Source organism: Anomaloglossus baeobatrachus, chromosome 9, assembly GCF_048569485.1.
Source record: "Anomaloglossus baeobatrachus isolate aAnoBae1 chromosome 9, aAnoBae1.hap1, whole genome shotgun sequence".
Classification (NCBI taxonomy): domain Eukaryota; kingdom Metazoa; phylum Chordata; class Amphibia; order Anura; family Aromobatidae; genus Anomaloglossus; species Anomaloglossus baeobatrachus.
The window spans coordinates 56255036-56399214 of NC_134361.1; the positions used below are offsets into that span (position 1 = coordinate 56255036).

Consider the following 144179-nt stretch of genomic DNA (forward strand, 5'->3'; position numbering starts at 1 on the left):
TACGACAATTACTAAACGTAAAGGGTTATTCTCATCTCCAAGATTTTATCCCAGGAGTATTAATAATATTAGCAAATGCCTCCAATTAGAAATGTAGTATAGTTCTCCTGATATATCCATGTCTCTTACCTCACGTGCAGGGCATTGCAGCTTAGGTATCCATAGTTAACTGTCACTATATGAGTGGACGTAACCATGGATACCTAAGCTGCAATGCCCTGCACATGAGGTAAGAGACATGGATATATCAGGAGAACTATACTACATTTCTAATTGGAGGTATTTGCTAATATTATTATTATACCAACTAAATATTGGGATAGGATCTTGGAGATAGCAATAACTATTTAAGGTGATCTGTCATCATACTGTGTGACTCTTTTAAAAGGCAGGTACTGTATGATGTGCTTTTAGTTTATATGGTTCCAAGTATTTAATTCCACATTTGTGGACCTTCAAAACCCTTCAGAAATTCCAAATTTAATTTAACATTAAGGACCATTGTATTTTCTTAGATAAATTGTATTACATAGAGTCCATCAATTATACATTTTGTCATTAAATCATCTATAACTGACAATGTTGTGAACTGAGGAAATCATCCAGCCCTTTTTTAGCTGTTATAGTATCGGCCATTACTACCTCTTGTGGTCGGCATTCCACAGCCTGACTGTTCTAACTGTAAAGAACCCTTTCCTATTTAGCTGCCGGAATCGTCTTTCTTACACTTGCAGTGAGTGCCCCCTGGTCCCTAGTATTGCAGAATATCCTGTGTCAGACCCCTATACTGTCCCTTTCTCGATGTGCCGAGTTAAAACAGTGGTCTAAAAATGAGTTATCAGACAATCTGAAACACAGCTCATTGGATAACGGTGATTGTTTCTATACTTATTCTGAAGAAGCATGACTTCTCGATTGTCTTACGTTTCCTGCCTTTCATCATCACTCTGTCACAGTCACAAGCAACCCTGTGACTGAAACATAATGACAGGTCACTGAGCCCCCACAAGGTCAAGACACTTATCTGCTGCTACCGCTGTCTGCTTTGGCCACATCCTGCATTTGTGACAGATAAAGAATAATGTAAAGTGCAATCAGGGAAGTGGACAGGATGTGCAAATGTTGTGAAAACAGCTGAACTTTAGACTGAGCTTTATTATACCTTTTCGTAAATCAGAAAATGCAAAAAAACAAACAAAAAATACTGATGCCGTTTAATACTTTCTAGATTGTTACGAAATATTACTTTATTTGCATTAGGTAAAAACATTTATAAATAAGTTAAAACACAACACACATTTCCGTGGCATAGATTAAAAGGTTACTCCAAAATATTTACAGTTATCACTTATGCAAGTGATTGGTAATAACTTGCAGATCGGTGGGTGTCTGATTGCTGGTGCTCTCATTTCTCCAAAAGCCCCCATATTGGACAAACCTGCCTGATATCGGTGGCATCAGTTGATAGTTTGGGGACCTTTAGGAGCAGTGGAAGTGCCAGCAGTAGAGCACCCAAAATATACACATTATTACCTATCCTGTGGGTAACAGTGGGCCCAGGTAACTGTAAGGTGGAAGAGGACCTGTCCGCTTTGCAGTATCAGGCACCAGCGTAACATTCCAGAGCCCACCGATCTTCAAGTTTTGAACTCTACTTTGGATAGATGATAAGGTTAAAGGGGTTTTCCCCACGAACAAAGTTCATTTTAATGAATACATCTTGGAATAATAATAATTTCCACAAATGGATGTTATCGCGTACAAAGGGCTAGTAAGACGTAGTACAGCATATTCCCCACTAGGTGGCAGCAGAGTAGTGAAGGAGAGACAAAGTCATGCTGTAACAGAAAGGCAGCTGAAGTACAGCAGAGTAACTTCAGCAGGCAGTTAACAGGCAAACCACCAGGGGGCAATAGAGTAGTCAAACAGTCAGGGTCAAGCCAGAAAAGTCAATTCACTGCAAGGGGAGTATCAAAATCAGGTCAAAAAACAGAACCGAGTTGGAAGCCGGGAGATCAGGTATGCAGAGGCAAACACAAAACACAGACAGGAGCGGGAATTCAGGGACCAGGACAGACAGACGAACAGGGGGAGGGTGCAAGTCACGACACAGTAGCAGGGAGGCAGGACAGATTGGGAACTCTCACCAGAGCCAGTATACAAGCTGCAAGGCAGAAATATCACTGGCACTGAGCCATAGGTAGAGAGGCAAGATATAGTGTCCTGGGATCCAGAACGAGGCAAGGGAAGTTAACCCCTAACATGACCAGGCTGGAGTGGGGTGAAACCAGCAGCAAGGAAAAGCCGACCTGGATCATGATAGATGTGTTTAAAAAAAAAATGTTCCTGTGCTGAGATAATCTTATATATGTGTCCCTGCTATGTGCTGCATAATGGCCGTGTCTGACCGTACAGGGACATGGTCTTATCATACCACATCTCCTGGGCAGGGGAGGACACAAGAGTATCCAAACATTACAACACATGATCACAAATAATTCTTTCTTTAAGGTAAACAAAAACATATTTTAAAAACCGGCAGGGAAATGTTTTACATCACAGAAAGAATCAGCTGTGATTCTGTGCTGTCATGTTTGTATACTATTTTACTTCCTCCCCCCTCCAGGAGATGTGGTATGATCAGATCCTGTTCCTGTACGGTCAGACACGGCCATTACACAGTACATAGAAGAGACACATATATGAGATTATCTCAGCACAGGGACATTTTTTTTAAACACATCCAATTGTGGAAATGATTATTATTCCAAGATCTATTGATTAAAATCAACTTTAAAATTAATTTTGAGCCCCTTCAAATCATGGGAATAAACCTTTATAAATCATAAGATGAGGTAAAAAGAAGAGCACACACAGACACACACACACACACACACATATACACACACATATACATATATATATATATATATATATATATATATATATATATATATATATATACACACACATACTGTATATACATACAGTTTACAGATTATATCTACATTGATGTCAAAATTTGCTTTCTTAAGAAGATGTGTTATCACTCCTGAAATGTTATTTTAGCAGACACTAGTATTCCCCAAAATGTATTAATTCTGAAACATTATAATGCTAGTGCTGGTCCTCTGTTATTCCATCTAGATATTTATACACTAACCAAGTAACATCTTGGTGTCACCATGTCAAATGGGATGTGTCTTATACAGTCTGACATTGCACCATTAGCGGTGCCAGTGTCAGGTTGTTTTGGGACAACACCTTGATGATTGACCACTACCATGCTCGGCTGCTCAGTACTCATTAAGGATGAAAAAGGTGGAAAAAAGGGGTTAAATCATTGTGCTGCCATACAGAAGATAATGTGAGGCTCAATTGAAGACAAGGTAATTTTTCTTCTACGCGTTTTGGAGCTAAGTGCTCCTTCTTCAGGACAAAATCACAGAATGGCCCTATTTTGCGCCTCTTGTCTCTCCAGAGCCCACATATCACAGTACTTGTTAAGAGCAGTTGGACGCTCGGATGGACACAATTCGAGTACCCGAGTATAATGGAAGTGAATGGGGGACTTGAGTATTTTCCGGAAGATTTCCTGGAAAAATGCTTGAGTCCCTCATTCACTTCCATTATAGTCGGGTACTGGACTCGTGTCCATCCGAGCGTCCAACTGCTCTTAACGAGTACTGTGATATGTGGGAGCTGGAGAGACAAGAGGTGCAAAATAGGGCCCATCCTGTTATTTGTCCTGAAGAAGGAACACTTAGCTCCAAAACGCGTAGCAGAAAGATCACCTTGTCTTCAATTGAACCTCGCATTATCTTCTGTATGGCAGCACAATGATTTAACCCATTTTCTTTCAGCTTTTTCACCCTTGATGAGTATTGAGCAGCCGATCATGGTAGTGTTCAATCATCACTAGTTACTAATTAAGGAGTTTCCACAGACCAAAATATAAAAGATCCCAGGGAACTTTTACAGATATTGAAAATATAAGAACCTACAATGGGAGATACATTACAGGAACATCACTGGGGGAAAAAGAAACATGGGGTATGGTGTCAAATTGGGGGGGGGGGGAGGGAAGTGCGTGTATCATATTTACAGTATAGTTCACAGCAAAAGGGCCCAACAGCCTGGCCTTTATCATTCAGTTGGCCAAGTACGAATCACATAGGATCCCTACTTTCTTTATAGAATCCAGACAATTATTAATGGAGGTGGTAAGGTATTCCGTCCTTCTTGTATCCCGAATCTTGGTCTCTAGATCCTGAAGAGAGGGCGGGGCGTTTTTTTTTCCAATGCAGGACTATAAGACATTTTGCCAATGTAGCGATATGTGGGATCAACCCACATCCCATCTTTAGCTACCACTTTCAGAGGAACGTTAAGTATATAAGTAATCGGGTCCAAGCCAACCCTAAGGTTTAGGACCTTGTGAATCAAGTCTCCCACTCCCCTTCAAAAGGTTGTGAGGGCTCCATATTCCCAGAAGATGTGGGGTAGAGTCCCCACCCCTCTCATATACCTCCATCAGGAATCAGACATTGTAGGGAAGAATCTATGTAGGACATCCTGGGTGTGATACCAATGCATCAGGCTCTTATACTGATTTTCCTTATGAGCTGTATACAACGACGTTTTTGATGCTTTTTCACAGATAATCTGCCAAAGTGAATTTGGGAGTTCCCATCCCAGTAATATCTCCCAATTGACCATGTACGAGTGCCGGATTTCTGCATGGGAGGCGAGGATACCGTAAATCCTTGATATCAGTCCCCTGCAGAGGCTCTCAAACCAGGTGGGTTTGGAGAATGTTGGAGATCTTATGGAAGAAAGAGCTAGATGTCTTATCTGTGCGTATGCGAAGTAGGTCGTGGCCGGGATCCTATGTCTCTCCCTCAAGACAGAGAAGGGCATCCATCTACTCTTAACGAGTACCCGAGCATGGTAACACTCCACTCGCTCATCACTAACGCTTCCTTGTTGTAGCAACGTTTTAATATTCAGGTTCCAGGTTCCAGTGTGTGACTTGTCGCACCCCATATTGGGTAGCCCATACTTAGAAAACTTTACAAGTCTTTTTCAACAGCAGCTTATCTTATCTTCTGGGCAATATAACATGATGAGTATCACTTGGCTCAAAAGGTTCCGCTTTGTATGAAACAAGTGAAATGTCAAGATATTGTTTGCATATTTTCATTTCATTAAATAAGAAACAAAAAAAAAATCCACTTGGAAAACTGAATTTAAGCTTCAAGCAAAGACACTGGACTTATATCCTCCTTCTCTGGTTCATCACAGACATTTGTAGGTCGTTCACTCTTTAGCCAACGCTGAAGAGAGAAAAGAGAAGTTTTCAACGATGATGTATGTTATTAGGAATAGTCTCTGAATCATTATTGGTCGATAAACTATTTATTACAATTATTAAAAAAAATATATTAAAACGTCACTATTTGGAACCCACAGAGAGAAAAACTATTTAATGATTCCTATCAATTCTATATTTAGGTTTTGACTTACAAAAACATGTCCCCCCCTTACAACACTTTACTATAAACATTTTTTGCAGCACATGTACTTTTAAATTACAGGAAAAAAATGAAGAAAAAATCCAACTGATGAAAGTCCCAAAAAATTGTATTTAAATTGAAAATCCATTTATGAATAAGGAGCTGTTTTTGGTCCGAAACGCGTAAGGTTTCATGTTTCCTTTCCTTCAATTTGTAATGTCACATTCTTGGATTTTAATTTGTTCTTCAATAAATGGATTTTTAATTTAAATACAATTTTTTGGGACTTTCAGAAGGCGCTGGATTTTTTCTTCCTTTTTTCCTGCCCTTACCTGGGAGTTTTCTGTGTACCTACATGGGCCCATTTCCTGACAGTATTAAGGAAAGCTTAAAGTTTTTGATTTTTTTAAAGGTAACCCATCCGGTCCCCTATATCATCCAACCCCACAGCATTCAACCTTGTATGCCCAAATTCCCTCCCTAATCAGCCCTGTATAACACTAGTCACTCATATCAATGTTTAAGAAAACAACTTATAAACTGCTCTGTTCCTATGCTAATTAGGGCCTTGACTAGTCGAAGGGGCATTGTTTCACCAGATTAGTCGGCCCTCTTTGACGTCAGTTATTTATGTGGCCTGTATCTCCACAACGGAGGGAAAAAAAGGAAAAGAAAAAATTCTCTACATTCCTTCTATTATGTGCAGAAATACACCCAAGAGAAAAGCAAAAATGAGCAAATTCCTAAAAAAAAAAAAAAAGTAAATCAGAATAGTGCATCAAATAAAATAGGAAATTTTTTAACATTATTTTGATAAAAACAAAAAAAAGTAAAAGCCATCCCACCACGTCAAGGTGACCTACATCGGAATAGTCCTAGCATCTAATATTTAAAACCTTATAATATCTCCAGTGACGTAAGGATTGAGCAGTACCAGTGCCAAACATGGACAACAAGCAATGGGAAACTTCTCATTGCTGGGTGTCCATGTTTGGCCCTAGTCCTACTCAATCCCTATTTACATTTACGTCACTGGACATATTATAAGGTTTTTAATATTAGATGCTAAGACCGTCCTGTTATGGGTCACCTTTACATTGATGGATGACTTTTACGTTTTGTTTTTTAAATAATGTTAACTAAGTGCCCTATTTTATTTACATGCATTATTGCTATTTATCTACTTATTTTTATGGTATTTGCTCATTTTTTCCTTCTTCTAGGGTGTTGCTATTTAATGGTCAACGTGGAGAGGTTCATAGACATTGCTTGTATACAAAATTTTATTCCATTTTTTTTGCTCTCTATGTGCAGAAATACACAGGTTAGAAGTTCACAAATTGTGAAAGGTCCTAAAAAAGGCAAAAAACTATAACATCTGTACTCATTATCCTATTTAATGACAGATGTGACTGCTGAAAACAGTTTACTACACTCAAATCTTACCTGTAGATCATTTTGAAATCTCTTCCCAGGGTTAGGAATTGGAGGAAAAATCAAAATCTTCAACCTATGGAAATTCCAGATGATAAATACGCAAAAAAAAATTTATTATAAGTAGAAAACTCTACAAACATGTTTTGGAAAAAAAGAAAAACACTCAGCATCAAAGCTAGGGACAATAGGATAACATCTGCAAGGAGTTTGAATGTTCTCCCTGTGTTTGTGTGGGTTTCTGCCCACCCTCCAAAGACATAGTGATAGGAAATTTAGACTGTGAGCCCCAATGGGGACAGTAAGTGGTGACAATGTCTGTAAGGTGCTCCATAATACATTGCAGTATCCATATACCGCTGTACCATATTGTGGTGCACCTGGAGCAAAACAGTCAAACATTCTTAGATTGGATATTAAAATGAAAAAACAGAAATAGAGCTTTTTACCTTTTCAGGTAGACAAGTAGAATGACTGCCATGATGATAACAGCAACTGGAATTAGGATGAGTAGCAAAAAAGATGTTGTATTCTTGTTTTTGCCTGCAAAATGGTAGGAAAGAGCCAGATCAGTAATCTATTAACTACAGGTACTTTTGGAAGGTCCATATATTCTGCGCATAGAATACGAATTAATGTGTGTGATGTGTATTTTGGGTGAAATTTCAGGATGATCCTAAGATGCCCTCTAACCTTTTCAGGTGAACCTAATGTGACCTTCTCTAAACTTTTGGATGCTCATGTCCAACTGTTCAATGTTTCAGTACTTTTCCCACAACTTGCTGTTCTCTAACACGGAGCTTAATGGAAAAATTTACAGCAGGTGTTTGATCAAAGAATCAAAAATTTAAGAAGCTAACACTATTACACCTCGTGGCTCTCCTGTGGCAAGGAATGAGACAGTCTCCTTGCCTGCCACGAGCGCTCCTGCTCACCAGCGCCGAAGGTCTGCCAGACTGCGCAGAGTGCAGGAGAGACCTCCTCAGAGAGGCAGCACGAGGGTGACACCTAGTGGTACTCCTGTTGCAAGAGATGAGGCGGTCTCCCATTTCTTGCCTGCCGCAGCTCCTCCTGCTCAGCAGCCTCGAAGGTCTGTGAGGTTGCGCAATGTGCAGAGGTTTGCTGTTCAGGGAAGCAGTGAGACTCCCGTTATCTCTACACATTATGAGACCGAGGATCCCGCCTCTATTTCCCAGAGGCAGGAGGGTGAGCATGTGCTATGCTTGGTGGATCCTGATTCGCCCACTGACGTCACACGGCTTGATGACAAGGCTGATGACGTGGTGAATCCTGACTGGCCAGGCTGGGATGTCGTGGATCCTGATTGGGTCAAGTCCGTCATCTCCGCCTCGCGCCCGCCCTTGGCTGGAGCTACACCTCCTTAAAAGCTCCTCCTGCCATCATGGCGGCGCGCGACCGTCCTTCTATGTTTGGATGTCTGGCAGCGTGCTGCCACGCCACTGCTCAGGCATTATCGTCTTCTGTGGGCTTGGCCCTTGCTGCTTAGGCAGCACCTGGTTTGCAGGCCGTGTCCCTGCCTTGCTGCTCCGGCAGTAGCTCCTTTGACAGGCCGTGTTCCTGTTCCAGGTGAGCTCCTCGAGTCTCCACCGGACTCACCTGGTTATTGAAAGCACACGTGCGTGGGCACCTCTGTGCTACCCTCGTGCCATATTCTCGTGACTTCCACTGGCACACGTGCGTGGGCACCTCTGTGCTTCCCCGTGCAACAGGTACACCGAGCCGTGTGATCCCTGCCATACAACCCTCACGGGTTAGGGCAGACCGGTGTACATACCGTGTTTCCCCGAAAGTAAGGCCCTGTCTTACATTAATTTTACCCCCAAAAGTCCCACCCTGCCTTACTTTCGGGGGAGGCCTTACATTGGAAAAAAAATGACAATCCTCCCCCCTGCAGCCTCCCCATTGTTTGGGATCAGGCATCCACCCCTTCCTCCCCCCTGCAGCCTCCCCATTGTTTGGGATCAGGCATCCACCCCTTCCTCCCCCCTGCAGCCTCCCCATTGTTTGGGATCAGGCATCCACCCCTTCCTCCCCCCTGCAGCCTCCCCATTGTTTGGGATCAGGCATCCACCCCATCCTCCCCCCTGCAGCCTCCCCATACAGTGGTTCTGCCCCCCACTCTGCCACCACACACACTGACACATACGGTACCGGTACAGCCCCACACGGCACCCACACATATCGTACCGGTACCGTACACACACACACACACACACACTGACACATACAGCCCCATACAGCACCCATACACATACCGTACACACACACACACACACACACACACACACAGACACAGTTTCGGAACTTACCGTTACTTGTGCCGGGCTGACGATTCGGATGCCGGGGACGCTGGACCAATCGGAGCGAGCCTGCAGGCGGTGACGTCGCGGCTGATTTCGGCCAATCAGCTGCGAGCCGGCTGATTCGGCCAATCAGCTGCGAGCCGGCTGACTGGCCAATCGCAGCTCGAGCTGAGGGCCAATCAGCTGCGAGCCGGCTGACTGGCCAATCACAGCTCGAGCTGATGGCCAGCAGGGAGCCTTGCGGGGGCCATTCACCGGAGGCGGACCACGGGTGGCACGAGACTGGAGAAGGCCTGGATGGAGCGAGGGAACAGCGGTAAGTTCCTGTACTTTCCCCAGGGACCCCCACCCATAGGCGGCCTTACATTCCCCGGCCCCCCCCCGCTACCCTGCCTTACAATCGGGGGGTGCCCTACATTGGCGGACCCCCCCGAAACCCCCACCCTGCCTTACTTTCGGGGGGGTCCTACTTTCGGGGAAACACGGTAGATCATCTGTGACATTCCAGACGATCGCTAGCAGCAACCCGCTCACTCTTCACCCACCATAGCAGCGGTCCCTTACACCGCACAGTGGACCTTGACCGGCGGAAGCTGTCCATTCTCCATCTTGGCACGCTTCCCCGGGTTCCCCTCGTAACATTACGGTCGCGCCAAAGGTCTGGCTATGGCTGAAGAGCAGCAGCAGTTGCTGCGTTATGTGCAGCAGTTGGAATCACGATTGGCAGCAGTGGAGCAGTCTTCCTCCGACAAGACTACTCTGACGACAGTCGCCACCCAGGCGGCTACCCAGGCTGTGCTATTGGGCGGAAGGTCTTCTCGCCTTGCGCTTCCAGAGCGCTTTAGCGGGGACAGCTCCGAGTGCCGTGGCTTTTTAAACCAGGTCACCACCTACTTAGAGCTGTCCGCGACTCTTTACGCTACCGAGAAGGCGAAGGTAGCCTTCGTCCAGTCCCTGCTCACAGGCAGAGCGCTGAAGTGGTCCACGCCGTTGTGGGAGCGCGGAGATCGGGTGGTGAATAACTTAGCAGCCTATCTTGGGGCCATGAGAATGGTGTTCCTCGGGCCTCAAGTCACCCACGACTCCGCGCTGCGCCTCCTACGACTTCGGCAAGGGTCCGCTTCAGTCGGGGACTTTGCCGTACACTTTAGGACACTTGCCGCAGAGCTGGACTGGCCGGATAAGGTCCTTGTCCCTGTGTTCTGGGAGGGCCTGGCAGGGTTCGTCAAAGACGCACTGGCCACGCGTGAGGTGCCTGCTACTTTAGAGTCCTTGATTGTGGTTGCCTCTTGCATAGACATCCGCCAGGCAGAGCGGAGGCTCGAGGTCTCTTAGCACCCACGTCCTCAAGGCCTAAAAAGCGTCTGGCTCCCGTCTTCCACCAGACAGGTCTCCCAGCCAGCTCTGTAGGCGACTCCGTGGAGTCAATGGAGGTGTCCAAAGCGGTCTCCTCTACCCCAGGTTCTCGGTCTGGTGTCATCTGCTTTTCCTGTGGGCAGAGGGGACACATAGCTACCCGATGTCCCAAACCGTCGGGAAAAGACAGCGTCTAGTTTCTATCAGAGGGGGGACTCTAGACGCTACCTCTCCCTCTAGGTTGACTATCAGCGCCCAGTTGCAGTTCGGCACTACTCTCTTCTCTGCCCTGGCTTGCTTGGACTCAGGCGCTGAAGGCAATTTCATCTCGACCTCCCTGGCAACCCGATACTCAGTTCCCCTGGTTCTGTTGCCCAAGCCACTCAGGGTCCGGGTAGTCGACGGGTCCATACTACTCGATCCTATCACCCAGATCACTATCCCTCTCAGGATGGATGTACCACCGGGACACCATGAGCAGGTGTCCTTCCTGGTGCTTCCAGGGGGGACGGATGAGATCCTACTGGGCCTTCCCTGGTTGAGACAGCATGCTCCTATACTCAACTGGGCAACAGGGGAGATCTCATCCTGGGCAGGATCCTGTAGAGAGCACCTCGTGACTACCGAACCACCCACTACCATTAGGTCGGTTGGGTCCTCAGAGAATACAGGGGGGCCGGGTTTACCGACACCTTATGAGGCCTACAGGGATGTCTTTTCAAAAAGGGCCGCAGATACTCTTCCTCCCCACCGGCCATATGATTGCCGAATAGACCTGAAGCCAGGCTCCGAGCCCCCTAGGGGCAGAGTGTATCCACTCTCTGCTCCAGAGACGGAGGCTATGTCCAAATATATTCAGGACAGCCTGGCGAAGGGGTTCATTCGCAAGTCTATTTCACCGGCTGGTGCAGGTTTCTTTTTTGTGCAGAAGAAGGAAGGGGATCTGCGCCCCTGTATCGATTACAGGGGATTAAATGCAATCACGATCAAGAACAAATACCCTTTGCCCCTCATTACTGAGCTATTTGATCGATTCCGCGGGGCAAAGGTCTTCACAAAGCTGGATCTACGCGGGGCGTATAATCTAGTGCGAGTCCGAAAGGGCGATGAGTGGAAGACCGCCTTTAACACCAGGGACGGTCACTACGAGTATCTAGTAATGCCCTTCGGACTCTGCAATGCCCCCGCCGTATTTCAAGACTTTGTGAATGACATTTTCCGGGATTTGTATCTTTCCGTGGTTGCATACCTGGATGACATTCTTATCTTCTCACCCGATCTTACCACCCATCGGAGGGATGTCATCCGAGTACTTAAGAGGCTCCGCACCCATTCGCTATATGCTAAGCTGGAAAAGTGCGTTTTTGAACGGGAATCCTTGCCGTTCCTGGGGTACATCGTGTCCAGTCAGGGGTTAGCAATGGATCCGGGGAAGTTGGAGACAGTGATGAACTGGCCTGAGCCCCGCTCGCTGAAGGCGATCCAGCGATTCTTGGGGTTTATCAATTATTATCGCCAGTTCATTCCCAACTTCTCGACGGTGGCAGCACCCATCATTGCCCTTACCCGCAAGGGCGCTAATCCCAAAGCATGGACACGAGAAACGGTAGAGGCATTTCACACTCTCAAAACTCACTTCTCCAGAGCTCCCATCCTTCATCGTCCAGACATCTCCAAACCCTTCCTACTGGAGGTAGACGCCTCTTCGGTCGGTGCAGGTGCAGTCCTGTACCAGAAAAACGAACGAGGAAGGAAGCATCCTTGTTTCTTTTTCTCCAAGACCTTTTCTCCGGCCGAGAGGAACTACTCCATAGGGGATAGGGAGTTACTGGCGATGAAACTAGCATTCCAGGAATGGCGGCATCTCCTGGAGGGTGCGAAGCATCCATTTGAGGTATTTTCTGACCACAAAAACCTCACATACCTCCGGACAGCACAACGCCTGAACCCAAGGCAGGCCCGTTGGTCTTTATTCTTCTCCCGGTTCCGCTTTATTATCCGCCACCTGGCCGGTGAGAAGAATGTACGGGCCGATGCCTTGTCACGTTGTATGGTTGTGTTGGAGGAGGACGAGGAGGAGCCTCGTCTTATACTACCCCCGGACAGCTTGAGGATGGTCACTCCCACTTCTTTGGACCAGGTGCCACCTGGCAAAACCCTCGTTCCTCCTGAACTACGGAACGAGGTACTATCGTGGGCCCATGCCTCCAAGGTCGGGGCTCACTTTGGGGTCAAAAGGACCAGAGACCTGGTGACCAGGCATTATTGGTGGCCGAGACTACCCCAGGACATACAGGAATATGTGGGAGCCTGTATGTCGTGTGCTCGGAATAAGCCGTCCCGGCAGAGACCGGCAGGTCTTCTTCACCCACTGCCAGTGCCGGATCGTCCCTGGGAAGTGGTAGGGATGGACTTCCTGGGAGATCTGCCCAAGTCAGCAGGGCACAAGGTCGTATGGGTCATCACGGACCACTTCTCTAAAATGGTCCACTTGGTGCCTCTCCCACGACTCCCGACGTCACGTGCTCTCGCCACCTTGTTCATTCGGCATGTATTTAGGTTGCATGGCATGCCTGACAAGGTGGTGAGCGACCGAGGTCCCCAGTTCGCGTCTCGCTTCTGGAGAGAGCTCTGTAAGCTCCTGCAGATAGAGCTGAACATCTCCTCTGCATACCATCCCGAGACCAATGGACTAGTGGAGAGGACTAATCAAACCTTGGTAACTTACCTCCGCCATTTTATCTCCGCGCATCACGACAACTGGGCTAACCTCCTTCCTTGGGCCGAATTTGCCATTAACAATTCGGTCCATGAATCCTCTGGCCAGACTCCGTTCCTACTCAACTCAATAACGGACAACATCCCAGAATCCCGGTTCCGATGCCCATTACGTCACCCGATACTAGAGTGGAGGATTGGGCGACCAAGGCCCGGGAGATCTGGGATGACACCCAAGAGGCTCTTAAGAGGGCTAAAGACCGGATGGTGACAACGGCTGATGTCCGCCGTCGCTCTGCACCATCCTTCGCCCCTGGTGACCTAGTATGGCTGTCCTCTAAGAATGTTAACCTACGGGTACAGGCAGCCAAATTCGCCCCTAGGTATCTGGGTCCGTTTAAGGTACTACAGCAGGTAAACCCGGTGGCATACCGACTCCAGCTCCCTCCACGCTGGGCTATAGCCAACACCTTTCACGTGTCCCTCCTGAAACCCGTACGACTTAATAAATTCTCGGGGTCCCTGCTGGCTCAAACAGACTCCCCGTCCGACGACCCTGAGGTGGCAAAACTTGTGGAGACAAAAGTCATACAGGGCAAGAGGTACTACCTCGTGGAGTGGGCCGGTCATGGTCCGGAGCATAGATCCTGGGAGTTGGAGGATCATATCCGCGCTCCGGGGTTGATAGCGGCCTTCGAGCACGGGCAGGGGGGGGGCCTAATGTTACACCTCGTGGCTCTCCTGTGGCAAGGAATGAGACAGTCTCCTTGCCTGCCACGAGCGCTCCTGCTCACCAGCGCCGAAGGTCTGCCAGACTGCACAGAGTGCAGGAGAGACCTCCTCAGAGAGGCAGCACGAGGGTGACACCTAGTGGTACTCCTGTTGCAAGAGATGAGGCGGTCTCCCATTTCTTGCCTGCCGCAGCTCCTCCTGCTCAGCAGCCTCGAAGGTCTGTGAGGTTGCGCAATGTGCAGAGGTTTGCTGTTCAGGGAAGCAGTGAGACTCCCGTTATCTCTACACATTATGAGACCGAGGATCCCGCCTCTATTTCCCAGAGGCAGGAGGGTGAGCATGTGCTATGCTTGGTGGATCCTGATTCGCCCACTGACGTCACACGGCTTGATGACAAGGCTGGTGACGTGGTGAATCCTGACTGGCCAGGCTGGGATGTCGTGGATCCTGATTGGGTCAAATCCGTCATCTCCGCCTCGCGCCCGCCCTTGGCTGGAGCTACACCTCCTTAAAAGCTCCTCCTGCCATCATGGCGGCGCGCGACCGTCCTTCTATGTTTGGATGTCTGGCAGCGTGCTGCCACGCCACTGCTCAGGCATTATCGTCTTCTGTGGGCTTGGCCCTTGCTGCTTAGGCAGCACCTGGTTTGCAGGCCGTGTCCCTGCCTTGCTGCTCCGGCAGTAGCTCCTTTGACAGGCCGTGTTCCTGTTCCAGGTGAGCTCCTCGAGTCTCCACCGGACTCACCTGGTTATTGAAAGCACACGTGCGTGGGCACCTCTGTGCTACCCTCGTGCCATATTCTCGTGACTTCCACTGGCACACGTGCGTGGGCACCTCTGTGCTTCCCCGTGCAACAGGTACACCGAGCCGTGTGATCCCTGCCATACAACCCTCACGGGTTAGGGCAGACCGGTGTACATAGATCATCTGTGACATTCCAGACGATCGCTAGCAGCAACCCGCTCACTCTTCACCCACCATAGCAGCGGTCCCTTACACCGCACAGTGGACCTTGACCGGCGGAAGCTGTCCATTCTCCATCTTGGCACGCTTCCCCGGGTCCCCCTCGTAACATAACACAACTTGATTCTTTATTAGCGATTAATACAAAATTTTGAAACAAAAAAAAAAGAATCAACCAATAAATTTCAGTGTTCAGTTATGATTGGTATTAAACAGTCCTCCTCATCATGGTGTTCCCACTTTGACATTATAAGACCAAGACGACACCTAAATAGATCAGCAATACCGCGCCATTTGTGAGGCTTTTAGCAGGATGTTCTCAGATGGAAGTGGCCACTGAGCTTAGAGTGTCACAGAGTGTCATCAGGAGGTTGTAGAGAGATACAGAGAGACTGGAAAAGTCACAGAAAGGCAGAGAAGTGGACGTCCTTTGGCCACATTACATACTGATGACCTCTTCATTGTGGACACTGCCCTTTGGAACCAGATGATAAATGTCACACAACTCCAGGCATATTTAAGGGAGGTGAGAGGCACCCAAGTGTCACATCAGACCATTATAAACCATTTACATCAGTGTGGTCTGCATGCTAGACGACCTGCCAAGGTACCTGACCACACCATCAGGTACGGGCGTCATCTAAGAGGGACTAGTGGGCCTCAGTGTTGTTCACAGATATACAGGAGAAAATGGGATTTTTGCCGCGCTCAAACCACAATGCTTGTATGGATTTAATTTATGTCTTTTTTATTCCATGTAGGTACAGGTCAATGCGTTTCAAGGGACTCAGCACTCTTCATCAGGACAGCAGACCAAAAGAACATAAAAAAATGACTATTTTTATTTAATTTGGTCTGCTGTCCTGATGAAGAGGGCTGAGTCCTTTGATACGAGCATTGTGGTGTGAGCGCTGCAAAAATCCCATTTTCTTCTGTATACCTGAATTGCCTACATTGGGGAGTTGCAGCTGAGCACCTTTATGGCTATTATAGGGGTTGTATTATTAAGGAATAACGTTTGGAACTCCATTCTATGTCTGAACTGGGTGCAACCAGGGTGTGAACCCTCCCCATACACACCTATTGCCAATCCACATTATACGCATATATAGCCTGGGTCTCAGCGTCCCATACACGGTAAGTTTTTTAACTGCATGAGAGGACACACACAAGCTAGGGACCCCAACGTAGAGAAATACTTTGGCGTAGTGTTGGGGCTCTTCTGCATTGATCAATTCAGTAGCTAAATTTCTCTTTATTCATATATTCATGGCAGTAATGCAGGTTCCATTTTTCACATTTCATTCTAACAAATAGCTATTGAATTTTTCATGTCAGTATTCACACAGCAGTTTCTGCTATTCCATGTATTCCCCTTCCATAGTCACTGGTGTGCATACCTTATCTCCCCATAGTGATGTTTTTTAGGTTTTTTGCACCCAGTTCAGACATAGAATGGAGTTCCAAACGTTATTCCTTAATGTTAGTAGTTTTTTCGTTTGTGAACCCTCCCCATACACACCTATTGCCAATCCACATTATACGCATATATAGCCTGGGTCTCAGCGTCCCATACACGGTAAGTTTTTTAACTGCATGAGAGGACACACACAAGCTAGGGACCCCAACGTAGAGAAATACTTTGGCGTAGTGTTGGGGCTCTTCTGCATTGATCAATTCAGTAGCTAAATTTCTCTTTATTCATATATTCATGGCAGTAATGCAGGTTCCATTTTTCACATTTCATTCTAACAAATAGCTATTGAATTTTTCATGTCAGTATTCACACAGCAGTTTCTGCTATTCCATGTATTCCCCTTCCATAGTCACTGGTGTGCATACCTTATCTCCCCATAGTGATGTTTTTTAGGTTTTTTGCACCCAGTTCAGACATAGAATGGAGTTCCAAACGTTATTCCTTAATGTTAGTAGTTTTTCGTTTGTGAACCCTCCCCATACACACCTATTGCCAATCCACATTATACGCATATATAGCCTGGGTCTCAGCGTCCCATACACGGTAAGTTTTTTAACTGCATGAGAGGACACACACAAGCTAGGGACCCCAACGTAGAGAAATACTTTGGCGTAGTGTTGGGGCTCTTCTGCATTGATCAATTCAGTAGCTAAATTTCTCTTTATTCATATATTCATGGCAGTAATGCAGGTTCCATTTTTCACATTTCATTCTAACAAATAGCTATTGAATTTTTCATGTCAGTATTCACACAGCAGTTTCTGCTATTCCATGTATTCCCCTTCCATAGTCACTGGTGTGCATACCTTATCTCCCCATATTATAGGGGTTGTGACTGGCACAACCGCTATAGGTGAGTGGATTTTACTTTTACACACAAGTGTTTTTATCGGTTAAGACCCTATTGCGCTTTTCTTTTCTGCAGTTCCTGTTACTATGTTGTTCACTGATGAAAGTTGATTCACGCTGAGCAAAGATGATGGCAGTCAATTATGTTGGAGACATCAAGGAGAGCGCTATGCATCAGTCACTGTTGTCACCAGACGAGCCTTTGGCGGCGGTGGTGGTGGTGTTAGAGCGTGAGCCGGTGTGTTTAGTCAATGCAGAATTGCCCTACATTGTGTGACTGGTGCAGTGACAGCTCCTACTACTGGAATAACATCATTAATCCAGTCATTGTGCCTCTGCATGAACACCGGCCTAATTTAATCTTCATGGATGACAATACTCCAGCTCATCGTTGTCTAATCATTAGGCAACGGCTGCTGGAGACTGGGGGACCTCAAAGGAGCGGCTGCACTTTTTCCCTACCTAAATCCCACAGCAAATCTATGAGATGAGCTGAGTCGCTGCGTAGAGGCGGTAATTCTGTACCCCAGAACCTCAATGACCTGAGGGCCGCCCTTCAAAAAGAGTGGGATTCTAAGCCTTGGCAGACAATAACTCCACTTGTGACCAGCAAGAGGCGTTGTTGTCAGCTGTAATTGATGATCAAGGCCACATAACAAGTTATTGAGATGCTGACATTTTGAGGGGTATATCCTCCACTGTTGTCAGCTTTTGTGTCAATAAATTGTTTGAAATAATGAAATCACCATTGCTGCTTGTATATAAATGTCCTTCTTTACTTTCATGATAAAATATCACTCTATCGTAAACTTTTTACATTTTCCATAAATGTAAATCAATTCCATTTCACTTTAAAGTCAAATATCAATACATTTTTGTGAGATATACATACATGTGTGCGTGTGTGTGTATACAGGTATAATAAAACATGCCAACTTTCCTGGAAGATCTGGGAGGCTTTCAGAAAGTGGGAGACCTTTCAGATGAGTTGCCAAAAGTCCAGGGTATTGCCAAATTCCCCTGAAATCTCACAGAAGGGGTTGTCAGAGCTTTGGACAAAAGTCTGCAGTTCCTCTTGTACCTGCACACTGGTAAAACATGACAACGTGCAGTTCGCATGTTGTCATGATATTCTGGTATCTCTGGTGTGAGCGCCGTTCACGTGACCAGAGGCATGCAATTTGCCCACTTGCAGTTACGTGCTGAGTAGATGCTTTTTCTTGTATTCGGAGAAGCAGGATCAGTCTAGTCAGCATGTGACTGTGAGTATACACGTCACATATATGTGGACACATGACCGCCATTTGCATTGGGAAGACCAAGTAATCATGACACACTGTTCCACTTTGTCAATCTGCATTCACATAGTGACTGCCAACTTTTGCACGAAGTTCAAACAACTGCTTTAAAGGGGTTCTTCAATTTTTGGATAATCCCTTCTCATTCCGCATGTTTGCACCTGTTAAAATAAAAAAGCTTATACTCACCTCCCTTGCCGGTCCCATTCCAGCGGTGTTTGCGTTCGCTATCCTGCAGCTCACATGTGGTTATTACATCACATGAGCACCATAGCCAATCACCGCCGGCTTCTCTTTTCCCACTTTTAGGTGTATAAGTGACCAGTGAGTGGCAGCTGCAGCTTTCACTTTATCTTGGTTGGTTATACGTCCTAAGGCGGAGAGAGAAGAAGTTGGCGGTGATTGGCTGTTGGGCCTTCCATAATGTCACAACCTCACATGAGAGCACGTGCTGACACAGCTTACCTACTCAATGACAACACACCAATCCAGGAATACTGCCAACAACCCCCCTGCTCTGTGGAGGTGGCTGGGATGCAGCCCACCGAAGGTGGACTGCTGAGTAGAAGCAGAAGACCCCCCCTCACCTGCAACTACAGTCCTGTGTCACCCCCGCAACAGTCGTCACGGCACTGGCTGCCTGATCCACGGGTGGCATGTATGAGAAGAGGAGACACACAAGGATGACAAAGCGACAGCTGCTTCCTGCAAACTACGCTCCTTCTGGCTGTTGCATTATTAGGTCTGTAAGGGGGTCTAGGGCTCTGCCACCCCCGCAGAGGTAACAGACATAATATAGATGTATCATAAAGTTGAGTGCTGTTTGTTCTGTGGCCACCAGGTGGCAGTGTGGCTTAATCACTTCCCTAGTACGTTTAGGTAGGAAAGGGTTGCAAGAAGGGGATTAGTACATAAAAAGGTGATAGGAAGAGGACAGAAGAGTCCCCAGTAAGAAGCAACAGAGTAGAAGCAAAGAGTATTGATTTGGCGAGACCCTAAGGATAAAACTCAGACACTGGACACGTGGGGTCCTGTGCATGGAAGGACTGACAGAACTATGTCCCCTGGAAGCGGGTTTAGTCTTGATGGTCTGACTGGTGTCCGTTTATCTGGCAAGAATTCCCAACGACTCCCTTCAAGAGACTGACGGTTAGTGTGACCCTAAAGGTAGGGTGGAAACTGGCGTGAGAGCAAAGGATGAGCCTGCCACGCATATATGTGATATCTAAGGAAGAGATGAGGGCCTTAGTGGTGCTTTCAAGTGCCAGGGAAGCGGTCGGAGGGTAAATTGAACTGAGTAATGGAACCTAAAGAGAACCCCGGCGAGGTGCTCGCTTGATGCGAGATGTGGTTGTGAAGATAAAGAGTAAAGTTCCAGTGATTGCAAGATCTTGTGTGTCAAAGTCATTTTGTCATTGGATGGATGGACTGTATATATGAAGTTACACTGGAGTGGAGACCGGGGTGTGAGGAGTTAATGGCGGGCCGTGCTGCAGCTATGGGACCTTGACAGCGGCTACACAGACCCCCGTTAGCCACCCCAACAAGAAACATACCCCTTATATACTTTCATTGTTCATTGTTACTATGTGTTAATAATGAAATGGAAGGAAAAGGGAAAAGGGTAAAACAGACAAAAAGAAATATGCATGCAAAGAAAATTCTACATCAACAAGTAAAAATGGCAAAAAACATATCTAAACAGAATTTAGGTTTGTGGTATTAATAAGCTCCTATTATGGATGGATACCGACAGCGTTACTCAATAATAAGATCTCCATTATTTACAAAACAGACAATCTACGATTCATTAGTGTGATTGATCGACATGATTTATGTCCAGTTCTATTTTAGATATGCTTTTTGTGTTTTTTACTTGCATGTACAATATATTTTGTTTTTGTCTATTTTACCCCTTTATGTTTTTCCTTCCTTTTTACTATTAAAGGGAACCTGTCACCAGATTTGGCGACTATAAGCTGCAGCCACCACCAGTGGGCTCTTATATACAGCATTCTAACATACTGTATATAAGAGCCCAGGCCGCTGTGTAGAGGGCAAAAATCACTTTATTATACTCACCTAAGGGGCGGTGCAGACTGGTCGGATGGGTGTCTCCGTTCTCTGGGTATGGCGCCTCCTCTTTCAGCCATCTTTGTCCTCATTCTTCTGAAGCCTGGGTGCATGACGTGTCCTACATCATTCACACTAGCCGCATTGAGGTCCCGCTCATGCGCACTACAATACTTTGATCTGCCCTGCTCAGGGCAGATCAAAGTGCGCCTGAGCAGGACCTCAATGCCCACCTGTGTGGATGACGTAGGACGCGTCTTGCACCCAGGCTTCAGAAGGAGGACAAAGATGGCTGAAAGAGGAGGCGCCGTACCCAGAGAACGGAGACACCCATCCGACCAGTCTGCACCGCCCCTTAGATGAGTATTATAAAGTGATTTTTACGCTCTACACAGCAGCGTGGGTTCTTATATACAGCATGTTAGAATGCTGTATATAACAATCCATTGATGGTGGCCGCAGCTTATAGTCGCCAAATCTGGTGACAGGTTCCCTTTAAGACATAGTAATGTGATTAATGTATATATGGGGCGTGTACTATTTGATTTTTCACATACCAGCGGTGAGTACCGCTCTTGGTTATATTTTCATACTTTCTTGGTTATCGCACCCTTTTAAATTTAGCACGGGGCAAATCTTGCAGTGAATCAGCTTCAAATTAAAACATTATTTACGCAGACAAAAAAAAAAAAAATAGTGTCATGTCGACTGACCTAATAGTTCATACTGGGTTAGAGGGGCATTTAAAAATTAACTAAAGCCTTTCTAGTTATGTCCTTGTCACCGGTTATATATGCTTAAACTTACCTCGAACTTTCCATTCTGTACTCCAGTCACTCCAATATGAACGGTCAGCTACATACTTTGATAACTTAACCCGTACTTTGACTGCCCATGTGTCCTCACTGTTAGGGAGGTGGATCAACTTACTTGTGTCATCTATTACCTAAAATCACAAACATTTGATAAACAGAATAATTATTTAAAAAAGTAATTTATAAAAAAAACAATAATTGCAGATTACAACAGATATATATTACATTATATCTTATATTATATATTATATTACAACAGATATATATCTATACAACGTATTCAACTTGGGCCTATATCTAAAGATGCTTGGAATTTGTTTCCCATTTTCACTTATTTATATGGACCATCCAAGATTGAAAAAAAATATTCTAAACAAAAACAAAACACAACAACAATAATAACAAAGGCCGCCTTACATGCTGCGACATCGCTAGCGATCGCATCTGCCCCCGTCGTTTGTGCGTCACGGGCAAATCGTTACCCATGGCGAACAATATCGCTAGGACGTGTCACACATACTGTCACGCTACCGGTGTACCGGCACCGCTTCTTACCCACTGATCCGGTCTTGGTGTCCCGGCACCACTATTTACCCACTGATCCGGTCCATGTGCCCATTGATCACGGCTGCCGCTCCCGTTCATGCTCCTCTGCGTCCTGGTCCCTTGTGTCTGACTCTGAGTTGTCTGGCTCTGATTCTGAGGCCCATGCATGTGTATAGGGCGGGGCCGTGCCCCCTCACCTTAACTTATAAGCCCAGCACTCCTGAAGCAGGATATGACATGATACTGGGACAGGGTATATAAGGCTTCCCTTTCCATGTGGGCGGCGCCTGATCAACGTGTTCCTTGAGCTAGATGTCAGGTCTCTCTGTGCATTGCATCCCAATTAACCCTGTGTCTTCTGCAGAGTCCGTCTGCCGTCCTGACCTGGTCCCAGAGTGCCGATCTCCCAGGAAGTGTCCCGGTGACCATGTACTGAAGATTCCGCCATCTCCTGTCAGTCCGAACCCGTCACCTGGATTTCGCCCGGCGACCTCAACCTTCACGCCCAGCTGGACCCAGATCCCGTCTGTTGTTCCAACCCGGCACCTGAACCTGATTCCGGCACTGTCTCCTGGAACCCTGTGGCCCCAGAGACTTCGTACTACCAGTCCTCTGAAGGACGCTGTTCCTGTACCTACTCGTGTTCCGGCTGCCGTGTATTAAGGCCCTCTGGTGGGGCGACCAGACAGTCTCTGTATAGGGGTTAGCTCTTGGTTGCCTCCCCGGGGGAGTCCGGTGCCCGGTCCAGTGAATCCACATCCAGGACGTTACACATACGTGCCTTCCTAGTGACGTCACTGTGGGCGGCGAATAACCTCTTTTTTAAGGGGGAGGTTCGTGCGTCGTCACAGTGATGTCACACAGCGGCCAGCCAATAGAAGCGGAGGGGCGGAGTGCAGCCGCATTAACGACACGCCGACCTCATTGCCGGAGGACACAGGAACGCTGTTGTTCGTCGCTCCCGGGGTGTCACACGTAGCGATGTGTGCTGCCCCGGGAATGACAAACAACCTGCGTCCAGCACCAGCAACAATATTTTGGAAATGAACAATATGTCAATAATCAACGATTAGGTGAGTATTTTTGATCATTAGCGGACGCTCGTAGGTGTCACACACAACGACGTTGCTAACGAGGCCAGATGTGCGTCACAAATTCCGTAGCCCCAACGATATCTCGTTAGCGATGTTGTTGCGTGTAAAGCGGCCTCAACACTCACTAGATACATTTCCCGCAGTTATAGTCTTGGTATAAATTAATGCAGCAATCACATTCTGCAACAAATCAATGACCCCAGGGGTCTCAGGCAGAACATATCTCTTTTTCCCCCTGTATGATGCTGACCAATCATAAGCAGGGAGCAACAGTTAAAGAAAAGAATAGCTTAGGTCTCTCAGTGTCTGAGATATAATGAATCATACAGCCCTGATCTCCTGGTCTAACCTCCTGTATGATTCAGTGTGAGGGGAGGAGCAGTGCAGCTGAGTTTAGCTGTGTCACCTTACAAACCCTTCTATTATTATGGATATGTGAGGCAATACATTCTTGTAGGAGTAACACCCTGGGTCTAACATGACCAAACTGGACTCCTTTGAGTAGCATGGGTGAAGTCTGAAGTGATGAATGCAAAGCATAAAGAGTTGAAAAGAAAAATAGTAGAGCGAAAGGCACTCACCTGAATAGTTGTGTCAAAAAAACTTTTTATTCCATCAACAGGTTATAAGTGAAGGCACAGGGGGAGGGAGGTACACAGAGCATGTCGGACGACGGCCGCTTCGCGTCTTAGTTCAACGCTTCCACGGGTCCACATCAAACTGTGCTATTAGCCGCTGAGTGTGGATAGTGCCCAGCTTTCCTCCTCTGAATTGTTCAGCAAAAAGAGTTAACACACTAAGCTGCTGTGTAAGCTGCTGAGATATGGTGGGTGTGGAGTTTGTATCAGTATACTACCCATGACCCCTGGGTATAAAAAGAGCTGGAATCTGCTCTGTAATAGCTAATTGATAAAAGAACCTTGCACAAGGGAAGCCTTGTAGAAGTAGGGGGAGAGGGCCCAGAAGATGTCTGTATGATAGAAAACTATCAAGTAAGGGGTGAGTAACACGTGCTAATTGGTATGCCATATCTGGAACCTAGTTAGAGCCATGCCTACACTATATTAGATGTAGTCTGCCCTTAGGTAGAAGCGATAAGACCATCTGGATGATAGAGCACCCATTGCAGACAGGTACTGTGAGGGGTGGATGAATGTACACCCCCAATCTGTAAGGAAACGCTGCAGTGCCAGCTGTCAACCAAAATGCAGTGGCTTGATTACAGCTGCCACTCATAGTATAGTGAGTGGCCTATGCCCCCATGACTGACAGCCAGCAGCTCCTGGAAGGAAATAAGTTAATTTTCTCCCAGGAGCTGCACTGTCAGTAAGGAGGCCAAGCAACTTTGTAACACTATTTTAACCCTATATCTGAAGATAGTGTTTTCTGAAGGGACAGATTCTCTTTAACACTAGAAGTCCCAGAGAGTGGTCATTTCACATTTCTACCTTTGAAGTCCATAGAGCTCGAAATTCCTGGGACTTCTAGTGTTAAAGGATTATGCTAAAACACCAGTGTACATGCTTTAAATTCCTAATTTATATCTATCTATCCATCCAGTGCATCCTTCCATGGGAGGTATAACTTAGGAGTATGTCAGCAGCTTTTTGCTATGTGATCAGAGAGCAGCATGATGTAGGGAAAGATATCCTGATTTCTGTTTCAATACAGTGTTTTATCAGTACAGGACTAGCTGCCCTCGTGCCTCCAAGTCCAAGCCGCCCCAACACTGTTCAGCAACTCGGTTTCAATATACCGTGTACACAGAAAGTTGCCACTTAATGATGTGGGTGGGGTTATAAAGGCTCAATAGTTCAAGCTCTGTTAGATCTGTAGCAAAAAAATGACTTCTATCATAACTGCGGCACCCAGTAAACTAAGTAATACATTGATGAAATCAGGGTCTCTGTTTCTGCTGTCAGATTACATAGCAAAAGCTTGCTGACATATTTCCTTTAATGCCAACCTAGGATAGACATCATGATACATAATGTGATCATGGCCTGATGCTGTAAGCGCTCACTGATGCCTCCGTAGTACTTTTCAGTAGCCTAGTACAAAGCAGAATTCAAATGGAGGAGGAATAGTAAATATTAAACATCATGCTGAGGTCTTATTACCTAAATTACGTATAGGTTTAATGACAATAATGTGTTACCTTTAACGGCTCACCCCATGAACCAGAGAAGAACAAAAGAACCTCAGATATCAGGTCTTTGTGAACAGAGGGCACCGTCCAGTTTATATAAACTTCATTATTTATTGCCTCGGAAACATAAGTTATATTGGGACTTCGGAGCTTTCCTATCATGAAAAAGTCAACATTAATTCAACCATTCTGAATGGGTCAATAGCTTTACATTTCAACGTTCATTATTGGTATATGGGTTATATACAGTGTGTCCACCCATATCCTGTCCACCGCCATTAACTTGAGAACTGCGGCAGCTATAGGCATAGAAGTGGTGTCTAGGTATAGTAAAGTAGCCATGCACTACGCAATGAAACCACCTATAGCGCCACCTGGTGGAAAACAACGGAGTTAGCATTTTTATCTCAAAATCAATTTTGTGTGCGATCCTTTAGATCATGTGTTCTGTGACGTATGCATTGGGCAACTCTTTTTTTTTAATTTTATTTATTGACTTGCCAAGCGTGTGTAATGTGTAGGGATGCGTTTTTACTATGTCATCTGGCATTCAGCTCTGCTACATGACCGCTAACAGCAGACACAGACAGCCATGTAGCAGAGCTGAATGGCCGATGACAGCAGACACAGAAAGAGCCACACGATCAGAATGAACTCGGGTTAACTTCACCCGACTTCATTGTCATGCTGCGGCTCTGTTTGTGTCGCGTCCTGATTAGCGGTCACCCGTGAAGGACTCACCGGTGACCGCTAAACTCCTGAGTAACTGAATTGAGCAGCCCTCTCTCATATACTCACCGATCCCCTATCCCCGCCTCGGCGCTGCACGGCATTCACACTGCTCCGGCGGCTTTCCCCGCCCACCGGCACCTATGATTGGTTGCAGTGAGACACGCCCCCACGCTGAGTGACAGGTGTCTCACTGCACCCAATCACAGCAGCCGGTGGGCGTGTCTATACTGTGCAGTGAAATAAATAATTAAACAAATTAAAAAAACGGCGTGCGATCCTCCCCAATTTTAATACCAGCCAGATAAAGCCATACGGCGGTGTCTTCAGCAGCTCCCGTCACCTTCATGCAGCAGAGCTGGATGTGACGCTGGAGCATCCTGGATTCCGCCGGACATGGAGGGCTTTTTCGGGCTTATTAAAGTGGTGAACTAGGGTATATGTTTGTGTTTTTTATTTTTAATAAAGGATTGTTCGGGTGTGTGTGTTTATTTACTGTCACTTACAGATTAATCATGGAAGGTATCTCGGGGAGACGCCTGACATGATTAATTTAGGATTTAGTGGCAGCTATGGGCTGCCATTAACTCCTTATTACCCCGATTTGCCAACGCACCAGGGCAAATCGGGAAGAGCCGGGTACAGTCCCAGAACTGTCGCATCTAATGTATGCGGCAATTCTGGGCGGCTGTTGGCTGATATTGTTAGGCTGGGGGGCTTCCCATAACGTGGAGCTCCCCATCCTGAGAATACCAGCCTTCAGCCGTATGGCTTTATCTGGCTGGTTTTAAAATTGGGGGGGAACCGCACGCCGTTTTTTTTAATTATTTAATTATTTATTTCACTGCACAGTATAGACACGCCCACCGCCTGCTGTGATTGGGTGCAGTGAGACACCTGTCACTCAGCGTGGGGGCGTGTCTCACTGCAACCAATCAAAGGCGCTGGTGGGCGGGGAAAGCAGGGAATACGAGATTGTTTAATGGGCGGCCGGCTTTTTCAAAATAGTAAAAGCCGCCGGAGCAGTGAGAAAGCCGTGCAGCGCCGCGCCGGTGATCGAGGATCGGTGAGTATGAGAGAGGGGGTAAGAGGGATAGACTGACATGGACAGAGAGAGAGGGACAGAGATAGTGACCGACTGACAGAGATTAGTGAATGACAGACATTGTGAGGCGCTTCAGAACGCAGCTTTTCAGCTGCGCTCTGAAGCTTACTTTTTTAAGCTGCGGTGCAGAGCGCACACCTGCGCACATAGCATCAGACACCAAAATCGTATGAGGGATGTCACACGTTACAATTGACTAGGTTCGTACAACAAAACGTCCAATGTATGAGGAATAAACGACGTGTACGCGATCACCGTATTTGCGTTCAATCTTGATCGCATGTAGGTGTCACACGCAAATACGTCACGAACGATGCCGGATGTGCGTCACTTACAACTTGACCCCGACGACGGATTGAAAGATTTATTGAAGCGTGTAAAGCAGGCATTAATGTTGATGATTATGGCTTACAGCCAATGAAAACCCAAAAGTCATTATCTCAGAAAATAGGAATAATTACCGAAAAACACCTGCAAAGGCTTTCTAAGCAGTTAAAATGGTCCCTAAGGCTATGTCCGCACTTTGCTTTTTACCTGATTTTTTGCTGCTTTTTCAACTGCAGCGTTTAATGCCAAAATGGATGTGTTCTGCTTTTCAAGCATAGTCGATGGGAATTTGGGTTTCTTGTGCACACTATGCTGTTCAAAATGCTGCCTTTTTGTGGCAGAAATTTGGGCAAAACTCTGCTTTGCAGTTCAAAACGCAAATGGCAAAAACAATTGACATGTTGCTTCTTTAAAAAGCAGAGTTTTTGCCCATATTTCTGCCACAAAAAGGCTGCAGTTTGAACAGCATAGTGCGGACAAGAAACCCAAATTCCCATAGACTATGCTTGAAAAGCAGAACACATCCATTTTGGCATTAAAACGCTGCAGTTGAAAAAGCAGCAAAAAAGCAGGTAAGGCTGCTTTCACACATCCGGTTTTTCCTGTGTGGCACAATCCAGCGCTTTGCAGAAAAAACGCAACCGTTTTTTTTTGCCGCCGGTTGCGTTTTTTTTGCATAGACTTACATTAGTGCCTTATTGTGCCGCATGGGCTTGCGTTCCATCCGGTTTTTGCCGAATGTGGCAGATTTAGCCGATGCGGCGGCCGGATGGAACGTTCCCTGGCACGTTTTTTTGTCCGGCAAAAAAAAACGCATTGCGCCGGATCCGGCCGATGCGGCGCGATTTGCAATGCATGCCTATGGACGTTGCATGCGGTGTCCAGTGGCAAAAACCGCATCACGGCCGCCGCATGCGTTTTTTCCACTGCGCATGCTCAGTAGCCTGCCGCAAGCGGCAAAAAACAGACGGGCCGCATGTGAAAAACTAATGCAAAGGATGCGGTATTGTCGCCGCATCCGTTGCATAGGTTTTAGAGCCGGTTTGGCCGGCTCTGCTAAAACCGGAGGTGTGAAAGCAGCTTAAAAAGCAAAGTGGGGACACAGCCTAAGGCTATGTGTCCACGATGCGTTTCTACATGCTTTTCTGCAGCGTTTTCAACTCCACCTTTTTAATGCCAAAATGCATGCGTTGTGATTTCCCAGCAAAGTCTATGAGAAATAAGGATTTCTTGTGCTCACCATGCAGTTCAAAATGCTGCGTTTAATTTGCATAATTTTGGGCAAAAACTCAGCATTTAAAGAAGCAGCATGTGATTGTTTTTGCCATTTGGGCTGCGTTTTGAGAACATTGAAGTCAATGAGAAGTTGCAAAAAGCAAGAAATATCAAAATTCCTGCTTTTTAGGTGCAGAAAACATGCGTTTTGGACTAACAAAACGCATGATATTTGGACATCAAAATAAAGATTTGATATGTCCCTTTACATACACACATAGTCCGACAATTAAATGAAAAATATCATTTTATTGCTATTTTACCGCTAAATAGTATATAACCGCTAAAATCATATGCAATATAACTATTTTTTTTTTTTTAGATAAATTATGTTCCTTTTTTTTTTCTTTTTTCATTATGTTTGACTGTTTAATCTTTATTTAGCAGTGTCTTTATGTTCAAAACGCATTTGTCAAAACGCTATTGAAAAGCATGCAAAAAGCGCTAAAAACGCACCTAAAACGCAGTAAATACGCATGCGTTTTTAGCGCTATTTTATGGTAAAAAGCAACTTTGGCAAAATTAATTACTGCCAGAGGGTGCATTTAGAACTGCAACTAGTTCGACGCATGGTGGAAACATAGCCTTAGGCGGGCTTTTCACGTTGCGACATCGCAAGCCGATGCTTCGATGTCGCACGCGATAGTCCCCGCCCCTGTCGCAGGTACAATATCTTGTGATAGCTGGCGTAGCGATAATTATCACTACGGCAGCTTCACATGTACTCACCTGCCCTGCGACCGTCGCTCTGGCCGGCGACCCGCATCCTTCCTAAGGGGGCGGGTCGTGCGGCGTCACAGCGACATCACACGGCAGGCGGCCAATGGCGGCGGAGGGGCGGAGATGAGCAGGATGTAAACATCCCGCCCACCTCCTTCCTTCCGTATAGCCGCTGGCGGCGGGTAAGGTGATGTTCCTCGTTCCTGCAGCTTCACACACAGCGATGTATGCTGCCGCAGGAACGAGGAACTACATCGTACCTGTCGCGGCACCGGCATTATGGAAATGTCGGACCCTACACCGATGATACGATAACGACGCTTTTGCGCTCGTTCATCGTATCATCTAGGATTTACACACTACGATATCGCAAGTGACGCCGGATGTGCGTCACTTTCGATTTGACCCCACCGACATCGCACCTGCGATGTCGTAGTGTGCAAAGCCGCCCTTAGTTTGATTCAGTAGACTACACAATCATGGGAAGACTGCTGACTTGACAGATGTACAGAAGGCAGTCATTAACACACTCCACAAGGAGGGTAAGCCACAAAAGGTCATTACTAAAGAAGCTGGCTGTTTATAAAGAGCTGTATCCAAGCATATTAATGGTTAGTTGAGTGGAATGAAAAAGTGTGGTAGAAAAAGATGCACAAGCAACCGGGATAACCGCAGCCTTGATAGGAGTGTTAAGAAAAGGCCATTTAAAAATTTGGGGGATGATTATATGCGTTTCCCTTTTTGTATTGAAATTAACTTTTTGATGATATTCTAATTTTTTGAGTGCACATATTATTGTACCATGGGTCTGCTATAATTTTCCTGCTAAGCAATATAATACACCCAATTTTCATAATGTTACCAGTGTACATAAATACTACTGCCTTATTGTGTCTTATTGTACACATAACAAACACTAGCATATTGTACTCTAAATAGTGCAGTCACACTGTACAAATAAATATTGCTGCACAAATAATGCATTCATGCAACAATGCAAAGAATATGAGGGTTATCAGCATGCCTTCATTAATGCTGTAATCATTGTGAGCAGAGTGCAGAAATATAATCTATCGTGCGCTTTGGCAGTAAGTGGTTGTGTAACTATAATTTTCCAAATTTTAATCGGAGCTACGAAGACATATAAGCATTAATTTCCCTCTAGTGGCAATTGCCTATAAAATTATTACCATAATTATATTATATGTATATATATGCGGCCATAACATTGTCTGTTTTATGGCTGCAATATCAAGAATAAAAAAAACTTTCAATATGCCATCATGGCCAAATTTTGAGATTTACACAAATTTGGGTTTTCTTAAAGTTTAGCTTTATTTTTCAAGACTTTTGCTTTTCCCCCTGGTAGCTGGACATTAGCATCTGAGCCAAATCCTGACTGATGGCCCATTCTTGTCTTGTCAGTGCTTGGAGTTTACACAATTTCTGTGTTTTCCTGTCTTTTTCCGCCTTTTGAGGATTGATCACAAGTTCTCAACGGGATTGAGGTCTGGGAAGTTTCCTGGCCATGGACCCTAAATGTCAATGTTTTCTTCACTGAGCCACTTACGAGGGGGGTTCATTAAAGATTTCCTTTGATCCACTTTTATTTATCGCAGGACACTGAAAGTCCACATGTGTAATGATAAGTTTCTGTAGGTTACGTGCCAATTCTGAACTGGTATCAGTCTTTCTTTTACAGGTGCTGAAGTGGTGTGAGGTGTGATAATGGAGCCAGTCGAATACAGAACAATATCAAGTTCCTTTACTTGAAAGGCCGCACACCAAGGGAGACTTTCGATGAGATGAAAGAGGTTTATGGTGATGATTCCCTATCATATGATGTAGTCAAGAACTAGCATCGTCATTTCAAATGTGGTCGAACTTTGGTGGAAAGAGCTCCAGTTCCAAGGCGACTCCATTTCGCTATTGATGAACACACCATCCAACAAGTAGAGGCTGCCATTTTAGAAAATAGTACAGTAATCATTCGCCACCGAGTCCAAAATGTGTTGGATTCATGGAAAAAAAATCATTCAAGACCATCTTTACATTCATAATGTATCCGCTTGCTGGGTTGTCCGGCTGCTCACACCTTTTCACTTGATGACTGCTCTGTATTCTATTGGCTCCATTATCACACCTCACACCACTTCAGCACCTGTAAAAGAAAGACTGTTGTCAATTCAGAGTTGCAAATTGTCACATAACCTATAGAGATTTATATCATTGCACATGTAATGGAGAGTAGTAGAATTGGGTTTTAACACCGCGCCAATGACCGCTATGGACGTCTGTAAGATTAATGTTACTTTTTATTTCATTTATTTTCATTTGACCTGTAAATGAAATAAAAAGTAACATTAATCTTACAGACGTCCATAGCGGTCATTGGCGCGGTGTTAAAACCCAATTCTACTACTCTCCATTATCAGCCATCCTGGGTGCTGCTGCCGTGGCCTGGATTATCATGCGTGCATAGTAGTTGTGACTTTCACAACTCGATTTGGTGAGTGCATTTGCTCTTGTTCACCCCATATTACTCGGGTAAAACCCTGTTGCTCTTTCTTTTTCCACAGTATTCACCTCTGATCATTGCACATGTGCAGTTTCAGTGTCCTGAGATAAATAGAAGTGGGTCAGGGGAAATCTTTAATGAACGTAGTTATCATTTTTGCCTTGTTACATGGTCTACATCAGTGTTCTCCAACGCCAATCCTCAAGGCCCACCAGCAGGTCATGTTTTCAGGGTTTCCTTAGTATGGCACAGGTCATGGAATTATCACCTGTGCAAGTAATTAAATTATAAAATGTGCAATAGTAAGGAAATCCCGAACACATGCACTGTTGGTGGCTCTTGAGGACTAGGGGTTGGGGAACCCTTGTCTACATCATGCTGGAAAAAGCATTGCTCATCACCAAATTGCTCCTGGATTGCTGGTTGGGAGAAGTTGCTTTTGGATGAGGTCCAGATGCCAATCTTTGTTCATGGCAGAGTTTATGATTGAGTTGGCTCCATTGATTTAAAGGAACCCAACACATGACTGGTCTCAGGATGCTTTACTGTTGGCATAACACAGAACTCATGGTAGCTCTTGCCTTTTCTTCTCTGAACAAGCATTCCTCCAGATATCCTAAATAGTGATGGGTGAGTGTGCTCACCACTGCTCGTTACTTGATCGAGCATCGGGTTGCTTGTGTACTCACGGTGCTTGGATGTTTCATCCATGAAACAATGACCATAACCCACAGGCTTGTTCACTGCATGATGTATGCAGGCACCCCAGGGAGAGACGTTCACAGTCCCTACATGGCTCTCACTAGGGGTAAAGCAACATATGTAGTGTGTCAAATGCAAAAAAACAAAACAAAACCCGGTCTCCTTCCCCTGATAATACTGCGATTATGGCTGGCTGTTTGTGGACGGAGAGTCGAACTGCCCAGTCATTGACTTCCAATATACTTGAGTTGAGCACTTTCAGAGAATCTGCCCTGCTCGGCTCGAGTAACGAACACTCGAGCAATTTAGTGCTCACCCATCTCTAGTCATAAACAGTCTGAATAGTGCATTTTCCAGGAAACTCCCAAATCTCAAGACCCATTGTGTACCTGTGACCAATCTTCAAAAAGCAGATGAACAAGCAAAAACACCGAGCACTAATAAGGCCAGAATGTGTTGTCATCAGTCAAGATTTCACCCAGATGCTGGTATCCAGCTGCCAGGAGAAGGCTTGAAAAAAATGGGTCAACACTATAAATATTGAGTCTTTGCATAAAATTGTTGGTTTGTTAATAAAAGTTTAAAAAGTTTAAAAAGTATGAAATGTTTATAATTCTACTTCACATTTTAAGCAGCACAAAACATATGTGATCCTCAAAACTTTTGGCCACGACTTTACATTATGGAATAATATGGTTTTCTTAGTTTAGTAAACTTTAAAATTTTGGGGAAAATTGGATATTGCAGCCGCAAATTTCTTCCTGTTATGACTGTCAGGAGGTGCGGTGTGACAATACAGGTGACTGTAATGATGGTTAATTTTGTGGGTCATCTGCACACTACAAGCACAATCTTTTGCCATCTCGTTGGAATAACACGTACCTATATTTCTGGCTTCTGTATAATACAAGAATGGTTTTATACTATATGATGTGTCCGTTACCACGAACATTAACTCCTTCAGATCTGCAAACGTGTACTCATATTTGAATTTGCATCCTAAATACAATCCATCATGGGGAAAATAATCCCGACATTCAGTTCCAGTGCGTAAAAAATCTTGAAATCTAAAATGAAATAAGAACCAAGTTTGAAATTTTTTGTTAAAGAAGACCCATCACCAGGACAACAGTGGATGCTTTTTTCCTCTTGTTTTATTCCTGCTGCGGACATGAGTTATCCATTATTTTAATTTTTAAAAAATTTTTAAAACAATATACTGTTCCAAAAATATTGCCTTTTCTATTTGGTGCTTATTTTTATGCTCTGTACCAAAGTAACGTGTTTCTCTAAACTCTTTAAGGACCTATTGTTATGCTGCTCTGCATTATTACACTTCCTTGGTAATGACCATAAAAATTAGCCGTTAATAAAAAGGACAATATCTCCAGTTGCTTGTGTGTCGCACGGGGGATAGAGGTACTCAGACCGGGGCCAAGGGTCACTTCGGTAAGTATCACGGTGGCGCGACCCGGTCTGTGATCCCAGGCTCCACAATCAAAGGGGGATTAAGTAGGGGAAATTGTCCGTGACACCACCCGTGGATTGCGGTGATAAGGTGGTGGGACTGCCGCTGCCTCTGTGGACCTAGCCCGGGACTGATGGTGTGGGGGCAGCAAGGTGGGATCCCCTCCACGGGTAGGGAAGTTGTAGTCCCGGGGCCCAATTGGGAGTGGTGGTTTGGGGAATAACGGGTGCAGTCCACGGCTTAGACCGGGTGGTGCAGGAGTACTCACAGTATAAGCAATAACTTACACGAGTCCAGAATTGAACCAAGTTGCTGGTAACTGGTGCCCACGGCCGGTTGTAGTGAGGACGGGTCCCACACCCGTGTGTGTGATTCAGGTGCTCTTTTCCTGCCCGAGGTCTGTGTCTGTTCTGCACACTGGTCCGGACTGTGTCCCGACAGCTGGCACCGGGGGGGGGCCACTACCCTCGCCCAGTCCACTCCGGATCCCCACAAGTGGCTGGCCTGCTCCTGAGGACCTTACTACCACTTCTCCTCTGCTCCCAACGGAGCTGCTTCCAGAACTCTCTCCTCCTGCAGACTCACTGACTCTCAACTCAATATTTCTTTACCAATACGTTAGCACAGTGTGAACGGAGCACACATTACCATAGAAGCATTTGGTGATATGTTTGTCTTGCTATGTGTCTAATTTGAATACAATTACGTAAATGATGACAATTGTTTTTTATCCTTCAGCTGAATGGATGGAAGGGTATGTGAACACGACATCTTTTTCAGGCGGATTCCGCTGCGGGCATAGCCTGAAAAACTTGCTAGAAAGCGCTCAATAGAATGAGCATAAGCATTTCTTTGTGAAAGCAACTTGCTGTTCATATGTTCAGGCTTTTAAATGTCTTTTCAATGCTTTGGGTCCTTAAAAACACCAAACGGTTAAGGTTAAAAGATGTGACCTGACCATTCTTCTGGCATTTTTCCATTTGATGATGGTCTATACTTTACAAGTCAATTAGAAAGCTCAAAAGTTCCCCTGACGTTTTTTGGAGCGTTTTGACATTTTAAAAAATTGCAAGCGGTTTGTTTATTATTCAAGGGATTGAAACAAAAAAAAAACACTGGTAAGTTACGGTAAAAAAAAGTCACAAAATTCATGTGGTCAAAACTAGGAAAAATGGTCAAGAAAAGGCAACACTTAAGAACAATGGGATTCCTCTATTTGGTGACCAGTGAATCGTTGTTTGCTCAGTTTGATAGTTCCATGGTGTGAATTACTCCTACCCCTTTTTTGTTTATTCCCTCTGGTGTTGTTTTGTCTCTCTTCGGTGGTTATGTGCAGTGTTAGTGTGTCTCAGTTCTATCTTCTTGTCTGTGTCTTTGGGAGGGAGTTACATGGTGTCCTGCCAGTTCTGGGGTTGGTGGATCGGGGAGAGGTATTAGGACAGGGCCGGACAGGAGACAAGGCCAAGGTGGTGACCTGGACCTACCTACCATCAAAGGTACCTCCAGGGTCAGGGTGAGCGCAGGGCCCACAGTCTTAGAGCCAGTTTAGCATCCCCTGACAGATAGGGACAGAAAGTCATAAGCCACGGAATATACTGTACAGACAGTACCGCAGTGATTAAATTTAATGGGTGAGGAACAGGCTGTATTCACTTTTGAATGGTGGTATAGTATAGGAAGGGAATGTACAGTGGTACCCTAGCTTGCACTTTGAGATCCTTCAGCATATAGGAATTAATCATTTACTTTGCTCTGGCTGCAAACACTTCTTTCCATAATACATGGTCTACTTACTGCATTGATTCATTGAAATATCCAGGATTAGAATCTTTCTCCCTGCATTAAAGGAAATAATGAAATAGAGTCAGTAAATGTGGTAGATCTTATACTGATGATCATTTCATCAGGATTTTGAGTAGATAAAGTAAATCCACAATTAAATTGTTTTAAAGCGATGTGGTGATTAATTTTCTATCCATTCTGATGTACCCACTTCATATTCCGACCCTAATGATAAATCGTGTAGCTGGTAAATTTAATTGAAATAGGAGGCAAAATCTGCTTGATTTTTTGCTGATTTTGAGTGTGGATTTTGGAGCAGAACCTTATGGACTATCTGTGCACAATTCACAACAGCATAAAAATGTCCTGCAATGTTCAGCTCTGCACACACCTGTTGGCATTGTGGTGTCAGACTCTGTTCACACTGCAGAGACTGACAAGCAACCTGAGGTTTCTGGATTGTTCAGTCAGAGCCGGGCATCGGCTGGTTTAGGTTCACTGGTCTTCAGCTCTGCAGGAGTTAATTCCTGCAGACTAGTGAGTAGGAACTAAGTGCTCAGGTTGCTGATTTACAAGTGCAGCTGTCACTTTACTATTTAAGGCAGTGCTTCCTTCCAGGAGATGCCGATGATAGCTTCAGTTTTCATCTCAGCTAACGCAGTCTTGCTGCTCTTCCCGTATGGTGATCCGTGCTGCGTTTCTGAGTGCTGTGAGCGTTTCCTTGTTGTGCGTTACTTCTCTTTTTCATTACTCCCCAGTACACATATTGTCTCTCCTGTGTGTTTTCAATGCCGTGTATATGAGGTTCAGTTGTCCCTTGTCCGTGTCGTTTTGTGGGGTTTTGTCTTTGTGTTTTCCGGTCTGCCCAGGGGGTGAGGGAGAGTAAGATCAGAGTCCAGACAAGAGTTAGGGTCAAGCAGGGGGCTCAAACCTGGCTACCATTAAACCTACCTTCGAGATAAGAGGTCACAGTCTTAGGGTGCGCTCACACGAGCGTAAAAATCGGACTAGTGCAATGGGAGAAAATCTCGCATTGCACTCGGACCTATGTTAGTCAATGATGAAGACCAGTTAATCAGCTTTTCTCGCATGCAGATTCTGGATGCGAGAAAAGCGGCAGCATGCTGCGATTTTCAGCTAGAGCCATATCCCTCGCACCCATTCAAGTGAATGGGTGCGAGAGATACATCGGACTGCCCTCGGATGTTATCCCAGTGCAGTGTGATATATGCACAGGCTGACAATGGAGGAGATGGGGAGATTAACCACTCCCTCTCCTCCGCAGTGCCCGCCCACAGTTTCACAGCTGTGACCCGATTGGAGGATCGGGTCATAGTCGCATGACACTCGGCTCACGCTCGCAGCATAGCCTGAGCCGGGAGTCATTAGCATGTCGCATCCGATGCGGTTGCATCTGGATGCCATACGCTCGTCTGACTCCAGCCTTAGGGCCAGCGTAGAGTCCACTGTTCTGGCTCCATTTACCCCATGACAAATCTAAATGTAAAAGAGGTGGATTTTGACAGCCATTTATTTATCAACGTGTCCTGAATTTGTGGCATAAAATATTGGAAATGACCAGTTTGAAATTTGTTTGCTGCTTAACCCAAAGAATAGCATCAGATTCTGGTAAGCAAAATATAAGGAGTGGAAGGAGGGGGCTTAATATAACTGTTCCCAAAGCTTATATTTCTGTTACAAATTTTCTGTCTATTCCCAGTCATTTTATGGATTACATAAAAAATGATTATTGCACAATAATACTCACCAATAAAGCAATTTATACTGAACGCTGGGTGGAGTGTTTTCTCCGGGCTGCCAGGTGCAGTTTATATAATCCTTATAGTGCCAAACACACATGACATTTTTCACTGATGTTCTTCTGTCACCTGTAATTTCAGTGTAAGTGATGATTAATATGACAAGGAGGTCTTATTGCTACATCTCTGTGTTAGCAGTATCAGGTCATGTTCCCTAGTTCCATATTCCCTACTTCATTGTAAAGTGCTGCGGAATATGTTGGCGCTATAAAAATAAACTTTATTATTATTATATTATTATTAGTTTAGAGTGAAAATGAATTTGAATTGTCCGCATTCCCTCAATTTAGGGGGAAAATGTCGATTTGCATTAAGACGCCACTCCGGCGTTTTTTCTTAGTGCACTGCTGGAGTGGTGCTTTAAGGCCTCGGCTCCACTTGCTCATAGCTTCCAATGCGAGAGCATCAGATGCAATATGCTATTGACCCGGTTCAGGTTTTGCTGCAAGCGTGAGCCTAGTGTCCTGTGACTGTGATCTGATCTTGAGATCGGATCACAGCTGCGTAGAGGAGGGAGGGAAGCACTTTCTCCTTCTTCTCCGCTGTCTGTCTCTGCGTACCTCGCACTGCACTCGGACGAGATCCGAGTGCAGTGCGATGTTTCACATGCACCCATAGACTTCTATGGGTGCGTGAGAGCTAACAATCCCTGCCCAACGCAGCATGCTGCGATTCTTTTCTCATGCCGATATGGAGCCCACCTGCTTCTCTCTCCGCACCTCAGGTTAATCTTGGGTGGTGTTTATGGGGCGCCCTGGACAAGCCAGGACGTCACAGGTACTGCAACAACACACCCTACACCCCGGTTAGGAACACCGAAGTCAAACACAAATCCTTGTTGCCTTCCTCCAGGGACTGATGTCCACACCAGGTGGGGCGGAGCCAGGCAGTTGGCTCCACCCACTGAGGAGTTCACAGTCCTGGAGGCGGGAAAAGGGAAGGAGAACAGTTTGAGGAGTCGTAGAGTGAGGAAGTAGTAGTGGAGGAACCGACTGACCGTGTCCGGGTACGTGGCCAGGGCACCTGACAGCAAGGTTGGCAGACGGTGGTGACCGTCTGCAGGAGAGGCCAATTGACGCACAACCGTGAGGACCGGGGACGGGCGGTGGCCCGCCGGTACCGAACCGGGGAGCGAAGAGAAGCCAGCACCATCCGGCAGGGCCTATGGACCCCGACCAGGCTAGGAGTCGCCGTAAAACCGGTCAAATCCGTCAGCGACGGGAACCTCCGGGGTTTCCCAGCAGTATAGACCCGACTGAAGGCAACCGTCCAAACCGTGAGGGAGATAAAGCTACCGCCAGAGCTAGAGCTCCCAGGGCCAGAGCCTACGGGCAAAGGAAGGGCTCCCTTAGCCAACATACCGCTGGGGAGCGGGCTATCAGTGGGAAGCCATTGGGGCCAAGCACAGAACACCGGTGCAGGGAGAGATAGTTACCGCCAACCTACCGGGAGTGACAGCCGCAGCCGTCTGTGGGACTCGTCCATCCAGCCATTTGTTTTACAAGAGACTCCGTGTGCTTTACTGGCTGAGTAAGTACCACCATGCCCTCTGGCACTGCGCTGCCCCGCGACCCTGCACCTGGCCAGGCCCCGCATCCCACCTTCTGACCTCCACCACCGGGCCCCGGGACCACCAAAAACCCTATACCCACGGAGGGGAGAAAACATCTCAGCTGCTCCCTGTCAACGTTCCCGGTATCCCCGTACAGAGCAGCGGTGGTGTCCCAACCTCACCACAAGCCGTGGGTGGCGTCACGGACAATACCCCTACACCCAAAACCACCCCTTTCACTCACGGGCGAGGAGCGCCGCTCGAGTCCCCGGGATCCGGCCCACCGCTCGAGCCACCGACCGAGCGAGCAGCAGCAGCAGCCGGACCCGAGCAGTGGGTGAGCGCAGCGTCCCCTCCTCCGCCCGCGACATTTAGTGTTTTACTGATGTTTTTGGCACAGCTGTGGGGGTATGTTGTACTGAACTGCTGTATGTGTTGCAGTTGGGGATTTGGAACGATGAAGCTGAACAGACAAAAAGGCGCAAAATTGGCGTCTTATCCTGGTGGGAACCAGTATAAGAAATTGCAAGGAATCACTCGCCTGGGTAAGTTGTGCAAGTCACAACTCCTGTATTGCGCTTGTTAGCATGAAAAAACGGCTGCTGCAGACCCACAAGGTAAAATGTCAATCAGTGGAAAAGAAGAAAAGGGTTGTCATGCAATGCTGGATGGATTCAGGAGAGCACCTGAAGACACAGACGTGTGACGAAGCCCATTAATTTTAATGGCTCTTCGTGTGTCAGTGTCTCCCGTGCATGTGAAAACAGGAGGCCTAAGGCTGTGTGCACACAGAGCATTTTTATTGCACTTTTATATGCCATTTTGATGCTATTTTTAGTGCAAATGTGTCACAAAACTGCATGCAAACCCTTATGTCAGCAAGGTCAATGAGAATCCTGAGATTGTGCACATGTTGCTTTTTTTTCCCTTGTAGATTTGGTGCAGAAAAACTGCAGCAAGTCAATTCTTTCAGCGGTTTTGCAGCATTTTTCCACTCCAGAATGCATGAAAAACGCATGCAAAACACAAGGCAAAACCATGAGTTGCAGATTTCTGCAACCAAATACGCAACGCTATACTTTTTTTTCTTGAGCAAAAAACACACCCTCTGGGCAGAAAAACGCATAAAAAAAGCTTGTGTTTTTACAACGTTTTCGGTGCGTTTTTGCTGCGTTTCAGTGTGTTTTTGCCCATGTGTTTTTTTCACTATATTCATTGGAAAAATGCAGGGAAAAATGCAGAACAGAAGTGACATTCTACTCTTTTGTCTTCAACAAAAACTACAGGTAAAAAAGAAGCAACATGCACACAGCCTCTCTGAATTTCCTTTGCTGGGGAAGGAAATGCATACAGTTTAGGGCCACAAACTGCACCAAAAATGCAGCAAAAACTATAGTGTGCGTCTGCTGCTGCTGCTCGGTGGCTCGAGCGGTGGATCGGACCCGGGGACTCGAGCAGCGCTCCTCACCCATGAGTGAAAAGGGGGTGGTATGTTTAGGGAGATTGTTCGTGACGCCACCCACGGGACTTGGTGATGATGGCACCACCGCTGCTGGTAACGGGGATCCCGGGAGAGATGGTAGGGTGCAGCTAGGATGTTGTCCCCTCCGTGGGTAGGGGGTTGGTGATCCCGGCGCCCGGTGGTGTAACGGGGAGGCCGGATGGCTGGGGTGCAGGGACTGCGTGGCGCGTTGCCGGACGGCACTGGTGTACTCACTCAGACAATCACTGACAGAGTCGTTGGTAAACCAAAACGGCCGGATGGATGGGTCCTGCAGCCGGCTGCAGTGTTGTTGTTGTGCTCTCCCCGGACGGCTGATGGTGGCTGTCTTTCCCTGCACCTTTTAGAAATGTTATGACTCCTGTGGTTGCCCATCGGTAGTCCGCTCCCCGGCGTATAGGTGCCGTAGGAGCCCGTTTTGCCCGCAGGCGCTGGCCCTTGGATCTCTAGCCTGTGGCGGTGGCTGTATATCCTCTCTGGGTGGACAGTTGCCTTCAAACGGGACTTGGGTGTTAGGAAACCCCTGGGGTTCCTGTCAAATTCGGATTTGACTATTGACGGCGGCTCCAAGCCTGGTCGGGGTCCGATGGCCCTGCCTGTGTGCTTAGCTTCACTCCGTTCCCTGGTCCGGTACTGGCGGGCCGACGCCTGACCACGGTCCTTACGGCTCTGCGGAGTTCCACCAACTCCTGCAGATGGCCACCACCATCTGCCAACCTTGCTGTCAGTGCCTGGGCTCCGACCCAGACACCTCAAGTGTTTACTCCTCTCACTTTCACCTCCAAGACTGAACTGACACTTTTCCCGCCTCCAGGCCTGTGAACTCCTCGGTGGGTGGGGCTAACCGCCTGGTTCCGCCCCACCTGGTGTGGACATCAGGCCCTGGAGGGAGGCAACAAGGATTTTTGGTTGACTGTTGTTACTGTCTAGGGTGGGGGGGTGTGTATGTTGGTATGTATGTGACTACCTGGCTAGTCCAGGGCGTCACATGCGCACAGGGCCTTAGACAGTTTTTACAAGGTGGAAGATTTCCATCACATATCGAAATAGAAAAAATAGAAATTGGGAAAGCACATCACTTATTACATACTTTTCATACATTATACCCAGAATTTGACCATTTTGAAAACTGACTATAACACGGTCATTTCGGTTTTTTTTGCCTGACCTGCATTTAAAAAAAAAAGAAAAGAAAATTCAATGAGTTACACTTTTTTTGAAGGGGGGAAATAATAGAACTTGCAATTGATTTGTGTTTTTACCTGGCATCAACTGCAGACTTGTCTCGGCCCATTCACTTTCCATGTCATTGTACTTAGCCCGAACTTCCACTGTATAGTAATCGTTAAGAGGGAAATAGAATATAGGCAATCTCCATGATGATTGTTTTCTGCTCCCCTGTTACAAAGAAGAATAATTAGTTTTAAAAGGATTTTATAGCCATATATTATGCGCAGGGATATTATTTGTTAATCTGACATGTTCATATTTACATCCTGTATAACTTATTGACCCTGCTTTCTCTAAGGGCTTGCTCACATGGGCATACAAATATGCCCAGTGTAATACAATAAAAAAAGGGATTATGCTGGGACTCATGTTATTCAATGAGAGTGAGCAGAGAGAGGAAAAAAAAAGGTAAAAAAAAAATATGGAGTCCGTCTTAGGCTATGTCCGCACGTTGCTTTTTACCTGCTTTTTACCTGCTTTTTTGCTGCTTTTTCAACTGCAGCGTTTAATGCCAAAATGGTTGTGTTTTGCTTTTCAAGCAAAGTCTATGGGAATTTGGGTTTCTTGTCCGCACTATGCAGTTCAAACTGCAGCCTTTTTCTTGCAGAACTTTGGTCAAAAACTCAGCTTTGCAGTGCAAAACCCAAATGGCAAAAACAATTGACATGTCAGTTGTTTTTGCCATTTGGGTTTTGCACTGCAAAGCTGAGTTTTTGACCAAAGTTCTGCAACAAAAAGGCTGCAGTTTGAACTGCATAGTGCGGACAAGAAACCCAAATTCCCATAGACTTTGCTTGAAAAGCAGAACACAACCATTGTGCCATTAAACGCTGCAGTTGACAAAAGCAGCAAAAAAGCAGGTAAAAAGCAGGTAAAAAGCAACGTGCGCACATACCCTCATAGTCTGGTGGTGTCTTATCAGGGGGGCGGCAGCGGTGGTGGAGCGAGGTTACAGGAGGCAGGGGCGGTGCTGGAGTAGGATGATGCTGTTAGCAGGCAGTGCAGGGGGTGTCCGCTGTGAGACAGGATAACAGCGCCCAGAGTTGGCGCAAGCGCGGATTGAGCTATTGGCTCAATGACAAGCCGAGATCTCATCTGCGCATGCGCCACTTCCGGACACCGTTTTTCTTAAAGGGAATTTGTCACTAGATTTGGCGACTATAATCTACGACCACCACGTGATAAAGAACGCAGGCTGCGTTCGAAATGCGTTACCATGCTGGGGCTTCCTGACCTTGTACTGTAATTTTATTTTATTGTTGGAAATAAAGTTTGAAAGAATTTTTACTGTTATCCGGAAGCTCCTTTTTCTCTTGGCCACCACGAGGCCTTATAGTCTGGGTCCTAAGGAAGCAACCAAGGCCATGTGCACAAGCTGAGTATTTGGTGAATTTTTTACCTCAGTATTTGTACGCCAAAACCAGGAGTGGGTAAAAAATGTAGAAGTGGTGCTCGTGTTCCACTTCTGGTTTTATCTTACAAATTCTGAGGTAAAAATCTCACCAAATACTCAACGTGTGCATGTGGCCTTATAGTCTGTGTGCTAATGAAGCATGCAAGGCCACGTGCACACACTGAGTATTTGATGAATTTTTTACCTCAGTATTGGTAGCCAAAACCAGGAGTGGGTAAAAAATGTAGAAGTGGTGCTCGTGTTCCACTTCTGGTTTTATCTTACAAATTCTGAGGTAAAAATCTCACCAAATACTCAACGTGTGCATGTGGCCTTATAGTCTGTGTCCTAAAGAAGCAACCAAGGCCACGTGCACACACTGCAAGATTAGTGGAGCTTAAAAACAAATTAAATAATGTTTTAAGATTAGAAAGGGGAGTTTATGTGAAAAGAAAAACATTGAGAAAGTTTTACAAAATTTAGCAGCCATGGATGGAGTTGCCGGGCCTACCCTCCAGTGCACTGGTTCAGGATGCAATGCTGGACCAGTTACTGTTGTGCTTGCAATGAATGAAATTTGTGGGGAATAAAACTAAGGGTATGTGCGCACGTTGCTTTTTACCTGCTTTTTACCTGCTTTTTTGCTGCTTTTTCTTCTGCGCTGTTTAATGCCAAAATGGATGTGTTCTTCTATTCAAGCAAAGTCTATGGGAATTTGGGTTTCTTGTTCACACTATGTTGTTCAAAATGCTGCCTTTTTGTGGCAGAACTTTGGTCAAAAACTCAGCTTTGCAGTACAAAACCCAAATGGCAAAAACAATTGACATGTTGCTTCTTTGAAAAGCTGAGTTTTTGAACAAAGTTCTGCCTCAAAAAGGCAGCATTTTGAACAACATAGTGTGAACAAGAAACCCAAATTCCCATAGACTTTGCTTGAATAGAAGAACACATCCATTTTGGCATTAAACAGCGCAGAAGAAAAAGCAGCAAAAAAGCAGGTAAAAAGCAGGTAAAAAGCAACGTGCGCACATACCCTAAAACTAGTGTTTTCCGTGGCGAAGTGGATTTTAAGTGTCGTTGTGGGAGGGTCCGGAAGGGTTTGATTGATGACTGCACGGAGAGAGAGAGGTAGGAGGGTATGGAACTATGATGTGGAGCGACACAGCTGATGGAGGAGGCTTTTCTGTTAGGCTGGGGCCACACGGGCACTACTGCGATCCACTTGCATGAGACTCGGCTCGTGCTGGCAGTACAGCAGAGCCGAGTGTCATGCCTGTGTCCTTGCAACTGAGGTCCGTTCGTGCGAGCAGACCTCAGCTGCGGGGGGCGGGCCGGCACTCAGGAGGGGAGGGAGGGATTTCTCTCCCTCTCTACTGTGTAGCCGGCTATTGCCATTCTCGCACTGCACTAGCAGCACACCGATGTATCGCGAGTGCAGTGCGATTTTTCTCTCGCCCCATTCACTTGAATGGGTGCGAGAGAAAGAGACTCAGCTTACAATCGCAGCATGCTGCGATTGTTTTCTCAGTCCGATTAGGGCTGAGAAAATAATCGCCCATGTGTGCTGACACACAGGCTAGAATTGGTCCGAGGGGAATGCGATGTTTTATCGCACTCCACTCGCACCGATTTTCTCGCCGTGTGGCTTAGCCCTTAGACTGAGGCATTATTGCATAATTTAAGTTTTGTTTATCTGTGGTTTGTAGGCTCATTTTCTACAATATGACTGCGATTTGAAAACCTTATTACTAGTTTTATATATATATATACAGAGGAAGAACTTGATATACATACAACATGTGCTTATTTGATGTATCCTGTTATTAGCCATATGAGAAGTGATATATTCTCTCTGTATTGATTTCTAACTGTTTAATAAAAAAGATCTGATTTAAAAAAATATTGCGCTATATGCCATTGGCTTTAGTCAAATTTTTTTTGTATTGTTTTCCGCACCTATGGTCTGCGAAGATAAAATTGTCGCATGTCTGATTTTATTCCTATTTGTGGATCAAACTCATCCATTGAAATCAATGAATCCACACAAAAAATGGGTAGCACATGAATGCTATTTGTGTTGCCTCCATGTGCTGCCCATTTTTTTACTGACTAATGATAGGAGAACTTTTGGAAACCTCTATCATTTTTTTTTCTTATACTAGAAAAAGAGATAATTTATGTATAGTACGAAACACAGACCAAAAATGGATGTAAATCGGATCCAGCCTGCTGAGGAAAAACACTCTTTTTCATAAGAGAAGAAAAATGATGTGTGAATTTGGCCTTAGACCTGCTTTTGTGCTATTGTATTTAAAAATAAATAAAAAGAAATACATATATATGTATATATACAGTGTATGTATATATATATATATATATATATATATATATATACACTGTATATGTATATATATATATATATATATATATATATCTTAAATGTATGCATTTGTATATACATACACTCCTCAATATTAAAATTTCACCCTTAAGAAGGAAAATTAGTGGGTTTATGGAAATTACAGGATCGATCGACACGTATGATATGCAAGTTGTGAAAAAAATGGAAAAAGAAAAGACAAAATATCTCCATTTATTCTGTATGGAGTATGTCCTCCATGTGCAAAAAAACCCTCACTTATACACTTTGGTTGCTATCAATGAGGTTATTAATGGTTATTTGAAAAAGGTTGCAATTGCAGCCTGGAGTTGTGTTGAAAAGCAACTTGTCATTAAGGCCTTTTCATGGCGTTGCCCATATGGTCACCGGACCAATTTACGGCTATCACTGCTTCCAAAACAAAAGAATACACGTCCATTCCAGCCTTCACCAAAGTGTTGTTCTGCAGCATCAGAGCCTTTGAGATCGGTGGCGTGAAAACAATGGAACACTAGTAGCTGGATGTCTGGATTATAGCCCAATGTCGTGAAAATGTCTTCTGTTGACTTGTGTGGGCAATGTTTTACACCTCAGGTTTGCAATGTGACATATAATTTCACTTGCAGGACAGAATGGGTCACAATGCACCGTTCTAAAACACCAGTCTTACTCCAGGGGATTATAGTGTGGAGTGACATGATGTATGGTATACATTCCAAGTACAGTAACAGCTCAGTGTTAAATTGATTTAGTTGTGGATCCAGTGGTACGGACATTTCTCCAAAGCATCTACGGCACTGTTTTTTAAAATGATAATGCCAGGCCACATTTTCCTTGAACAGCTGTCACGAGTGTATCACGGATGACAGATAGTTCTGTGGTGTCTGGCTATAGAAGGTCACACTGTTTGGCTGTGCAAAATGCTCCCTGACCCTCTATTATTTCTGCTTGGTTTTAATCCCTTTCCCTATAGATCCCTGCGGAGTTCCTCAGCCTGTCATTTGCTTTTCATCAGTACTTCCCTTGTGTCTATATATACCTTCACTTCCTATTACTTGGTGCTGCTCATGCTGGTGATAGTTCATTTACCTTTTAAAAGTCTTCAGTGCAAGCAGTTGGCTTGCATACATCTGGAGAATCTTTGTGGTTGTTGCAGTTCTTCTCCCGGAGTCAACTGGAGATAAGTTGTTTGTTGTTTTCCCTTCTTTGTTATCCCTGTGTGTCCTTTAGTGCCTAGTGGGGTTAACAAAGAGCTCATCATCCGCTGACTACCTAGGGCCCAGATCAGGGTCAGCCTAGGGCCAGGTATCCAGCTCAGCGCATAAGGGTACCTTCACACTTAGCGATGCAGCAGCGATCCGACCAGCGATCTGACCTGGTCAGGATCGCTGCTGCATCGCTACATGGTCGCTGGTGAGCTGTCAAACAGGCAGATCTCACCAGCGACCAGTGAACAGCCCCCAGCCAGCAGCGACGTGCAAGCGACGCTGCGCTTGCACGGAGCCGCCGTCTGGAAGCTGCGGAGACTGGTAACTAAGGTAAACATCGGGTATGGATACCCGATGTTTACATTAGTTACCAGCGCACACCGCTTAGCTGTGTGTGCAGGGAGCAGGGAGCCGCGCACACTGAGCGCTGGCTCCTTGCTCTCCTAGCTACAGTACACATCGGGTTAATTAACCCGATGTGTAATGCAGCTACATGTGCAGAGAGCAGAGAGCCGCGCACACTGCTTAGCGCTGGCTCCTTGCTCTCCTAGCTGCTGTACACATCGGGTTAATTAACCCGATGTGTACAGCAGCTACATGTGCAGAGAGCCGGAGCCGGCAGCACAGGCAGCGTGAGAGCTGCGGAGGCTGGTAACTAAGGTAAATATCGGGTAACCACCTTGGTTACCCGATGTTTATCTTGGTTACAAGCTTACCTCAGCTGTCAGACGCCGGCTCCTGCTCCCTGCTCGCTTCATTTGTCGCTCTCTCGCTGTCACACACAGCGATCTGTGTGTCACAGTGGGAGAGCGCCTTTGAAGAAAACGAACCAGGGCTGTGTGTAACGAGCAGCGATCTCGCAGCAGGGGCCAGATCGCTGCTCAGTGTCACACACAGCGAGATCGCTAATGAGGTCACTGCTGCGTCACAAAAACCGTGACTCAGCAGCGATCTCGGCAGCGAGCTCGCTGTGTGTGAAGCACCCCTAAGTGCGGAACCTATCTAGGGTGGTGAGGAAACCCAGGGCCCAGCGGTAGGCTTGGTCAGGGGTCACCATCTCCCTAAACACAGAGTTTACCTTACCTTTTACCATATGCTAGGTACTTCACTGTACCTAGTGTGACAGCAACCTGAATGGCCTGCAGTGTCTCCGGACTTGTCTCCTATTGAACACATCTGGGATGTCATTGGTTCATAATTGCATAGGGAGCTGCCAGCAGAGGATATTGATAATTTACCCAAAAGCATTTTGTATGGCAGAACATTCCTCAGACAACCATTAATAACCTCATTGATGTAAGTACGGGTATTTTTGCACATCTCGTGCTCATACTTGATACTTAAATAAAATAAGATTTTTTAAAAATGTTGCTTCTAGTTTGTTCATTATTTGCAGATCATTAACATGTCTATCCATCCTGTTATTTGCATAATTTCATCTTTACTTCTTCTTGTTGCAATTTAAATGTTGTGGAGTGAAGAATACAATAGAAAAAACATATGTCAAATGAGTATCAATGTTTTACATATGTTTGTGTACAAATCAGTAATGATCATTTATTTACAGGATGCAAACACTGCACTCTGCTCCGCTTTTTCAGCTTTATAAAAACTCCAAAACATATCTTTTTATAACATCGCAGTCTTTGGAAGACCGTGATATATTTGCTCCTGGTTTTTCATACTTTTCTTTATTTTTTTTTTATGTCTTAAAAAATGATGCAACAGATTTGCTTTATTAAAAGTCATGTGTTTGCATCAGTTTTACATCTCATCATTTTTTTGTTTACAATATTAAAGGGAACATGTCACCAGGTTTTTCCCTTATGAGCTGCGGCCACCACCACCGAGCTCTTATATACAGCATTCTAGAATACTGTATATAAGAAGCCAGGCCGCTGTGTAGAATGTAAAAAACACCTTTATTATACTCATGTACCAGTCCGATGCGGGTCGCTGGTCTCGGTCCGGCGTCTCCTCTATCTTGTGCAATCGCTGTCCTCCTGCCTAGCCCTGTGTAGATGACGTGTCCTGCATCATCCACACAGAGGCCTCCATTGCGTTCCTGTTTGACCTGCCCGATTGAGGGCAGATCAAAGTGCTGTAGTGCGCATACGCGGGCGGTCTTTGAGCTTTCCTCGCACCTGTGCATTACATTACTTTGCTCTGCCTTCAGCAGGGAAGATCTAAGTGCGCATGCACAGGAGCGCAATGGAAGCTTCTCTGTGGATGCCGCAGGATGCGTAATGCACACGGGACTGGGAAGGAGGACGGTGACTGCACAAGATGGAGGAGGCGCCGGACTGAGAGCAGCGACACCCATCAGAATGGACTGCCACTAGTTGAGTATAATAAAGGTGTTTTTTACATTATTCAGAGCGGCCCAGGCTCTTATATACAGTATTCTAGAATGCTATATATAAGGGCTCACTGGTGGTGGACGCAGCTTATAAGGGAAAAATCTGGTTACAAGTTCCCTTTAAAACATGCAGCTTTCAAAAGTTAGAAAAATGTGGTGTGAAAAAGCCCTTAAAAGATTTCCAGTAAACTATTCCTAATTAGTGTTGATCAAGTAGTTAACTATTCATACTCGCTATGCTGTTAGAGAGTACTGTCCTCTACTCGCATGTTCATTACGAGTAGCGGGCCCGATGTAAGTCAATGGGAAATACTCGCTAAGTAGTGAGTAACCCGAAATCTGTACTTTCCGTGCAAGTAGCAAATAGTACGGCTTTCGGGTTACTCACTACTTAGCGAGTATTTCCCATTGACTTACATTGCGCCCGCTACTCGTAACGAATACGCAAGTAGCGGACAGTACTCGCTAACAGTATAGCGAGTGCGAATAGTTATCTACTCACTCTACACTATTCCTAATGCTTTAAATTCAAATCAATCTGTAGCGAGATTGCCATTGCCTCTCCAAGCATAAAACAGCATAAAACAGAAAAACTGAAACATCAACTTACCAGATTTTTAACGCTGTAATTTAGGGCTGAAATTCTAACTTCGTATTTTGGCGTATAGTTGGCTGCTATGGGCTCCCATTTCAGAGCCACCTGAAACATATCGTCCATCCTAACTGTGATATTGCTTGGAGGAGCGAGAAAATCTGCATGAAAACAAAATAAACAATCTGATTCATTTCAGTTAATCACCTTATACTTTTTATAAAGCAATGTGTAGAGGAGGGTGAGCAAGGTAATAAGACAACCCATCAGCTCTCCTGACATCTCTGTATAAGTGTGTGTGTGTATATATATATATATATATGTATATGTATGTCGCAGGCGGGGAGGGCGCTGCGCTCACCACGCTCGGGTCCGGCACTGCTGCTGCTCGGTGGCTCGAGCGGTGGGCCGGATCCGGGGACTCGAGCGGCGCTCCTCGCCCGTGAGTCAAAGGGGGGGTAGTTTTGGGTTTGGGGAGTTGCCGTGACGCCACCCACGGTTTGTGGTGAGATTTGGACACCACCACTGCTCTGGACGGGGATCCCGGGAGCGATGACAGGGAGCAGCTGAGATGTTTCTCTCCCCTCCGTGGGTAGGGGGGTTGGTGGGCCCGGTGAGGTGTCGGGGAGGCAGGGTTGGCAAGGTGCAGGGTCGCGGGGGCAGCGCGGTGCCAGATTGCACGGTGGTACTCACTCAGCCAAGAATGGATACAGAGTCTCCGGTAAAACAAACGGCTGGATGGACGGGTCCTGCAGCCGGCTGCTGTGGTTACTCCCGGAAGGTTAGTGGTGGCTGTCTTTCCCTGCACCTGTTGTGTATCTTCGGTCCTGATGGCTTCCCACTGGTAACCCGCTCCCCAGCTTGGATATGTGCTGGAGGAGCCCCTTTTGCCCGCAGGCTCTGGCCCTGGGAACTCTAGCTGTGGTGGTAGCTGTATTTCCCTTTCTCTATTTGGACGGTTGCCTTCAATCGGGTCTTTGCTGCTAGGAAACCCCGGAGGTTCCGGTCGCTAACGGATTTGACCTGTTTAACGGCGACTCCAAGCCTGGTCGGGGTCCGCAGGCCCTGCCGGTTTGTGCTGGCTTCTCTTCGCTCCCCGGTTCGGTACCGGCGGGCCACCGCCCATCCCTGGTCCTACGGTTCCGCGTCGATCGGCCTCTCCTGAAGACGGCCACCACCGTCTGCCAACCTTGCTCTCGGTGCCCGGGCCACGTACCCGGACATGGTCAGTCTGCTTCTCTACCACTACTTCACTCTCTTTCACCTCTCTAGCTGTTCTCCCTTCCTTTTCCCGCCTCCAGGACTGTGAACTCCTCAGTGGGTGGACATCAGCCCCTGGAGGGAGGCAACAAGGATTTGTGTGTGACTGGTGTGCCTATCTCGGGGTGTGGGGTGTGTTGTTGCAGTACCTGTGACGACCTGGCTAGTCCAGGGCGCTATATATATATATATATATATATATATATATATATATACACACACACACACACATACAATTGTGGCCAAATGTTTTGAGACTGGCACAAGTTGGGGTTTTCATAAAGTTTGACACTACAGTGTTATTAGATCTTTGGGCTGTAGACTTGTATCACTTAGAATCGTAAAGATTTATTATGGTTTTCCAATGTGTCTGTAAAAAATATTGTCTGCACATGATTTTTTGACAAACTGTGCAGAAGAAAGTAAAAAGTCAAGTTGGCAACCATGATGCTTACTGACGTACAATTATCAAGATTTCACAAGTTTTTAAACTTTTATTGAGTCTAAAGTGGTAGCTATCCTACTTGCGGAGACTGACACACTATTCCAGCATGCCAGTGTTGAGGAGACTTTAAGCCTCTGAGAAATAGGTGTTTGTCTACTTGAGGAGACAATTTGCAAACTTTTAATGACAAATACATTAAGTTGATGTAAAGATTCAATATTCGCAGTGTAGATGACTCGCCCACCCCAGGGCTATGGGACACCCGGTGCCGGGCCGGACTAGTCCGGTGGTAGTCAGTGGTGGCTGGGCCCGGCTCCGTGGCCCTGGTGGGTGTCAGTTGAATATGTGGCTGATGAGTTGAAGTTAATGTTCGTGACGCCACCTGTGGTATGCGGCTATTAAGCCGCCGCTGCTATGGGAGAACTCCGGGGTGATGTTATGGCAGCTATGATGGTACTGCTCCCCACAGGTGGAGCGATGCCCCGGGATACAGTTGGTGCCCGTGAAAGTCTATGGTGTTGTGTGGCTAACACGGTGCAGGGCCGACAGGCGAGGAAAGAACCAGGCACAAACAACAGTCTCTTTACCTTCTCCTCTTTTACTCTGGGAACAGTCCAGTCCTGGGAGACCGTTACAGGTGGTGATGGGGATCCGGTCGGCCTGGAAGTACTTGGGATGATCTTTCTGGCCAGCTGAGTATGAGGCCTACTCCTGTACTTTGCTTTGTGATGATAGGACCCTGCTTCTCTGAATCCAGCAATGGCCCTCTTTGCTGCTGGGACCGATGGCACGTCCCTTCTTTCTGTAGGTGGCTGCGCAGACCCTCTCTCTGGTGCTTCTCCGCTGGAGTCCACACCGGGCCCTGATGCTGCAGCTGTACCTTGGATGTTTCTGGGCCAGGGGCTTGCAGCTCTCCTGCCCTTCGGACTCGGCTACCAGGGACGGATTTTATACCCTGGCAACCACAGACTCCGATGTCTGAGTCTCTCTCCTGCCTCTCAGCTATCCCTGCTTCTCTGGGCCAAGCTGCTCCAGCTCTAGGCCCCAGATTCACAGGACAGCTCACTCTGCGTCTGTTCACTTCCACTACTCCCTTCAGACTGGCTCCACTTCCTCCCTCTGGTCAGGTAGAGGAAGGCTCCCTGGAATTCCAGGTTCAGAGCTCCCCCTGCTGGCCGGAGGGAGAACTGTGTTGGGTGTTAAACCTGCTGGCCAATGGATCTCCCAATTACCTCCAGGCTCAGCATTAACCCTTTGGGAGGGCAATGCTGCTGTGGCGACCAGGTCCTAGGGCGCCACACTCCCCCTTAGTTAAATTCAGTACTCCCGGACTGTGGAAACAAAACATAACATGTCATACATTTCATCCCAATATGGGAGGCACATTATTTTTAACGTTACAACTTCAAACAGTACTATAAGAGTCCAGTGTGGCTCCCTGCCGGGTGTCCATTACACTGCTCCATGGGGGACCCGCCGCGATCAAACCCCCAACGTAGGCTCTGGGCGTGCGTCAGAGCATTGATGACCCCACTCTATGCACGCCGGACGGGTTTTTCTTCAGGGGTGTTGAGCACACTGGTGCTAACTATAAACAATTTAGGTGTTGGCCACCCATAGTCCAGTGGCCCAATTGTCCATTTTCGCAATCACAAAAAAAAAACATTTTGTACACGACATTACAGACTTTTCACATAACTATTTACATTCTAATAAATACTCTTTCTTTTTCTTTTATACATTTGATTCCCTATACCTTAGAGGGGGTTGTCCCCGAGTGCTGCGTTGAGACCTGCGTAGCTCTGGTGTTTGTTCCTGACTACTTAGTGTGTCTCCTATCTCAGCACTACCGGTAGGCCTAACCCCAATAGGTATGCATGATGATCGCCCATATGGGCTAGGAGTCGCCAAGGGTATGACAGGTTCACCACTGACAGGGGGTTGATCCTCCTGTTCCACTGCTGGCGTGTCACCGCGTGTCGGGGCGGACGGTTCTTTGGGTGGATCCGGAACCTGTTCTGTTTCTGGCTCGACCAACTGTGGGAACGTCAGGACCGGTACCACTACGGCACCATTTATGCGGGTCCAAGTCTTGGGGAATTTGCCGAGGATCGTTTGTATCATCTCTTCCCCTTCTTCTCGAACTTCCTCCACTTCCTTTTGAACTTTGCACCGCTCAGGGCACGTCTTCAGGCGGTCTCTGGATATTGCTTGACAAGTCTTGCCTTCGTCCTTGCTTATGAGGCACACCTTACTGTTGTCAAAGTTGGAGGGGATAATGGTGTAGGGCTCGTTCTCCCACTGATCATCCAATTTATGCGTCCTCCGCTTCTTCTTGAGGACTTGTTCTCCAGGTGCTAAGGGAGTTGCTGGGGCCGTTTGATTGTACTGCTGCTCTTGTCTTGTTCTGGCTTGAGACAGGCTCCTCTCTACGCATTCCTGGACCTTACGGTACTGCTGCTGCCGTTCTGTATCCCAATCCTCTATTTCTTGAACCGCCTCAGGCGACACAGTCCCCATCTCAAAGTCTACAGGCAACCTGCCAGGTCTGGCTCGCATCAGGTAAGCGGGGCTGCAGTTGGTCGAATTTACTGGGATATGGTTGTACAGGTCGACCAGATCTGGCAGCTTCTCTGGCCATTGGTTCCTTTCTTCCAGAGGTAGAGTCTTCAGCATATCAATAACCACATGGTTCATTTTCTCGCACAGTCCATTGGTTTGGGGGTGGTACGGTGTTGTTCTGATTTTCTTACAACCGTACATGTTACAAAACTCTTGGAACACCTCCGCCTCGAACGCAGGACCTTGATCGGTCAGTACCCTTTCCGGATAACCGTGAGGCCGGCAAAAGGATGCCTGGAACGCTTTAGCTGCTGTTCTGGCTGTCTGGTCCTTCACAGGCACTACTACCAGGAAACGAGAGTAATGGTCCACAATTGTGAGGGCGTACACATAGCCTGACCGGCTTGGTGTTAACTTCACGTGGTCCAGGGCCACCAACTCCAGGGGCTGCTTCGTAACAATTGGCTGTAGGGGAGACCTTTGGCTGGCATCATCCTTCCGCCTCAGGTTACACGGGCCACAGTCTCGGCACCACTTCTCGATCATCTTTCTCATGTGCACCCAATAGAACCGATCACGGAGTAGGGCCTCCAACTTCTTCCACCCAAAGTGGCCTGCGTTATCATGATAAGCTGCTAGGACCATTGGAGCATCCCTCTGCGGAACCACGATCTGCCAGACAAGTTCATTTGTTCGCCAGTTGACGTATCTCTTGCAGAGCTTGCCTTGGTAGGTGAACAGTCGTCCCCTCTCTTTCCACAACTGCTGGGCTTCTTCTGGAGCATCTGGACCAAGATGAGTCTCAGCTTGTGCTAGCTTTTCTTTGACCAATCGCACCGCCGGGTCACCGTTCTGTGTCTCTTCCCAATTATGGTGGAGTAATGGGTTAACCGGGACCTCGTGCTGGCTCGAGCGCTTCACTCCCACAGCATGCTCACACTGGGAAACGCCCTGATGATGGAAAGCCGGTAACTCTATCTCTTCGAGTTCATCCAGGTCTTCTCCAGATTCGGGTAAGTGAGGCATTCTGGACAGCGCATCAGCATTGTTATTCTTCTTGCCAGCCCGGTACTTGATGGTAAAGTCAAAGTTAGACAGCCGGGCCATCCATCGCTGTTCCAACGCCCCTAACTTGGCTGTTGCCAGGTGTGTCAACGGATTGTTGTCCGTGAAGATGGTGAACTTGGCCGACGCCAGATAGTGTTTGAAGCGTTCAGTCACTGCCCAAACAATAGCGAGGAACTCCAGCTTGAAGGAACTGTAATTTTCTGGATTCCTTTCTGTGGGCCGAAGCTTCCTACTGGCGTACGCTATCACCTTCTCTCTGCCTCCCTGCACCTGGGACAAAACGGCTCCCAGGCCCACGTTGCTGGCATCTGTATACAGTACAAACGGCTGGCTGTAGTCAGGGTAGGCCAGAATTTCTTCTCCCGTGAGAGCCCCTTTCAGCTGGACAAAGGAGGTTTCTAGTTGGCTGCTCCATTCAAATGGAGGGCTCTGCTTCTTAGCCTGCTTTGGCTGGCCCACCAGGAGATCTTGAAGGGGCGCTGCTATCTTGGTGAAACCATCAATGAACCTTCGGTAGTAGCCCACCAGCCCAAGGAACTGCCGCACCTCCTTTACCGTGGTGGGTCTTGGCCAGTCCTTGATTACGGTGACTTTCTCCGGATCAGGTGCCACACCTTCTGCGCTGACCACATGACCCAGGTACTGTACCTTTGGCTTCAAGAGGTGACATTTGGACGGCTTGATCTTCAGGCCATATTTTGACAAAGACTCGAACACTTCTGCTAAGTGCTTCAGGTGGTCTTCATAAGTCTTGGAGTAGACTATGACGTCATCCAGGTACAACAGCACGGTTTCGAAGTTGTGGTGGCCCAAGCAGCACTCCATCAACCGTTGGAATGTCCCTGGGGCGTTGCAGAGCCCGAATGGCATGCAGTTGAACTCGCAGAGGCCCATTGGCGTCGTGAATGCAGTCTTCTCCTTGTCCGCCTCTGCCACGGGAACCTGCCAATACCCACTGGTGAGATCCAAGGTGGAGAAATAGTTAGCTGACTTTAAGGCTGTTAGTGACTCCTCTATTCTGGGTAGGGGATAAGCATCTTTATGTGTAATGCGGTTAATTTGCCTGTAATCTACACACATTCTCATTGTACCATCCTTTTTCTTTACGAGCACTAGTGGAGCTGCCCAGGGGCTACAACTATCTCTGATAACCCCAGCCTCCTTCATTTCCCGTAACATTTCTTTGGCACGCTGATACTGTGCGGGGGGTACAGGGCGGTATCTCTCTTTAACGGGAGGATGATCACCCGTGGGGATTTGATGTTTAACCCCTTTCACCTGCCCAAAATCTAGGGGGTGTTTGCTGAAGACCCGCTCGTACTCCTGTACCACCCGGTAAACCCCATTCTTTTGGTGTGAGGGGGTGGAGTCGGTGCCCACATGTAAGTTTTGGCACCAGTCTTCCAGCTGCCCCTTGGAGCCATTGTCTTCCGCCTGGTCGGACGGGATCAAGGGTTCCACTGCTTTGATGGTGTTGTTGCTGACAGTGTACATTTTTGCTACAGTGGCGTACCGGGGCAATTTGGCTTCCTCCTCCCCACAATTCAGGACACGGATGGGCACTCTCCCCTTGCGGACGTCTGCTACCCCTCTGGCTATCAGGACTCCAGGCCTACTGTCTGAATACACCGGTTCTACCAAGGCATGGTAATCCTGACCCTTGAGGCCTATTGCTGCCCGACACCATATCAACATTTCACTTCTTGGGGGTATTGCAATGGGTAGGGGGTCACTTACCCTCACACTGCCAATTTCTCCTCCGGCCAGCTCTACCTGCTGCCTCCTCATCAGGGCTCTGATCTCCCTCTGTAGGGCACGCTGCTGCCCGGAGCTGGCAGTTTCAGACGCCTGCTGCAACAAAATTATCACTTCGGCAATACAATTTTCTATCACATTTGTACCAATGGTTACCAACGGGTCAGATTCTTTGCGATCAATATCTACAATTATCATCCCCTGACACGGCAATTCTACCCGCCCCACTTTAATGGTTACTTCTTTATACCCAATTTGAGGTAAGGGCTGACCATTACTGGCCACAATTGTTAAATCATCATCTGGGCCATGGTCAATGTCTGAATCAGCCCAATATCTCTTGTACAGTTTATAGGGGATGGTTGTTACCTGGGACCCAGTATCCAGGAGGGCATTCAAAGGGATCCCATCCAGCACAATAGGAAGGACCGGTCGTCCTCCCACATACTTGCTGCGGCTGGGGGTTGAGCCGGGCTTCCTTACACCTGGGGGTCGGCTCCTGGCCCCAGGCTCGGCCCATTTAAAGGACAGTATCGTGCAATGTGGCCCGCCTGGCTGCAGCGGCGGCAGATCGGTTGTCCCGTTGGATCATACCGGTCTGTGTCTCTGCCTCGGGTCGGCGGAACCTTCCTCTGTCGCATCCAGGGGACGTCATCTGGGCTGGAGGCCAACTCGATTCTTGCCGGCGGTGGGGTCACTTGTAGGGACTGCACGATCTTGGCAAGGGCAGCTACAGTCTTGGTCAGATCTTGGACCTGCTGTCTGAGCTCTGCAGTGGGATCCTTATCCAGGGACTGCGCCTCAGCCCCTGCAGTGGCTCGTGTTGCAGGCACCACCCCGGGGTACGTGATAGCAAGAGGCCGGAGGGGTACTGGGTCATTCGGTGTAGATTCTCTCAGTACCCGGATGGCCTGGTCCTTAAACTTTGCAAAGTCCAGAGCAGGGTTCTGCAGGACCATGATACGCAGCTGGGTCCTGTGGGCATCTGACAGGAGCCCCTCTATGAACTGCTCAGTTAGGAGTTTGTGTTCTTCACGTACACTCTCTGGGTCCACTTGTTTAACCGCTTTCAGGGCCTCCTGCAGGTTTAAGGCATAGTCCCTTATGCTGTCTGTGGGCCGCTGCTTGCACCCAAAGAATCTCATCTTTATCTCTGCTGCGGTGCGGGTGTCAAAAGTACTCTTTAGCTTGGCCAGTATCTGGGTTACTGTCCCTTTATCTGTATCAGGCCAGGACTTCACTTCACGCTGGGCTGCGCCGGCTAGCTGTCCCATTAATATGCCCACCTTCTGGCTCTCAGTCAGCGGATACACCCGGAACAAGCTGTGCAGGCTTTCTCTGAAGTCGCTCAAGGTATGGGACTCCCCGGAGTACTGCGGCAGCCATTCTGCGCCCGGTATGTACGGCATGGTGATCGGCATTACCGGCGCTACAGCGGGGGATGGGGCGACGGCGACCGGGATCGCTTCGGCGGGTGCTGCGGCGTCTCGGGCTATGGCAGCCACCTGCCCTCCCTCTGCGTCGGACATCTTCCTCCCCCTTAGTGAACCTTACCAGGCTCCGTTCACTTTTTCAAATTTCCTTCTGGGTCGCGCGGGGTTAACAGCGCTCTGCTCTGATGGCGCGCTCCCTTCGCGCCCTTTATCAGGCACGCCCCCCTTCTTCCTGCGCTCAGTGAGGATAATGGCGGCGGCAGTTTTCAAACAGTGAAACACGCAGTAATACAGTCTTTAAAGCGCAATTCTTCAGGCGCACAGTACCCGGTGTGACCGGGCACGAAATCCTGTTCGTGACGCCAAAATTTGACTCGCCCACCCCAGGGCTATGGGACACCCGGTGCCGGGCCGGACTAGTCCGGTGGTAGTCAGTGGTGGCTGGGCCCGGCTCCGTGGCCCTGGTGGGTGTCAGTTGAATATGTGGCTGATGAGTTGAAGTTAATGTTCGTGACGCCACCTGTGGTATGCGGCTATTAAGCCGCCGCTGCTATGGGAGAACTCCGGGGTGATGTTATGGCAGCTATGATGGTACTGCTCCCCACAGGTGGAGCGATGCCCCGGGATACAGTTGGTGCCCGTGAAAGTCTATGGTGTTGTGTGGCTAACACGGTGCAGGGCCGACAGGCGAGGAAAGAACCAGGCACAAACAACAGTCTCTTTACCTTCTCCTCTTTTACTCTGGGAACAGTCCAGTCCTGGGAGACCGTTACAGGTGGTGATGGGGATCCGGTCGGCCTGGAAGTACTTGGGATGATCTTTCTGGCCAGCTGAGTATGAGGCCTACTCCTGTACTTTGCTTTGTGATGATAGGACCCTGCTTCTCTGAATCCAGCAATGGCCCTCTTTGCTGCTGGGACCGATGGCACGTCCCTTCTTTCTGTAGGTGGCTGCGCAGACCCTCTCTCTGGTGCTTCTCCGCTGGAGTCCACACCGGGCCCTGATGCTGCAGCTGTACCTTGGATGTTTCTGGGCCAGGGGCTTGCAGCTCTCCTGCCCTTCGGACTCGGCTACCAGGGACGGATTTTATACCCTGGCAACCACAGACTCCGATGTCTGAGTCTCTCTGCTGCCTCTCAGCTATCCCTGCTTCTCTGGCCAAGCTGCTCCAGCTCTAGGCCCCAGATTCACAGGACAGCTCACTCTGCGTCTGTTCACTTCCACTACTCCCTTCAGACTGGCTCCACTTCCTCCCTCTGGTCAGGTAGAGGAAGGCTCCCTGGAATTCCAGGTTCAGAGCTCCCCCTGCTGGCCGGAGGGAGAACTGTGTTGGGTGTTAAACCTGCTGGCCAATGGATCTCCCAATTACCTCCAGGCTCAGCATTAACCCTTTGGGAGGGCAATGCTGCTGTGGCGACCAGGTCCTAGGGCGCCACATAGACCCTTATGTTTCCAGACTTCTACAATTCGTCCTGGCAGTTCGATATCTGCTTCTGGGTCAAATCCTCGCTGAAAGCAGCCTGTTCTTGTTAACAAGTGATTGGAGTTTATCACAATTTTTACACCAAGGTTGCGCCTGGATCGTTGAGAAAAGTTGCTCTGTGAGGATGTTTAGATACCATTGTTTATTCATGTCAAAAATTGTGAGTGAACACACTGCATAGATGAAAAGCAACCCCACAGAAGAATGGTCTCAGGATGCTTTACTGTTGGTATTACAGTTAGGAACTAGGAGAAGAGTGGATCAATCTGCGCTTCTGTGGATAAACCAAAGGTCCAGTCAGTGGAATAGATGAAAAGGTGGTTTCATAATGTGTTTCGGAGTCAAACTGCACTCCAGAATAGGCACTGGATTACTTTGATTTGGTAATCCGGTGGCTATTCTGAAGAAGTAGTGGGGTTTAAATCCAAAACGTGCTAATAAAGCACCTTTTCATCAACTCCATGGACTAAACAGCAGCGCAGATCGATCCACTCTTCTCTTAAGGGTGCTTTCCTTGTGTGGTTGACGATATATCGTCGGGGTCACATCGTTAGTGACGCACATCCGTCGCCATTAGCGACATCGCAGCGTGTGACACCAAGGAGCAACGATCAGCGATCACAAAAACATCAAAAATTGTTGATTATTGACACGTCGCTCCTTTTCCAAATATCGTTGGTGGTGCATGTCGCTGGTTGTTCGTCGTTCCTGCGGCGTCACACATCGCTATATGTGACGCCGCAGGAACGACGAACATCTCCTTACCTGCGTCCACCGGCAATGAGGAAGAGAGGAGGTGGGTGGGATATTCCGCCCGCTCATCTCCGCCCCTCCTCTGCTTTTGGGCGACCGCTTAGTGACGCCGCAGTGACGTCGCTATGACGCCGAACGCACCTCCCCCTTGAAGGAGGGATTGTTCGGCGGTCACAGCGACGTCGCTGAAAAGGTATGTGCATGTGACCCTGCCGTAGTGATAATGTTCGCTACGGCAGCGATCACCAAATGTCGCAAACACGACGGGGGCGGGTGCTATCGCGCACGACATCGCTAGCTATCGCTAACGATGTCACAGTGTGTAAATCACCCTTTAGTTTCTATCTGATACATCCAGCCTTAGGGCTCGTGCACCTTGTAGCAGCTGTTATGGCTTCTATACTGGTTGTGTGTCACACAACCACACAAGATGAGCAGCTTGTTCTCTTTAATTTTGCTTTTATTACGTAAGACCCTATTGCGCTGTTTCCTCCACAGTGTTGCACATTACTGTTGGCATGACGTATCTATAGGGATAAGTGGGTCTCCAATGTCAAACTTCCCCTTACCACTATACTTAAAATAACGACACATACTACGACTTTATTGCACGAATGGCCACAGCTTAATTAAACAGTATATATGTACCCAAACTCGTGGCTCAACATGCCACCCATTGTTAACAACTAAACCGGTACATATATACTTATTCTCCACAAAAATCCCACCTGATAGATCCCTCCGAGAGGCCAACCATCATTCCTATCCCCCGGCCATAACCTCCAACCGGCCCAGGGGACCACCTCGGCCGTGACCAACCGACCCGAGGTGTGGGGTAATTAACGTTCCATCGTTAATTACCCCTCCCCAGAACCTGCAGGACCTCCGCCCACAAGTTCCCATCCAAACCGAAGCCACTCCCCCTGAGTGGCTTCATACCAACAAACCTACTGTCGGTACTCCCAACCTATCTGAGCGGACCTATCACCCCGCCACAGACCGGCCAAGTGACACCTTACTTGGCCCGGGCCCTCCACACCCCCAATGCTTGTTCCAATCCATCCCTCAAACCCAACATCCACAAATCCAAACCTATGTCTGTGAGATGGACCCCATCACACCTTAAATACTGCTCGGTGGACTCTTCCAGTTCCCTATGCCGGACCATCAATCCTCCGTTCCGCGCTACGAACCTGCCAATTGCCCGATTCAATTTCACCCGGGCCCTGTTAATTCGATCCACCGACCTCCCAAAACGCCACTGCGTCTGGGCTACGATATTGGACTACACAATCAAGATGCCAGGGAGCGCCTTCCATAAATGCAGCAAGTCTAACTTGATATCCCTTTTTAACTCTCTCGCCGTCCTCACTCCAAGGTCATTCCCCCCCACATGCAGGATTAAAACATCCGGTTCCCGGTCAATACGGCTATAATACGTCACTTCAGGGCGAACTCTCACCCAGGTCATGCCCCGAATTCCGAGCCATATCACACGGGCTTCCTACATCGCCACTCCGAGCTGCCGACCATCCCGACGAACATCCGCCCGCAACGCTCCCCAAAACACAAAGGAGTGCCCGAGAATCCACACAAGGCATGGACCTACAAAATATAAAGACCATGAATAAAACCACAATTTGAACAAGCAAAACTGCCCACTAGAACCATAACACACTCAAGTAACCCCATGTCACCAACCATTACCTAATCAGATGTGGTCTAATATACAAACGAAACCTGGACGATTCCCATCTCCCAATCCGCCGGATCCAATCCTCACTCAGCCCCCACCTAGCGGCTTCAGTCGCTGCCCCAATCCGGAGGGAGTTGCAACCGTAATCCCTTGGCTCCTCCCCTGCCCGTAACAAAGCTGTCTTGAGTACTGCAACAAACTGGAATCGCGATAAAGCAGATCCATCCACATGCCTAAGGAAAAACCGGGGTAGCCACCCCGCACCTTCAAAAACTCCGTCACCTGAACCACTGGGCATAGGTGGTGCCCTGGCAATTCAAACAACACCACCAAACGTCCCTGACCTATTTGATCCATCTTTGAAAACCGTAGCCGGCATTCGACTCTATCTCTCCCAAGTATAACATCCTCCAACAACAGCCCGCCTACTGCATGCCTGGCAGGGCTAACCAATTCTCCGACGCGGAAGGCCCCAAAAAATGCCAATACAAAGGCAACCGTAAACAAGGCTCGTTCGTAAGCGGACGAGCATATATCCCACCAAACGAACCAACAACGGGAACGCTATCGGCCGCCTCCTGTCCCGCGACCGCGCCTCCTTTCGAAAACCCTTCATCGCCTGCCGCACCAGAAAATCCTTCGTCGCGTTCCGAACCCCTTGCATTTTAAACCAGAAAGCCAACGCCGCCAACTTGTAACCTATCACTGAAACCGACCGACCTGCTGAAAAATCCCCACTAATCAATGACAAAACCCCCAGCACTCGGCCCGTGTACCCAGGTTCCATAAAATTCGCCTTCTCCAACTCCTCCCATTCTTGCCACACAGCCTGATATCGGCGCCAAGTAGCCTCAGCCACTGATCTCCTGATGCCCTCAAATGCTACACCGACGCCAGGTCCCACAGCCATTCCGGGCATAGTTCTCCATCCTCGTCCGCTCCTGGCACCAGACTCCTGAACCTGCGGAACTGAAACCGAGACAGTGCATCAGCCACCTCATTCTGCACCCCGGGCACATGCCGCGCCACCACACAAATGTTTTGCTCTAAGCAACGCAACACCAAATGTCTCAAATACCCCACTACCGGGGGCGATTTTGCCGACAAGGAATTGATAGAATGCACCACCGCCATGTTATCACAATGCATGCCCAGCTTCTTGCCTGCAAATTCGGGGCCCCACAACTCCACTGCCACTATGATGGGAAAAAGTTCCAGCAGCGCCAAATTCTTTACCAACCTCATTTCCACCCAATGCTGTGGCCATTTGCCCACACACCAGTGTGTCTGAAAGATTGCCCCAAAACCTGAGGCCCCCGCCGCGTCCGTAAACAATTCCAGCTGGCTATTTGACAATGCCTTGCTCATCCATAACGTCCTTCCATTGTAACGTTCGAGAAACGCATCCCACACCAGCAAATCTCCTTTCATCACCTTTGTCACTCTGACAAAATGATTCGGAGCCGTCACCCCCGCCGTCGCGCTCGCCAATCGCCTATTAAATATTCGCCCCATCGGCATAATGCGACAGGCGAAATTAAATTTTCCGAGTAGTGACTGCAAATCCCGTAACCGCACCTTCTTAGCCCGGTACAACTGCACTGCCGCCTTCAAATCCCGCAGCTTGCCCTCTGGCAATCGGCATTCCATAGCCACCGTGTCAATTTCAATGCCCAGGAAACACAGAGACGTCACCGGCCCTTCCGTTTTTTCCTGAGCCAGCGGAATACCCAGGCTTCCCGCTATCCGCTCTTATGTAAATAACAACAAGGAACAAACCGAGGAGCCCGCCGGGCCAACGCAAAAGAAATCATCCAAATAGTGTATCACTGAGTGAACACCCGCCACATCTCTGACTACCCATTCCACAAAAGAACTAAAGGCTTCAAAATAAGCGCACGAAATGGAACAACCCATGGGCAGGCACCGATCCACATAGTATTCACCATCCCACATGCACCCTAGGAGATGAAGACTCTCTGGGTGCACAGGAAGTAAACGAAAAGCTGCTTCCACGTCCGCCTTCGCCATCAGGGCCCCTTGCCCAGCTACCCGCACTACCTCTAATGCCTTGTCAAATGATACATAATAGACCGCTGACAACTCAGGTGAGATCCCATCATTCACTGACAACCCTGCCGGATAAGACAAATGATGAATGAGCCGAAATTTATTCGGCTCCTTCTTGGGTACCACCCCCAGTGGCGAAATCCTTAAGTTGGAGAACGGCGGGTCCTTAAACGGGCTGGCCATCCTCCCCAACTCTACCTCCTTTTGCAGCTTTTCCCTCACCACCCCTGGATGTTCTTTTGCGGACCTCAAGTTACCAGGGCGAAACACCGTCGCTTCAGATTCAAACGGAATCCGAAAACCCTCAGTAAAACCTTTCGCCAACAGCTCCGCCGCCCGAACATCCGGATATCTATTTAGATAGGGAAGCATCACCTCTACCCTCACTGGCGTCCTCCCTTTTACCAGACCCCTCTCCTGCCTTTCCTTTCCCTTTTTTGAAACACCTGGCGAAAGAGTGGGAACCTCCACAACCGGAACACTTGTGTTTAAACCGACACGACGCCCCAAACTTACATTGCCCTTCATTAAATTGCCAACAGGCACCTTTTCTCTGGCCAGCCAGGGACCCGCCACTCGCACCCGGGCTCCCAGCACCCCCACGAAAGGGCTGAGCCGGAGCCGTCATTAATCGCATCCACAAGGAAATGTCCTTGTGGTCCCACCGGATGCCAGGCCGCAGAGCCTTCCGTTGCCGGAACTGCTCGTCATATCTCAGCCACCCTAAACCACCGTACACTCTGTACACCTCCCCTATAGAATCCATGTAACCGAAAAGGACGGAGCAATGCTCCGGCTCCTTTTCCCCAATCACACTGGCTAAGATCGCAAACGCCTGTAGCCAGTTAGTAAAAGTTCTTGGTATCAGCCTATACCTCCTCTTCTCCTCATCTTCCTTTTCCTTCTTGGAGTCACTTGGCTTCACTTTGTCCAAGTGAAACTTTTCCAAGGGGAGCAGGGAAAAAATTTCCACATACTCCCCTTTCCATATCTTTTCCCTCACTTCCTTTTTCAAATGGACCCCTAACGGACTTTCAAAACACACATAAACTTCACTCCGTGCCCTATCGTCCAACCGCATAACCTCGTCCTCTTTTTCCTTCTCCTTTTCCACGTCCTTATTCGCCTCCGCCCCAGGCGCTACGCCGTCCGCTTGTCCCACCACAACCGCCGACGCAGCTCCCTGTACTTCCATCTCGCGCGCCGGCACCACCGGCGGAACACCAACCAGGGGGCCCACCCAAGCCCCCGCCGGAGACCCAGGCCCGCTCCGACCTACCCTCTCAGCCGACAACCCCTGCAACACCCCTAACAATTGACCCCAAAATTCCGATCCAGGTAACCCCAACTGCCCGACCGCACTCGCGCCCAACATACTGCCCCCCGCGGAGGAACTGCCCGCCCCCACTACCCGCAACATTAAAACTATCAGTCGTCCTCTCACCGAGCTGCCTCTGAACCGAAGCCGGAGCAGCCGTACCGCAAACGTCCCTCAGCCGATCCATCCGTCCTGCCGCCTCCTCCGATCCTTCTTCCTCTCCTGAGTCCGAAATGCTGCTGAGGTCCTCAGGGGGGACCAGCGAGGGGACAGCCTGCACCTGGTGGCCGTCTACCCCCACGGTCACCGCACCCTGCGCCTCCGGGCGTCTCCTGCTGGGCCTTCTCCTCTTGGTGCGACGCGGCGTCCTGCCCCCATCCTTCCTGGCCGGTCTCACGCCTGCCTGCTGCGCTGTCATAGTCTCGCTTGCTGCTCCTGTGATTAACCCTCCCTGCCGATTGCAGGAAGGCCGTGCCGCTCTCGCCGCATGTAGGGAACTCCCCCAGCCCGCTCCTCGCTGGGGGGAACCATAATCACCGACCGCAGCACAGGGCCTTGCGGACTGCCGGACCCTGCCTCCGGTCCCCTCTTGCTGCTGTCCCGCTCTGCGCCGCCGCTCCGTCCGCTCCCTCTCCCCTGCCGCCTGCAGGGAGTCTCCATCTCTGATCTACGATGCTGGGCACCACCCCCAGCCCGCACTTGACTGGGGGCTGCCGCCGCTCTGGTCCGGGGCCGTGCAGGCCGCAAACCGGAAGTAGGCCTCGCCGATGCTCCGCCCACTTCCGGCCCACGGGATCTCCGGCGAGGATTCCTCCCGGCGGCCGGAGACTCTCACGAAGGTGGGTAGGGAGGGCTCCGCTGCCCCGGAGGGTCCCCGAGGGGGCTCCTAGATCTTGTTCTCCCCACACCGGGGGAGTAGCGCTCCGGTGGTCACGCCCGCCTAGCGCGCGTCACAGGTCCGGGCGTAGGAGCAGGAGCCATAACCGCTCCAGCCCCGCAGACTGCCTCCAGCTGCTCCCGCAGCGCGTCCACTCCGATGGCCTCAGAGGCCCCCCGCACAAGCTCTAACAGTGCAGCTAAGTCAGCCATAACCGGTCAGGGATGCAGCAGCACAGAAGGACACGCTGTCCGTAGGTCAAAAGGGGCAGTGACCTCTGCGCAGCCCTCTTTATACCCATTACAACACCCCAACCATTCCTGTACATCCCCCAATCCCCTTTCCCGTCTCTCCCACCAATCAAGTAGCCCCATATACAACCCTCAAGCCTCATACCTTAACCCTTTCCTACCCTAACCCTCCCGATCGTCATGGGGCCTATTCGCCCCTATGGGGCTCACTGCCCATCTTGACACACATGGCACACAACTCATGGTAGCCATCACCTTCTCTTCTCGGTAGAATCATTCTTCTAGTCCTTGGCAGTCCAATCTAATTCCTCCTACAGAATTACATTGTGACGAAAGTACATGGATTGGACTTCAGATGAAGCTCCCTTCAAACAATCTGGGACATTTGGAAGAATGATAGTCCAAAGAAGAAACAGTGACAGCTACCAAAATGTCTGCCAATAGTAAAGCATACTGAGACCATTCATGTGTGGGGGCTTATCATCCCTGGCGGTGGCTCACCACGATTTTGCCTAATAATACTGCCATGAATAAACAATGGGATCTAAACATCCTCCAAAATCAACTTCTCCCACTGATCCAGGATCAATTTGGTGATGAACAATACTTTTTCAAGCATTATGGACACCATGTAACACGGCAAAAGTGATAGCTGAATGGCTCAGTGGAAAAAAACATTGACATTTTGGGTCTGGAAACTCCTCAGATTTCAATCCCATTGAACAGGTGGACAAATATACCGATACTGTGATAAACTCCAAGCTCTGATTAGATACGAATAAGTTACTGCCAGTGAGGATTTGGCCCAGAATCTGCTATCCAGCTGCTGGAACGAGTTTCAGAAGCCTTTAAAAATAAATATTGAGTTTTTAGGCTAGTTTCACACTTGCGTTGAACGGTATCCGTTGCATTGCGTTGTGTGACGGATGCAACGGATGTGTTGCATATAGTGGCACAACGGATGCAACGGATGCTGCAAAACAACGGAATCTGTTTTGATTTTTTTTTTACTGTTTTACCGGCGGCAGACTATTCTGAACGATCAGCTGATCACTCCCAGTAGCCGGCCGCCGGGTGATCAGCTGATCGCTCCCTGCAGCCGGCCGCCGGGTGATCAGCTGAGCGCTGTCACTTGCCGGCGGGCGAGCATGCCGGCGGGCGGTCGCTTAGCTGAGCGCTGTCACTTGCCGGTGCCCGGGCATGCCGGCGGGCGGGCGCTCAGCTGAACTGAACGTTCGGCCACCGCGAGCCAAAATAAAGTTTGTGATTTAAAAAAAAAAAAAAGAGCATGCGCAGTGAATTCCAGAGGATTCCGCTGCTCAAAACAACGTTACATGCTGCGTTCCTCCCGCTGGGTGGAAGCGACGGAGCATCGCCCAGCGGAAGCAACGCAGGTCCTTTTGGTACAATCCGTCAACCATACAAGTCTATGGGAAACAGCGGAATCCGTTAACGGATTCTGCTGTTTTCCAAAAGGGCGGATTGTAACGGAAGGAAAACAACGCAAGTGTGAAAGTACCCTTACATGAATGTCATGTGTTTGTCAACAAAGTTTAAAAACGTATGATTGTGTAGCACCCCTGAGACACTCAGAGCACTACAAAGAACTTCATCCTCTTGGGGATGCAGGACTTATCCCCTGGGACCTGGATACCACCAAAGCACAATCAAAATCCTAGTTCTCCACTCCACATCGGGCATAGAGGGTTAACCATGTAAGGGGATGGTCGCCATGGAAAGGAACGAGTCCCTGGGATTAACCAGCCTAGTGGGAGGGGTCAGCAGTCAGGAAAGAGTCGAGAGAAGTGAGGCACACAGGAGAGGTGTGCGGATGTGCCTGAGCTGTGTCCGTGCAATGGTGACCCGGGGGCACAGGAGAGAAGTCGCCAGGTCGGATACCGGAGATACCGCTGGGACCGGAAGACGCACGGGGTACATTGCCCTAGATCAGGCGCCAGTTCTACAAGGCTTGATAAATACCTGCCCGGTGAGGACACCTTCACGGACTTCACCAAACCAAATAATCCGGGGGCTTCAGCAATATACTATGATCAGGGTTCGGACACTTACCTCCCCACAGGGTCCGCACTGCCCGCCGTATGGAGAAGGAGACTGAATCCTAAAAGGGACAGTCGGGCCCCAAACGTGCCACGCTACGGGGACCCAACCAACAGAGTGCCGGGGACAGAGCAACTTGGGTCACTACAATTGTTCTTCGGTAACCACAGAAACATCCGTCTAAAAGATCGAAAAATACTAAAGCAGCAAACTTTGTAAAAATTAAAATGTCAATCTAAAAACTTTTGGTCATAACTGTATTCCCCATAAAATTCAAAAGCATATGTACTTTTCTCATAACTCTTCCTTTGATCTGTCCCTGTTACTTCTCATGTATATTTTTGAGCATTATTTTTGTTAGGCCCCCTTCACACGTCCGTGAAAAACACGCACGTGTGTTACGGGCCGTTTTTCGGGTCCGTGTCCCGTTTTTGTGTCCGTTTTTATGGTCCATGTGGCATCTGTGTGAATTGCGTATGCTAGCCGTGTTTGTGTGTAGAACGTCCGTCTGTGCGTGTGGAAAGAACATGTATGTGTACGTGGAATGTCCGTGTGGAATGTCCGTGTGTGTGATGCACAATGTCATTTATAAATGTCGGCTGACAGCAGACAGAGTTGCGCGATGAGAATGAACTCGGGTGAACTTCACCCGACTTCATCCTCATACCGCGGCTCTGTCTGTGTCGAGTACTGATTAGCGGTCACCTGTGAAGGATTCACCGGTGACCGCTAATCCCCCGAGTGACTGAAGTTCCCCCCCCCCTCTCTCATACTCCCCGATCCTCGATCCCCGGCGCGGCGCTGCACGGCATTCACACTGCTGCGGCGGCTTTTACTATTTTGAAAAAGCCGGCCGCTCATTAAACAATCTCGTATTCCCTGCTTTCCCCGCCCACCGGCGCCTATGATTGGTTGCAGTGAGACACGCCCCCACGCTGAGTGACAGGTGTCTCACTGCACCCAATCACAGCAGCCGGTGGGCGTGTCTAAACTGTGCAGTAAAATAAATAAATAAATAATTTAAAAAAACGGCGTGCGGTCCCCCCCAATTTTAATACCAGCCAGATAAAGCCATACGGCTGAAGGCTGGTATTCTCAGGATGGGGAGCTCCACGTTATGGGGAATCCCCCAGCCTAACAATATAAGTCAGCAGCCGCCCAGAATTGCCGCATACATTAGATGCGACAGTTCTGGGGCTGTACCCGGCTCTTCCCGATTTGCCCTGGTGCTTTGGCAAATCGGGGTAATAAGGAGTTAATGGCAGCCCATAGCTGCCACTAAATCCTAGATTAATCATGTCAGGCGTCTCCCCGAGATTCCCTTCATGATTAATCTGTAAGTGACAGTAAATAAACACACACACACCAGAAAAAATCCTTTATTAGAAATAAAAAAAACACAAACATATACCCTGGTTCAACAATTTAATCAGCCCGAAAAAGCCCTCCATGTCCGGCGTCATCCAGGATGGTCCAGCGTCGCTTCCAGCTGTGCTGCATGGAGGTGACCGGAGCTGCAGAAGACACAGCCGCTCCTGTCAGCTCCACGCAGCAAATGAAGACAGCCACGCGATCAGCTGAGCTGTCACTGAGGTTATTCGCGGCCACCGCTGGATCCACCGCTGGATCCACCGCTGGATCCAGGTAACCTCAGTGACAGCTCAGCAGATCGCGCTATTGCCTTCATTTGCTGCGTGGAGCTGACAGGAGCGGCTGTGTCTTCTGCAGCTCCGGTCACCTTCATGCAGCAGAGCTGGAAGCGACGCTGGACCATCCTGGATGACACCGGACATGGAGGGGTTTTTCGGGCTGATTAAATTGTTGAACCAGGGAATATGTTTGTGTTTTTTATTTCTAATAAAGGATTTTTTCTGGTGTGTGTGTTTATTTACTGTAACTTACAGATTAATCATGAAGGGAATCTCGGGGAGACGCCTGACATGATTAATCTAGGATTTAGTGGCAGCTATGGGCTGCCATTAACTCCTTAGTGCGGTTTTTTACCACTAATTAATGCCAAAAATGCAGGGACCTGCAGAAAAGAAGTGACATGCACATTAATTCCGCAGCGGAAATTGTGCGGGTAAATCGGCAGGGACAAAAAAACGCAGTGTGCGCACAGCTTTTTTTAATCCCCATAGATTTTGCTGGAGAAGGAATGCAGAAATGTTATAAACATTTTCTGCAGCATTTCTGCAGTGAAATCCGCGGCAATTCCGCGGTTAAATCCGCAGCGTGCGCACAGGGCCTTAAAGTCTCCATGTAGAATGTTGGTTCATTTGATAGAACTAACAGCACTTATCTTAGGGGTACTTTGCACGTTGCGACATTGCTAGCATCGGCTAGCGATGCCGAGCACGATAGTACCCGCCCCCGTCGCACATGCGATATCTTGTGATAGCTGCCGTAGCGAACATTATCGCTACGGCAGCTTCACACGCACTTACCTGCCCTGCGACGTCGCTCTGACCGGCGACCCGCCTCCTTACTAAGGGGGCGGGTTGTGCGACATCACAGAGACATCACACGGCAGGCGGCCAATAGAAGCGGAGGGGCGGAGATGAGCGGGACGTAAACATCCCGCCCACCTCTTTCTTCCGCATAGCCGCTGGAGGCAGGTAAGGAGATGTTCCTCTCTCTTGCGGCTTCACACACAGCGATGAGGAACATCGTATCTCCTATTGGTGCGACATTATGAAAATGACCGACGCTACACAGATCACCGATTTTCGACGCTTTTGCGATCGTTTATCGGCGCATCTAGGCTTTACACGTTGCGACGTCGTTACCGGCACCGGATGTGCGTCACTTTCGATTTGACCCCGACAATATCACAGGAGCGATGTCGCAGCGTGCAAAGTACCACTTTAAGGAAACCTAACTGAGTAGAAGCTCCGAAAACTGCACTAAAACGATTATCACGAGCAAAGGGGATTTCCTACACTTCTTCTCAGTAAACCCGTTGAAGATAATATACAGTAATCATGGTACTTAAAGATAAGCTAAAGTCTGTATTAAGTATCTCTGTAAATTCCAAAAAATAATCTATCAGTTTGCAAAGTGTATACCATGTAACGAATAAACTGTTAATCTATTATTATTATTATACACCAATCATTCTAACTGTTCAGTTAATTATAAATATTCTTATGAGGCCAGGGATACACTGCGACTTTGGCTGCGTCCGCCAATGTTTGCTTTGTGCCGCTGCATCATTGTGACACAATTGAAGTGAATGTGCATGAATACAATAATTAATTGTGTAATTTTATTAAACATTTTTCCACCATTTGCCGTCTACAGCCTCTGTGTTGCACAATGTATCGTTGGCTGCAGAATGAGTTATCTGAGAGTGTGTCAGCGAGCTCATTTTGACAAGAGAGTTTTTCATTGTTATTTGTCTTTTTCTGAGCTCCTCTCAGCTGAATTATGACCACATACCACATTAAAGTTGCATGTATAGGGAAACAAACAGCCCGTATAAGCCAAACGGTGCAACATATTCAATGTACATGAATTGCAAAAATGATTTTCAGCCCAAAATAAATGCAGTTAGATTAAAAAAAATGTTCCCAGATGTGGACAACTCCCCCTAATAATCTAAGGAATATATTTTTGTCATAGGTCTATAAGGAAATGTATGTATTTGGCTCAGGGGCTGATCCTGCTTCATAAGAGGCAGATGTCGGCTGGGTTATATAGCCGACATCTGCCTGTAACTGCAACAATAGGAACTGTTCTGTTTGAGAGCAGCATTTAGATGGTTAAACTGCAGCAATCTTTAGGAACTGATGAGTTATCATTGCATCTGGGGGCCTGCTGAAGGCCCCCATAACATAACTGCCATCTTGGTCCTCCAATGAAGTTCAACTATGATGTCAGCTATGTAGTTGAACAACAATTTCTCTATATACAGCAATTTTCATGGTATGCATATTACAGGTTTAAGTCCCCAAAGGGAACTAAAAAATAAGTAATTCTAAAAAACATATATAGAAAAAGATAAAACATAGTAAGTTAGAATCATACCAACCTTTCCTCCATTAAAAATAAAGATATAAAAAAATAGCAAAAAGAAACATTTGATATTGCAGTGTCGAAATTATCCATTCAGAATATAAAATTAAGACTGTTACACACCAAAAACAAAGAATTGCTATTTCTTGAGCACCACACTTCTCCAAAAAATACAATAAAAAGCGATCAGAACATCATCTGTCCCTAAAAATAGTTAAACAAATATGTCAGGGCTTGTTTTTTTTATGCACTGAACTATCTTAACTCGATGTAATGAATGCCCTTAAAATGACACTCCCCCCCAAAAAAAAAAAAACAATGTCAGAATTGCAGCTTTTTCCCTCAATTTTGCTACACTTGGAATTTATTTTTCCTATTTTTAATACATTATATTCTAAAATAAATGTTGTGATTCACAACTATTCTTGTCCAGCAAAAACAAACAAACAAGAAAAAAAGTCCTCATATGGCTATGTAGATGCAAAGCTAAAAAAAAAAAAGTTATGGCTCTTGGAACAAGGGGCGGAAAAAGCAAAAAAATAAATTCCCAGGTCATTAACTCTAAAAATTTGCAGTTTTTATATTGGCCACTAGATGTCAGCAGGGGAGACTTTAATAAAAGAAAAAAACAATTCAATGCATTAGACAACTCAATATAATAATTTGGCTACAAATCAGGGATGGACATATCACTGGATTTGGGGTCAATATAAAAATATGACGATATGGGGGGGAAGTACAAGGGGAATAATTGGGAAGGACGTGTGAGGAGACAGTATAGGGTAAAAGTGTGAGGAGACAGTATGGGATAGAATGTGTGAAGGAACAGTATAAGAGGAATTGGGGAAAAAAGTAGGGCCAGTATGGGGGAAGAAAATTGTGAGGAGCATAATATGAAGACTTGTAGAGTAGGGGAGTGGGAAGTATAGATAGAGACCGAAAAGTGGAGAGACAGTGTGAGGGCACATTATGGATGGGACAACATGCAGAAAGAGTGGAGTGTGAGGAGGGGTTACAGTATACAGACTGGGCAGTATAGGGGGACACAGTGTGAGGAAATGGTATGAAGAGAGGGCCCAGTATGTAAAGGAGAGGACAGAGTTTTATATATATATATATATATATATATATATATATGTATATATATAAAAATTATATTATTATAGAGTTTAGGCTAAGAGGGATAGTGTGAGGGCCATATGTTGTGTAGGGAGCACAGTGAGGACAATTATTCAGGGGCAGCGTAGAAAAGATTTTTTTCATTCAGGATTATTATATTTACATTGTTATTTCTAAGTCATTGTGTTGGGGTGCACTGCAGAAGACTGAAGAAGATGGAAGTCTGCAGAAAGGAACTGTAAAAGCGAACAGTCATCATGGCATCTGGACAAGAAGATGGAGAAGAAAAGAAAGAGAATAATTACAATCAGAGAAGATGTAATCTATAAGTTACCTGCATGTAAATATTTGGGATATTGCCGCCTGTATCTCATCAGTACTGTGGTTCACGTATGGTCTGCAGGCAAATTATGGCTGTTAACGATAGTAAGGAGATACTTGGCGTTGTTGTTAAGGACATACTAGGAGTTGTAGGTTCATGTGCTACAATTGTTTATGGGGCTGACCTGACATTACAAGCAATAGCTGTACTAAGCTTGGTGATGTATTCATGTGATGATGGTGGTTCTGGTGCTGTATATTTAAGTTTTGAAGGTGTGAGTTAGGAAGGAGTTGAAATATTGATGCTAAAGCATTCATTATTGCATTTGCTCCTTTTCGCTCCTCACTCGCTATATCTGGGAGTAACGGTTATAAAAGCTGATGTTTATCACAACTGTTTTTACTTATAAGTCATTTTAATACCTTAGACTTGCCCGATTTCAGTACTAAGGTCTAGTGGTCAAGTTGGAATCTCATGTGCAGTTTATACTACGGTTTTGGGAGTAAAAGCATAGATTGTGCAGGTGATAAGTAATATAAATAAATAGTTTAGGCATGAGGCATTAGTTTGGTGGTAATAGTTTCATAAATGGTAATGATTTGATAGTGCTTTACAGCGAGTCCAGCAGAAGCACTTAACAAACATGTGCTTTACCTATCCTTGTCACCTATACTGAGTGAAGTATAGAACACAACACCAATATTCTAAGTAGATATATTTGTAAAGGTGCTATTGACTTGAATTTCTTAACAGATGTTGCTAACAACCCATCCAATCCACACAGGCAAAGAAATCAAACCATAGATGTCCATAAATTAAGTTCTGTATAATAATGAGAAATGATTAAGAGGAAAAATGAGAGGTGCAAGACGCCATGGAACGTCATGACACCAGTTAAAATCTATCAGTAATTGGAAACCAATCCTGCCATTTAGTAAAACATAATATAATTATAAAAGCTGGCCTATAAAAAGGTGTCTCACACAAGAAACATCTCATGATGTGTAAAACCAGTGAGCTGTGTCAAGAACTTCGCAACCTTATTGTTGCAAATTATACTGATGGCATTGGCTTGAGAGAAGAATATCTAAAGTAATGAAGATTCCAGCACTGTTGGGGCCATAATCTGGAGGTGGAAAGAGCATAATTTCACCATAAACAGGTCAAGATCAGGTACTCCCCACAAGATTTCAGACAGAGATGTGAAAAGAATTATCAGAAAAACTGTCCAAGAGCCAAGAACCACCTGTGGCGAGCTACAGGAAGCCCTGGAATGAGCAACTACAATTGTTTCAAAGAAAATAATAAATAATGCACTCAACCTCCAGGGCCTGTATTCACACTCATCACACAAGACTCCATTGCTGAACAAAAAAACATGTTCAAGAGCATTTAAAGTTTGTGAAACAACATTTAGAAAAGAATATAGTTTGGTCAGATGAGACCAAAATTTAACCTTTTGGATACCACAACATGTTTGGAGGCCAAAAGGCACTGCATATAACCTAAAAAACACCATACCAACTATGACATTTGGAGGTGGGAACCATCATGTGGTGGGACTGTTTTTCAACATACGGCACTGGCAAATGTCATATGAGTGAAGGAAGGATGAATGAACAAATGTACTAAGACATTCTTGATAAAAATCTGCTGCCATCTACAAGGATGATGAAAATGAAATGAGGGTGGACATTTCAGCAAGACAATGATCCCAAACACACAGGAAACTCTCCATTGTTTCAGAGAAAGAAAATTAAGCTGCTAGAATGGCCGAGCCGATCACCTGAGCTGAATCCAATACAAAATGTATGGAAGGAACTAAAGCTCAGAGTTCATAGAAGGAGCCCATGGAAGCTTCAGGATTTGAACAGTGTTTGTGTGGAAGAATGGACTGAAATCACACCTGAGCAATTCATGACACTAGTTTCTCTGTACAGGAGGCATCTTGAAGACGTCATCACCAACAAAGGCTTTTGTATGAACTATTAAATATATTTCAGTAAGCGTGTTCAATAATTTTTCCCTGTGTCATTTCTCATTATGAGGCCTCTGCCACACATCCGTGCCTCCGGCACGTGTTTGGCATTTTTTACACGTACCGGCGGCACGGAGACATGTACAGCAATGCTACCCTATGGTAGCAGGCACACACACGTAAAACCACACGGAACGTGTGTCCGTGTGCGTTTGTACGTGTGTGCGATTTTCAAAGCGCTGACATGTCAGTGTTTTCTCCGGCAGCACGGGTGTTACACGGCCCGCACCCGTACCACACGGGTGTAGTGTGGATGCGGTCCCGTGTGACACGCGCCGGAGTAAACACACATGTCAGGGAAAAAAATAAAAAACATTAACTCACCTTCTCCAGCCCTCCTGTCTCTGCCGCTGCTGCCTCTTGCTGCCGACCGCCGCTCATTAATCTCATAGAATATTCACTTCACTGCCTGGCAGCAGCAGCAGCGGGGAGACGGGAGGGCTGGAGACCGAGGATCAGCACCACGGACAGCAGCGCGGACAGCAGGGAGGACCAGGTGAGTATAATAATTACTGATTCTACGTGTGCTATCGCGGATAGCACACGTAGAACACACGTGTCACGCACGTACCAGAGACACGTACTTACCTGCACGCAACACGCAGGGAAAATACGTGTCTCTCGGCACGTGCGTGAAATTCACGTGAGTGTGGCAGAGGCCTTACACATAACACTGAATATATTCTCATCTATGGTTTGATTTTTTGCCTGTGTGGATTGGATGGGTTGTTACTGACATGTGATGAGAAATTCATGTCAATAGCACCTATTAGAAATTAAAAATATTTGGTGACTATGAGCAAGCACTACCATGCTCGGGTGCTTGGTACTCGTAACGAGCAATTGGACGCTCGTACGGGTTTGACTCATGTACCGAGTATAATGGAAGTCAATGGGAACCTCAAGTATTTTTTTTAGAACATCTTGTGAAAAAATGCTTGTTTCCCATTGACTTCCATTAGACTCAGTACACGAGTCAAACCCATCTGAGTGTCTGACTGCTCCTAGCGAGTACCGAGCACCCAAGCATGGTAGCATTACTACGGTAGTTACAAGTATCGAGCACCTGAACATGGTACTGCTCGCTCATCACAAGTTACGAGTACTGATCATCCGAACATGGTAGTGCTCGCTCATCACAAGTTAGGAGTACTGATCATCCGAACATGGTAGTGCTCGCTCATCACTAGTTACGAGTACTGATCATCCGAACATGGTAGTGCTCGTTCATCACTAGTTTTGAGTACCGAGCATGCTAGTGCCTGCTCATCACTAGTTACGAGTACCAAGCACCCGAGCATGGTAGTGCCCACTCATCACTACTTATGAGTATCGATAACCCGAGCATGGTATTGCTTGCTCATCACTAGTTACGAGTACTGAGCACCTGAACATGGTAGTGCCCGCTCATCACTAGTTACGAGTACTGATCATCCGAACATGGTAGTGCTCATTCATCACTAGTTTTGAGTACCGAGCATGCTAGTGCCCGCTCATCACTAGTTACGAGTACCAAGCACCCGAGCATGGAAGTGCCCACTCATCACTACTTGTGAGTATCGATAACCCGAGCATGGTATTGCTCGCTCATCACTAGTTACGAGTACTGAGCACCTGAGCATGGTAGTGCTCGCTCATCACTAGTTATGAGTACTGAGCACCTGAGCATGGTAGTGCTCGCTCATCACTAGTTACGAGCACCCGAACATGGTAATGCCTGCTCATCACTAGTTATGAGTACAGAGAACCTGAGCATAGTAGTGCCCGCTCATCACTAGTTACTAGTACAGAACACCCGAGCATGGTAGTGCCCGCTCATCACTAGTTACAAGTACGGAGCACCCGAGCATGGTAGTGCCCGCTCATCACTAGTTACAAGTACAGAGCACCCGAGCATGGTAGTGCCTGCTTATCACTAGTTGCAAGTACAGAGCACCTGAGCATGGTAGTGCCCGCTCATCACAATTGGTGACGTGTTCAATACTTATTTCACTACTTGGTGTATATGGTAACACACAGGTCTCTTCCGGCTGTATCTTATTGTGCTAACTGTTCAATTTGGGACTAGAAATGAAGTCAGGAGAGCAGATGGATATAGTAGTGAGTGCTAACATGTTTAGTGTTTGCTGAAGTTCTCTCTCACGTAGTTTTTAAACTGAATATTGAATACTTATAATATATCTGGCTCTTATTTGTGCTGATTCACAACTTTCAGCAGTGAAGTGACTAATCTTTGGCTGAAGCGAAGACTGTCTGTGAACTCACTGACACGAGCCAGCTTTTCTGAATACTGCAGAGACGTCCCAAAATTCTACTTACTCATTTCAGTTTTTGTCCTGATGAAGAAGCCTGAGGGATGAAACATGAAGACTGTAAATAAACTGCATGTCATCAACTCTTTGCCTGTGTGAAACTTTTGGATTATTACCAGCACGAAACATGTCCATTTCTTCCTGATATCCATCTACTAATAAAAGTTTGATGTGATTTTATCTCCATTCGAGTTGGATCCATTCTTGGTATGCTGAATTTTTTCGGTCCACGGCAGGGGTGTAGTTCCACGCTCCGGAGGATAACAGGCTGTGGTGGTGAGCTGTTCTTTCTTCTACTAATAGATGGGAGTCTCAGCTGTATTGCCCTTCTGTAGGTAATATTTGGGGTCTACTTTATAAATGACTCCAGTTCAAAACATTAACCATGACATACAAAGCCATCCACAACCTGTCTCCTCCTTACATCTGTGACCTAGTCTCCCGGTACCTACCTGCACGCAACCTCAGATCCTCACAAGATCTCCTTCTCTACTCCTCTCTTATCTCCTCTTCCCACAATTGCGTACAAGATTTCTCCCGTGCCTCCCCCATACTCTGGAACGCTCTACCACAGCATATCAGACTCTCCCCTACCGTGGAAAGCTTCAAGAGGAACCTCAAGACCCATCTCTTCCAACAAGCCTACAACCTACAATAGCCCTCAGTCCAGTAGACCACTGCGCAACCAGCTCTGTCCTCACCTATTGTACCATCACCCATTTCCTGTAGACTGTGAGCCCTCGCGAGCAGGGTCCTCTCTCCTCCTGTACCAGTCTGTTATGTACTGTTAATGATTATTGTATGTACAGTTAGGTCCAGAAATATTTGGACAGTGACACAATTTTCGCGAGTTGGGCTCTGCATGCCACCACATTGGATTTGAAATTAAACCTCTACAACAGAATTCAAGTGCAGATTGTAACGTTTAATTTGAAGGTTTGAACAAAAATATCTGATAGAAATTGTAGGAATTGTACACATTTCTTTACAAACACTCCACATTTTAGGAGGTCAAAAGTAATTGGACAAATAAACCAAACCCAAACAAAATATTTTTATTTTCAATATTTTGTTGCGAATTCTTTGTAGGCAATCACTGCCTTAAGTCTGGAACCCATGGACATCACCAAACGCTGGGTTTCCTCCTTCTTAATGCTTTGCCAGGCCTTTACAGCCGCAGCCTTCAGGTCTTGCTTGTTTGTGGGTCTTTCCATCTTAAGTCTGGATTTGAGCAAGTGAAATGCATGCTCAATTGGGTTAAGATCTGGTGATTGACTTGGCCATTGCAGAATGTTCCACTTTTTTGCACTCATGAACTCCTGGGTAGCTTTAGCTGTATGCTTGGGGTCATTGTCCATCTGTACTATGAAGCGCCGTCCGATCAACTTTGCGGCATTTGGCTGAATCTGGGCTGAAAGTATATCCCGGTACACTTCAGAATTCATCCGGCTACTCTTGTCTGCTGTTATGTCATCAATAAACACAAGTGACCCAGTGCCATTGAAAGCCATGCATGCCCATGCCATCACGTTGCCTCCACCATGTTTTACAAAGGATGTGGTGTGCCTTGGATCATGTGCCGTTCCCTTTCTTCTCCAAACTTTTTTTCTTCCCATCATTCTGGTACAGGTTGATCTTTGTCTCATCTGTCCATAGAATACTTTTCCAGAACTGAGCTGGCTTCATGAGGTGTTTTTCAGCAAATTTAAGTCTGGCCTGTCTATTTTTGGAATTGATGAATGGTTTGAATCTAGATGTGAACCCTTTGTATTTACTTTCATGGAGTCTTCTCTTTACTGTTGACTTAGAGACAGATACACCTACTTCACTGAGAGTGTTCTGGACTTCAGTTGATGTTGTGAACGGGTTCTTCTTCACCAAAGAAAGTATGCGGCCATCATCCACCACTGTTGTCATCCGTGGGCGCCCAGGCCTTTTTGAGTTCCCAAGCTCACCAGTCAATTCCTTTTTTCTCAGAATGTACCCGACTGTTGATTTTGCTACTCCAAGCATGTCTGCTATCTCTCTGATGGATTTTTTCTTTTTTTTCAGCCTCCGGATGTTCTGCTTCACCTCAATTGAGAGTTCCTTAGACCGCATGTTGTCTGGTCACAGCAACAGCTTCCAAATGCAAAACCACACACCTGTAATCAACCCCAGACCTTTTAAGTACTTCATTGATTACAGGTTAACGAGGGAGACGCCTTCAGAGTTAATTGCAGCCCTTAGAGTCCCTTGTCCAATTACTTTTGGTCCCTTGAAAAAGAGGAGGCTATGCATTACAGAGCTATGATTCCTAAACCCTTTCTCCGATTTGGATGTGACAACTCTCATATTGCAGCTGGGAGTGTGCACTTTCAGCCCATATTATATATATAATTGTATTTCTGAACATGTTTTTGTAAACAGCTAAAATAACAAAACTTGTGTCACTGTCCAAATATTTCTGGACCTAACTGTATACCCTCTTTCACTGTAAAGCGCCATGGAATGAATGGAGCTATAAAAATAAATAATAATAATAATAATATAACATATCCCTATATTGTATAATCACTTTCTGAGCCTGCGCACATTTCCAGACTATATAGCATGCACCTGGGGAAATCCCAATCTCTATTAATCCTGAGTATTCTGGTTTGGGAATATAATCAGAGAACTACAGAGAACCTTGACACACAAACTACATCACTTCCAGAGTGCAACACCACACACCCAGTCAGGACCTCCATCTTCATGTTGCGTGCCGGGGTGCGGCAGATGATTACCTCGCCCACATCTACCACCCCGTGCCACGTTACATTGAATTTTAAAATCCGTTTTTGCATCACGCCAGTCTCGATGAATCTGCCCCAAGGTGTAACTTGAATATTACTATTTTCCCTGACATCACATGTAGAGATGAGCAGACCCGTGGAAGTTCTGGTTTTGCAGGTTCAGCTGGACATTAGATAAAGTTCTTTTCTGGTCCTGGATTTGACTTGAACCCCAATGGATGTCAATGATTGGTAGTTCTGGTCTCCGCACACATGCAGCCATAAACAGATCACTTCCAGGGGAGAGAGGGTGGGGTTTGAAGTTATTCTACATTCATAGTTCCTGTTTTCTCCGGAAGTTAACATGCACATTTTCATGTAAAACTCTTGAAGGGTCCTTACCCCCCTCCCCACCATCAGCCACAGATCGTCATGACGATTATCTGAAAGTTTAGGAATTTACGACTCGGGTGATGGTAGAGCTACAGCCAAAAAGATGCACAGAAAAGACATCTTTAGGCTATGTGCACACAGTGCATTTTTCTCGGCGTTTTTGCGCGTTTTTCGGGTGCGTTTTTGGCCTCAAAACTGCATGACTTTGCTTCCCCAGCAAAGTCTATGAGTTTTCATTTTTGCTGTCCCCACACAGCATTTTTTTTCAGCTGCGTTTTTGTGGTGACCACAAAAACGCAGCATGTCAATTATTCCCGCGTTTTTCACTGCGCTTTTCATCCATTGAGTGCAATGGGATGTTGAAAGACGCAATGATAAACGCAAATAGCTGCGTTTTGGTGCGTTTTGGTGCGTTTCTAAGACCAAAAACGCAGCTATAAACGCAGGAGGTGGGTAGTAAAGTGACGTGTACAGGAAGAGGATTCCTTCTGTCAGTATATTCAGAAGCGTGAATCCTCCCGGTACCGTCACCGCTGCGTCCACCTCCCGTCCTGTGCATGTATGCTGCCGTGCGGCGCCTAGTACAGGCAGGAGGTGGAAGCGGCTGCGAAAACAAAAGTTAACGGTAGAAAAAAAAAAAAAAAAGTTATACTCACCTGTCTGCAGGGTCCCGGTGCCATGCCCGCTCCCATCTCCTCTCACGGTATCGCCACCCCCGCTCCGGCTGTGTGCAGACGGCCGGGAAAGCTCCGATGGATGCAGGACCTGGCGATGGATCACCTGATGCAGTCACCTGACGCATCAGGTGATCGTAAGTATCGCGGTGACGCGGGCGCCCGGCCGGTATCAGCGGATGCGTCAGGAGACTTCATCCCTGATTACCGGCAGCTGCTGCAGCGATCGGACAGGATCAGACTCCCGCCCCATCGCTCTAGGAGCTGCCGGTAATCAGCACATAAGTGAGTATTATTTTTTTATTTTTTTTTTGCACCGATGCATCTGCTGATTGTATAATCGGCTTTTATACAATCAGCTGATGTGTGATGGGATTCAGGCACTTGATCCTGACACATCATCTGATCGCTTTGCCTTTCAGCAAACCGATCAGATGATATTGGATCCGGATTGGACGGCGCGGGACCCTGACCCAGGATTACTGCGGAGGGGGGGTTCTTTATTTCAATAAAGATGGAGTCACTAATTGTGTTGTGTTTTATTTCTAATAAAAATATTTTTCTGTGTGTTGTGTTTTTTTTTTATCTTTACTAGAAATTCATGGTGGCCATGTCTAATATTGGCATGACACCATGAATTTCGGGCTTAGGGCCAGCTATACAGCTAGCCCTAACCCCATTATTACCCGGCGAGCCACCCGGCATCAGGGCAGCTGGAAGAGTTGGATACAGCGCCAGAAGATGGCGCTTCTATGAAAGCGCCATTTTCTGGGGTGGCTGCGGGACTGCAATTCACAGCGGGGGTGCCCAGAAAGCATGGACACCCTGCACTGTGGATTCCAATCCCCAGCTGCCTAGTTGTACCCGGCTGGACTCAAAAATTGGGCGAAGCTCACGTCATTTTTTTTTTAAATTATTTCATGAAATTCATGAAATAATTTAAAAAAAAAAGGGCTTCCCTATATTTTTGGTTCCCAGCCGGGTACAAATAGGCAGCTGGGGGTTGGGGGCAGCCCGTACCTGCCTGCTGTACCCGGCTAGCATACAAAAATATGGCGAAGCCCACGTCATTTTTTTTGTTTGGGGGGGGCAAAGAAATCCTGCATACAGTGCTGGAAGGAGGATGCTGAGCCTTGTAGTTCAACAGCTGCTGTCTGCTCTCCTGCACACACTATTGGATGGAGGATGCTGAGCCTTGTAGTTCTGCAGCTGCTGTCTGCTCTCCTGCATACACTATTGGATGGAGTATGCTGAGCCTTGTAGTTCTGCAGCTGTCTGCTCTTCTGCATACACTAGTAGAGAATGAAGAACACATTGAAGAAGGAAATGACATCAGACCTTTTTTTTTTGTTCACTGATAAAAAACGCATAAGGACGCAGTGAGCAATAACGCAGCAAAACGCAGCAAAAAAACGCACCAAATCGCGGCAAAACGCGTGCGTTTTTTGCCGCGTTTTTTGACGCAGGTGCGTTTTTGTGCGTTTTTAGCGGCCAAAAACGCACAAAAACGCAGCGTCAAAAAACGCACTGTGTGCACATAGCCTTGTTCTGTTGGAGGGAAAACTAATACAGTTTTTACGTGGCCCGTTAATGCTAGAAAAATGAAAAAACATACTGCCAGAATCCCTGTGGAGCGCTGAATCCAGCACACCGTTTGGCTTTACTAGGAGATTGCTGGTATCACGACAAATGAGTACTGGCCAGTAAAATCATGCTAGATGCGTTGTGTTTGGTATCTATATAAATGTAAAATCGAGATATAAAATATGACACTAATATCTTTCACCTGTGTGGCCCAGGGGCAAAGATATGTGAAAAGCTAGAATTAAAAAACTTTTTGAAAATCTCAGCACAGTCCTCAAGAGGCCGTAAAATGAAGTCACAGAGAGGGGGGGTTACCTGAGGGCATAAGAGTGATTAGCTCCTTGCTGGGGGGAGTCAGTATTGGAGGGCATCAGTAAGTGGTGATGCTGGCCGTTTCTACCATCTTTTTCTCTTGGAGCCCCTCCCTCACTAAATTCGGACGTCACATCTACGGCACGAGTTAAGTAAGTTTCACGTTTATACCTTTTATTTTATGTAACTTTCTATATTGTATTTGTATTGTTCCCTTTTTTTAATTTCTTGTATATTTTTTAAACACTGCCTATTTTTGGATTAAATCTATAAAATTTAATAGTTTGTTTCCTCCTGTTCTATATACGAACCCAAACCCATCCGAAAAGCCTTCTGCTATCTGAAACGGGTGCCCAGCTATCCCTAAAAGTTGGGTGGTGGCAGCGTATTATTATTGCATAGAATTATTATTATTGGGGTGCTATAATTAAGGGTACCGAGGTATATATATATTCCATTAGCGGGAATCAGTGATATATACATTTACCCTTGCTGTGAGACCTTCAATATTTGGCATTATTATCTCAGCAGCCTCATTTTGTTCATTGTCCTGCAGTACCAAAAGTGGCCTGCCAACAAGAGGGGCGCTAGAGAGTAGCCGTGTTCGTGACAAATTAGTGAACAGCTGCGGGATCTGAGTGACTCCCCCGGCTGTTCTTGTTCTTCACACATTAACAGCAATAGGCTAACTCCGACCCTATGTTTTGTATTAAAGCATCTAATGAGCCTGTGCAAAGGTCATAGTGAAGGAAAGGGAAATAGAAAATGTCAGCTGTGACCACCTATTGGGATTAGTGGATCTTCTGTTATCAGCTGTTTGGGATGTGGTTAACCATGATTGTAGTCTTGTCTGCGATGAAAAGGATACTTCCAAATAGTTCCTTGTTATGAAAAGGAAATAGGAGTCTGTTTTCCCTAATGGCTGGTGTAAAAGTTGAAAGATTTCTAATTATTTTTTAAAAATGCAAACTGTGATATGAAATAAAAAAATATAAAAATATATAGATATAAAAGATATAAAAACTACCCTTATGTCATGATTGACTCCTGGCTCAGCTGGAGCTGAGCCTTTTTTTTTAGTTTCACTTCTGATGCAGGTCACGTTAGGGGTTAATCCTTTCTGCCTCGTTCTGGAGGTCAGGCTGCTTTATTAGGGCACTGTTTCTCTTGGACTTCGCCAGTGATACTTTTGGCTCTGCTGTGTTCTGCTCTTGAGTGACCTGTTGTCTGCCCTGCCCCCTCCTGACCTCCGTGTTCACCTGACCTGTTAACCTCCTCTGTTGTCTGTTTCCATCAGTGTCTCTCCCGCTGTCTCCCTGTTCGTTCCTTATCTTTTTACCTTAATTCTGTCTTGTCTTCCCACTCCCCCTCGCTTCTAGGCTCTGATTTCCCGGCTACTGACTATTTGCTTCCCTCTGACTACGTTTAGACTTTGCCCTTGTGTACTTACAAGACCTCATGTTGTGACACGGCTTTCTGACGATTCTACTGCCATCTGGTGGGCTTGACTAGTATTACCTCTGCTAGGGAATTCCCTGCTCATACGTTTCCTCCACTTTTACGCCCCCTAGTGGTTTACCAGCTAACTACCTTCTCAGATAGTTTCAGGAATCCTCTCAGTCCCACATTACTGTGCTGTACTGCTATTGTACATCTTAGAGTACAGCGTGACACCTTACATTTAAAATAGGATTTAAACATTTTCTGATGACACATTCCCTTTAAAGTAAATAAAAAACAGTGGTTAAAGGGGTTGTCTAAGGCTGGGGTCACACATAGCGACGCACCAACGATCCCACCAGCGATCCGACCTAGCAGGGATCGTTGGTGCGTCGCTACATGGTCGCTGGTGAACTGTCAATCATGCAGATCTCACCAGCGATCAGCCATCAGCCACCAGCGACTCGTGTAACGATGCTGCGCTTGGTAACCAGGGTAAATATCGGGTAACTAAGCAAAGCGCTTTGCTTGGTTACCTGATATTTACCCTGGTTACCAGCGTACACCGCTTACAGGCTGCCAGTGCTGGCTCCCTTTATACATAGCTAGGGTACATATTGGCTTACTAAGCAAAGCGTTTTGCTTAGTTACCCGATATTTACTCTGGTTACCAGCGTACGCTGCTTACACAGTCGGTGCTCGTTGGTCTCCCGCAGTCAAACACGCCGATGTGTGCTGCACAGCGGGAGACCAACGAGCAAAAAATGAACCAGAACAGTGTGTAACGATCAGCGATTTCACAGCAGGAGCCAGGTTGCTGCTTAGTGTCACACACAGCGAGATCCCTAATGAGGTCACTGGTACGTCACAAAACCTGTGACTCAGCAGCGATCTCGCTATGTGAGAAGTACCCCTAATACTTGGACAAAACCTTATCTATCAATAGGTTTCCCCAAGTATACTCCTCTCCAGCAAAGGTGTGGATCCAGTGGTATTGGCCGTGGCTCTCCAAGGGCTCGTACAGCCATTGAGCGGCCTCTTCACTGTCCCATCCTTCAGAAGTAATTGACATCCATGGGGTTGTTTTATTTGTTCACAGGAGGGGACAATAAATCAATCACTCATTGACCGCAGGTATAATCTGACATCACAAGAGCATGGGGAGAACCACTGCCGACACCACTTTAATTGCATCAGAGGAGAGTATTGGAGTTATTATTTACTTGGGGGGAAACATACTGATTGAGAAAGGGTTGTCTGTGTAATGACAATCCCTTTATGGCATACATTTTTATATTTTTTCTACCTTTAAGATTTTGGCTTAGAAATACTTTCGGGGGGTTGGACCAGATGACCCAGCCCAGGAGGTCCCTTATAACTCTACCAATCCTGACCATAAATATGAGAAATTAGGGCGTTTTCCCTTCTTTTTGCCCATGGTTCTGGTAGACGTAATCCCCTGGCAGGTTTACTTTAAGTAAGGACATATCTGTACGTGTCGGTTTCACTTTGTTTTGCACTACAAGATCTGATGAAGTGTTATCAGTGGGAAAAGTAAAACATTTCAGGCATGCCGTCAGCTTGGTTTTCCCCACTTACCATTGTGACAACACAATACATTAAAGAGATACGAAAATAGATAAAAACATCTTTGCACACATGCGGAAATAATGCTCAGTACAAAGAAAGGTGTAACTCAAAAACAGCTTTCTACAACAAAAGAACTGAGATGTGTAGGAGAAAGCGTATAATCAGATTTAACATCTCATGAAACCGGTTCATAATGTCACACCCATGAGAATGTATGAGAGATGTTCAGATTGTTATATTTTAGCAATATTATCCATTCTATGTGCCTGAACTGAGAGCCATCAGGAAGGCGGTCTGCTAATGTTTCTTATGATTTTTTGTACCACAATTTTAAATAATGGAATAAAGTATAACTTTTTAACCCACGTTTTTTCTATCTAGATTTTGGAACAATAGGGACGCTTTTAGAACTGAGAGTTGTTACGTAGGACAAATTTCCACTCTTTGAGACCAAAGAGCTATTCACGTAAAAGCATTATCCGAGTCTTTGGGTTTTTTGGACTAATGGGCTATCTACCTGCTTATCCTGTGATGATCTGTTCAGGCTATGGTGGCAACCATCAGGACCACACAATCATGATCAAGGATGCTGATTTGGTTAACCATCTACATGCTACTGTGGCGCCCTGGACAAGCCAGGGGCCACAGAGAACAACATCCACACACCCCACACTCCCAGCAGGCACACCGAGGTCAAACACAAAACCCTTGTTGCCTTCCTCCAGAGGCTGATGTCCACACCAGGGTGTGGGCCAGGCGGTTGGTCCCGCCCACCGAGGAGTTCACAGTCCTGGAGGCGGGAAAACCAGGCAGATTAGTTTTGGAGGTGAAAGTGAGAGGAAGGAAAGTGGTAGAGGAGCAAGTAACTGACAGCGTCCGGGTGTGTGGCCCGGGCGAGACAGCAAGGTTGGCAGACGGTGGTGACCGTCTGCAGGAGTGGCTGATTGGAGTCTACCGTAAGGACCGTGGACGGGCGGTGGCCCGGCGGTACCGGACCGGTACGCAAAGAGAAGCCAGCACCATCTGGCAGGGGCTTACGGACCCCAGCAAGGCTAGGAGTCGCCGTGAATTTGCCGAATTCGTTACTGAAGGGAACCTCCTGGGTTTCCCAACAGCCAAGTCCCGACAGAAGGCAACAGTCCAACCAAGTGAGGGAGACACCGCCACCGCCAAGGCAAACGTTTCTCAGGGCCAGCGCCTGCGGGCAAAAGGGGCTCCTCCAGCCCATATCCAAGCTGGGGAGCGGGTTACCGGTGGGAACCCATTGGAACCATCTACCGTACATAGGTGCAGGGAAAGGCAGTCACCATCAACCTGCCGGGAGAAACAACACCGCAGCCGTCTGTGGGACCCGTCCATCCAGCCGTGTGTTTTACCGAGAACTGTGTCCTCATCATTGGCTAAGTGAGTACCACCGTGCCGTACGGCACAGCGCTGCCCCCGCGACCCTGCACCTCACCAGGCCCTGTAACCCGCCTGTCATCCATCCCTACCCATCACCAGGCCCCGGGACAACCAACCCCCTACCCACGGAGGGAAGAAATAACAACCAAGCTGCTCCCTGTCACCGCTCCCGGGATTCCCGCCTAGAGCAGCGGTGGTGTCACCAATATCACCACAACCGTGGGTGGCGTCACGGACAATAATCAAAACCCCCACAATCAAAATCTTCCCCCCCTTTTCACTCACGGGCGAGGAGCGCCGCTCGAGTCCCCGGGATCCGGCCCACCGCTCGAGCCACCACCGAGCAGCCGCAGCAGCAGCGGCCGGACCCGAGCAGTGGGAGAGCGCAGCGTCCCCTCCTCCGCCCGCGACACTAGTCACATCAGCATCTAAAGGGTGGATGTTTAATTCTATTGCATACATCTCTAAAGCTGGCTGGATCTCTAGATCTGGCCATCCTTAATCCCCTTGCGCTTTTACCTTTGGAGAAGTGTTTAGTTTGGAGCAGGTGCGGGCACCATGCTGATGTTTCGAACTGTCAATCTTCAGAAAGTATACCCTATCCCAGCAGATACCGTGTTTCCCCGAATATAAGACACTGTTTAATATTATTTTTTCCCTGAAAAATGTGCTAGGGTTTATTTTTGGGGGTAAGGATTATTTTTGGGGAAACATGGGTTGGGTTTATCCCTGGCCAGAATCTTAAGGCCCTGTCACACACAGAGATAAATCTGCGGCAGATCTGTGGTTGCAGTGAAATTGTGGACAATCAGTGCCAGGTTTGTGGCTGTGTACAAATGGAACAATATGTCCATGATTTCACTGCAACCACAGATCTGCCAAAGATTTATCTCTGTGTGTGACGGGGCCTTTACTCCACACTGATGAGGGGCAATACCCCGAAACAGCTGTCTGTAGATGGATACCTGGCCTTGGTATTTCCCTTGTCATATCTTTAAACTTGTCAAAAAGTTGGATATTGACAAAAAAGGCCACTTAATATGGTGGTTATGGTGGTCTCCTAAAAAGAGCCACTCCTTGGCTGGGTCCTTCCCGGAGGGATATCTGGCTGGTTTCTGTGTTGAGACTCCTAACAGAGGCTCAACAGACTTTTTTGATTTGCATATCCCCAAAAGAAGGCAGACACCACCCAGGAGAATCGCACTTATGAGACGCTAGACATCTGCGTCGCTCCCAGCAGGTTCTAGTGCTTTCCACAGAGGGTGCTCCCAGCAAGTTCATGTGCTGTCCACAGTGGTTCTCCCTTGCTTCCAGCATTCCTCCACTCTCACACACACATCTGATCGCAGTAACATCACACACAAATATATCTTGTGATACCATACTGCTTCCGGCAGGCAAGGGGACATGGGACGTGAGGACCTGCGTAGGAACATATCAAGGACCTGCTCCTCGATACATTTCATTGCAGGTCCTCGATATGGTCCACTGCAAGTCCTCGGGTTCCACAGTGCCCCCTGCCAGCCGAAAGCAGTATGGTGTCACTGATGTGTGTGTGTGTGTGTGTGTGTGTGTGTGTGGTGTTACTGCGATCAGATGTGTGTGTGTGAGATAGAAGAGGGATCCTGCATCCGATGTGTGTGTGTGAGCGGACCTGACAGCAACGTAGATCACTGTAGGAGAGACCATACACTGTAGGCACCTGCCAGCTGTAGCTGTTTGGGGTCTGGGGAGTTCAATTTTGAGGTCTGTCATCACTCTTTTGGGGCTGTCTTCTCTGTCTTTTGGGTCTGTCTTCTCTCTTTTGGGTCGGTGTTCTCTCTTTTGTGTCTTTCTTTTCTCTTTTGGCTCTGTGTACTCTTTTGGGTCTTTGTTCTCTCTTTTGGGTCTGTCTTCTCTCTTTTGGGTCTGTCTTCTCTTTTGGAGCTGTCTTTTCTCTTTTGCAGCTGTCTTCTCTCTTTTGGGTCTGTATTCTCTCTTTTGGGTCTGTCTTCTCTTTTGGAGCTGTCTTTTCCTACTTTTGGAGCTGTCTTCTCTTTTGGGTCTGTTTTCTCCTTTTGGGTCTGTCTTCTCGCTTTTGGGTCTGTTTTCTCGCTTTTGGGTCTGTTTTCTCGCTTTTGGTTCTGTGTTCTCTCTTTTGGGGCTGTCTTCTCTTTTGGGTCTGTGTTCTCTCTTTTGGGGCTCTGTTCTCTCTTTTGGGTCTGTCTTTTTTCTTTTGGGGCTGTCTTCTCTTTTGGGTCTGTTTTCTCTCTTTTGGGTCTGTTTTCTCTCTTTTGGGTCTGTCTTCTCTCTTTTGGGTCTGTCTTCTCTCTTTTGGGTCTGTCTTCTCTCTTTTGGGTCTGTCTTCTCTCTTTTGGGTCTGTCTTCTCGCTTTTGGGTCTGTCTTCTCGCTTTTGGGTCTGTCTTCTCGCTTTTGGGCCTGTCTTCTCGCTTTTAGGTCTGTCTTCTCGCTTTTGGGTCTGTCTTTTCGCTTTTGGGTCTGTCTTCTCACTTTTGGGTCTGTGTTCTCTCTTTTGGGGCTGTGTTCTCTCTTTTGGGGCTGTGTTCTCTCTTTTGGGTCTGTGTTCTCTCTTTTGGGGCTCTGTTCTCTCTTTTGGGTCTGTCTTTTTTCTTTTGGTGCTGTCTTCTCTTTTGGGTCTCTCTTTTCTCTTTTTTGGCTGTCTTTTCTTTAAGCTCTGTCTTCTTTCTTTTGTGGCTGTCTTTTCTCTTTTGTGGCTGTCTTTTCTCTTTTGTGGCTGTCTTCTCTCTTTCGGAGCTGTCTCATTTCTTTAATGAAGTGTCCTGCTCTATTCTTTAACTTTTTTACCTGCATTGAAGCATCGTTATTGTACCACAACTAGGGCTTAATTTCGAGGTAGGTCTTATGTTTAGGCCATACTCAGAAAAGGCTGAAAATCCTTGTTAGGACTTATTTTCGGGGTAGGGCTTATTTTCGGGGAAACACAGTAGGATGCCGGCAGGCTGAGGAGCTGTGTGCTCCTGAAGAATGAAGATGAGATACTTTTCAGTCTCCATTTAAGATTCTGTTATCGACTGTTGTTTCTTTATTCCAAGAAAGTAATTAAATTACATGTCGAATGCAGATCCAAAAAAAAAAACCACGGATGCAAACAAAAGCATGAAAGCCCCTTTGTCCACAATGGGGCGCATCTGGTTTTTGTTAATTTTTTTTTATTTACCAAAACAAAAAGTGGACACAGAAGAACATGTAGTCCCTGTGATTTAGTACTACCTTTTGTGCAGCCATGCGGTGCCCCAATACAGAACTATTTTACAAAGATGTTCACTCCTGTAAACAATATAAGTGGTCATGTACAATCACAAATAAGTGTGTAGTATATGGATACAAATTTCTGGAAAAAAAAAATTATTATGGAATTGAAAAAGAATAGAGCTTCAATTTGGTGCAAAATTGTATCTCATTTAACAAAAAAAACAATTATGGAAACATGAGTTAGCCAAGCCAAAGCGCATAAAACAACATGTATCACAATACTTGCCATAAACACACATTTACTGTAGTGATGCACAATAAGCAAGAACATAGGAAACGTGTTACTAATTTCCTGTATCATTAACCCGCTCTGACTCCACAGTTTCCCTTCTCTGCACTGAACTCACAACAAAACCATAGCCATTGTTCACTTTCCACTGTTCGCTTGCGATACAGAACTGTATTTTTGTGATATTCAATTTCTAATGTATTATATACGAACATAGGCAATTTAAAGGCTGAATTAGAGCAGGGTTATAATGACAACTATTCATTTTTCACCATTTGTCTTTCCTATGGATGAAGGTATAGGATATGTAGTAAAATATTGAGGCAAAGGTCATCCTAGAATTCTGATTTTTCATTCCGTCCCATTCCCCATGTCAGTATATATCAGTCTGATTTTCTAACATTGGTGACAGAATGGCTCATTCTAATGAAGTCATGGATACTAGTGTACCGCCCCCATGTCAGCAGCCGGAGCTGCTGCTCGGATCCGGATCCGCGGTGGCTCGAGGGGTCTCCGGACCCGGGGGTCGTGCGGCCACTCAAAACAAAAAGGGGGTATTTACAGGGGAGTGGAATGTGTAAAGTTCGTGACGTCACCCATGGTGTGTGGTAAGGTGGAGTACCACCGCTGCTGTTAGGAGCGCCCGGTGGTGATGGGATGGCAGCCAGGTGTTTAACCCCTCCGTGGGTAGGGGGATGCCTCGGGGCTCGGTGATGCTGGCGGAAAGATACCGCTGGGATGAATGGACCTGTTGAAGTTTGGGTTTGGCAGGTTCAGACAGACTTTAGGTAAACTTTGGTTCTGGACCTGGACTTGACTTGAACTCCATTTGAAGTCACTGATTTGTTTTTGTGTACACTACATCCGATAATGGTGTTTTTACCCCCAGTGGGAGCTGCTCAATCACTGGAAGTGGCTTGCACTGGGCTGAGCACCGAGTGTACCCGAGCACAGAAATGCTTGATGTAGTGGTCAGCATACGTACAGCACTCAAACGCCGAACTCAAACACTTATTTTTTGGCAAAGTCCACTTTTGGTACAAACACCGAACTTTACTGTTTGGGTTCACACTCTACTCCCATTAACTTTTTGGCCCTAAACCAGTGTAAATGTTAGTGCAGGGTAGGGTCAGTGTGGTAATACACTTACTAATTGCCGTTTTCTCCAGTATTCAGCGACATTCCAGTCCTCTTTTGATTCACGTCAAGGTCAAGGCAATTCAAAGTCTCCGGATCACACTGAGCTCTATGGGTAGAGCCAGGAGTCCCTTTTACAATGTAAGTCTATGGAATCTTATTCTGACGATCCATAAACTTTCATTGTGAAAAAAACACTTTTGAGTCACATAAAGCGCAGTGTGATCCGGAGAGTCTGAATTTCCGTCATGTGACTAGGAAGAGGATCGGAATGCAGCTGAAAACCAGAGAAGACGGCGATCGTTAAGTATATGATCATTCTGACACTACACTGAACATAAAGAAAAGGGAAAAGGTTAATTGGAGTTGTTTCTTTAAGACGCCACAGTTCATTGTGAGTGGTATTATTGTAAAGTGGAAACATTTTGGCATTATAGCAACTCAGCCACAATGTCCTAACCACGTACAATTACAGCTTGGGGTCACCGAGTGTTAAGGGGCAGAGTTCATAGAAATCACCAACACTCTGCTGCCTCCATAGCTCAAAAGCTTCAAACCTCCTATGTTTTTACCATCAGTAAAAAAAAATGTGCAACAGGAACTTCATGACATGAGTATACATGGTGGAGTGGCTACATGCAACCCTTCCATCACTGAGAAGAATGCCAAGATTTGGAAGAAGTGGTATGAAGCACACCATCTCGGGAGCAGTGGAGACGAATGTTCTGTGGAGTGATGAATCATGCTTCTCTATCTGGTGACCAATGGGCATGTGTGAGCTTTGCCAAATTTAAGGAATACATTACACTCCAAGTACATTGCGCCAGCTGCAAAGTTTTGTAGAGGAGGGATAATGTTATGAGTTTATTTTTCAGAGATTGGCCTAAGCCCCTATGTTCCAGTGAAGGAAAATCGTAATGCTTCATTATTCTAAGGAATTTTGGACAAGTGTAGCCTAGCCTCCAATTTGTGGACAAAGTAAGTATGGTAGTTCATAAAATTATAGTTGTAAGAGTCTGGTTTGGAAAAGCATACATAAGCAAGGATGATTGACCTTAGGGAGATCAACATCCAGTACCACGGAGACACCATCACGTGTTTCTCAACGCAGTGATTCTACAACAAGGCCCTCTGGGAAAATATGCAAAACAAGACTGCCGCGGAAACACCATCACATGTCTCAACGCTGGCAGGAAACTAGCCAGGTCTTTCACCGGCAAGGAACAACCACGGGAAGGGCAGTCTCCAGTCAAGGAAACCGCCTATGCCAAAACATGGTATCCATCCACAGACAGCTGTTTCGGGGTATTTGCCCCTCATCAGTGTGGAGTAGGAAACTGGCTAGTGGGAGCAATGCCTAGTAAAAGACTACATAAGCAAGGATGATTGACCTTAGGGAGATCAACATCCAGTACCACGGAGACACCATCATGTGTTTCTCAACGCAGTGATTCTAGAACTAGGCCCTCTGGGAAAATATGCAAAACAAGACTGCCGCGGAAACACCATCACATGTCTCAACGCTGGCAGGAAACTAGCCAGGTCTTTCACCGGGAAGGAACAACCACGGGAAGGGCAGTCTCCAGTCAAGGAAACCGCCTATGCCAAAACATGGTATCCATCCACAAACAGCTGTTTCGGGGTATTTGCCCCTCATCAGTGTGGTGTAGGAAACTGGCTAGTGGGAGCAATGCCTAGTAAAAGACTACATAAGCAAGGATGATTGACTTTAGGGAGATCAACATCCAGCACCACAGAGACACCATCACGTGGAAAAGCATGACTGGCCACACAAAGCCCTGACCCCAACCCCATCGACGACCTTTAGCATGAAGAGGATTGTGTGCCCCTCTCTCGCAACATCAATGTCTGACCTCACTAATGTTTGCATGAATGAGCAAAAATCCCCGCAGGGACCTTTTTTTTTTTACAAATCCTTCCAAGAAAAGTGAAAACTGTTATATCTCCAAGAAGGGAATTAAATCCATTTTTAATGCTTCTGGTTTTAGAATGAGATGTCATAAAATTTTCCGTACGTGTCCATATACTTTGCTCATACAGTGAATCATAGTCTTTCTTTTGTGCAATAAGAGCATGTGTAACTCCACATTGCAGAGGATCGTCATTGGTAGCTAACAAGGAGATGAGCACATAGCCTCAAGTTTCAGGGGAATCAAAATTGGACTCCACTTTTGATGGATAGTAAAACCCCCAAACCATAAAGCGATCTGTGCTAATAACTCCTCAGTTCTATACTTTGCAAAATTTTTAGCCAGGTGTGGAAAAATGCTGCAAAATAAAAATACCTTCAAAAATGTTAATATTAATACTTTATCAGTTAAGTAAATGTAAAAAAGAGAAATCTAAATCAAATCAATACCTGGTGTGACCGCCCTTTACCTTCAAAAGAGCATCAATTCTTCTCTGTACACTTACACGGTTTTTGAAGGAATTCAACAGCAAGGTGCTTCCAAACATCTTGGTGAACTAACCACAGATCATCTGTGAGTGAGGCTTGAGCAAATCCTTCTGTCACTTAGTGTATTCCCAGGCAGACTTGAAGATGGTGAGATCAGTGCTGTGTGAGGCTATGTCATCACCTCCAGGACTCCTTGTTCTTCCTTACGGTGAAGATAGTTCTTAATGAGATTGGCCATGAGTGTCTCCACAGGAGACCACAGCTGTCCATGCCCACGATCAGTGTTCAGGCTGCTGTGGGCTTTCTCTCTATTCTCCCTGTGGTCGAAACCCATGGCTCCGTGGCATAAATTGACATGCTGAGGCTCGGGAAGGTCAGTTTTCGCTTCGGGAAAAACCAGCACAGTGGGCAGGAGAATTGTATAAATCCAATCCACTGTGCTTGTACTGTACTACGCAGTGTTTTGGACCGAGTAAAAATACGCTACGTCCAAAACGCTGTGAACCCTGATCGTGGGCACGTAGCCTTACACGATGGATGAATACCGGTATATGTTTCTCAACACTGAGAACACCATTAAGCCTCGGTTCCACTTGCGTTTTTTACGGACGAGTGGAATCTGATAAAACATCAGACTGCACTCGCATCAGTGCGAAATTATGGGGCAGAGTCCATCTGCGATTGATTTCTCATGTCATATCAGCATGAGAAAAGAATCGCAGCATGCTGCGTTTGGCAGTGAGTCTCGGCTCACGCACCCCTTTACAAGTCTATGGGTGCGTGTGAAACATCGCACTGCACTCGCATGTCATATGACCGCCGTGCGATGTACACAAAAACAGGGAGCGGAGAAGAGGGAGAAAGTGCTGCCTCCCTCTTCTCTGCAGCTGTGATGCGATCATAAGATCGAATCACAATCGCATGACCCTCGACTGTCGCTCGCAACAGGGAGTCATTAGCATATCGCTTCCAATGCTCTCACATCGGGAACTATGCGCAGGTGGAACCGAGGCCTAATGCTGACCAAATCTCCAAATCCAATTGCTTCACTGTTGCCTGCATACACTAATAATTACATACATTTTTTGTATTCCCCCCCATTCCTATGTTTTCGTGCATATTTGGGTAGCTTGGCCTTGGCTTCCAAGTTAAAGATATGGCTTTTGGCCAAAATCCTTTAGCTGGATTTGCATCCTCGGACATACATCCAACTAAAGTAGGTGCTGGGGATGGTGGACCCCCCGGTAATTACGCCCCTTGGGCTGATTGCTTCAGCATTAAGAATTAAAATAGAAATGTGTAAATGAAATGTAGCAGATGCACTATAATCACTGTTGTGATCAATCACTGCTGCCAGCTCTCCTTTCTGTCTCATTAGTTACACTGTTCTACATAGTTTCAAAAGTTGTCAGGTTCAGTTATGAAATCAGCCAGTTCTTAATGATTTTGACCTGCTGATTGATATCTGAGAATGAAAATTTTCATTTGGCTCTTGTTTCTACGATATCAAAGAGTTTTCCTTTTTCTGCTACATAAAATTAATGCAGAAAAGTTTCAGCAGTTTGAAACATTATTATTTTTGCAAATATAAAGATGCAGAATAATTATTATGCCAATTTTCTGATATTTATTTAGAGGAAACTTAGCAACAACTCAAATAACTAAAACCTGAAACCTGTCTCACGCTATTGTTAATCCGGATCACACTGAAGTTTGTGTGACCCAAAAGTGCTTTTTATTACAATGTAAGTCTATGGATCGTTAGAATGAGACTTCATAGACATACATTGTGAAAGAGACTCTTGGCTCACCCACAGAGCGCAGTGTGATACAGAGACTCTGAAATACCTTAACAAAAGTCAGAAGAGGACCAGAATGTCACTGAATACTGGAGAAGACGGCAATCAGTAAGTTTGGGTCTGGGAGCTCCTCTTCCTGCCCCTCCACCTCTAGTCTTAGGTGATGGATCTCTGGAGTTTCAGGTATCGAGAATTATAGATTCTCAGGTCATTCATCGGTCTTTACAGTACCTGGATCACTGGCAGGGTTGTGTTGCTAAGTGTTCTGAAAAAAATCCCTCTCGTCTGATTATTTCCTCCCTGCTCTTTATTTCCTCCTTATCACATATTGTCTTATATCTTCGTGTGTGCTAGTGTGTCGCCCTGGACAAGCCAGGGGCCACAGGTAACAACACCACCACACCCCACACTTCCTGTAGGCACATCGAAGCCAAAACACAAAATCCTTGTTGCCCTCCCCAGGGGCTGTTGTCCACACCAGGGAGTGGAGCCAGGCGGTTGGTCTCCACCCATCAAGGAGTTCACAGTCCTGGAGGAGGGAAGACACAGTAGTTAGAGTTTGGAGGAGGAAGTGAGAGGAGTTGAGTGGTAGAGGAGCAAGTGTGAGGAGAAAAGTGACAGCAACAGAGCCTGAAGTTAGTCCGGGTGTGTGGCCCGGACAGAGCAGCAAGGTTGGCAGACCGTCTGCAGTGGAGGCCGATTGGAGTCTGCCGTAAGGACCGTGGACGGGTGGTGACCCGGCGGTACCGGACTGGCATACAAAGAGAAGCCAGCATCATTGGCAGGGGCCTTTCGGATCCCGGCAAGGCTTGGAGTTGCCGTGAATTTGCCAAATTCGTTAGTGAAGGGGACCTCCGGGTTTCCAAACAGCCAAGTCCCGATAGAAGACAACCGTCCAACCGTGAAGGGGAGACACCGCCACCGCCAAGGGCAACCGTTTCCCAGGGCCAGCGCCTGCGGGCAAAAGGGGCTCCTCCGGCCTACATCCAAGTCGGGGAGCGGGTTACCGGTGGGAACCCATCGCTACCAACATTACACTTAGGTGCAGGGAGAGACAGTCATCACCAACCTACAGGGAACAACAACACCGCAGCCGTCCGAGGGACCCGTCCATCCAGCCGCTTGTTTTACCGTGAACAGTGTCATCATCATTGGGCTGAGTGAGTACCTCCGTGCCGAGCGGCACAGCGCTGCCCCTGCGACCCTGCACCTCATCAGGCCCCGCAACCCGCCTGCTGTCCTCCCTACCTACCCCATCACCGGGCCCCGGAACAACCAACCACCTACCCACGGAGGGGAGAAATAACAACAAAGCTGCTCCCTGTCACCGCTCCCGGGATCCCCGTCCAGAGCAGCGGTGGTGCCCACACAATCACCACAACCGTGGGTGGCGTCACGGTCTATAAATCCCCAAAACCATTCCCCTTTTCACTCACGGGCGAGGAGCGCCACTCAAGTACCCGGGATCTGGCCCATCGCTCGAGCCACTGAGCAGCAGCGGCTGCAGCAGCAGCGGCAGCCGGACCCGAGCAGTGGGAGAGCGCAGCGTCCCCTCCTCCGCCCGCGACACTAGCTGTGTGATAGAGTTTTGATTTCCCCATTTGTCCTTATCTGTTGGTTCAGCCACTCCAGTCCCGACCCTCCCCTTGGGTTGGGGTGAGGGGGTAGTAGTGCAGGGCTATCCAAGAGCAGGCCAAGGAAGACAGCCCAAACATCTTCACCATCAGATGTACCTCTGGGATTATGGGCCCCCAAGCCTGAGGGCAAGATTAGGAGCCCCAGTTCTCTGTTATCCTCTCACACCCCTTAACAACCTCAAGATATCATTGAGGTGGATTTGGAGGAGGAGGATCAGGAGTATGAAGTGGAATGAGTCCTGGGATCCAGGCGGATCAAGCGTCGACTGGGTCAGATCTTCATGCGGATGGCCTTATAAGAGAGTTTAATTAGTGTTGTCAGAGGATGGGCTTGACACCAGGGCTAGATCTGGTGACGTCTGGTTGTGTGGTCAGTGTCCCTCTCTGTTGGACCATAGCATGTTTTGTATAGGTTCAATTGCTGTTAGTTCTCTTGTCTTTCCTTTGCCTTGTCTTTGTTTTATTTCCCCTCAGGTGTGTTAAATTTCTTGTTTTGTTTGTCCTATCACATCTTGGGAGGGGCTATTTAAACTCACCATGCACATGCCTCAGTGCTGGCTATAGTCCAAAGTTTATGGATGTTTGGAGTGACAGCTCCTCAATTCAGGATAACCTTGCTGAGTTATCACTTTTTCTTTTCCTTGCAGTTTGTGTGTTTCCTTTTCCACCATTCTCTGATTCTGTTTCATTTGGGATTTGGAGGGATTCCACTTAATTCATAAGTGTTTTTGTCTTTCTTTCAATTTCTTCTGTCTCCTCTATATGACTGTGTGAACACGTCTTTAGCCCTGTGTCTCACATTCTGCCTGTTTGCACATTTTTATGTTTATTGGTGTTTTGTTTTATATTTGGTTGATAGTTTAGGGCACAGTTAAGGATATTCAGGGTTAACTGACGTTGAGTGCATTACTTTAGAGTGCCAACCTTTGCAGTCAGTCAGGAACAAAACAGGGTCAGGTTATGGTTCTACTCTACTAGTCTGTACAGGGACTTGTGGTTAACATCTCCCCTGGTTTGTTCAACCACGTGGGAGTGGAAGGGCTCAGTGGTATCAGTTATCATTTGAACTTTCTTGGAATACAGAACTTTTCTATGTTTTAACAGGTGAAATATTAACCAGTGTTTGTTGCCGGTCACTACATGAGCGTAGGGTAGCTATAGTAATGACTTTTGAGTTACTTTGGGCCAGATAGTGCTCCTCTAATTGCAACCTAAAAGAAATGCTGCAGATAGGAGAACTGCTATCATCAGGGCTTGTGTCTGACACACAGCATGCTGCTGATAGAAGGGCCACTAGTACCAGAGCTGTTGTTTGCGACATTAGTAAGTACAGGCCTGTGAAACTGATTCACTCTGATCTGTCTTGGCGCTGTTCAGTGAGATTGCAGCATTCAGGAGGCAGGGAGAGGAATTGCTTACCTCTCCCTGGCGATCGGGTCCCTGTAATGCAATCACAGGGACCCAATCGCTGCTATGGTAACCCTGGGATGTCACCATGACAACCCTGGGTTACTGAGGTACAGATTGCCTCACAGACCAGGGTACCTACGTCATCGGCAATCCCTGCAGAAAAGTCCTGCGGTAAAGACCGCAAGGCCTAGGTGCGGAGAACCCCCGGTGACGTCACAAGGTGAACCAAGTTCATGCTGGCGGATCTGCAGGAAATCCTGGTTATCCGCCGACATGAACTTGATTTACCTTGTGACGTCACCAGGGTTGAGAACAATGACTGCAGGGAACCCCAGTGACATCATAAAAGTAAATAAAAGCGTACATAAAAAGCAACATTTGCATTACACATGCGTTTTGTTTTCTGCGTTTTTCACTCACTCCATTGAAGTCAATTGGTAAAAAAAAAGCAGGAAGCCCTAGCGATTTTTTGAGGGGCAAAAAAAAAATATAAGACAGTGTCTTATTTTTGGGGAAACACGTATACACTGGTATCAAGCCACATTGGCTGACAATGGACAATCATGCAAAGAAAAGCAATGTGACCCTATATAGAGTGCAGCCGCATGTCCTCAATACAGCATTACTAGGGGCCAACAAATGATATAGAAGACCTAAAAGTGCTCGCTCTCAAGCATGAATTTTAATAAATATATTGTGTTTCACAGGACCTGCGTATTTATTAGCTTAGTATAAGGAGGCACTAAGGGGGCTTTACACGTTGCGACATCGCTACCGATATATCGTTGGGGTCACGTTGTTAGTGCCGCACATTCGGCGCCGGTAGCGACATCGCAACGTGTAAACCCTAGGTGCGACGATGAACGAGCACAGAAGCGTACAATATCGCTGATCTGTGTAACGTCATTCATTTCCATAATGTCGGTTCGACCGCAGGTACGATGTTGTTTGTCGTTCCTGTAGCTCCACACATCGCTGTGTGTAAACCCGCAGGAGCGACAAACATCTCCTTAACTGCGTCCCACCGGCAATGCGGAAGGGAGAAGGTGGGCGGGATGTTATGTCCCGCTCATCTCCGCCCCTCCACTTCTATTGGCCGGCCGAATAGTGATGTCACGGTGACGTCGCTGTGACGCCAAACGCACCTCCCCCTTGAAGGAGGGATTGTTCGGCAGTCACAGCGACGTCACCGACCAGGTATGTGCGTGTGAAGCTGCCGTACCGATAATGTTCGCTACGGCAGCAATCACCACATATCGCATGTGCGACGGGGGCGGGTGCTATCGCGCTGGACATCGCTAGCAATTGTTAGCGATGTCGCAACGTGTAAAGCCCGCCTAAAGGTGCACATCCACCTCAGATCAAGGTCGGCCAAACATGAACTTGCCCCACCAAACACTAATGTACGCTCAGTTCAGTCAAGCATACATGAGTTTTAAATGGAAGGGCAGACACCTCTGAAGGTAGCTTATGTTCTATAAGAACAAAATAAATTAAGCATTGAACTTCAAGATGCCTATTTGCACTTTTTCCTTATACACTTTAGTGTTCCTTTAAAGGAAACCTGTCACCGGATTTGGTGACTATACGCTGCAGCCACCACCAGTGAGCTCTTATATTCAGGGTTCCAGAATACTGCATATAAGAGCCGAGGCCACACTGTATAACATAGAAAACACTTTTATAATACTCACCTAGGGGGACGGTCCGGTCCGATGGGTGTTGCTGCTCTCCTGTCTGGCGCCTCCTCTCTGCTGCGATCTCCATCCTCCTTCTTCCCACCCCAGTGTGGATGATATATCTACATCATCCACATTGAGGTCCTGCGCAGGCGCACTTTGATCTGCCCTGCTGAGGGCAGATAAAAGTCCTGTTATGCGCAGGGGCGAGGAGATGTTAAAGACCACCCGCGCATGTGCACTATAATACTTTGATTTGCTCTGAGCAGCGCAGATCAAAGTGCACCTGCGCAGGACCTCAGTACCGGCCTGTGTGGATGATGTAGAACATGTCATGCACATGGGCCTCAGAAGAAGGAGGACAGCGATCACCGCAGAGAAGAGGCGCCGGACACGAGAGCAGCGACACCCTTCGGACCGGACCGCTCCTTAGGTGAGTATAATAAAGATGTTTTTTACACTATACAGAGCGGCCTGAGCTCTTATATACAGTATTCTAGAATGCTGTATATAAGGGCTCAGTGGTGGTGGCCACAGCTTATAGACGCCAAATATGGTGATAGGTTCCCTTTAAATAATCATCTCAAGCTGTAAGTTTGTTAATGAAAGTATTTATGTATAATTAAATACCAATACAATTCATGGCAAAATCTTGAAAACAGAATTTAAAGGGAACCTGTCACCAGTTTTTTGCCCTATAAGCTGCGGCCACCACCAGTGGGCTCTTATATACAGCATTCTAACATGCTGTATATAAGAGCCCAGGCCGCTGTGTAGAACATAAAAAACACTTTATAATACTCACCTAAATTGGTTGCTGCAGTGAAGTTGGGTGATATGGATGTCTTCATCCTCCAGTGCCGGCGCCTCCTCTTTCGGCCATCTTCGTCCTCCTTCTGAAGCCTGTGTGCATGACGCGTCCTATGTCATACACAGTCGCCGGTCCCGCGCAGGCGCACTACAATACTTTGATCTGCCCTGCTCAGGACCTGAATGCCAACGAATGTGGATGACGTAGGACGCGTCATGCACACAGGCTTCAGAAGATTGAGGACAAAGATGGCCGAAAGAGGCGACGCCGACACCGGAGGACGAAGACGCCCATTGGAGCCACATCCACCGCAGCGACCAGTTTAGGTGAGTATTATAAAGTGTTTTTTATTTTCTTTACAGCGGCCTGGGCTCTTATATACAGCCTGTTAAAATGTTGTATATAAGAGCCTACTGGTGGTGGCCACAGCTTATAGGGCAAAAAACTGGTGACAGGTTCCCTTTAGGGTACCTTCACACTTTAGCGATGCAGCAGCGATCCGACCAGCGATCTGACCTGGTCAGGATCGCTGCTGCATCGCTACATGGTCGCTGGTGAGCTGTCAAACAGGCAGATCTCACCAGCGACCAGTGACCAGCCCCCAGCCAGCAGCGACGTGCAAGCGACGCTGCGCTTGCACGGAGCCGGCGTCTGGAAGCTGCGGACACTGGTAACTAAGGTAAACATCGGGTATGGTTACCCGATGTTTACATTAGTTACCAGCGCACACCGCTTAGCTTAGCGCTGGCTCCTTGCTCTCCTAGCTACAGTACACATCGGGTTAATTAACCCGATGTGTAATGCAGCTACATGTGCAGAGAGCAGGGAGCCGCGCACACTTCTTAGCGCTGGCTCCTTGCTCTCCTAGCTACAGTACACATCGGGTTAATTAACCTGATGTGTACAGCAGCTACATGTGCAGAGAGCCGAAGCCGGCAGCACAGGCAGCGTGAGAGCTGCGGAGGCTGGTAACTAAGGTAAATATCGGGTAACCACCTTGGTTACCCGATGTTTATCTTGGTTACAGCTTACCGCAGCTGCCAGACGCCGGCTCCTGCTCCCTGCTCGCTTCATTTGTCGCTCTCTCGCTGTCACACACAGCGATCTGTGTGTCACAGTGGGAGAGCGCCTTTGAAGAAAACGAACCAGGGCTGTGTGTAACGAGCAGCGATCTCGCAGCAGGGGCCAGATCGCTGCTCAGTGTCACACACAGCGAGATCGCTAATGAGGTCACTGCTGCGTCACAAAAAGCGTGACTCAGCAGCGATCTCGGCAGCGAGCTCGCTGTGTGTGAAGCACCCCTTAAGATCTTAGCGAGACAAAGAACAATCACAAGACAGTGAGTCACTAATTGTAAAATGGTTTCTTTAATTTTTAAAAAACAAAACACTTTTCCTTGGAAAAGGATTTGGCAGACACAGGAGACAAAAGGGAAATTGGGAAAGACTTTTCCTGAAAAACACTAAAACACTGCCACTTGGTGATTTGAACCAATTATCTAATTTGAACATTGATGTGTCAGCAAGAGAAGAACATTCCACTGAGCTTCGCTGGATTTTTAGAACCTCAGTTTCAGTAAGATTCCATTGTTCCCATACTTATGTTTATCTTATATTTTGCTTCTTCTGCACACTAAAACTATTATTGTAAAATATACTATTTTTTGTATCCCCATATTTCAACAGCTATAACTTTCTTATATTTTTCACCATCAAAGCTCTATGGTGACTTTCTTTTCCAGGATGAGTTACTTTAGGACACAATCAAGGTAAAAAAAAATGGCGACTCCTCCATTTCTGGTAAAGTGCGTTCAGTCTGGCTGAACTAAACATATGAAAAAAGAATCTATGGGCTGATGGATATTATGGTCAAGCAAGAATGCCAGTTTAACAGATACAGTATACTGTATGTGGCTATTTGGTTTTAAAAAATCATTAGATAAATGGAGGAATTAAAATTAAATGTTGAGATATGTTTCATCAACAATATACAAAATGTTAAATTCTTCTTTCAGACCTGAGCTGGAAAAGAAATACATTTGGTGGTGGCAGAGGAAGAGTTAGAAAAATTTGACACTGTCTAGGAATTTGAAAATTAGAAAATACCAGTCAAGGTAAAGCAGCCAGCTCGGGGCTGCTATTATCAGGCTGAGAAGGGCCATGGTTATTTCGCCCTCCCAGCCTAAAAGTAGCAGAGCGCAGCTGCCCCATAAGTGGCACATCCATTAAATGGCTGGCTCTTGCCGATTGCCCTAGTGCGGTGGCTATCAGGGTAAGGGCTCGTGCGCACACTGCATCCTGACCAGTGCAGAAATAAATGCACCCTCTGGCAGACTTGACACTGCATTTTGACAAAAAGAATGCATCCAAAACGCATGTATTTTGGATGCATTTTGCATGCATTTTACATGCGTTTTGGATGCATTTTTGTCAGTGCGGTCCCCCGGCAATTCAGCTCTGCTACATGCCCGCTGACAGCAGACACAGACAGAGCCAGGCGATGAGAATAAACTCGGATGAACTTCACCCGACTTCATTGTCATCCTGTGGCTCTGTCTCTGTGTGCTGTCATGAACTCAGATGAACCACCGAGGTCAGTGTGAGGACACGGGAGTCTGCAGCAGTGACGTCATAGCTTCACCCAATTTCACTGACATCGCGCAGCTCTCTCTCTCTGTGTCGCAGCCTCATTTGCGGTCACACGTGAAGGACTCACCTGTGACCGCAAATCCCTTGAGTGAGTGAAGGGAGCTGCGCGATCAGCGGTGCCGTTACTCAGGTGACGTCACCGCTGATTGCGCGGCTCACTTCAGTTGCTGCGTGGAGCTGACAGAGAGTGGCGGTGTTCTAGGGCCGCTCCTGTCAGCTTCATGTAGCAGAGCTGGATGCGTCACGGGACCTCGTGAGAATTACACCGGACCTGGAGGGGTATTTGGGGATTTTAATTAAGTGCTGGGAGAGGGTGTTATTTTTTCGTCTTTTATTCCAGATAAAAGATTTTTTCGGGTGTATGTGTTTATTTACTTTCACTTAAGGGTAATCATTGGGGGTGTCTCATAGACGCCTGCCATGATTAACCTAGGACTTAGTGTCAGCTATGGGCTGCCATTAACTCCTCATTACCCCGATTGCTAACGCACCAGGGCAATTCGGGATGAGCCGGGTAGAGTCCTGGGACTGTCGCATCTAATGGATGCGGCAATACCGGGCGGCTGCATGCTGATATTTTTAGGATGGGGGGCTCCCCATAACGTGGCGCTCCCCATCCTGAGAATACCAGCCCACAGCTGTGTGGCTTTATCTTGGGTGAGTATCATATGGGGGGACCGCACATTGTTTTTTTTTTAATTATTTATTTATTTTACTGCATGATATAGACACGCCCACTGGTGGCTGTGATTGGTTTCAGTGAGACAGCTGTCACTCAGCATGGGGGCGTGGATGACTGTAACCAATCATAAGCGTCGTTGGGCGGGGGAAGCAGGGAATACGAGATGGAATAATGAGCGGCTGGCATTTTCAAAAGAAGAAAAGCCGCCCAGTGTGAACGCCGTGCAGCGCCGCACCGGTGATCGGTGAGAATGAGAGAGGAGTTGGAAGGGAGAGACCGACATCGACAGAGAGAGAGAGAGACCGAAAGACCTGCGTTTGTTATGTCAAAAAAAAATGCGGATCGCAACAAAAAAGCAGTACAAACGCACTGCTTAGCATTTTGGTAGCGCTTTTCAACAACTCATTGATTTCAGTGGGTGCAGAATGCTGCCAAAACAGACAAAAGAAGTGACATGCTGCATTTTTAAACGCAGAGATTTTGTCAAATTTTTGACAATCAAAACGCTGCATTTATAAAAGCATCGTGCGCACGGATTTTGTCAAAATCCCATAGATTTTGCTTGAAAACCAAAACTCGTGCATTTTGACAATGAGACGCTGCTGCTTAAAATGCTGCGGAAACGCAAAAAAAACCCGCAACGTGCGCACGAGCCCTAATACTTTTGGGTTTGATGTCAGCTGTGAAGTGACAGCAGACATCAAGCTAAGGGGTTAGTGTTGGATAGTCATCTATCAGACACTTCCATTACTAATCCAGTAAGAATACAGTTTAAAAAAAAACATACCTAGGAAAAAAAAGTTTATTTGAATAAACTCTCCCACACTCCCTTGTTCACCAATTTATTGAATAAAAAAATCCTCAATGTTCCGACTTAATCCAGTTAGACAATAAACACTCCCCCACACTTCTCATTCACTAATTTATTAATTTAGAAGAAATCCCGAAAGTTCTGATATAATCCAAAGAAGTAATGTCCAACGACGTCCATCGATTCCTATGGAACTCCACTCTGAGAACTTTCTCAGAACAAGGCTAATTAAGTCCCTGCTGTTAAGCAGCAGCACAGAATTTCTCAAGAGCGGTAATGTCAGTAACTCCATGATGTCACCACTTGTGAGAAATTCCGAGCTGCCGCTAACTAGCAGCGACCTATGGCACTTTGTTCTGAGAAAGTTCTCAGAATAGCACTTTATAGAAATCGATGGGCGAATGACGGTGTGTGGGAGAGTCTATATGAAAATAAACTTTTTTCCCTAGTGTGTTTTTTAACTCTATACTTATCAGGTTACTGATGGTGGTGTCTGATAAATGCCTATCCATTACTAACCCCTGGGCTTGATGGTAGCTGACACAACACAGCTCTCATCAACCCCAAAAGTATTACCCTGATTGCCACCGCACCAGGGCAAAGGTCCAGAATTGGCCCATCAAACTTCTGGGGTGGCTGCGGGCTGCTATTTTTAAACTGGGAGGGGTCAAATAACCATGGGTCCCCTCCACTCAGCTGTCTTCTGTACCTTAGCTGTTTATCAAAATATGTAAATAATTTAAAAAAAAAAAAAATGGCATAGGATCCTCTCTATTTTTGATAACCAGTCAAGGTAAAGCTGACAGCTCAGGGTTGCAGCCCACAGATTTCTGCTTTACCTGTGCTAGTTATCAAAAATATGAGGGAGCCCACATAATATTTTTTTTCTTTATTGTTCAATGCAATTTTTTTAAGGGCCTCTAGTAACGGACCTTCAGTAAAGGGGGCTTTACACGCTACGACATCTAATGCGAACTCGTTGGGGTCACGGAATTGGTGACGCACATCCGGCCGCATTAGCGATGCCATTGCATGTGACACCGATGAGCAATTTTGCATCATTGCAAAAACGGTCAAAATCGCTCATCGGTGACATGGGGGTCCATTCTCAAAAATCGTTACTGCAGCAGTAACGAGGTTGTTCCTCGTTCTGCGGCAGCACACATCGCTCCGTGTGACGCCGCAGGAACGAGGAAGCTCTCCTTACCTGCCTCCCGGCCGCTATGCGGAAGGAAGGAGGTGGGCGGGATGTTACGTCCCGCTCAGCTCCGCCCCTCCACTGCTATTGGGCAGCCACTCAGTGACGTCGCTGTGATGCCGCACGGACCGCCCCCTTAGAAAGGAGGCGGTTCGCCGGTCACAGCGACGTCGCCGGGCAGGTAAGTATGTGTGACGCGTCTGGTCGATGTTGTACGGCACGGGCAGCGATTTGCCCGTGTCGCACAACAGATGAAGGCGGGTACCCACGCTGGCGATATCGGGACCGATATCGCAGCGTGTAAAGCCAGCTTTAGTCCTAGCTAGTCTCTTAAAGATCACTTATAATTTAATTTTATTATGAAATAAATCTGCTGCAGATTGTAGGGAGTTTGGGTAAATCCCATTATCAAGCAAGACTGCTCCAAAACGCTTACTCCTGCCAGATTCAGCACATGGAAAGAGTGGAGTAGAAGCTCTGCTGTATGCAGAATCACTTATGGACAGTCTTCTCAGTGATTGGTGGTGGTGTCAGGACCCAAGCTCCCACTAATCTGAAGCATAATTCCTGGACGAAGCACGGTAGCTGCGAAACGCTCGTCAGTGTTTGTGGGGGCCACTGCACCGATACCTTGTTGTGATACATCATTCGTAATACGCTGTGTGGTTTACATGCTTTACTTCACTGTTTCTATATATAATAACTTTATATTTGATTGATATTTTTTCTATACATACAATAATATATAGACTGTGTATTTGACTGTCAACCATACATTTATTTACATTATTGTATTATTCTCACTGGTATATGGTGGTGTGAATAATTTACCACAGGTGCCGTGCCCCCCATGTGAATTTTTCCATCCGTCACCTGGGTGGTTCCATTCGATTGTTTTTTATATATGAATTATTGTTGTTAATAAAGGATTTTTTTTAAGTAAATTAGCTTGCTTTTTGTTTTAAATTGGTGCCTATAGTATGTAGCAAGTTTTTTTTGACATTTTTTGTGGTATTGGTGTTATAATTAGGAATAATGTAAAAAAAAAAACCTGATGGGTCCTCATTAAAGGGAATCTGCCACCAGGTTTTTGCCACCTGACCTAAGAGCAGCATAACATATGGGCAGAGATCCTGATTCCAGCAATGTGTCACCTACTGGGCTGCTTAGTGTAATTTTGATAAAATAATTGTTTAATCAGCAGTAGATTATCATTACAGGACTACTTGGTGTGCTGCCAGGTAGTCCAGCATATTCATGAGCTCTGTATAAAGGGCGCTTTACACGCTGGGACATTGTTAGCGATGTCGCTAGCGTTCGCACCCACCCCCGTCGTTTGTGCGTCACGGGCAAATCGTTGCCCGTGGCGCACAATATCGCTAGGCCCCGTCACACATACTTTCCTTCCTAACGACGTCGCTTTGGCCGGCGAACAGCCTCCTTCTAAGGGGGAGGTTCATGCGGCGTCACAGTGACATCACACGGCAGGCGTCCAATTAAAGCGGAGGGGCGGAGAGCATCCGCACGAAAGTGACGCCCACCTCGTTGCCGGAGGACGGAGGTACGGTGTTTTTTGTTGTTCCTGTTGTATCACACGTAGCGATGTGTGCTGCCTCAGGAACGACGAACAACCTGCGTCCAGAACAAGGAACAATATTTGGGACGACGTGTCAACGATCCACGATTTGGTGAGTATTTTACATCGTTAGCGGTCGCTTGTATGTGTTACACGCAACAACGTCGCTAACAAGGCCGGATGTGCGTCACAAATTCCGTGACCCGAACGACGTTTCATTAGCGATGTTGTTGCGTGTAAAGCCCCCTTAACTGCTAGAGAAAACATTGATTTTATCAAAATGACAGCTAACAGGTCAGTCAGTGACACATCGCTGGAATCAGGGTCTCTGTCTCTACATCATGCTGATCTCAGATGGGGGAGCAAAAACCTGGTAAAGATTCCCTTTAAAGAAAGAGTACACATTCTAATATTTAGAAACCTTAGATGAGTTATTAAGCCTTTTGTTAGTTTAAAACAATCAAGACAAACATAACACTATTCAGAATTGGCTAACAAGTGTGAGAATTTCACCAACGGGAAAAAGACAATATCCTTATTTATATACAATATTTGAAAATGAATAATGGAAATTATACTCAATTTAAATGTGTGATGGGCAGAGAAAGAACTAACGATCCTGGTAGAGAAATTAAGATTGTGTTCAGTATTAAAGAGGTTGTCGGGTCTAATGCCGGCGTCACACGGGATGATCTATCGTGCGATCGCACGAGCGATCACACCCGCTCCGTCGTTTGTGCGTCAAGGGCAATTAGTTGCCCGTGGCGCACAAAGTCGTTAACCCCCTGTCACACGTACTTACCTCCCGGACGACGTCGCTGTGGGCGACGAACATCCTCTTTCTGGAGGGGGAGGGACGTTTGGCGTCACAGCGACGTCACTCAGCGGCCGGCCAATAGAAGCGGAGGGGCGGAGATGAGTGGGACGTAACATCCCGCCCACCTCCTTCCTTCCGCATTGCCGGCGGGACGCAGGTAAGTAGCAGTTTGTCTTTCCCGAGGTGTCACACGGAGCGACGTGTGCTGCCGCGGGAACGATGAACAACCGGCGCGCAGAAGGAGGAATGGGTTTTTGAAAATGAGCGACGTGTCAACGAGCAACGATAAGGTATTTTTGCTCCTTAACAGTCGCTCGTAGCTGTCACACGCTACGACATATCAGACGATACCGGATGTGCATCACTACCGACGTGACCCCGACGACATATCGCCCGATATATCGTACCATGTGACGCCGGCATAAAACGACAAGTCTGCAGTCACTCTGTCACTCTATGCGACCTCAGACTTGTGAGTCTTCACATCTCACACACTGAGAATTCTCCAGCGTCAACGCTGGGAATGGCAGTCACGTCATGGCAAAAGTATGTGATATGTATACTCCCTTCCAGAATGTGACTAGACTGTTTCTGGTGTGCTCACGGCAAGTGTACTCTACTCATCCCTCTACACTCCTCATCCCTGTATTTGTGCTAAAGCACCACCTGAGCCCTATTGCTTTCACAATTGAGTGGTCTTTTGAGTAGGGGGTCTAAGGACCTAGGCCAGGGGTCTGGAACCTTTTGGCTGAGACAGCCATGAGTGCCACATATTTAAAAATGTAATTCCGGGTGGAGTGGTGGTAGAGTGGTTCCCAGGAGGCAGGGTAGGCAATGCTGCGAGCACGGAGGAGGGGCTCAAAAGGGTCAGTGTGTGAAGGATCGGTGATACTGCTGCAGGCTAGTGGAGTTTCACGGCGGCAAGCGCCATTTATCTGCCGGCAGGCTGCTTTGAATTTCCCGCAGTTGACGAGATCGACTTCAAGAAAATGGCTGCGGAGTGCTATCTGCACATGTGCCACCTCCGCGACCATTTTCTTGAAGTCGATCTTGTCAACTACGGGAGATTCAAAGCAGCCCACAGTCTGCCAGCTACTGCGGGCTCACCGTCGTGACAACCCACGAGCCCGCAGTATCGCCGACCCTGCGCCACCAATGCCACCCGGATAAGCCATATGTTTATAAGATGCACCATAACCCTTAGAAACAAAACCCTGCTAAAAAAAATAACTTTTAATAAATATAATTAAAAGATCAAGCCCATAACACAAACCATTTAAGAAGACTGGGCAGAGTCCTCCAGTGGGTAGGTACACATATATTGGCAATAAGACACAGTGTGCAGAAAAAACAATTACTGATATGGTTAACCAGATCTATTGATTATAGGCAGATAATGTAACCACATACAGATAAATAATAGCCTATATGGAATGACCCTCGTAGGCCCTAGCTGACAATGGACAGTACAACGCCCTAACTGTTTTTGGCACCCCCATTCACCGTGGGAAGCCCTAAAGCAACCCTACACAGCCCTGCACAGACTAAACACCTATCACATAGGATGATAGAAAAATCTGGGTACTTATCTTAAAGTGACCAGTCCCATGGTATCCCGACGCGTTTCTCCCCAGTTGCAGATACACCAGGGTTCATCAGGGGACATAAACCAATGATCAGGGGTCTCCAATCCAATGACCCCTTAAGGGAAAGCTGTGCTAATGTCTCAGGACGATACCTGAAGATACACCCCCATTTTTCCCCAGTTTTGGGGAAAAAAAGTGCGTCTTACAAACCGGAAAATACGGTATTTTTTATTAAAGATTTGTCTGCGAGCCAGATGCAGCCATCAAAAAAGCAGTGTCTGGCTTGCGAGCCATAGTTTCCCGACCCCTTACCTAGACCACCACTGATCAGCACAAATAGGGGATAAGAAAATGTCAAAATATTTACAATGATCAAGTTCCCTTTACTCTTCTATAAGCAACCAATTCATAAAATCTATTGTTGCAGAGCTAACGTGTTTATTTTATAAACATCTTTTAGATATTATAATTAGGGATGATCGAATATTTGCCGAATAGGTCGCCGCTATTCGACTATTCGCGAATATTCGATGCGCAATGTAAGTCTATGGGAAACCCGAATAACAACTATTAGGAACTGTTAAGACCACTTTACACACAGAGATAAATCTTTGGCAGATCTGTGGTTGCAGTGAAATCATGGACATCTTGTTCCATTTGTACACAGCCACAAACCTGGCACTGATTGTCCACAATTTCACTGCAACCACAGATCTGCCACAGATCTGCCACAGATCTGCCACAGATCTGCCACAGATCTGCCACAGATCTGCCACAGATCTGCCACAGATCTGCCACAGATTTATCTGTGTGTGTACAGTGGTCTTTAGGGCTTCCCATAGACTTACATTGCACATTGAATATTCGCATAGCGGCGAGGTATTCGATGGATATTCACGAAGCCGAATATTTGAGGTATTCGATCATCCCTAATTATAATACAAAGGCTTTTTTGTTCCACTGATTTGGACGGCAGGTAAAGTGACCGAGCTAACCATTGCACAGTATAACCATATTTTACACAGGACTGACGGTATATATCTATATGAAGTAGCAAATATGTAAAGGGAGCAACTGACAAGTGTTACTTTGCTACATCTGATCTTAAGTTACCAGTTAAGTATTTATACCGGGTAAGGTAGTTCTGTTATCTAAACTTTCACTTAATGAACATTTGAACAATTTTTTAAAAAAAAAACAAAAAAAAAAACAGAAAATCACCTGGGAACAACATGGAAAGAAAGATTTAAAGTGGATATAAATGGTACTCACTCATTTCAGATACTGCGGACTGTAAAACCAGCTGTAACCATAAAAGAGCAGGAAAGAAGCAGTTTGTTCTCATTTTTATGACCAGTTCCTAGAATCTGAGAACTTTCTGCTTCTTCATAGTCGGAACCCACGTTCTGTAAGTAGTAAAGTTACGGAAAACTGTCATGTTCCCAGAAAACTGACTTCCTGGCATTTTCTATATAGTGTCCACCCATTGACAGCCCTATTCCCTCCTACAGGTTCTGATGATATCCTCCTACAGAAATTCTATGTCTGAGCTACAAAACTACAATACGAGAACTGCTAGTGACAAACTACAATTTTGTGATGTGTGATTATGCCAGTAGGGAAGTCCCAATATGACACCCTCTACTGTCCCAGTTTTATTTTCTATTTATTTCTATATCATTTTACATTACACAAATAAAAAAGGGCTGGAAAAACTGGATTTTCGAGTATTTTACTGCAGCTCTACTCATTCTCTAAGCAATGCAAGTGAGAGGGCATCGATTGTTAAATTGATAAAAAACATTTGTTTCTCATTCTTGCCACGTAAACGCTTGTTCATTGGATAATATAAGTTTTTATGCAGCATTAAATACCATTGTTTTCGGTGGAGTCTCAGGACTTGCGCTGCCAAGATACAAAAAAAACACAGTTTGCACTTGTAGCGCCCCACGAGGCCTCAGGGGTTACTCGTCACCGGGCCATTGGTTTCGTGGAACTGGAGTTGGAGTCAAGTGTAGGAGAGTTGAGGAATGGAAGTGGAGACTGTGTGTGTCTGGGTCAGAGCCCAGGCACCATCAGCAAGGTCGGCAGATGGTGGTGGCCGTCTGCAGGAGTAGGTGGACGTCTATGGAACCGTAGGACCGGGGTCGGGCGTTGGCCCGCCGGTACCGAACCGGGAAGCGGATTGAAGCCAAGCACCAAGGCAGGGTACTCAGACCCCGACTAGGCTCGGAAGCCGCCGTAATGGTCAAATTCTCTGATTGCGGTCTGGACCTCAGGGGTTCATTCCCAACCAAGTCCCGTCAGAAGGCAACAGCCCAACCCGTCCGGATAAGAGCCACCACCAACAGCCAGAGATCCAAGGGCCAGCGCCTGCGGGTAAAACGGGCTCTCCTGACACGTGCAAGCCGGGGAGCGGACCACCCGTGGGAATCCATAGGGGTCAAACACTTAAGGCTGCTTTACACGGTACGACCAATTGTGCAATTTCACAATCGATCGTACCCGCCCCCGTCTTTTTTGCGTCACGGGCAAATCGCTGCCCGTGGCGCACAAAGTCGGTAACCCCCCGGCACACGTACTTACCTCTCGTGCGACCACGCTGTGGGCGGCGAACGTCCACTTCCTGGAGTGGGAGGGATGTTCGGCATCACAGCGACGTCACACGGCCGCCGGCCAATGGAAGCGGAGGGGCGGAGATGAGCGGGACGTAAACATCCGCCCACCTCCTTCCTTCACATAGCCGGCGGTGGCCGCGTGACGCGGGTGAGCTGCTGTTCATCGTTCCCGGGGTGTCACACGGAGCGGCGTGTGCTATCCCGGAAACGATGAACAACTAAATTAAATGATATTATGGAACCTAGCGAGCAGTAAACGACACGATTTGTGAGCGATACTGCGTTGCTAGGAGGTGTCACACAGGCCGGCATCGCCAGCGATGCCGGATCTGCGTCACAAAAACCGTGACCCCGACGATCTATCGCACGATAGATTGTCTGGTGTAAAGCAGCCTTTACACATAGGTGCAGGGAACGACAGCCACCATCAACCCGTCCGGGGAGAGTGAAGATACCGCAGCCAACTGCGGGCCCCATCCATCCAGCCGTTTGGTTTACCAGAGACTTTGTCATTGACTACCTGAGTGAGCACACCAGTGCCATCCGGCACAGCGCTGCACCGTAATGCTGCCCCGCATCCGCGCTGCCTCCCCGCATCGGCACCTGCACCTATCCCCTACCCACCAACCAATCCTCCCAACCGGGGCCCCGGGACCAACAGCCTCTACCCACGGAGGGGCCAACACCTCAGCTGCTCCCCGCCATCGCTCCTGGGAACCCCCGTCACCAGCAGCGGTGGTGCCCACCATCACCACAACCTCGTGGGTGGCGTCACAACTGACATCCCACCACCAAACCTCCCCTTTTCATTCGTGGGCGAGGAGGCGCTGCTCAAGCCCCCGGGTCCGGCCCCGTGCTCGAGCCACCGAGGAGCAGAAGCACCGGACCTGAACGCCAGAGATTTCCCCAGGCGAGCAGCGTTCCCAAAACCCCTCCGCCCGCGACACATGTAAAAGGCAAACAAACAGGTGCAAGGTGTCTGGAGTAGGAGGGATGGAAGGAGGTGAAGGGTCCCTGGGAAGCGTCTCACCAGTTGCAGTGGTGACTATGGTCTCGGCCTCCTCCGCCACGGACCCTTCCTGCAACTTCTTCCAAGAGTAGTGTTGGATGGGAATGCGGGATGCTTTGCAGCGCCAACCGTGGTGTGCAGCCAGGAATCGGCCGCCGCTGCAATTTGTTGCTCTCCTCCGATGCTGATGTTAACGCAGCCCAGATAGTCCAGCTCCCCACAGGTGGAGCGAGCCCCAGGGAGGATGAGGACGGTGCAGACGGCTGACAGCGCCGGAGCGAGGGGCGGCAGCGCCGGCAATGACAAGGACGACACCAGGGCTGGGATTCAAAGTTCTTTTACTCACAGTTCTTAAAGGTCCAGTTCTTAAAGGTGCCGCTTTCCGCCACCATGGATGGACTCCGGCCAGTCTCGGGTGAATCAGAGGGAATCACCAGTGTCTGTGGAAATGTGTGAGACCTTCATCCTTGCGTTGACTCGCGGCTCCCCGTGGTCTGAAGCAACTTGGGTACTCCACTGTCCTTGTTAAGTGTCCCGTCCCGTATGCAGGTTACGCGTGTCCTCGCTACGGGGCCTGGCTGTAAACCCGACCCTGGATCCTATGTGTCACTGTGCTCCAGGAAAATGGGTGGTGGGCGATGGGACATGAAATCCCCAACCCCTGCAGATTTGTTAGAGCCCATAAAGGTGTCCCCAACCGAGAGTTCTGCACCTCGACTGCACTGGCACTGTGGAAGCGGTTAAGCTCCCCCCCAGCTGCCATGTCTCCTCTGTCTCACCAGCTCCACTGGTCGTCTCTGTCTCTTGCCCTCTTCCAGTCTGGCCGGTCATAGCTATAGAAGCTCTGTGAAGCACTCTCTATAGTAGCCGTGGTACTAAAGTCCCATGATGTTCTGGAACTCTCTCCTCCTTCCCTCAGATAGCTCCTAAGCACACATCCTGGGAGGTCCCCTGAGGGGAGCTGAGTGTAGCACTCCCCCCAGGGAACCTGTCGTTCCTTCACTGTCTCAGACTGTTCTCAAGTCATAAAGGTTTCTGTTTCTCTTCCTCACTCAATGCCCCCACCCTTGGGATGACTCTTAGTGGCTGTTGCCTGGGTAACCTTGAATTCCCCAGACTGCCCAGCTTCCTGTGTAAGTGGTGACTCATAGCTAGATGTTTTATAAGGGAAAAACAACACCAGCGATTAACTCCTTCATCACCCGAGTCCAAGCATCGCACTGTAAATGAAATGCAATGCCCTGTGGCGACTGAAGCCTCAGGGGCGCCACATAGTCTGAAGTGCTAACGTATAAAAACTATGAATGTGTGAATATAGACCTGCATTATTGCCAAGGGAAATCTAAGAAAAATGAGATATTTACACAAATGTGTACAAATGAGATATGTACACTTATATACAGTGGTGGCCAAAGCTTATAGTCGCCAAATCTGGTGACATGTTCCCTTTAAGCAGCTAGTCCAGGTGCAACAGCAGCAGATGAAGCAGATATAGTAGCAATACCAGCAGCTGATGGAGCTCCTGTCAGAGGCAGTCCACGACAAGGACACCGCACCAACCTCAATCCAAGGCGACGAGACCCAGATGAGGAAGACCGTAATTGGGGTATTGCAAAAGATGACTCCAGGGAATGACGTAGAGATGTTCCTGTCTATGTTTGAGGGTGTGGCACACCAGGAGAATTTGCCTCCAGAACAGAGGGCTGAGGTTCTGGTGCCATATCTGACTGAGGAACCTCAGAAGGTGTACTTTGACCTGGCCTTTCGGTCACCGGGCCGATGATGTCGGGTCAGTGGGGTGTCACGGGGTGGCCCTTTTGCCCAGTTTCGTGGCCCCAAGGTGTACAATAAAGAAGAGGGTGATAATGGAGGTTTGATTTCGTGATTCCACCTGTGGTATGCGGCCAGGGAATAGCCGCCACTGCTGTCGCTGTCCTCCGGGGCTGATGGTTGTAGCAGCTAAGATGTTTCTGCTCCCCACAGGTAGAGCGGGCCCCGGGGAGGAAGATGAGGATGGTAGTCTATGGTGTTGTACACTCAGGAGCGGGGCTGAGGATGCTGACAGTAACTGGATGACACAGGCTGGTAGTTTCATTTACCTTTAACTGGTCAGTTGTTATGGTCCCAGGTTACAGTGGTCCAGTCAGTTGGGAAGCAGTGAGAAATCCCTTCTCTGCCAGGTACATTGGATGCCTTCCTTAGTGCGCTCTGACTGTGGGTCGCTGTGGCCTGGAGCAGCACAGCGTCTCTCTTTCTAGGTGTAATTTTCCTTGTCCCTTGTGGTGGGCAGCGCCAGCCGGATGTAGGGCCCGCCGGTACTTCAGCGGCCCCAGGCTCTATTCTACAACTGCGCCTTGGGGGTCTCTGTTGGGACAGGTGGTGTGGAACCTCCTGCCCTCTGGGTTTACTGCCGGGCCGTTAGTACCCGACAGTCGAGGACCCCGGTGTCCTGATTCAGCGCTCGGTCGTGGAAAGCCTGAGCCAGCATTCTTACAGCGACCTCTCTCTTTCACTGCTACTAGAGTTCTGAGTTTTCTCTTCCTGTTCCTCTCTCTAACCCATCCCCAGCCCAGAATGCACAGGGAAGCTCGCCCCAAACAGGACTTGAGCTCCCCCTTCTGGCCTGGATTAGGAAGTGTTGTGTGTGTGATTGTACCTGGTATAGAGGTCTCCCCGCTGCTTCCAGGCGTAGCATTGACCTCTGGTGAGGAGAACAACACCACTGTGGCTCCCATGACCACTGGGGTGCCACACACCTATGTCCCAAGCAGGATACCTGACCCTAGGCTGACCCTGTATCTGGGCCTTAGGTAGGGAGCAGATGGGATGAGCTCTTCATCAACCCCACTAGGCACTAAAGGACACACATGAATAACAAACAAGGGGAGGAAACAACAACATATCTCCAGATGCCTCAGGAAGAGGAACTGCAAACAACAAACAGGTGATATCAGAAGAATGCGAGCTGACTGCTTGCACTTAGGACTTGTAAAGGGTAGAGGACTTAGCACCAGCACTTAGTATGGGAAAATGAAGGTATATATAGACACCGAGGAAGTGCTGATGAACAGCAGCTGAAAGGATGAGGAACTTCACAGGGTCCTAAAGGGAAGGGGATTCAAATAAAGCAGAGGAGATATATAGGCTACAAAATATATCAAGCAGGAATGATATAAGGTCAGGAAGCAGTTTGCGCAGCCAAACGCTGTGACCTTCTATTGTCGGATCCCGCATGACTATGACTGACACACCCGTGACACGAGTGTTCCAGAGAGTGACGAAATTTGGAAAAAGAATGAATAGATTGCTATTATAGATAGAGGAAGGGAGGGGTAAGATAACATTTGAGATGCATTATGGCAGCTCGGTCACTTGACAGCAAGTGACTGGCACTTGTCGCGCTGCCATTGTACTGTATACACTGTAGTGGTGTGACGCCCTGACAAAATCAGGTTGTCACAGGAGACTGCATCCATCTTCCAGATGCAGGACTCTCTCCTCCTTGTCCTTCCAACACAACCCCACACAGGTACAAACACCAGCCACAAAAGCCTAGTCACCCCCCCAAGGACAATAGGGACACACCAGTGGGTGGAGCCAGGTAGATGGTGATGCCCGCCTAGAGGTTCTGAGGTGCCAGGGGAGGGAACACGTCAGAAAGAGTTGAGCAGAGGAAGTGAGAGGAGTGTAGTGGTGGTTGGGGGTTGGAGCTCCTGGACTACCTGAGCTGACTATGTGGCAGGCGGCAAAGCAGGGCCACAGGCGATGGAGATCCGCTCGTGGGAGACCTTAAGTGGACTAGGACAGGGTTGTAGCCCGCCGGTGCTGACAACGGGAATCCGGTCCGGAGGCCGTGCACAGTCGGGGTGCCTGGACCCCAGGGTGAGGACCGCTTCAAGCACCTTACCGATTAACCAGCAGGGGACAAGATTCCACGTCTTGTCCCACCAGTAAGCCCAGATAGAGCGAGGGATAGGGCATCTGCAAGTGCCTGCAAAAATCCCAAGGGTCAGATCTCGTGGCCACAGCTCCCACAGCAAAGGCAGCGGGAGTGTACTTTTCCCGTTTCATGCGGACTAGTCAATACAGGAGACAAAAACATAGAAGTGCAGGAGGAAGGGCCCCTGTCCTGTTTACCGATGTCCGGGACCCGAGCACACCCCTCCGGAGGCTACCGGTATCCAGCACTTGGTTTACTACTTGGACTTTGTGTGACTTATTTCTAAACTGTGAGCACACCGGTGTCATCCGGTCCAGCCCTGCAAACTGCGCCCCAGCACACCACCTACACCTGGGCCCCGGGACTACACCTCCCCTACCCATGGAGGGGATACCATCCTGCTGACCCGCTCCATCAGCCCTGGGCATCCCATACAAAGGCAGCGGCAATGTTACCAACAAATCACCGCAACCCTCGGGTGGCGTCACTGACAAACTCTCCCCCTGTAAATAACCCCCTTTATACAGTTGTGGGCGACGGGCTACTGCACGAGCCCTGGATCCGGCTGCCACTCAAGCCACAGTCACGATCCCGGATCCGAGCGCCTCGAGTAGCCTCCCCTACCGTGGTCTGATCCCCCTGCCCGCAACATTGGCGTGCGCCGAATCCAGCAAACCGGCGAAGAGCCGGATGTGTAAAACTAACCTAAGATGAATGAAAAAAATAAAAGCCAGTTTCAACAATTAAAAATGTTGTTTTTTTACACTGCATATGCTGTCATTGTAACGCCCCTGAACCCATCAAGGCACTACAAGGTACTGCATCCTGTCAAAGATGCACGGCCTACCCCCAGGAACCTGGAAGACCAGTGCCGGTATAAGCAAAACACACTAAAATTCCAGTTTTTCCCCATCCACAGACTGGTAACAGACTAGAATTGGACCCAATGGATGGCCATCCAGGCGTGGAGCCGTTCCAGTCCTCTAGACAACGACCAAGTGGGATGGGACGGATAGTTAGACAGTTAGTAAGTGGAAGTGAGAGGAGACGGACGTAACTGCTCTGATAGGAGAGTGTAACGGTGACCTGAGGGCCCAGGCGTGTGGTTGCCGGTGGAGTACGGTGGAGTACTCCTGGAACCATAGCACCGACTGGGTACAGAGCCCTAGGTCAGGCAAACGCTCCAGGTAGACCTGATAAAATCTGCACAGTGAGGGGACCATCCAGGACCTCACTGACCTTAGGAGTCCGGGGGCACCAGCAGTAACAGGAGAACCAGGGACCGGAACGGAACACCGACCCTACAGGGTTCACACTGCCCTCCGTACGGACCAGAGACAGAGAGACAAAGAGGAGGGGACCCCAAGACGCTCCAAGCCACAGGGACCCACCAACTTGAGATAGGTGCAGGGGAAAGAAGCCACCAGGTCACCAACCCGGCACTGGGACTAAGGGAACCAGAGGTGAACACCAGCCACCCTGCCCTAATTGCGGAGGGCCCAACATCCAGGCTGCCGTCAACATCAGCCCCAACGGACAGACTGTGCAGCGGCGGTTCTATCCCCATAACCGCAACCCGCAAGTGGTGTCACGACATAAACTTTATTAAATATTCCCCTGTACATAACCCTTTTCAAAGCGACCCCCAGGGTCACAGAACCGGGCAACGGCCACCCAGTGACACATCCCAGTAATACACAGCCCGGGACCGAGTACCCCATAGCCCTGGGGCGAGTCACCATCTCATAGATATAGTGCAATACATTACACTATAATGACATGCAATCCATTATGTTAGGCTTCCACGCATGGCAGACACAGAGGCATGTCGCAATCACATCAAAGGGAAAAGGGCTAAAAGAGGAAGCTCTTAGATGATTCACTTGCTATCAGGGGTGTACATAGAAATTATGGTTCCCAATAGGAGAATTTGTAATTGGTCCCTCCAGAACCCAAAAATTTTTGTCTGGGTTACAGAAAAGCATATTTCACAACTTGGCAGGCCTTACAAAATAGTTTTACTCCTACTGAAGTCCCTAGATTCCCCTTTCATTGCACCCATAAAGTTATGACAACAAATGTGCTTCCCAAACACTGTATGATCCCCCACATTGAATTCCTCCACACACAGTATGATGACCCTACTGTAACCCTTTCAACTACCCCAGCAAAATATGGTGACCCTCAACACAGTATGATCCCCACACAGCCCTCCATGCAGTATAATGGGAGTACATACACCATCTCTCTGTTGGCGTCCCTCAAGGCTCTGTCCTAGGACCCCTACTTTTCTCTATCTACACATTTGGCCTAGGACAACTCATAAAGTCCCATGGCTTCCAATACCACCTATATGCCGACGACACCCAGATCTACCTCTCTGGCCCAGATGCCACATCTCTGCTGTCCAAAATCCCGAAATGTCTATCTGCTATATCCTCCTTCTTCTCCTCTCGCTTCCTAAAGCTCAATGTGGCCAAAACTGAACTAATCATCTTTCCTCCGTCTCACCTACACTCTCCACCTGATCTATCTATTACAATAAATAACACCACGCTCTCGCCAGTACCCAAAGTTCGCTGCCTCGGAGTGACCTTTGACTCTGCCTTATCCTTCATACCACACATCCAGTCCCTCACCACCTCCTGCCGTCTTCAACTCAAAAATATTTCCAGAATCCGCCCTTTCCTCAATTTGCAATCTACTAAAATGCTAGTGCATGCCCTCATAATCTCCCGCCTCGACTACTGTAACATCCTCCTCTGTGGCCTCCCTGCCAACACGCTCGCCCCTCTCCAGTCCATCCTTAACTCTGCTGCCCGACTTATCCACCTCTCTCCTCAATACCACCCCGCTTCTCCCCTCTGCATGTCCCTCCACTGGCTTCCAATCTTTCACCGTATCCAATTCAAACTTCTAACACTGACCTACAAAGCTGTGCATAATCTTTCCCCTCCGTACATCTCCGAACTACTCTCCCACTACACTCCAACACGTCACCTCCGGTCCTCCCAAGATCTCCTCCTCTCCTCCTCTCTCATTCGCTCCTCACGCAACCGACTCCAAGACTTCTCCCGAGCATCCCCAGTCTCCTGGAACTCGCTGCCTCAACACGTCAGACTATCCCCTACCCTTGCAAACTTCAAACGGAACCTGAAAACTCATCTGTTCAGAAATGCCTACAATCTACAATGAACTCGCTGCCGCCCGACCACCGTGCGGAGCTGCCGCCCGACCACCGTGCGGAGCTGCCGCCCGACCACCGTGCGGAGCCGCCGCCTGACCTACACCCCACCTATTGTCTCCTCCCCATAATCCTATAGAATGTAAGCCCGCAAGGGTAGGGCCCTCTTCCCTCTGTACTAGTCTGTCTACTGTAACTTGTATACGTATTTTGTATGTAACCCCCTTCTCATGTACAGCACCATGGAATTAATGGTGCTCTATAAATAAATAATAATAATAATAATAATAATATTGGCCCTCACACCTCTTCACACGGTATAATGGCCCCCATTGACCCTCCAAACATTATAATGGCCCCCACACAGCCCTCTGCACAGTATGATGCACCCCACACAAACCTTTACACTATAAAATTGCTTCCATACAGTATAATGGCCCTAAAATAACCCTCCATAAGGTATAAAAGCACTCTCACAGCCCCCCAAATAGTATAATGGCCTCTACAAAGACTACAAGATAGTATAATGGGCTCCCCATAGCCTTCCATATAGTATAATGGGCTCCCCACAGCCTTCCGTATAGTATAATGGGCTCCCCACAGCCTTCCATATAGTATAATACACCCCTGTAGTCATCCATATAATATAAAGCATTCCATAGTCCTCCTTATAATATAATTCACAACCCATAGTCCTCCATATAGTATAATGCATACCCGTAGTCATCCATATAATATAATGCATTCCATAGTCCTCCATATCAAATAATGCACTCCCCTTAGTCTTCTATATAATATAGTTCCCCCCATAGTCTTCCATATAGAATAATGCACACCCCATAGTCCTCCATATAAAACAATTCACACCCTATAGTCATTCTTAGAGTATTGTGGTCACCAGTGTATGTGGTGAAAGGTCTGCATTGCTTGTCTCAGCACAGCTGGCGCAGTGTAGTAACGTCATCATGTCTTACAGGGTGCCCATACAGTTGCTGGCACCGGGCCCCCTCGACTCACGGGCCCCATAGCGGCTGCAAGGTCTCCTGCCATTGGCGGTACACCACTGATTGCCATTAACTGTTGAATCTGAGGGGTTAAACAGTTGTATAAAATAGCCAACTCGCTACATGGATGTTGTGAGCACAACTACAACTTCTGCCTACGCTGCTCCTGTGACCTTAATGTATTTGCAATATGTCGTTGTTTCTCAAAGAGGTTAAGAAATGTTCTCATTAAATTAATCTTACATTTCTTTATCCTGCAGCTCGGTGACTTAATTGTCGCACCGGTTTAATGTAGATTACAACGGCATTGTAATAAAAATATTACCTCATCTATATATATAATTGCCTTATTCTGTCTGTCTGTCTGTCTGTCTGTCTATCTGTCTGTCTATCTGTCTGTCTATCTGTCTGTCTGTCATGCTCCAAAATTGTGTCCTTACGGTGACACAAAGCTGATTGGCCGCTGGGCTCGCCATGGCCCCGCCCCCCCACACGGATTGGCCGCTCGCCCAGGCTGCGCCCCCACACGGATTGGCCAGCCGCTCGCCCAGGCTCCGCCCCCCCCACAGATTGGCCTCTCGCCCCGGCACCCTGCAGGCATTGGCAATTCGGCCACGCCACGCCCCGCCCCCCTCACGCAATGCACGCTAGCTCTGGCCCCGCCCCCTCCCTCCCCCCGCGCATTCCCCGAACTGACACGGCTGTCACGGAGGTGAGTACTGTACTCAACCCCCCCCCCGTCCCCGCCCCCCACCCCGGCCCCCGCTCGCACGGGAGTGGTGTGGATACATTGGTAACCATGCTCGCATGGTTACAAGCGCATCAAGGTCCTGGTGCGGCGGAAGATCCACACGCACACACATAACAGCACACACACAAACATACACACACATCAGATCACACTCACTCTCACACACACCTCACACACACCTCACACACACCTCACATCCACACACTCACAGCATCCGGCGATATCGCTTGCTTCTCGGCCTCGATACTGTGCTGTTGTGACCTTCCAGGACCTGACGGAGGATCACATGGCCAGAAGCATGTGGTATCTCCGGATGTTGTGACTGTGAGTGCGTATGTGCGATATCGTCAGTGTCTGTGTGTGTGAGTGGATGCGATCGGGTGTGTGTGTGAGTGGATGCGATCGGGTGTGTGTGTGAGTGGATGCGATCGGGTGTGTGTGAGTGGATGCGATCGGGTGTGTGTGAGTGGATGCGATCGGGTGTGTGTGAGTGGATGCGATCGGGTGTGTGAGTGTCGGCAGAGGAGCACGGTGTGCTGGAGGAGGCTGGGAGCAGAGAGGCTGATCATGGGGAAGGCTGGGAGGGGGAGGCTGATGCTGGGGCAGACTGGGAGGGGAAGGCTGATGCTGAAGGAGGCTGGGAGGGGGAGGCTGGGAGGAAGGAGGCTGGGAGGAGAGAGGCTGATCCTGGGGAAGGCTGGGAAGGGGAGGCTGATGCTGAAGGAGGCTGGAAGGAGAGAGGCTGATGCTGGGGGAGGCTGAAAGGAGAGAGGCTGAGGCTGGGAGGAGAGAGGCTGATGCTGGGGAAGGCTGATGCTGAGGGAGGCTGGGAGGGGAAAGCTGATGCTGGGGAAGGCTGGGAGGATGGAGGCTGGGAGGAGAGAGGCTGATCCTGGGGAAGGCTGGGAGAGGGAGGCTGATGCTGGGGGAGGCTGATGCTGGGGGAGGCTGGGAGGAGAGAGGCTGATGCTGGGGAAGGCTGGGAGGAGAGAGGCTGATGCTGGGGACAGAGAGGAGAGGCTGATGCTGGGAGGAGAGAGGCTGATGCTGGGATGAGAGAGGCTGATGCTGGGAGGAGAGAGGCTGATGCTGGGGGAGGCTGGGAGGGGGAGGCTGATGCTGGGGGAGGCTGGGACGAGGGAGGCTGATGCTGGTGGAGGCTGATGCTTGGGGAGGCTGATGCTGGGGGAGGCTGGAAGGAGAGAGGCTGATGCTGGTGGAGGCTGATGCTTGGGGAGGCTGATGCTGGGGGAGACTGGGAGGGGAAGGCTGATGCTGAGGGAGGCTGGGAGGGGGAGGCTGGGAGGAGAGAGGCTGATCCTGGGGAAGGCTGGGAACGGGAGGCTGATGCTGAGGGAGGCTGGAAGGAGAGAGGCTGATGCTGGGGGAGGCTGGAAGGAGAGAGGCTGATGCTGGTGGAGGCTGATGCTTGGGGAGGCTGATGCTGGGGGAGACTGGGAGCGGAAGGCTGATGCTGAGGGAGGCTGGGAGGGGGAGGCTGGGAGGAAGGAGGCTGGGAGGAGAGAGGCTGATCCTGGGGAAGGCTGGGAAGGGGAGGCTGATGCTGAGGGAGGCTGGAAGGAGAGAGGCTGATGCTGGGGAGGCTGGAAGGAGAGAGGCTGAGGCTGGGAGGAGAGAGGCTGATGCTGGGGAAGGCTGATGCTGAGGGAGGCTGGGAGGGGAAAGCTGATGCTGGGGAAGGCTGGGAGAGGGAGGCTGATGCTGGAGGAGGCTGGAAGGAGAGAGGCTGATGCTGGCGGAGGCTGATGCTGGGGGAGGCTGGAAGGAGAGAGGCTGATGCTGGTGGAGGCTGATGCTTGGGGAGGCTGGGAGAGGGAGGCTGATGCTGAGGGAGGCTGGGAGGAGGGAGGCTGGGAGAGGTAGGCTGAGAGAAGAGAGGCTGATGCTGGGGGAGGCTGATGCTGGGGGAGGCTGATGCTGGGGGAGGCTGGGAGAGGGAGGCTGACGCTGGGGGAGGGTGGGAGGAGGGAGGCTGGCAGGAGAGAGGCTGATGCTGGGGAAGGCTGGGAGGAGAGAGGCTGATGCTGGGGACAGAGAGGAGAGGCTGATGCTGGGAGGAGAGAGGCTGATGCTAGGATGAGAGAGGCTGATGCTGGGAGGAGAGAGGCTGATGCTGGGAGGAGAGAGGCTGATGCTGGGGGCAGAGAGGCTGATGCTGGTGCAGCATGGGGGATGCAGCACGATGGGGGGGTGCGCAGCATCGGGGATGGAGCATGATGGGGGGGTGCGCAGCATCGGGGATGGAGCACGATGGGGAGTGCGGAGTATGGCGGATGGAGCACGTTTTGGAGTGCGCAGCATGGTGGATGGAGCACGTTTGGGAGTGCGCAGCATGGCGGATGGAGCACGTTTGGGAGTGCGCAGCATGGGAGATGGAGCACGATGGGGGGTGCGCAGCATAGGGGATGGAGCACGATGAGGGGTGCGCAGCATAGGGGATGGAGCACGATGGGGGGTGCGCTGCATGGGGGATGGAGCACGATGGGGAGTGCGCTGCATGGGGGATGGAGCACGTTTGGGAGTGCGCACCTCCCCCCAACACACACACACACACACGCGCGCGCACTGCACAACACACCACACACCACACACACATACACTGGGAACCACAAACAACTGCCCTACACAGACACCCACACACACAGACAACGCTGCACACACACAACACCCAACACACAAACACCGCGGCACACACAAATATACGCACATACCGCACAACACACACATTGCACAAAACATACCTCCCCCCAAAACACACCACACACACACAAACCACGCAACACACACACAACGCTACAGACACACAGCGCTCCACAAACAACGCAACACACGCAACACACATACAACACCGCTCTCACCCCCCGCCACACCCAGACAACACCCAGAACATGTACAGCCCCTATACAAACACTTGGTAACTACACACAACAACATCTATATATATATATATATATATATATAACAAAAATCATACATGAACTACACAATACGTAAATTCTAGAATACCCGATGCGTAGAATCGGGCCACCTTCTAGTATTTATATATTACCTTATCAGTTAACAAAGATGCAAAGAAGAAAAATTATTGTTCAATAACTGATGTGAGATAGACTTGTGAAAAACACTAGATAAATAACGAAGCATAGAAGTAAACAACTTCACCAAAGTAGGACTAATGTCGCGAGCCCAAGAAGAGCGAAAATACATCAAATTTCTTTTAACTGCTACATTAATTTTTTGTTAAAGGGAACCTGTCACCACTTTTTTGGTGTTTAAGCTGCAGCTACCACCACTGGGCTCTTATATACAGCATTCTAACATGCTGTATATAAGAGCCCAGGCTGCTGTGAGAACATAAAAAACACTTTATGATACTTACCTAACGGTCGCTCGGTGGGCCTAATGGGCGTCTCCGCTATCCGGTGACTGCGCCTCCTCTTTTGGCCATCTTCGTCCTTCTTCTGAAGCCTGTGTGCATGACGTGTCTACGTCATACACACTCGCCGTTCCTGCGCAGGCGTACTACAATACTTTGATCTGCCCTGCTCAGGACCTGAATGCCGGCAAGTGTGGATGACGTCATGCACCGCGGCTACAGAATAAGGAGCACAAAGATGGCCGAAAGAGGCGGCGCCGGACAAGGGAGACAAGGGAGACGCGCATTAGGCCCACCGCGTGACCGTTAGATAAGTATTATAAAGTGTTTTTTATGTTTTCACAGCGGCCTGGGCTCTTATATACAGCATGTTAGAATGCTGTATATAAGAGCCCGGTGATGGTGGCCAAAGCTTATATGCCAAAAAAGTGGTGACAGGTTCCCTTTAAGTAAAATCCCGTCAAGACTATGAGCAGTGCACAGTGTCATTGAGATGCAAGCGGTCACTTGGTCACTTTTGTGCAGAAGCTTCACCACTGGTAGATCCATTCTACACTGTTCAGTATAAGGATGCTTTACACGTGTGAAACTCACGAACAACCGTTAACGAGCAATTTTGCTTACCTTATCATTGATCATTGACACGCTGTCCATTTCCCAAATATCGTTGCTGTAGCAGGACACAGGTTGTTCGTTGTTCCTGCAGCAGCACACATCGCTGTGTGTGACACCGCAGGAATGAGGAACAACCTCGTACCTGCGGCCCCACGCAAAGAGGAAGGAAGGAGGTGGGCGTAATGTTTGTCCCGCTCATCTCTGCCCCTCCGCTTCTATTGGGTGGCCATTTAGTCGCTAGGCAGGTAAGTAGTGTGACGGGTGTTAGCGATGTTGTGCGCCACGGGCAGCGATTTGCCCGTGACGCATAACCGACGGGGGCGGGTACACTCGCTAGCAATATCGATAGCTAGATCGCAGCGTATAAAGTGGCCTATACAGTGCGGGAAGGTACCTGGAGAATGAGTGTGTCTTTTCTTTCAACTACCTCAAGATTGCCGAACTCTGAAGTGGTTAATGGGAACCTGTCACCAGTTTTTTCAGTATTGAACCAACAGTATTTGTACCGCCCCCATAGCAGCAGCCGAGCCGCTCGGATCCGGAGCCGCGGTGGCTCGAGGGGTCTCCGGACCCGGGGGGTTCGCGTGGACACACGAATCAAAAGGAGTGGGGGAGTATATTCACGGGATTAGGAAAGTTCGTGACGCCACCCATAGTGCGTGGTAAGTTAGGGTACCACCGCTGCTGTTGGGGACGCCCGGTGGCAGTGGTATGGCAGCAAGGATGTTTAACCCCTCCGTGAGTAGGGGTTTTTTGCCCCGGGAGCCCGGTGATGGTGATGTAGGGGTGCCGTTGGGGTATGAGAAGGGTTTTTCAGTGTACTCACTCAGTCCAGAAATAATCACACCGTCAGCTTGTAAACCAAAGTTCTGAGCACCACTGCAGCTGGGAGGGAGCACGGTTGGGTCCGTGTCCTGCGTGTTGCAGTTAGTCTGTGACCCTTTTCCTTGGCACCTGTGTTTTCTTCTTTGGACCCTCAAGTCTGAAACTTTTCGGGTCCCGCTCACCTGTGTGGCTAACGGTGTGAGCTTGCTCTCAGGGTTCACGAGTAGGATTTCTTTGGACTGTATTGGGAAAGTCCTATCCCATCGGTGCGCTAGTACCCCAATTTTGGAGCGGGTTGGGGATGACACTTGAAGTATTCACCCCCGTCGGGTAAATTACCAGGACGTATAAAGCTACTTCCTGGCCTAGGGTCCACGTACCCCGTCGAGCCCTGGCGCCTGCCCGGTGATAGCTCAAGGCTGCTGGCCACCCTCCTCGGCAGTCCGTGCCTCCTGACACTATCCCCTGTGACCGGGGTTCCAGCTCCTACCAGGCCCAGACCAACGTCTGCCACCTAGTACTTAGGAGCCCTGCTCCACCTGTGACCTCTCCTCACGAGAGTCACTTCCTTCTCCTTCCACTGCCACTTCACTTCTCCTCTCACTTTCTCACTCTCCCCTACCAACCCCCCAAGTGGGCGGTCCTATTCCCTTCAGGCCCCCCAATGGTGTGTCTGGTGGGTACAGTGGAAAGTATTCCTAGGGTTTTGATTGGCTCAGCTGTTGGCAACACCAAAGGACCAGGACCCGTAACCAAGAAGGGTGGATACTGTGCTGAAGGGCAGATTGCACAATACCCTGTGACGACCTGATAGGCCAGGGCGTCACATTCCCCCTTGGTTAAACGTAGCTCTTCCCCGAGCTACAGGACACCAGAGGTTTATTTTGTTTTGCTTTTAACTGTAGAAAGTGAAAAATGTAACATATTAACACAATTTTATTAAACAGGTTCCATCCCTCACAGGGGAGGCAATGCACTTAAACGTTACTAAAGTTTGTTAAGAGTTCGTCGCCCAACTGTGGGACGTTACCGGTTTCTATGGTAACAGAGGCTCAACCTACTCCGTTGCAGCCCCTTCCTGCGACAGTCCAGTCCCAACGTCTCGGTTCCCGACAACCCGACACCCAAACAACCTGTTCCCGCTGGAAACCTAAGGTGAGTCCGTGGCCGAATTAAGGTCCAGGGTTTTGTATTTTAGACGACTCTGGTTGGCACAGGAGGTGCAACTATTATACAAGACACAAGTTTGTGTTGGTCACGCCAGTCCTGTGACCATGGTCCATTTTTACTTAATATATTTAAAACTTTTAACGGAGTCCATGTACCGGCTGTATATTTTCAGCAATTTACTTGTAAATCAGGTAACTTTCACTCGTTTTATTAAAACTGGTTGATTAGGCACGTATTCACTAACATTTTCTATATGAAAAATAATAAACTATGGAAAATAAAAAACGAAAACACCGATACCTAACAATTCTATGGCATCACAACTACTGGTACTGTAAAAAATTTTTTAACACTCTTGGCCGCTGCATCACTGCAACGGGCAATCGCGATTCACCTGTGCCAGCGGCCCCTCCAGGGTACAGCGCTGTGTTGGGCTGACATTCCATGGGTCCCGGACCCAGACAGCACTTCCACTCACTCACAAGCTCCTGAGCAGCGATTCTTCTCAGTCGTCGCTCTCTGGTTACCACTTTCGGATGGAATCGCAGCAACCAGCGCCCATGCATCTCTCTATCGTGGGGGTCGGTGCTAAGCTGCGCTTCGGTTTCTGGCACAGATGGTAGGTAAACTTTTGCGGCCCCAACAGCCGTTGGGATACCGCGCGGCAACGGAACAAGTCAACATCTTGGTTCCGCTGCCGGTGTTGCAGGGCCCGGGTGCTCCGTCACTGAGGACGGGCTCGGTGATGCGGCCGGGTCTGGTCTGGCCGGTGTCTGGGCGACCGCTGCCGTGGCTGGAATGAGGACCTTGTTTTGGATCTCTGCAGCCGGAGATTCTGATAAAAAGACTAAAGGTTCCGCTGCCGGGGTTGGTGGGGGCAGCTCGGCGTCCGCCGAGGACGGGGTAGTCGGTAGTGGAGCGCTCACCACAAGCGGGGATGGTCCGGATCCCTCAGCCTCTTTGGCCGGATTTGTGCAATCACTAGGGACTGAGTAACCGCTTACCCTCTCTTCACGTGGGATTTCGATCTCACGGGCTCGCACCGCCACCGTCAGTCTCCTCATCTCTTCCCTCCAGTGGTTCAGAATGAAGAGGAACTGTGTTCGCATCCTCCGGCACAGCTACTCTGTTTCTTCCTCTATCCATGCCGAGGTCGCAGGGACAGCACGCTCTGCAGACCAGTCTCGCTCCGCCATCTTGCCACTGCATCTTCCAGGAACATTGTAGCAGAGTCCTGGCGTCCCTGCTCCACTTCCGCTAGTAACACATTCCTTCACCCTGGTCGGGTGGAGGCAGCGCCGCTGCACTTCCATCGCCTGGTGCCGACATCTTTGCACGCTCCCTTGGTCTTTTCGCAGCACTCTCTCGCTGACCGTGGCCCTCTGGGAACTTCCGGTTCCAGCCTCACTAGGAAGACGGGGGGCAGGGCTTAGACTTTGCGCGCTTTCTCGGAGAAGACGGTATGTTGGCGCAATAAAATGGCGGACTTGACAGGAAACAGAATTTTGACTCGCGGTCTTCGGTTTTCAAGGCGCACGTCACCCAGGTAAGTGGATCCTGCTCGTATCCTGTTCGTGACGCCAGGTTTTTCGAGGTGTACCGCCCCCGTAGCAGCAGCCGAGATGCTCGTATCCGGAGCCGCGGTGGCTCGAGGGGTCTCCGGACCCGGGGGGTCCGTGCGGACACACGAATCAAAAGGAGTGGAGGAGTATATACACGGGATTAGGAAAGTTCGTGCCGCCACCCACAGTGTGTGGTAAGTTAGGGTACCACCGCTGCTGTTGGGGACGCCCGGTGGCAGTGGTATGGCAGCAAGGATGTTTAACCCCTCCGTGGGTAAAGGTTTATTGCCCCGGGAGCCTGGTGATGGTGATGTAGGGGTGCCGTTGGGGTAGGAGAAGGGTTTTTCAGTGTACTCACTCAGTCCAGAAATAATCACACCGACAGCTTGTAAACCAAAGTTCTGAGCACCACTGCAGCTGGGAGGGAGCACGGTTGGGTCCGTGTCCTGCGTGTTGCAGTTAGTCTGTGACCCTTTTCCTTGGCACCTGTGTTTTCTTCTTTGGACCCTCAAGTCTGAAACTTTTCGGGTCCTGCTCACCCGTGTGGCTAACGGTGTGAGCTTGCTCTCAGGGTTCACGAGTAGGATTTCTTTGGACTGTATTGGGAAAGTCCTATCCCATCGCTGTGCTAGTACCTCGATTTTGGAGCGGGTTGGGGATGACACTTGAAGTCTTCACCCCCGTCGGGTAAATTACCAGGACGCATAAAGCTACTTCCCAGCCTAGGGTCCACGTACCTCGTCGTGCCCTGGCCCCTTCCCGGTGATAGCTCAAGGCCGCCGGCCGCCCTCCTCGGCAGTCCATGCCCCCTCTCACTATCCCCTGCGACCGGGCTTCCAGCTCTTACCAGACCCAGACCAACATCTGCCACTTAGTACTCAGGAGCCCTGCTCCACCTGTGACCTCTCCTCACGAGAGTCACTTCCTTCCCCTTCCACTGCCACTTCACTCCTCCTCTCACTTTTTCCTACCAAACCCCCCAAGTGGGCGGCCCTATTCCCTTCAGGCCCCCCAATGGTGTCTGGTGGGTACAGTGCAAAGTGTTCCTAGGGTTTTGATTGGCTCAGCTGTTGGCAACACCAAAGGACCAGGAACAGTAACCAAGGAGGGTGGATACTGTGCTGAAGGGCAGATTGCACAATATCATGTGACGACCCGATAGGCCAGGGCGTCACATTTTCCCTTCTGCAGCTCCTGGGCTGCATTCTATGAAGGTACACCTTGTTCCCTGACTCCCCTTGCAGACCCCACAAATAACTTTATAAAATCTGACTGCCACGTATGCAGATGACCTGTTCTGGTCGGATGGGAGTGCTCTTTTTCAGCTCCGGTCTTCCATCCTGCCTCTGTTTGCAGTCCTCCTTTGATGATTGACGTGTCTGACGCCTCCGTCATCATCCACGTAGCTGGGTTGAATCTCGCACCTGAGCAGTCACTCCCGGCTCACGCACGCGAACTTCGCTCTTCCCCATTGCAGGTAGAGCCGAAAACATAGGTGTGCTTGCGCTTGTATATAGATTGTAGAATATAGTCTATAGCTTGTGAGCTGCTAATCACAGCAGGAGGTGTGCCGGACTAGCTGACCGCTAGCTGACCTAGTTCAACAATGATAATCTCTTGAAGCCAAAAAATAAACATTGTAGGTAAGCAATAGCACAGGGTGGGATTAGAGCCATTGCTGAAATCTTTGTTAACCCTTGCAGCATGCTGTCTTCAAGTTGCATAACAAAAATCTGCTGACAAATTATTTTTAAGTAAAAAAAAATTTCCCCAAAGATGGACAACCCAACTGATTTAAAAGGCTTATAATTGGGTTCTATGCTATAGAAAGAACAGTAAGAGTACAGAATGAGATGCCAAACCCCACTTCTATTCCAGACCATAACGCTTTGATATAGTCTTTTCTATTTTATATCTTTATTTATATTGAATCTGTGTTTGATTATCCCACATTGGAGAGAGCACCTTGTGCACACAGACTACAAGGACATTGCAATATACATATTACGTAATCTTAACTGAAGCCGAGAAGGACATTTGTGTGGAACGGTCCCTGTGCAACTGTTGCAAAAAATAAATCATATATATATATATATATATATATATATACACAGTCATATGAAAATGTTTGGGCACCCCTATTATGGTTAACTTTTTTTCTTTATAACAATTTGGGTTTTTGCAACAGCTATTTCAGTTTCATATATCTAATAACTGATGGACTGAGTAATATTTCTGGATTGAAATGAGGTTTATTGTACTAACAGAAAATGTGCAATCTGCATTTAAACAAAATTTGACCAATGCAAAAGTATGGGCACCCTTATCAATTTCTTGTTTTGAACACTCCTACTTTTTACTGACTTACTGAAGCACTAAATTGGTTTTGTAACCTCACTGAGCTTTGAACTTCATAGGCAGGTGTATCCAATCATGAGGAAAGGTATTTAAGGTGGCCACTTAAAAGTTGTTCTCCTATTTGAATCTCCTATGAAGAGTAGCATCATGGGCTCCTCAAAACAACTCTCAAATGATCTGAAAACAAAGATTATTCAACATAGTTGTTCAGGGGAAGGATACAAAAAGTTGTCTCAGAGATTTAAACTGTCAGTTTCCACTGTGAGGAACATAGTAAGGAAATGGAAGAACACAGGTACAGTTCTTGTTAAGCCCAGAAGTGGCAGGCCAAGAAAAATATCAGAAAGGCAGAGAAGAAGAATGGTGAGAACAGTCAAGGACAATCCACAGACCACCTCCAAAGACCTGCAGCATCATCTTGCTGCAGAGGGTGTCAATGTGCATCGGTCAACAATTCAGCACACGTTGCACAAGGAGAAGCTGTATGGGAGAGTGATGCGAAAGAAGCAGTTTCTGCAAGCACGCCACAAACAGAGTCGCCTGAGGTATGCAAAAGCACATTTGGACAAGCCAGTTACATTTTGGAAGAAGGTCCTGTGGACTGATGAAACAAAGATTCAGTTGTTTGGTCATACAAAAAGGCGTTATGCATGGAGGCAAAAAGCACGGCATTCCAAGAAAAGCACTTGCTATCCACAGTATAATTTGGTGGAGGTTCCATCATGCTTTGGGGCTGTGTGGCCAATGCCGGCCAATGCCTTGACAATAATGTGCAAGAATCAGTGACAAAGTTGAAGTTACGCAGGGGATGGATATTTCAGCAAGACAATTATCCAAAACACCGCTCCAAATCTACTCAGGCATTCATGCAGAGGAACAATTACAATGTTCTGGAATGGCAATCCCAGTCCCCAGACCTGAATATCATTGAAAATCTGTGGGATGATTTGAAGCGTGCTGTCCATGCTCGGCGACCATCAAACTTAACTGAACTGGAATTATTTTGTAAACAGGAATGGTCAAATATACCTTCATCCAGGCTCCAGGAACTCATTAAAAGCTACAGGAAGCGACTAGAGGCTGTTATTTTTGCAAAAGGAGGATCTACAAAATATTAATGTCACTTTTATGTTGAGGTGCCCATACTTTTGCACCGGTCAAATTTTGTTTACATGCAGATTGCACATTTTCTGTTAGTACAATAAACCTCATTTCAATCCAGAAATATTACTGAGTTCAGTATTTATTAGATATATGAAACTGAAATAGCTGCTGCAAAACCCCAAATTGTTATAAATAAAAAAGGTTAACATTAATAGGGGGGCCCAAACCTTTTCATATGACTGTATACATATAGAGAGAGAGAGATAGTCTTGTGTGAAATACTATTAGAACACAAACCATATGCTCGTATTTCCCCACATATACAGCTATATATAGTTAGCAATGTTCACGACTTGACAGATTAGAGAGGGATTGTGGTCGTTCCAGCTATTGACCATCACCCTCCCACCATAACCAATGTATGTGAAAAAACATATGACTGCCTGCGACTTGGGTAAAATGGCCACAGCAGCCCTTTACTAAATATTACACACAAACTTGGGGTGCCACCAAGACATTATAATCAATGTAAATGTTACATGTTAAATTAATATAAACAGGTACCGTAATAGGTCCAGCAAGTAAGGTATTACTCTAACTTTGCAGGAGTTACACCCACAAGTTACCTTAGCCTATAACAGAAGCCACTATTTCCCACTAGTGCCTTTCCACCAAAGGCCATCACCAATTCCCAGCCTCTAAACCAGACCTATTTCTGCTGCTGTGACATAAAAACATATATATTTTATAAAACCACAAAAGAGGGCTGGTTGTAGGCAGCTGGATCCAGGTAAGCGAGAAGTGGTAACAGACCCTTCTTCCTAATAAATACCCCCATAACCATACCTCCAATCTTTTTTCCTCCAGTCAGATTCCCTGCACGTTGTAATGCTCGTGGGGTCACGAGGGGAGTGGACTGACTAGGCCACAGAATACCTGAGGGACGTGACTATGGCTCACACCAGGTTTTCACCTGAGCCTCTGATGGTGAGGGTGGATTTGAGCTGCAGGTGGAAATCAGCTGCCACTCAGGGAGACTCGGTGCTGTGACAGCTGACCACAGGGGTATGGACACTGACAGTCATTGGTGAGGCAGGTGCAGCTGGGATGGCTAAAGTGGCAGGCACGGCTGGTGACCAGTGATGAAGCAGTGGCTGGTACAGCAGGCTTGGCAAATATGGTACGATGTAGCAGCAGCAGCCGGGACTACAAAACAGACAGGTGTAAGTAACACAGCAGCAGCACATAGGTAAGGGACCTGAACAACTAGCAATGTGTCTCTAGGAATAGACCATATTGCCCAGGCACCTTCCATAAGGGGAGGGTGACTTAAGTACCTAGTGCCTCCCAGCCATAGGCCGATAGACATGTACCGCCCCGCGCTCGGCTGCAGCCGAGCCGCTCGGATCTGGGCTCATCAGTGGGTGGCTCGAGCGCCTCTGGACCCGGGGTCACTTCGCTCTGAGGGGGCTGGCGCTTTGAAGGGCTTAGGTGTACGGCCGGAGCCGTGGTTTTTAGGTAAGTTTGTGATGCCACCCACGGGTTGTGATGAATGTGGACACCACCGCTGCTGTTCACTAGGCACCCGGGGGAGATGTTGCGCAGCAAAGGTGTTAACCCCTCGTGGGTAGGGGTGATGGCCCCCGGACCCGATTGGGATGATATGTCGGTGCTTGGTGGTGCAGGGCAGTGCGCAGCCCGAGGGCACAGTTGTACTCACTATGATTGATGCACAAAAGTCTTTGGTAAACCAAGATGATGGTGGTCGGTGCCCACAGCCGGCTGCGTCTGGTCCCCCTACTCGGGTTGGTAGTCTCCACCTTTCTCCTTGTACTGTAGTTTTGGGCTGCCTGTGCTTCAGCAATGGGAGCCCGCTCCCCGGCGTTGTGTATGTCGGGAGAGCCTGTTTGCCCGCAGACGCTGGTCCGTGGGATCGCTCTGCCTATGCGGTGGCTTTCTATCTCGGTGGGCTGTTGAGTTGAGGCGCTGCCCCAGAGTACCGATCTCTGCGATGGGCTCCAGCCGATCCCGGATAGTCGGCAGTCAACGCTGGTGCCCGTGAAAGATCTTTAGTGAAGTGTCCCTTGGTTGCTTTCCGGAACCCGGACCGAGCCTCCTGCTCCAAGCCACGGGCCCACGAAGAGAGAGAAACACTAACTCCTGTTGTCAGTGCTAGATGGTATCCCAAGCTGTGCCCAGGAAGGTTCTGCTGTAAGTGTGTTAGTTGCGCCTACTTCTACCCCATGTGGTGCCCGACCCCAGTGGTTGTCCTAGCGACTGGGAAAGTCCCATTCTTCCTGATGGCTGGCTCCCCTGTCTGCTCTAGTCCAACCCCCCTGTGAGTAAGCACCTTACTGTTGTTTGTGTGTGTTTTGTGAAGTCACCGGCAGGTTAACCCCCTCCTAACCCAGGATAGATATTACCCCTGAAAAGTGGTGTAATACTGTGGCACCTGAAGCCCAGGGACGCCACACAAGCACAATGTAATAGCACAGGTAATGATCCTAGTAAATTGATATTAAAGGGAACCTGACAGCTGATACATTTTGACCGATCAATGGGCAGCATTTATCAGACACTGGCTGTATGACTTCATATACCGTATTTTTCAGATTATAAGACGCACTTTTCCTCCCAAAAAGTGGGGAGGAAAATGAGGGGTAAGTCTTATAATCCAACTATAGCTTACCAGGAGATGAAATCTCGGCTTATCATTGAGCCCAACTCAAGGCGCCATTTCTTTGAAGCCAGCACCGCTGACTGTTTCTTGATCTTGCCTGCCTCACTCACAGTGCCCGCAGCCAGCATCTGGGACACCCGCCTCACCGCCTGCAACAGCACCCTACTTTACCACATGTTCCCTAGAAGAATGGAGAGGAATTTTAATAAGAACTAATTTGCAAATTTACTTGATTTTACATTGGAATAGTTTTACATAGATCCTGATTTCAGACAAATTTTCAGTATATTACTGGGCAAATCTGGTGTTAAAAAAAACAAACAAAACACATACTCAAAGAAAGGAAGTATATGAACTTTAGATTTATGAAATATCTTAAGGGAACCATTTCACGGCTGCTTTGCTTTGCATAACCTAACAGTGACAAAATCTGTAAACCACATCTTCCTGCCAGTACTATCGTTTCCCCAATCTCTACTGAGTTTGCCCATTTGATAGCAGCGGCATTAGTACATGATTTATTTATTACAATGTCTGTTCCTGGAGATTCGATATTGAAATTAACAGAGTATTCCCCATTTGTTTCACAATTTATTTTTTTTTTAAATTGATGTCATTTTTATATTTTTTTTTGTTTGGTTATACATCTCTATGGACTATGCTTATGCTTTATAACTAAAATCAAGTTTGATAATTTTTTAGATGCTTTTGTGGCGCCCCTGAGGCTTCCGTCGCCACAGGTCATTGCACCCCACCCAGCGGTGTGATGCCCATTCTGGGTGAGGAAAGGAGTGAACACCGGTTCCCTGGTAAATCCACACTACACCTATTGCTAGGAACACACTGGGACCAGGGATAGTGGCAGAAAACCCTTCCATGCTGCATGCTGGGAGGGGTCGTAAGACCCATCCCTGCTCCTATAGGGTAGAACAGAGCAACTGGGGAGGTGGGAGGAGCCACTAGAGTGCAGACACAGAGAGGAAGGTCTAGTGGAGAGAGTTGAAGAGAGAGTGGGGAAGGAGGAGGAGGCCTGCTGGAGGCAGGCAAGGAGGAGAAGTGAAAGGAAAGAAAGCTCCAAGTCAAGAGCTCCAAGAGCTAAGGAAAGAAAGAGACGCTTCCTGGTGAAGATCCTGGGACTCAGAGGGTCCAGGTGACACCAAGCAGAGAACAGAAGAGGTCCCAGGGCCACGGGTAGCTGTAGAGCTGCGGTGGCCTGTTCCACAGGAACATCGGTGGAGGGATCAAGCTGCAGCAGGGGACGGTCCCTAGAAACCGGAGGAGTGCAAAATCATCTCCAAACAGTAAAAACCGAGGCCCAGGGAATGTTGTAAACTCCCCGGGCCCTAGCCCACAGCAGTACCTCTAGAAAAGGGATAATCAGCCGACAGGTGACCCCCCAGCCTGGAGGCTGTTGTGGAGGCCAAGCCAGGTTCAACCTATAAAGGCAAGGCTAAGGAAGACAGCTGAAGACAGAGACACTTAAGAGAAGGGTACCGGCTTTTACTCCAAGAATCACCCAGAAACGGCGGAGGTCCCTGACAGTGGTCCCAGCAGTCCAAGGGTTCCTGCAGGACTGTGACAAGAATTGTGAGTAAAGAACTTGAAACTGTACCCTTGGAGTTGCCTCTGTTATTTCATCTGCATAGACACTCACAAGCACCAACTGTGCCCCGGGACACCGCTCCACCTGTGGGGAGCAGTACCACCATTGCTGCCATATCATCCCCCCGGAGGCCTTACACAGCAGCGGCGGCCTATTAGCCGCATACCACAGGTGGCGTCACGAACACATACTTTAATCCAAGCCACATATTCTACTGACACCCACCAGGGCCACGGAGCCGGGCCCAGCCACCACTGACTACCACCGGACTAGTCCGGCCCGGCACCGGGTGTCCCACAGCCCTGGGGTGGGCGAGTCACTTTACATTGCACATTTTTCTGCACATGATATGTCTAAGGGATAAAGTCCTGCCACCAAAAATGAAACGATTCTCTCCTTCTGGCTTGTTTCCCCACCCCCCTCTATTAAAAAGTGTTGTTTATTGGATTGGTCATCAATGAGTTCTGTGGGGGTCTGACACTAGCCACCTCCAATGATTTGCTAAAAGTTGCACCATGACATTGTGCCATCAAGAAAGAAAGTGGCCTATGTTATTGCAAGGGTCAGAAGGTTGCAGAATGCCTATGTGCACACCTGCGCTGGTTTGAGATGCTTTGCTTTACTGTTAACTGTGCAGATTTCCCTTGTGCTTATGCTGCAAGGGTTAAAGCTGTTCTTTTGTCTCCTAAGGCTTTTCATTCATGCCTATCTACTCTGGTTTAAGTACTCACCTTTTAGCCAGGGTAATTGCCAGTGATAGCCTGCTATACCTTGGGATTGGTGTGGAAGTGTGAGCCATGGAATGAAAAGTCACCCTGGTCTCATTTCTGGAGATAGCTGCCTGGAAGTTTTTTCTACCCTTTGTGTTTTATTCCCTTTGTGTCATTATTGTAGAGCAGGACTAGCGTTCCTGCTGCTCTGTTCACTAGTCAGGGCCGAGCTTAAGGTAAGACAGGGGTAGGTACATGATTACCACATGTAGTGAAAGAACTCATCTAGGGAACTCAGGGAGCTCAGGGTTGCCTAGTGTAAGTGTCAAGGCTTGCCGTTCCTGTTCATCTATAGTGGCAGTATTCCCCTTCTGTATCGCCTTGTGTCATTTGGCTCCTTTGTGGAGCGTAACACATTATGGCCACTTGATGGGAGATAAATTAGAGTACTTGGCAGCAGGGGTATATCAGACCCCACTGTTATAGATGTGCCATCCTACGTATAGGTCACCAATTGTTAGGTCTTCGACAATTGCCCTAACCATACACTTTTCTGTTTGCATGCGGTAATTATGCAGGTAGGCAAATCAATTTCTTTCTTGGATGGATGTCTCAGTGTTGGGGCTGAAGGTGACTGTCATTCTTAATGATTGCTCTCTGCCTGTGAAGGTCTTCTAACTTTTTTTTTTTAAAGAGAATTGGATGCAGTTTCATGGTTGAAAGAAAACTTAAGCCCATCTAGTTCAACCTAATAAGTAATAACCTCATGTGCTGATCCAGAAGAAGGCACAAACCCAATGAGGCAGACGATAATGCCATATATTAGGGGAAAAAATTCCTTCCCAGCTCCATATGTAGAAATAAGATGCGTTCCCTGGACCAACATTCCATCACAGAATTCAGTATCCATAACCTGTAATATTATATTTTTCAAGAAAGGCATCCAGCCCCTTCTTGTAGTTATTACAGGTCTAGGTGTGATAAGAGGATTAGAAAGACTCCTTCAGGAGCGCACAGTCAGTGAGCAGTTTGGAGGATTATTGCAGGGAAATGAAAGTGGGTTCAGAAGTAAAAAAAAATCACCTCTGACTCTTCAGCTATTCACATATAGCAGTTCAATGACATTTTTCATGCTGAACTCAGATGTTGATCTGCATATTACCCTGCCCACACCACAGCGTTGTGTATCCATTGTTTAGTGACAGAGCTGCTAATCAGTGGTGGGGCCATGGTTGGACTAGGATGCACATGCCAAGTTGTCCTGCAGTAATAATCTCTGATTATTCTGCTGATAAAACATTGATTGTATTAAAGGGAACCTGTCACCAGGTTTGCCCCTTATGAGCTGCGTCCACCACCACTGAGCTCTTATATACAGCATTCCAGAACACTGTATATAAGACTTCAGGCCGAAGAATATAAAAAACCACCTTTTTACATTTTACTTTATACTCACCTGGGGGGGGTGGTCCAGTCTGATGGGTGTTGCTGCTCTCTGGTCCGGCGCCTCCTCCATCTTGTGTGATCGACGTCCTCCTGCCCAGCCCCGTGTGCACGATGCATCCTATGTCATCCACACAGAAGCCTTCATGCGCACTTTGATCTGCTCAGCTGAGGGCAGATCAAAGTACTGGAGTGCGCATGCGCGGGCGGTCTTTGAACTTTCCTCGTGCCTGCGCATTACAGTACTCTGCTCTGCCGTCAGCCGGGCAGATCAAAGTGTGCATGCACAGGAGCGCAATGGAGGCCTCTGTGAGCAGCGACATTCATCAGACCGAACTGTCCCCTAGGTGAGGATAATAAAGGTGTTTTTTACAGAGCGGCCTGGGCTCTTATATACAGTATTGTAGAATGCTGTATATAAGGGCTCCCTACTGGTGGCCACTGCTCGTCTCCGAGCCCGCAGCATCGCCAATGCTGCCTCCTGTGACCCTCCTGAGCCACACAACCACTGCCGCTCCCCCCTGTTGAGATATTATAAGATGTACTAGGATTATAAGACGGACCCTCATTATAACATTAAAAATTATTTTTTCCTATTTTCCACCTCGAAATTTGGGATGCGTCTTATAAAACGAAAAATACGGCATATTTCAATTTCACTTTTGTATATTTCAATACTCTATACATATTATATATACATACAGTACAGACCAAAAGTTTGGACACACCTTCTCATTCAAAGAGTTTTCTTTATTTTCATGACTCTGAAAATTGTAGATTCACAATGAAGGCATCAAAACTATGAATTAACACATGTGGAATGAAATACTTAACAAAGAAGTGTGAAACAACTGAAAATATGTCTTATATTCTAGGTTCTTCAAAGTAGCCACCTTTTGCTTTGTTTACTGCTTTGCACACTCTTGGCATTCTCTTGATGAGCTTCAAGAAGTAGTCACTGAAAATGGTCTTCCAACAGTCTTGAAGGCGTTCCCAGAGATGCTTAGCACTTGTTGGCCCTTTTGCCTTCACTCTGCGGTCCAGCTCACCCCAAACCATCTCGATTGGGTTCAGGTCTGGTGACTGTGGAGGCCAGGTCATCTGGCGTAGCACCCCATTACTCTCCTTCTTAGTCAAATAGCCCTTACACAGCCTGGAGGGGTGTTTGGGGTCATTGTCCTGTTGAAAAATAAATGATGGTCCAACTAAACGCAAACCGGATGGAATAGCATGCCACTGCAAGATGCTGTGGTAGCCATGCTGGTTCTGTATGCCTTCAATTTTGAATAAATCCCCAACAGTGTCACCAGCAAAGCACCCCCACACCATCACACCTCCTCCTCCATGCTTCATGGTGGGAACCAGGCATGTAGAGTCCATCCGTTCACATTTTCTGCGTCGCACAAAGACACGGTGGTTGGATCCAAAGATGCCAAATTTGGACTCATCAGACCAAAGCACAGATTTCCACTGGTCTAATATCCATTTCTTGTGTTCT

At 47.7% G+C, this 144179-nt stretch overlaps 1 protein-coding gene across 1 annotated transcript; it reads right to left on the reverse strand.

The window, feature by feature from the left end:
* Positions 1–3885: 3885 nt before the first annotated feature.
* LOC142250467 (interleukin-13 receptor subunit alpha-1-like) lies at positions 3886–114162 on the reverse strand. Its single transcript, XM_075322655.1, has 11 exons — positions 113981–114162; positions 50024–50166; positions 42106–42241; positions 37739–37859; positions 35983–36024; positions 33603–33787; positions 25354–25499; positions 21548–21686; positions 7400–7493; positions 6963–7026; positions 3886–5336 (listed from the first exon to the last, which is right to left on the reverse strand). The coding sequence occupies exons 1-11, from the start codon at positions 114051–114053 to the stop codon at positions 5250–5252; spliced, it is 1230 nt and encodes a 409-aa protein (XP_075178770.1). The 5' UTR covers positions 114054–114162; the 3' UTR covers positions 3886–5249.
* Between the last annotated feature and the right edge of the window lie 30017 nt (positions 114163–144179).

What these genes read in the sequence shown, in the direction of transcription:
- LOC142250467 (XM_075322655.1), bottom strand. Translation starts at nt 114,053, where the DNA reads ATGAGAACAAACTGCTTCTTTCCTGCTCTTTTATGGTTACAGCTGGTT. An exon ending in TATTTCAATGAATCAATGCA is followed by an intron (nt 33,788 to 35,982) that starts GTAAGTAGACCA and finishes ATTTCATTTTAG; the next exon opens with ATTTCAAGATTTTTTACGCA. An exon ending in CATGGGGTGAGCCGTTAAAG is followed by an intron (nt 21,687 to 25,353) that starts GTAACACATTAT and finishes TTGTGATTTTAG; the next exon opens with GTAATAGATGACACAAGTAA.